General features: G+C 37.3%; 1 pseudogene; it reads right to left on the bottom strand.

Annotated features, from left to right (window-relative positions):
• Positions 1–42686: 42686 nt before the first annotated feature.
• On the bottom strand, positions 42687–92540 carry LOC116866325 (annotated as a pseudogene).
• Positions 92541–144179: the final 51639 nt, after the last annotated feature.

The following is a 144179-nucleotide window of genomic DNA, read 5'->3' as shown; positions in this document are numbered from 1 at the left end:
TCTAATTTCCCTTTCTCTATTTTCATTGCTAGTATGTAAGAAAGCAACTGATTTCTGTGCATTGACTTTGTATCCTGCCACATTACTGAATTGCTGTATGTGTTCTAGTAGTTTGGGGGTGGAGCCTTTTGGGTTTTCCATATAAAGTATCATGTCATCTGTAAAGAGAGAGTTTGACTTCTTCACTGCCAATTTGAATATCTTTTATTTCTTTTTGTTGTCTGCTGTCGCTAGGACTTCTAGTATTATGTTGAACAATAATGACGAGAGTGGGAATCCTTGTGTTCCTGATCTCAGTGGGAAGGCTGTCAGTTTTTCCCCATTCAGATTGATATTCGCTGTGGGTTTTTCATAGATAGATTTTATGAATTTGAGGAATGTTCCCTCTATCCCTATACTTTGAAGAGTTTTAGCCAGAAACGAATGTTGTATCTTGGTCAAATGCTTTTGCTGCATCAATTGAGAGGACCATGTGGTTCTTCTCTCTTCTCTTATTGATTAGTTCTATCATACTGATTGATTTGCAAATGTTGAACCATCCTTGCGTCCCAGGGATAAATCCTACCTGGTCATGGTAGATAATCTTTTTAATGCACTGTTGGATCCTATTAGCTATAATCTTGTTTCGAATCTTAGCATCCATATTCATCAGGGGTATTGGTCTGAAATTCTTTTTGATGGGGTCTTTGCCTGGTTTGGGGATCAAGGTAATGCTGGCTTCATAGAAAGAGTCTAGAAGTTTTCCCTCTATTTCTATTTTTTGAAACAGCTTCAGGAGAATAAGTATTATTTATTCTTTGAATGTTTAAGAATTCCCCCAGGGAATCTGTCAGATCCTGGACTCTTGTTTTTTGAGAGGTTTTTGATCACTGCCTCAATCTTGTTACTAGATATTGGTCTATTTGGGTTGTCAATTTCTTCTTTTTCAGTCTTGGAAGTTTATGTTGATCCAACATTCTTGAGCAGGATGGTCTTTAGCTTCCAAGTGTTTGAATTCCTTCCAAACTTTTTCTTGTGGTTGAGTTCCAGTTTCAAAGCACTGTGGTCTGAGAATATGCAGGGAATAATCTCAATCTTTTAATATCAGTTGAGCCCTGATTTGTGACCCAGTATGTGGTCTGTTCTGGAGAAAGCTCCATGTGTGCTTGAGAAGAATGAGTATTCTGTTGTTTTAAGATAGAATGTTCTATATATATCTATGAGGTCCATCTGGTCAAATGTGTCATTCAAAGTTCTTGTTTCTTTTTAGATTTTCTGCTTAGATGATCTACTACTGAGAGTGGCATGCTCAGATCCCCTACAATTAGTGTATTCATATCAATATGACTTTATTTTATTAACAGTTGGCTTATGTAGTTGGCTGCTCCCATGTTGGGGGCATAAATATTTATAATTGTTAGATCTTCTTGGTGGATAGACCCTTTAAGGATGATGTAGTGTCCATCTGTATCTCTAAGTCTTTAGCTTAAAATCTAATTTATCTGATATGAGAATTGCTACCCCCAGCTTTCTTTTGAGGCCCATTGGCATGAAAGATGATTCTCCATCCCTTCACTTTCAGTCTGGATATATCTCTAGGTTCAAAATGTGTCTCTTGTAGAGAGCATATGGACTGTCATTTTATCCAGTCTTCAACCCTGTGCCTTTTTATGGGAGCATTATGCCATTCATGTTGAGAGTGATTATTGAAAGATAAGTTTTTATTGACATCATGTTGCCTGTGAAGTCCTTGTTTCTATAATTGTCTCTGTAACTTTCTGTTCTATGTCACTCTTGGGTTCTTTCTTCTTTTATAGAATCCCCCTGAATGTTTCTTGTAGTGCTGGCTTGGTGGTCACATAATCTTTTAGACCTTGCCAGTCTTGGAAGCTCTTTATCTCTCCATCTATTCTGAATGTCAGCCTAGCTGGATAAAGTACTCTTGGCTGCATGTTCTTCTCATTTAGTTCCCTAAATATGTCTTGCCAGCCCTTTCTGGCTTTCCAGGTTTCTGTGGACAGGTCTGACGTATTCTGATGGTCCTTCTTCTGTACATAAGGAATCTCTTTCCCCTAGCTGCCCTTAAGACATATTGTCTGAAATTATGATTCATGAAGTTCCCAATTAAGTGTCTGGATATCTTTCTAGAATCCTTGATCTTGAGGGTGTCCTTTCTGCCTCTAGGACATGAACACTTGTTCCATTCCCCAGATTAGGGAAATTTTCCTCCAGTATTCGTTCAACTATATCTTCTAGACTTCTCTCTTTCTCCACCTGCTCAGGGATCCCAGTAATTCTGACACTGGAACATTTCATGGCCTCATTTATTTCCCTAATTCTGTTTTCATGGCTTCTATCTTCTTTGTTCCAGGCCTCCTCCTGATCCTGCTTTCCCATCAGTTTGTCTTCTAGATCACTAATTTGATCTTCTGTCTCAGTTACCCTAGCTGTTAGAGTATTTAGATTAGATTGAATCTCATTAATGAATTTTTTAGTTCTGCCAGATCAGCTCCCACTTCTGCCCCTAGAGATTCTATGTTGCCACTAATGATTGTCTCCAACCTAACCATTACCTGGACAATTTTTACCCTGAATTCCATTTACAGCATATAGTTTATGTCCATATCCAGTAGTTCTGTGACAGAGGTCACAGGCTCTGAATTTTTCCTCTGTTAAGTGTTCCTCTTCCTAGCCATTTTGGTGAGGAGTGGTTGAGGGGATGTATAGCTGAATATACCAACCACGATCTAGTCAAGGTGCCCCTCTCTCTGGGCCTCTGCTTGCCTCGTGACTATGTGGCTCTGGAGGTCGCCGGCCACTTCCTCCAGCATGGCCTGAGGAGAAGAGGGAGGCCTCCTAGCTCTTGTAGCTCTCCCAAAATGCAAAACCAGCTCAGAAACCATGCCCTCTTCCTAGGTGTGCACACACTGTCCCAAGACAAGTGGTAAAACCCAGGATGCCCCATAGCCACCAGAGTCCTGGACAAGAACCTGCCCCAGGCGCTGGGGATCTATATGCCCTGGGTTCCGCCCAGGTAGCAGACCCCATCTCTCAATAATGTGCAGTTTTGACCCATTTCAGAGCCTGAAAAGAACAAAATCTATATTGCCATCAATAGCTCAAAGGGGATCCAAAAGAAGCAATGATTTGCACTGAGGGACCCATCTCAGGAAAATGTAGCAGGAATGCTCTTGACACAGTACTCATCACTGTTCCCGTGGAGCAGACACAACCCAGTAAATTCAGTTCAGGATGTCTCTAGGGGACATTTTTAGGAAAATTCTTCATTATAAAGGACTGTTCAGTGCATTGCTGCATATTTAGCGTCCTTGCCCCCCGCCCCTGACTACCCCACTACATACCATCAGTATTCCATAATCATTGTTACAACAAAAACTTCCCTAGGGGAAGATAATCCCAGTTTAGAACCACTAGGTTAAAAGACTAAGAATTTCAAAAAGTAACTCCTTTCCTGCTCTTGAGGTTTCCTTCCAATGTGAAGGGAGCCCCATTAAAGTAACATTCTTGGGCTCTTGCCAAAACTTTACTCCCTCCTCCCTGAGAGAGGCACACAGACTTACTGATTGCAAATTTAAGAAAAATACAATGTCATGTTCAACCCTTTCCCCTTCCTTTTCTCTTTGAAATAATCTGACTGCAGCAAGCAAACATTCAGTGTTAACCTCCACAGGCTGAAGGTTGTATAAGGCAGCTGTGACCCTGTGGGGCAGCCTGCCTAGTCCTGTGCTTTTTGGGCCTGGGTAGGGAAGACTGCCTAGCTCTGGAGTCCGTTTTGAGGAAGTTCATTGTCCCTACAGCTAAACCACAACCACCAACATCAGCTTTATGAAAAATAAAGGTGGTGCTTTGATCTGCCATCCTTCCTATATCATTTCTCAGTTCATTCAAAACATTAAACGAGGGTGCCTGGGTGCCTCAGTGGGTTAAGCCTCTGCCTTCGGCTCAGGGCATGGTCTCAGGATCCTGGGATCACGATCTGCACTGGGTTCTCTGCTCAGCAGGGAGCCTGTTTCCCCCTCTCTCTCTGCCTGCCTCTCTGCCTACTTGTGATCACTCTCTCTCGCTCTCTCTGTCAAATAAACAAATAAAATCTTTTAAAAAAATTAAAAGAAATAGGATATTATTTACCTAATCTTCTCAAACCCAAATACCTACCATACTTCTGCCTATCTAATAACTTAAATTTTCTACTATTCTAGATTTCTTTCCCCATCAGACACATCCTTCTTCAACAAATCAAGCCCACATTTTTAAAAATCTAGTCTTCTCTCCCTCTCCTAGTCATATGCAAAATCTATGGTAGCTAAAAAAAATCCAGACACTTAGAAATAGTTTGGTATTAAAAGCTTAGGAAAGCATAACAACAGCAAGTACCATCTAGGAAAACCTTAATTCACAGCCATTTTTCCCTAAATATCTAATTTTTTTTCTATTCCTGAAATTCCTGAATAAGGTTGACCAGAAGATTCTAAAGAATCTTCAGTAAAATACTTCTATCACTGAGATTGATCTTTAGAAACCATACAGATTAAAAACTCACTGTTAAAGTTTATTATCTCATTGTTTTATTAGCAGTACTTTCATTGCCAAAAATATTTTCCATAAAGATATCCCAATTCAAGTCTTTTGAGCTACTCAATTGTTCAACTATTTGGGGTTTTGAAGAAAAATAACAGACAGCATTTTTTCAGCCACTTTTTCCTCTTAATCGCTAAACATGTATACTTTAAGAGAAATTTAATACAGCTTCTTCTGGTTGCTTCCATTTAAATCATTAAAATGTTATTTTTTAAAAGTCATTTGTTGTCCAAAAGATTTTTTAAATTAGTTTCTTTGCTTAAAAATCCAAATTGGCCATAAGAACATGAGCTCAGATGCCAAAAAGATCAGGTTTGGAACAAAAGTGTGAGCCCCAAGTTGGAAATCAGTTTTAAATGCAGGCTGTGACATAAAGGGACCATATGTTCCTCCCCCAACTCACTAAGACTTCTGTGGAAGCAAACATTACAGCTGAGGTTACCAAAAGGTCTTTAAAATAAATCCTACAATCAGTAATCAGTCAGAGCTTCTGAAAATTCTAATTTATAACCTTAATTGTCTCACATTTGTGCTAATCTCATGTGACTTCTCCTTTACATTATTCAAGGGGAAAAAGCTTTCGACTAACATTTAACTCAAAAATAATGAAATGCATTCTCTCTTTTTTTTTTTTTTACGTTTAACTCTTTTCCTCTTCCCTCAAAATTAAGGAAATCCCTTCAATCAGAGGAGAAAGTAATATCATTATTGGAGCTCATTTTACCTCTTTCTATCCACTAGAAAACTCTTTATGTTCCCCAAAAGTACCATTACCACTAGTGGTAGATTTTCGTACAATTCTGTTGCTGAGTCATAAACACAGAGAAAGCAAATACTTCCAAATATAAAGCAAGGTACCAAACTACCATGTTAACAGTGAGGGAGGTAAAAGAAACTGGAAACAGTTGTTTGCTTTGCTTATTAGTAAAAGAAAAATTAAAGCTGAACTTCCTCTCTGCACAAGTTTCTCAGTCTTCCTAATAGGAAGAATCGACTTAAACTTTACTAACTTCTTTATTACTGACTTTGTGCACTAGAAAGATATCATTTGAACTTGCTTACTTCTTCAAAACAAGCAATCTGAAAATATATTTCTATGAGCTATAAAGATTAATGAAATAAAAGCAACAGTTTTCAAAGATATTAAGGGTGTTTTCTTGCTCACGTCTTAACATACAGGCAATTGGAAGAAATGGCTCAAAGAAATAAAAGATGGAGAAGGAAGAGCACAAGTTGAGACCAAAATACAGTTTAACTAAGGGACATACTGCCAGTTTTCAGAATCTTGCTGGTTTCTCGGGAAAGCATTCAAGAATACATTTAATTTCTCACCGTGATTAGCATTTAACAAATCTAGTTCTGGCTTCCCAATTTAAAATATGATGTCAAGAGGCACCTGGGTAGCTCAGTGGGTTAAAGCCTCTGCCTTCGGCTCAGCTCATGATCCCAGGGTCCTGGGATCAAGCCCTGCATCGGGCTCTCTGCTCAGCAGGGAGCCTGCTTCCCTTCCTCTCTCTGCCTACTTGTGACCCCTGTCTATCAAAAAATAAGTAAATAAATAAAATATGATGTCAAGGGGCACCTGGGTGGCCCAGTGGGTTAAAGCCTCTGCCTTCAGCTCAGGTTGTGATCCCAGGATCCTGGGATGGAGCCCCGCATCGGGCCCTCTGCTCAGCGGGGAGCCTGCTTCCCTTCCTCTCTCTCTGCCTGCCTCTCTGCCTACCTGTGATCTCTGTCTGTCAAATAAATAAATAAAATCTCTAAAAATAAATAAATAAAATAAAATAAAATATGATGTCAAAATGTCTTTGAGTATGCTTAAATGACTTTTACGCACACTTATCTATCTACTTCCTGAGGTATTCCAAAAGTCACCAAACAATTCTGTATCACTTTGTAGTACCTTTATTGGTCCATTAAACCAATGCATTAAACTGCCACCTTATAAACAATTATTTATCAAATGATAATTTATGTTTCAATTATTCACTAGAGGTTAATTTATAATGGTATCTTAATGAATTGTGGTCAGTGATGGCCCCAAACATAAGAAATGAATAAACTTGCCTAATTAAAAATTGAATAGTAGCTTTACTTTGAAATTTTCATAATTCATTATTATTAAGCTTTTAAGCAGGACAAAGTTACCCTTATTTACTGCTCTAATTTAAATTATCTTTTGTTACTTCCCTTTAATTCTCTAAGGCTCTACAATAATAAAGATAAATGACACAAGATATAGGAAGACAATTATTGATTAATAATAACAAAAAGTACTAATTTTCAGGGTTTCTCTGTTTGCATAGCCCAATGCTGACATCTGTAGAAACATAACACACTGTTCAATAAAAAAACAGTAAGCTTTTTCTTCTTTTACATGACCAATTTTAAAGGTAGGCAGGGTATGTTAATGAGCTTACTTTGTAAATCTTCTATAAGGCAAATAATCTGATAACTCCAAACAAGGCACACTGTATATTCTAAAAAAAAATAAGTCACATAAAAAAAAGAATTAAGCTACATATCACTTATGCAATGGTTAATACAGTTTTAAGGTTTATATTTTAATATGATGGCCTATTATCTGAAAGGTATCATTTTAATCTGAGAGGTCCTGGAATGTTAAACACTGGAATTTTAGAGAGGGTGAATATAATTGTGCATTCATAACACATCCTCACAAACCGAGTAAAAGGAAACAAAACCACCGGTAAAGAGTCTGACACATCATAGGAAGTATCAAGTCTCAGCTATTCAATTTACTATAAAGCATGAATAATATTACTTACTTGCCTCACTCAATGTTTTCTTGACAGTAAAATCTATTACTTTTTAGGAGTCTCTGTTCCTTTTAGACTTCAACCCTTTGCTTCATGAAAGGACCCAGAAAAGATGATTATTTTCCCACTTGCATTTTTGTTCTTTGCTTACCAACACTTGTTTTCTCACAACCAAAATACACAGAAATTTCACATTGTGTTTGTACGGTAAATCCCACTCAACATTTGGCATAGCTCACCCAAACCTATCTTTAATAAGGCAGTAATCCCTTTCCTCAGAGGTGCTGCATCATTCTGACAATTGTGGCACTGGTGTAATTTCCTTTGCCAACATGACAAAACAGAGAACATCCTACAATGCCTCACGAGCACCAGCCCAGTGAGACGATGAGCTCAGCTCTCTCATGACAGAGCACCATTGTGAGAAAATAAAAAAGTCCATGTAATAATTTTTAGGTTTTATAGATGCTCTATAAATTTTAATACTAACAATCTCATTCAGAAGAAAATAAAAATTAATCCAAAAGAACAATTACCTTTTCCTATTAGGTTCTTCGTTTCACAACAGGCTACTCTAGAAAATCTTCTTGGTTGATTCCCAAAATCAGGATAAAAGTGACATCCACTGACAGATCCAGGCAAAATCCCTATTTCCAAGAAGCCAAGTTAAGAGAAATAAAAAGAGAATTCACTTTTTTTTTTTTTCCACTGGATGCAACTACGACAAGAAAGGCTGGTTACAGCAACACTAAACTTGGCTCAATCATGCAATGGTCTCAGTTTGGGATAGAATTGAATTTATAATGTATGACAGAAGCAAAGTTGTAATGTACAATTATATAATTTACTTGAACAGTTGCTTTCCATATGGGAAGTAACAGATTGCCCAGTTGCATTTTGGCTAAGACTAAACCTACCATTATTCAGGGTAAAACAATTTTGTTGAAATTTGGAAATCCTGCAGAAAGCATCTCTAAATCTCTCTGATGACTCCTGACATTGTTTCTTTTTTCATAGGAATAGTATACAGCTGTATCCTCCTTTCTAAATGCTCCTGACCCATATTTAGCACATAGTATTTTCTGGAAAACATAACCATAACTATGTCCAACAGATTTTACAGATGAGATAATCACTCAAGCCATTCATCCAAATTTCCATGATGAAATCAAAATAAATTCAGAGATGAAAGGATAAAAAAAAACTTTGTGTGCCTTTTCTTTTCTAAGCATTTAATATTGTAAGGAAAACATACTTTGAAAGAAGTGGGTCTTTTTCTTTCTCATTTTATATCTCAGTTGAATACCAAAGTAGAACTCCTACATACTTAATAATATTCCCCCTGGTTAAGTTATACTCCAAGAAAAGTATTTTATGGGCTGTGGAACATTCTTATTCATGACCTTAACATTTTGAAACAGGTTGATGGATAAGCAATGCATTTTCTATACTGGTGCATAAATGATGTGGATCCCAGAATTTATCTTCAAAGTTTGAAACCTTACATTGTCCAGTAAAAATATGTCATTATCACCCTTTGAAAGGGTCTTGAAATTGCAACTATCTATGGCCAAATATTATTTTCTGAAATATGTCCCCCTGTGCATGGATTTATGAGTCCCATGATTGAACAAAGGGAAATTATCCAAGGCAAAGTTGTCCAAATAGGCAATTATCCAGCACACTAGAGCCAAAACCATCCCCTGGAGGTAATTGCACAGGTTCAACTGCAGCTGTGTGGGAAGTATGAACACCAATCAGCTCTCTGAAGAGTTTGGGTGTCTCCAGGAAGAATAAACTGGGAAGACTGTTTTGTGTCCTAGGCTATTGGTTTACTTTTTTTTTTTTTTTTTAAGAGGAGAGGAGGCTTAAAGCATTTGCATACCTATAGTACAACTATCTCTAAATACCTATGTTACTCTGTAGTATTTCTACTTCGAAATAATTACTTTGCATTATATTATATAATGTTACAATTATACTATAACATAATAAACTTTTTTGTGGCTCTGGAGTATTCAAAGAACAAACAAAAGGGTATAAACCTAAGACTGGAAAACACAAGGCAACAGTATTAGACACTTTCATGTACTGCTTGCAAAGAATAATGGTCTTTCATGTGCAAACTAGCTGCACATAGTCAATCTCATTTGATCCTCTAGATAACCCAAGAGATTCACAGGGAAGTTCTTATGATCCTTTTACAGATGAGGAATTTAAAGCTCAGAAAGTCTGGGATATTTTCAAAGGCACCCACCTAGTAAGTGAGGAGTAAGGATTCAAAACAGATGTTATTTGAGAACCAGGGCTCTCTCCACACATGACTTTTAGGGCAAGCTCTGTATTTGAGAGTACAGAGCCCCTGTCCTACCATCTCCACTACCACTACTTCCACCCTACTGATAAGTGAGCTCTGCATTCTAGTAAGTCTTCTTTTATGATGAAAGCAACTCTGGGAGTTTTTAACATTTTAAGTCAACACCATTTACTATGACTTACCTATTTTTATCAGATTTTTTAAATCTTCAGAATAAGACACAGAACTAGTAATGTCTACAAACCAAACAAAGCAAAGAAACTGGGTAGTAAAAAACACAGAGGAGTCAGGGATGCTAAAACTGAAAATAGTCACTAAGGTTGACCCACTTTAAAATGATACAATAGGAAGTACCTAACTATATTCCATTTTCCAGATGTCTTTGAAATCCAAGCATGATTTAGAAGAAAAATTTTATAGAATAAAGAGAAATCAGCTATTTATGCCGATGTCACCATACATTTTGAGTCCATCACTTAACCAGAGCAACGCCTTTAACACCAGTTTATCAAATTCTACTGGGTGTCAAATAGTGAGCTAAATTCTGGGATTAAAAAGCACAAATAATACAGTATCTCTACATCCAAGAAACCTGTAGTGAAGCAAGGTAGACGTATATCACCTGACACTACATCCTTTCTAGGAACTCAATTTGTTAAAAGACAAAAAAACTAATTAATCTGACACTGTCAATTATCTCTCCTTTTCCTTTGCTTATATGACACCAAGTGGGGTGCTTTCCCATAACCTGTCAACCTTACCCTCAGATGCCTTTGTGGGTTCTTTGTTGTTCTGCTCACTTCATAAATGCCAGTGTTCCTAAGTAATCTGTCAATTTGCTCTTTTCTCCCACTATACAGCCTCTCCCTGGGCTATCTCATACTCATACGATACTGACTTCCAATCAGTGTATCTAGCACACTTTCCTCTCCTGAAACCAGTCCTATAAATTCAGCAGCTCACCAGACTGCTCCACAAAAATGTTTCAGCTATCTCACTTCCAAAATGGCTCTGCTTTCTGGATTCCTTTCCCCAATGATTGGCAACATCAGCCAATTCGAACCTCAAACTCATATATTAGGGTTTTGAGTCCCAAACGTTCACTCAATCTATACATACAATCGGTTAAAAGTCATCCACTCATTATTTATTCATTCAGTCATGTGTTAAGTCTCTATTTATTACCATATAATGTGCCAGACCCTAGGGTGCAATGCGGGGCTAGTCACTGCTCCTACAGAACTCACAGTCTATTCCATGATACAGACAAATACACTAGTAAATACAATACATTTTTATTAATGCCACGATGACATACATACAGGGTGCCGTAGAACCTACCCAGACTTGAGGTGGGATGTGAAAAGAGAAAAGGCTTTCTAGGGGCATCCAGGTGGCTCAGTCAGTTAAGCATCTGCCTTCAACTCAGGTCTTGATCCCAGGGTCCTGGAACTGAGGCTCAAATGGGGCTCCCTGCTCAGCTTCTCCCTCTCCCTCTGCCCCTCTCCACAACCCCCCCCCACTTATTCTCTCACTCCCTAATAAATAAAGTCCTAAAGAAAAAAAGAAAAAGAAAAAACGCTTTCTAAAGGAAGTGATACCTACAATAAAATCTAGAAAATGAGCAAGAGTTAAACGAATGAAGTAGGAAAAAGAGAGCATGTGCCAAATCAGGAAATAAAGAGAATATGAGTGAAAAATGAATGCAAAGAACTTTCATATGTCTAGTGCTTAGAATAAAAAAGGTTAAGTGGTTAGTGGCGAGTGTAAAGTAGAACCTTAGAAGACATGCTTAAAAGTTTAGGTCAGAAGAGCAACTAGAAGTTCCTGGGGGATTTTAGCCAGGTGGATAATAATATGTGCATTTGAACAGATTTACAAAAGGAAAGATTATAGCACAGAGATGAAATAGAAGGGTCTTGTGTTTATCCAGATGACAGCTAAATGTCAACTTGAACTAGAAAAACAGCCCAGGAAGAGAGAAATGTTGGCCTATCAGAGAAATATTCAGAAGGCAGAACAAATAGGATCCAACCATCTTTAGATATGGAACATAAAGGAGAAAGATGAGTCAAAGATCATTGTCAAGTTACTCCTTTTAATAACTAGATGACTACACTTAATGAGATTAGAAACAACAAAAGATAAGCAAGCTTGTGGGAAAAGATAAGATGTGTTGTTTTGAAATACCTCCATGATAGCCTAGTGAAAACATCTAATAGGCAATTATATACATTGGTTGGGAGTTAAAAACTGCTGAGAAGGAATCGACCACTTGGAAATAAACAGCATATGGTTGGTATTTTAAGTCATGGGAACAGATGGTCTAGTAAAAAGAACTATAGAATGAAAAGAGAAGGCTGTAGGAGAGACTCCTCAGGGAAAGAATCCTGGAAAGATGAATACGAAACAACAGCCAGAAAAGTAAAAGGAAACTTTTACCTAAAATATCAGGAGGTCAAAGGAAGAAAGTGTGTCAGGATCAAAAATGTCAGACAAGAAAGACATCAAATAACATAAGGATTGAGCCATGCCTCTTGGCTTTAGCAAGATTACGAGTGACTCTGGAGAGACAAGTTTCACCCAAGCCAAGGAACCAGTGTAGCGAAGGGACAGAACTAATAAAGGAAGTTAGGGGGTGAGAGTGGGAGCACCAAGTGTAAGCAACTCTTTCAAAATGTGTGACTGGGAGGGAGTGGAAAGAGAGCACAAGAATCCAGAAAGGGATAAGCGATCTAAGTATGATCTGTTTACAAGATGGGAGCAACTTATGCCATATTTAAATTCTGACAGAATATAACAGAAGGAGAAAGGACAAGGTCCCTGTGATGACAGCAGTTTATGAGACCCAGAGCTCACCTAGAGAGATTATATTTAAACAAAAGAAAGGATCCTCTCTGAATTATAACAGGAGGGAATGAGTAAAAGATGGGTATAGTATAGATTTTCTTTATGGCAAAATACATTTATCTGTTAAGAAAGGAGTGGTTGGGGGAGGGCATAAGTAGCTGGAGAAAAAGGACAAGTTTTTTCGTTTTTGTTTTTTTAAGATTTTATTTATTTATTAGAGAGAGAGAGAGAGAGCACATGCACAAGTGGCCACAGGGAGAGGGAGAAGCCAACTCCCCACTGAGCAGGGAGCCTGACTTGGGGCTGGGTCGCAGACCATGGGATTATGACCTGAGCTGAAGGCAGATGTTTAATCAACTGAGCCACCCAGACATCGCAAGAATGGATAAGTTTTTAAAGAACTTCTAAGTAAAATGAAGAAATAACATTTAAAAAATGACCAAGAAATGTAAAACATAAGGAAGTTTAGGGAATTGCTCAAGGGTGGTTGAAATGATGAACCATGGAAATTAAACCAGATAAGACAGAAGACAGGAAGTATCAATAGAGAGAATCCTGCAGAGTCAAGGACGAGAGGTCCCCATGCACAAAAAAAAAGAAGAGGAAGAAGAAGAAGGCAGCAGCAAAAAAGAAAGAAAACCTAGTGAAAAAGGACAAATGCAACAATAGGAAGGATGGTTTATTATTTCTAAGAAAGATGTATTAGCTATGTCAAAGTCCAGGGTGTAGCCATAGAAAAGGGTGAAGAAACAGAATGGAAATAAAGCTGTCCAGAGCCAAGTAAATGAGCGGGTGACATGTTTAACTATCTACAAACATGAACATGATAGTCCCCTATAATGATGTCACAACTGAAAGAAGGACACAAGGAACCAGAAATGTGAGTCTAAAGGAATGCTATCCTCAAGCAAGGATTATATCCAATGTTTTAATTTGTTCTAGATTGACACACACTGTATTAGAAACCAAGTATGACAGAGCTCATAATTCAAAATAAAACAATTCTTCCTCTCAAAAATCTATTCAAAACAAACTTGTAGTTGCCAGAGGGGATGGAGGTGGGGAGATGGGCACAATGGGTGAAGGGGATTAAGAGACGCAAACTTCCAGGTGTGGAATGAATGAGTCATAGGGATGAAAGGTACAGCATAGCGAATATAATCAATAATATTGTCATAACTTTGTATGGTGACCCATGGTAACATCATAGTGAGCATTTTGTATTGTACAGGATTAAAAAATAAATTACAAGGAGATAAAGAGGACACCACTGGTACTAAAATTCAGGCCCTTCAGTCTTTCTATTCCACTACTCTTGGCACACTGGCTTGTTGCAAAATGAATTCTACAGCTTTGCTCTAGTCCCTCATTCAGGGCAGGAAGAAGAAACAGAGGAACATCAGCAGCTATATCCGTTCTTTCAATTAAGAAAATGAGGGGCACCTGGGTGGCTCAGTGGGTTAAGCCACTGCCTTCGGCTCAGGTCATGATCTCAGGGTCCTGGAATCAAGCCCTGCACCAGGCTCTCTGCTCAGTGTGGAACCTGCTTCCCTCTCTCTCTCTCTCTGCCTGCCTCTCTGCCTACTTGGATCTCTCTCTGTCAAGTAAATAAATAAAGTCTTTAAAAAAAAAAAAAAATGAAAAGCTTTCCCTAAAGATCCTACAGCTGACTTCCCTTAAGTATCAGGGCCCCTAAGGGTATCACATGGCTACATTTAGCTAGGAGGGAATCTGAGAATAGGGGGAAGGAATACCATGATTAACTTACACCTGTGGTTTTCCCTTAAACCGAAAGGAATGCTTTAACATGTGTGAAGACATTTTGATCATTGCAGTGATGAAGAGAACCCAATGGCATGACTGGCTACTCATGCCAAAAGGCCAGAGATGCTAAAAACACTGAAATGTGGAAAACAATCCCCCACAGTGGAGATTTGTACTGTTCAAAACAACAAAACACCTCACCTCCATCAAGACACACTGGCTTAGACCAGTTGTGACCACCCACTGGGGTGGGCCCATTGCTACCACACTACAAACAAAATCTGTGTTCTGTTAGCAAACAACCTGTGGAGGGGGACAGTAGGAGAGTGAGATGAATATTGGAAGAGAAGTTTGTACCATGTCATGTAGTTAATGAGAAGGCATAGAAGATTTTTTAATTAACAAGGAACATGATCAGATCTTTGATTTATCTGGTAGCAGTACTGAGGATGAAATGGAGACATATGAACCAATATAAAAGAAACCAGTTAAAGCAATCCAGGCCAAAATAATGATGGACTCAACTACACCTGGAGCAGTGAAACTGGAGAAGAGGGAGATTTATATCCATGATGTTAACAAAGGAAAATCAGCTTGGAGTCTTAGTTAGTACATTTGACCTTAGTTCAGACCTGCTTCTCCCACACAGTAGCTATATGACCTTAAGTCGTAAGTTACAGAATTCTCAACTTGAATTTCTCCTTGACTTTTTTTTTTTTAAGATTTTATTTATTTATTTGACAGAGAGAGAGAGCACAAGTAAGCAGAGCGGCAGGCAGAGGGAGAGAGAGAGAAGCAGGCTCTCCACTAAGCAGGGAGCCTGACGTGGGGCTCATGATCCCAGGACCCTGGAATCATGACCTGAGCCAAAGGCAGCCGCTTAACCAACTGAGCCACCAGGTGCCCCTCTCCTTGACTTTAAAATAATAGTTCCTAACTCACAAAATTGTTATGAGAATTCAATGAGTTAATGAGGTATGCTAAATACTTTTCACAGTATTTGACCAGTTCTTTTTATCATCATCATCATCAAAGGAATGAGGGGAAAATCAGTCCCTAGGTGTCTATGTTTGTTATCTGGATATGAATATTTACTTATGGAGAGAAAATAGAAATGAAATGAATAGTTTTCAACATGTTAAGTGCCAGCACATAATAGACCCTTGAAAAAAATGCATTGAGAAACAAATGCACTTAAACAAAACAAACAAATGAACAAAATAAAAAAAGAAACAAGCAAAAAAATAGAATCTTAAATACAGAGAAGAAGCTGATGGTTGCCAAATGGGAGGGAGGTGAGCAGATGGGTGATACAGAAAAAAGAGATTGAGAGTATGCTATCATTAAAAAAAAAAAAAAATGAATACCCTTATCATGATGAGCACTGAGTAATGTGTAGAATTGTTGACTCATTATATTGCACAGCTGAAACTAATATAACCCTGTATGTTAATGGTACTTCAATAAATGAAAGAAATAAAAATTTTTTCATGTACTAGACATTAAGGATGGCATGGGATATAACGAACAGTGGGTATTAGATAAGACTGATGAGTCACAGGCCTGTACCTCTGAAACCAATAATACATTATATGTTAATTAATTGAATTTAAATAAACAAATATTAAAAAATAGTAAAATAAAATAAAATGCAGTAAATAAATGAATGCTTAGAATTAAAATGTCTGTAGGAAAACTGAAAGATTTCTGCCTGTATGTATCAGGAATTTAGGATCTGAGAAATACAGATCTGGAAGTTATGTATGACCAACTAAAATCAAGTGACATGAATACTATGGAGGACAGAAAGGAGCAAAGGTAGAATAAGGAATAGCAACATTTTTTTAAACCAGGCAGAAATAAGTAAGATTATTTTTTCCCATTTGCCATACGTCCTATTTGACAAAGGAGACTTATTTGTAATTTAGGATATTTATAACAAATCATAAGACTTTTGTGGACATTATCATACCCTTCAGAAAACAGTATGTGCCAAGATTACAAGGGAAAAAAAGAACATAACCTGTATGAGGAAGTTTGTCTTTTATACTCCTTTTATTAATTTTCATGAAAGTATTTCTTAATGAAGAAGCTCTAAGGGGATATGTCAGACTCTTAAATACAACTGACACATATAATGAGTGAGGGAGGAAAGACAGTATTTCTTTCCTATGATCAAAAATTAGAAAGGGAGAATGTGAGTAAAAAACAAACATATATTTGGTCTTTGCCTGAAGTTCCTTCAACAGATCTCCTAAGACCTCTATAATTTCTGAATGACACAGTTGATAGGAGCATCTTCTAGTCTAATATTTGGTCTTTATCCCTGATTCCTGACACAGAACTCCTATGTCACTGGCAATTTCCTGGGTAATAGGAGCATCTTTTCTTCAACTGAAGCCATTTTTTTGGTGGGCCCTTAGACAGTTCCAGGATGGATACTGGTCACCAGAAAGACCAGGGCAAGATTAGAGTACTGGAATTTTTAGCCCGGCCCCCTCACATCTAGAGAGGGGAGAGGGGATAGAGATTGAGTTCATCACCAACAGTCAATGATTTATTTAATCAACCAGTGAAACCTCCATAGAAACTCCTAATAAGATTCAGAAAGCTTCTGGATTAGTGAACACACCACAGTGCTAGGAGGGTGACACGCAACTTCCATGTGCCCCTCCCCTATATCTTGCCCTATTCATTTTTCCATTTGGCTAGTCCTGAATTGTATCTTTTATAAGAAATCAGTAACAGTAAGTAAACTTTCCTCAGTTCCATGAGCCATTCTAGTAAATTATCTAACCTGAGGAGAAAGTCATGGAAATCCTCAATATACAGCTGGCTGGTCAGAAACATAGGTAACAACCTGGAACTTGTTACTGGCATTTGAAGTAGGGCAGTCTTGGGGAGCCTGGGTGGCTCAGTTGGTTAAGAATCTGCCTTCAGCTCAAGTCATGATTCCAGGATCCTGGGACTAAGCCCTGCATCAGGCTCCCTTCTCCTTGGAGAGCCTGCTTCCTCCCTCTCCCACTCCCCCTGTTTGTGTTCCCTCTTTCACTGTGTCTCTCAAATAAATAAGTAAAATCTTTAGAAATAATAATAATAAAATAAAATAAAATAAATTTTTTAAAGAAGTGGGGCAGTCGTGAAACTGAGCCCTTAACCTATGAGGTCTGTGCTAACTATGGTAGTTAGTATCATAACTGAACTGATTTGTAGTTCAACCAGTTGATGTCACACAATGGGAGAAATGGTTGTCACTCAAAATTGTTGTGAGGTAAAAAAAGGTTTAGAAGAGATTGATGAATGCAAATGCCAAGTACTAAATAAAAGTTTTAGATCCTTAGGATATTTTCTATTCGCACAGCTAATCTATTATTAATCCCCAATAGCCAAATGTTCTTCAGATGATGTATTCCACAAATATGCTTCCTTTAACTCAAATTTTTTTCAATCTTAACAGTATAAATAATAAAGAGAAAGTGCTGTCTATTGACTAGCTCTTGCTCTGCTGAACAGACTTTCAGTATGCTGATGGGGTAAATACCTTCCACAGAGTGACAGAGAAAGAGAGTGAGAGCGAGCCTAAAAGATAATTAAATAATAAAAATTTGTACCATTTTCCTCAGGCAAAATTTACACAAGCTAAGCCCCATTATTATCCCCTTTTCTTCCCAATTTGCATCAAACTTTTATTAAAGTAGGCTCTGCTTATCAGCAAGGTTAATATGGAAAAATTGCACTAGCTGAAGCATGGCTCTAGGCAGCAGAGCGTTTGAGAACAATTCTTTTTATGGAGAAGCTGACAGGAAATCTCCAAAGATGCAACACAATATTCTGGAGCAAAGAACAATGGATTATGTAACCTAGGTCCAAACATCTCTCTTCAAACACATGCACAGAAACCCAATAGTATAGAAGAAAAGGGATTGTGCTGGCCTCAAGGTGAAAGTTACTATTACCCTTCACTGCCCCTTTTTATCCTAACTTCTCCCTTCTCACATTATTGTAGTGTAATTTTTTGTGGAGTTTTCCTACATATGGTTTCTTTACATTTGCAATATACTGCAGAATTTTTTCCATTTAGTCCTGTATCGATATTATTTATAAAACAGCCTCTTTTTCTTCCAATTTCTTCTCATAACCCAGTTAGCATCATAAAGTAAAAATTGTACCTTTGTATGGGAGAGCCCCCAGATGAAGCACACTTTTATTCCATGTTTGACAGATGTGGCATTATATCTACTCTTTAAGCAACCATGTATAGTACTGAATTCAGGTAAAACATATGTACTTTTCCCCTAATGTATAAAACTTAAACTGGCATAGCCAGAGGCTGTTTATCCTAAAAGTCTTCTCTGCCTAAACTTAATTAGCACTCTTCCAGTGAGTACTATGGTTCTAAATTCCTAATTGCTATAAACTAATTTTCTTTCCTCAATCTAAGCCTGGTAATATGGCTCTAACAGATGACCTCCATAATATAACTTGTAATATGTAAGGCCCCAGTCTGAGAATAATGTTACATATTTAATTGAACCTAACAGAAACCACAACAGCATCTCTACCTTTGCCAAGAGAGTAAAAAGGCAACAATAATATACACTATATTACATAATATGCCTAACATTATGATTATAATACAACATAATACACATTATGTATATCATATATATTAGTATGCCTAAGCTTAATATGTTTCTAAAATAAACCTTTCCTTCTAGTTATTCTTTTATTTTTATATATGCTCAGCAAGAAATCATTATTCAAGATTTCAAACTCAAAATTATGTCCCCTTAATTTCAGAGAAATTGACAAATTTGGATTCTGCTGGGTTTGTAATAGGGAGGGTATACTTTGACACGGGTTGGGGGGGCGGTGAACAATGTTTCCTTTGTCAATGTTTGCTTCATCAAAAATAATCTCAAAATCTTCTTAGAAATTCTTCAGTTTATTTAAATAATCAAATCAAACCTAAAACCAGGTATCTTTACATTTTAAAATATAAAAATAACTTGCTGAAGCAGTTCTTAAATAACTGCCACTACAAGTGCCTAGTCATTCATTCATTCTAGATGTATTTCCTCATATAGATTAAGGTCAAGGTAGAAACCAAAGTTACCTTGGTAAAAAAAAATAATAATAATAACTCCAAGATTAGAAAATACTAACTATAGATATATATGCCAGTCATAGCTAAAGAGAATAAAATTGCAGGTGTCTTAAAGAAGGACAGAAAATGAAAATACACCCACATTTTCCAAAACTATAGTAATAATAAACTCCCCACACATAAAGGGAACTGCCTTCGGTATACAGGTGGGAAAAAAATAATACTCAAAGGTGAATGTTCCTACCATTTTGATAGCATTTTCCATAGTCATGATTTTTTAATCCCAACTAAACAACCCTTCCTATCAAGTATTTATGACTTGCTGGAAGACCAGAGAATACAGTTTGTGATGGTTATGGACATTTTCTCTGGTAAGACTCCTCACATTAGTTCTCAAATATATTTCCAATATATGGAACTAGTGGGTCAGTCTGCCCATTGTTCCCTAATTTCAAACCCATTTTTGGATGAGGCACTAATTCACAAATGGAGCAGAGTGTGCACAACACAACAAAGTCACTGAGTTCTTCATGGTGACTGCATTATCTAAAAAGCTCCCCAATATACAGGCATGACTGAAAATGAGGAAGCCTGATGCACCCAGGAGAGGTATAAAGGAGACATTTATGGCAGTAAAGGGGGCCAGGAGAAACATTTGAGAAAACGGGAAGAGGAAGGTGAAGAGTGCAGTCAAGTTATAGCCATTAAATATTTGAAGAATTGGGAAAACACTCAAACCATTAAGCATAAAAATTGGGGCAGGCAATTGTATATACAGTATGGCCCCAGGTTTTCTGATAAAATTGTGTATTTTCTTGAAGAAAACCGAATATTAAGGGTTTTTTTTCCCTTAAACTTTTAATTTTTTTCATTCTACTTTCCTATCTTTAACACAATCTGTACCTTGTAAGATTGAAAAAGGACACGCTACACTAGCGTTTCGTGAAAATGTGGCATGCTTTTCCATTTAACTGATGTAACGTGGCGCTCAAGTTCCCACTCTCAGTGGAGTGAGGAAGTAAACCTGTTGATCAAGGTTACTCCTTTACTCCTTTACTTCTGATGGTAAAACAGTGTGTTTTGGGTAGAACAGTAACTTCCCGGTAGTCTCGGCCTCTTTGGGGTAATGGCCGATTGTTAAAGGTTTCTGTCCTCTCCGGCTCTCCAAAATGGAGACGGAGGAGCTCAGCTCTCCGTCCTCCGGGACCCACCCAGGAAGTGCTTCCTCACCTGGGGTGTGGGCCCCACCGGAGGCCCCAAGGTGTGCCGGGCGACCACTGGGGTGTAGTCCATCCAGACAAGGATCGCCTACACCTAACCGCGCGGCTCCCGGGCTCTCCGTGAGCACTGCGCACCTCAGCCGCGCAGCTCTGTCTCTACCACAGGCCTACGGGGACCCCAGGCTTCCCAGTACTTCCTGCTCTCTTGGGGGTGGGGGGTGGGGGCCGGCGCCTTGTGGCTCACGCCTGCGCAGTGCTGCCCTGGTTCCTGAGCCTAGGCACACACAGCCTGTGCAGCCATCACTCCCTTTAAGGCACAATGAGGGGCTTCTTGGTTCCCACGGCCACCTTCAAGTTTCCTGGGAGTGAGAGCCAGGCTTCCTTGCTTTTTATCACACCCTCCCACCGCGGAATAAACTCCGACACGCATATCTGACCATTCGCTTCCTCAGGCCCGCCTGATTTTGTGTTTACTTGGCCTGACTTAGACTTCCTTTCCATCCATCTTCCTCTTCCCAAGGCAGCAATTCTCCCCTACTCAACAACTGTAATGGTGAAGTGGTTGCAGAGAAACATTAATTTAGGGAGGGTTGAAAAAAAGAGTTTAATATGTATAAGATTCTTCATTGCATCGTTTCTACTTACATAATCTTTTCCCCAAAATATTATTTTTAAAGTATAATTATGGGAGTCCTAGGGTCATTCTGAAAGTCACAGACAGCCAGGTAATTCTCACTTACTGCCAACAAGATAACCTTTCTGGAAATATGTTCTATTTTGAATTCCAAAAGAGCATATTGCCAATCCTGCTTAGGCCAAGAGAGCATAATGAGACCTGCATGGACCCTATAATATATATGAGGCGTTTAGCCTGCCAGATGTATTGGTATTCAATGTTAGCTATGATGACAATGTTGCCGAAGGTAGCAGAAACAGAATTTAATCAGAATGCCACAGTAGGGAAAGAACTGATCCTTACAGTAGTGAGATAGATAGATACAGATATATATATATGTGTATGTGTGTATATATATATATATATATATCTCCATAAAAGCTAAACTGGCTACTAGTTCACTGCCAATTTCATGTGCTCTCCTAATCCAGGAAACAAAGGGAACACAACACACACTCAGTGTTGATCTCAACTGGACGGGGTTGTTGGATTTGGAACCACTATTTAAAAGGTTCTGCTTTACAGTGAAAATACACAAAAAGATGATTTGAACCCAAGGTATAGCAAGATGCTGTATGACAAAGTTTGGTTATTTTTAGAAAATGTCACTCTAGAAATGAAGATATAGATATAGACATAGATATTGGTATAGATATATAGATAGATATACTTTTTTATTCAGGGGGGAAAAAAAAAGTTTTCCAACCACATACAGGAGGTGTTTGGGTACTGGGAGGTGTCTCTCCATCCAGCCCCAGCCCCTAGCCAATGTAGTTTTCACAGCAATAAGGGGCGTGGGATAATGGCCCAAAAAATAAAAGTGGTGTCTATGTGTGTCTGGGAAGGAGAGGAATCCAAAAGCCGTGAAGAGGTGTTTGGGGTTTTTTTATGCTACCATGCAAAAAAACCTTTATTAACATTCTGAACAGCTATTAACAGAGTGTGTATATATATACACACTCACAACTGGAGATAGAGTTCAGCCTGTTTTGTCATTGAGAGAAGGAAAGAGAGCAAGAGAGGGAGGAAGGAAGGGAAGGAATTAAGGAATCTTACCAACATAAATTCTGAATTGAGGAGATGAGGGGAGTGTGGAGAGGATAGGGCTGGTGAACTGGTTTGGAAGGTGAGGTTGGTTAGGAAACATAAGGAAATCAATTTGAACAAGTAACTTTTGATATATTATCTTCCAGAAAGGAACAATAATAGAACCTTTCTTTTTCTTTTTTAAATATATTTTAGATATAATATTAAAGTCTTATATTTTCAATATACTACTAAGAGTCTTTCTTTTTATTGAATTAATTTATTTATTTTTGGAAGAAAGAAAGAACCCAGCATCAAGTTGTTGAAGACTGTACAAAATCACTCCTTATTTAAACCAAGTCCCTTTAATAAGGCCAGAACAAACTCAAACTTAACAATGTGTGGATTTTTTTTTCTAAACAGCCTACTATAAGATGACAAACATACAGAAGAAAAAATGTGGTAAATCATTTGCAACTTTATCAAATTAAAACCAGCAACTACCATTCAAATGCCCTTGGGTTTTTATGTTGGATGAATGGAAATCATAGTTTAAATTGTTAACAAAGATGCTGCTTGATGCACTACTCAGTAGGAAGTCCTTCAGGAAGGTTACTTGGAAGGGCAAAGCAATGCTGCTTACCAATTTTGTTAACTTAATCCCAGGCTTAGCAATGGAGTGGGAAAAATCAACTGAAAGAAGAGCTTTGCCTTCAGCACAGTATTTAAAGAAGTAAAAATAAGGATACCGTTGAAGCTATTTTAGGTAAATTCTAAAGTACCTACTAAAGGCCCAGGTCAGTTTTTCGGGATTTTTTTTTGGGGGGGGAGGAGGATGCATTATATAATGGCTAATGTGCTTTAAAATAACTATAATATATATTCATATTTCATAAATATTGGTTTATGACATGTGGCAACTCAACTTAACACTCACAGCTATGACTGTAACATAAAATATTTCCAGAGGGTAAAAACAATGAGAAGTCTCAAGACCAGTACACCATCTTACACTAAAAGGAAGGAAGATCAAAACATATAATTTTCATATTTTAAAAGCTCCTAAAACTTGGATTTTCTTGTAACCAAAAAAGATAACCTCCTGATCAATTCATACACAGTCTTGTATCCACTTCTATGCACCTCTCTCACTCTTCATATTTGATTTCACTTTTTGGGATGCCAGCAAAAATCTTCACTGAAGTCAAAAATAACCTTCACAACAGAATTTCTTTTCCAAACTGTACAACTTGAAAACTTGAAGAGTCACAGTGCCCTCTAGTGATTCATTGGTAAGACCGACTTTTATTTCAATTTCAGAGAACAAAAAGTTTAAGTGATTCTTACACATTTCCAGGGAATTTTTTTGTTGTTTTGGTTTTTTTGCAACACATATTTATAAATGGAGACTTCTATTTCTAATGGGAGGAAGTATAAGTTACAATAAATTAGCCATACACCACAATGGAGAATGACTCCCTTTTTTATCTAGTGCTCCCACAGTTATACTGTATCTGGAGGGGAAAGGGGGCTTAATTTCAATCAATCCTGCAAAACAAGATACATTAATATATACAAATGTAAGATTATTAATCTAGAATTGTGATGAGTACAGGTTTGTGGAGATGTGGAGCTGTACTATAGTCCCGAATCTGTCAATGCCTGACAATGAGACCAGTGTCAAAGAACTTCTTTGGAATTTCTCAGTCTCGCCGGAACCTCATTTTTCTTTCTCTGTAAATGAAAAAAGGGTGGATGAGGATGCAGGAAAATGGACTGTAAACACTTCTACTGGGAACATTGATTCTATAGCCTTTCTGGATTCAATAACTCTCTAACAATTTCCTACGTACATTGGCAACAATTCTCAAAAACCAAAAGGTTTCAAATGTATATCACCTTAGTGCCAGAATAATGGCCAATGTTGAACTCGTACTCTGTCCCACATACTGTTTTAAGTGCTCTAAGTATATTTGCTCGTTTAATCCTTACAAAATATTCTATAATGTTGTATTAATAATTAACCCCATTTTACATAGCAAGGAACTGAGACACTGAAATTTGTCTGAGTTTACAAAATCAATAATTGGATACAAACCCAGACTATATGGTTCAGAGTCCATGCTGCTAACTATTATACTATACTTCCAGAACTTCATCTTCTGGGAATTTACCCAAAGAAAATAACCAAGGATGTACACAAAGAACTTTCAATCATGGTGTTAATCTCAGCATCATTTATAATAGGAAAAAAATGTAAAGTAATTAAATATATCAAATATACTAAGTGAAAATAGCAGTTTAGACACATACATATATTCATGTATATATAGTGAATGCTTCCATTTTTAAAAGAAATATATATTAAGAGGAAGGAAGGAAATTTGCAAATGTGTAAATAATAATTATGTTGTGAGCATAGCATAACATATAGAGAAATTGAATCATCCTATGTTGTACACCTGACACTAATATAACATTGTATGTCAATGACACTCAAATTTAAAAATTATAATGATAATAATGTGTAGAGAGTAAGTGGGAGAGTAGGCATAATGATTTTTAATGTCCATTTTCCAAATTTTCTACAAATAATTCTAAAAATATTTTTATATTTGGGCGCCTGAGTGGCTCAGTCATTAAGCATCTGCCTTCTGCTCAGGTCACAATCCCAGGTTCCTGGGATCAAGCCCCTCATCGGGATCCCTGCTCAGCGGGGAGCCTGCTTCTCTCTCTCCCACTCCCCCTGCTTTTGTTCCCTCTTTCACTGTGCCTTTCTATGTCAAATAAATAAATAAAATCTTTTAAAAATAAAATAAAATAAAAATATTTTATATTTTTAAGAAATGAAGGTCAACTTTTTTTTACTTTTGCAAAATTTTAAAGTTGGAAATCTTCACATGAAAACTTTTGCTTTTGACTGCTACTTTTCCATGTTTGCCCTTGCTATTTTATTTTATTTTATTTTACTTTATTTTATTTTAATTCCAGTAGAGTTAACAGAGTATTATATTAGTTTCAGGTATATAATATAGTGATTCAACAATACATCAGCCAGTGTTCACTACAAGTACGCTCCTGGGATGCCTGGCCGGCTTAGTTGGTAGAGCATGGGACACTTGGTCTCAGGGTTATGAGTTCAAGCCCCAAATGGTCATGGAACCTACTTAAAAATAAAAAAATAGAGCACCTGGGTGGCTCCGTGGGTTAAAGCCTCTGCCTTTGGCTCAGGTCATGATCTCAGGGTCCTGGCATCAAGCCCCGCATCAGGCTCTCTGCTCAGCAGGGAGCCTGCTTCCTCCTCTCTCTCTGCCTGCCTCTCTGCCTACTTGTGATCTCTGTCAGATAAATAAATAAAAACTTTTAAAAAATAAATAAAAATTAAAAAACAAGTGCATTCCTTAATCTGCATCACCTATTTCGCCCCTCAAGGAAATACCATCAAAACTATAATGAGATACCACCTCACATCTGTCAGAATGGCTAAAATCAACAACATAGGAAACAACAGGTGTTGACGAGGATGTGGAGAAAAAGGAACCGTCTTGCACTGTTGGTGAGAATACAAACTGGTACAGTCACTGTGGAAAACAGTACAGAAATTCTCAAAAAGTTAAAAAATGAACTACCCTAGAATCCAGTAATCGCTGTACTGGGTATTAACCAAAAAAAATACAAAAACATTATAGAAAGGGATACATGCACCCATATGTTTATTGCACCATTGTTTACAATAGCCAAATTATGGAAGCAGCCCAACTGTACATTGATTGATGAATGGGTAAAGAATATGTGATACACAAACTTACACATATATACACACACACACATACACACACACAGAGGAATATTATTCAGCCATAAAAAAAGAATGAAATCTTGCCATTTGCAGTTATGTGGATGGAGCTAGAAAGTATAATGCTAAGTGAAATAACTCAAATACAAATACCATATGATTTCACTCATATGTGGAATTTAAGGAGCAAAACAAGTGATCAAGTGAAAAAAAAAAAAAAGAGAAAGACAAGCCAAGAAACAGACTTTAACTGTTAAAAACAAACTAATGGTTTACCAGAGGGGATGTTTGTGGGGAATGGGTAAAAATATTTTATTTTTAATGGGAAATTCAGGCCAATTGTGCTCTAAGATACTTCCTAGCTCTAAATATTTATGATTCGGAAACAATAAATAGAGAATAGTCATGGAATTTTAGAACTTGGGGGGAGAAAAACATTTACCATACCTCTAAAGGTTCCCATATCTGCTTGATTCTCAGAATAACCTGGGCTAATCAAAGACAAACTTCTTGCCTCTCTCTTTTTCCAGTCAAGATCATCTGAGGATGAGGTCCAGGTGATTCTTATGAGCTGACTGTGGGAAACCACTAGTTTACTCCCATTGCATCATTTCAATCATCTGACTGGCACATAAAACAGCACTCTTATAAACCAAACCCAGACCAGAGTCTTCATATATTGTTGGCTATTATAAGCAATCCAATTGAAATTGACAAATTTCAATTTCAAGTTCAATTTTTAAGTTTTCTTGAGGAAAAATGTGTCTTAAAATAAACAATAAATTTACTAATAAAAAAATTGTATGCATAAAATAATGAATGTCAGACCTATCAACTATAAACAGTGAGAATGTATTCTTACCTATATTAATTTGCAAGTAATTTGTTCACATTTCTAACTACATACTTATTTAAAGGAACCAAAACTTCTTAGAGTTCACAGGACACAAAATCAGACCCAAACAAAAAGAACAATTTTGATATTATTGGCAGGGTGTTGGGGAGGGTGGAGTTAATGCAATAAAAGACAGTTTTGTTTTAAGCAAAAGATCGTCTGAAGCCTTTTCAATAGTGCTAATTGCACAGAGTAAGAAAAAGCCACTCTGGACACAGTGAAAACATTTGTAAATGAAGAAAGAAGGAAAGTCTCTTGTGAAATCATCCTTGAAGTTTTAAACTTTAAATGTTTGTCACCTTTTCTGAAGCCATTGAGCATATTCTTAGAGCAACAAGTTTTATTTGCGGTATAGTAACCTAACTGGTCTCAAACTGATGGTACCAAAAGAGATAGAGTTACAGTAACTTACATGAGACGGTCATCATAGACTCTATTTTATCTAAGCCACAGAACTAGTTGCCTGGCGTGCCCATGTCATTTTGTGCACAAAGACATCTGCCAGGTGCACCCCAGCAGGAAACAGGGAGCTGACTATTGATCTAAAAAATTACAGGTAAATAAATATGGAAGGTAAGATGGTTCATCTCTGCTTCCTACCATTCAAAAAGAAAGAGTTCTTAATGTACCAGTCTCAACAACACCAAAAAAAAAAAAAAAAACATGCATACACACTCTCATGGAGCAACTAAAAAGAAAAGCCAAGACTGATGTTGAATTGAAAAACTGTGAAAATTGTTTGGTAATAGTGAATTTTTAGATGACATGAATTGTGGATATCATGTGCTGTTGCTTTGATTGCTTGGATGACTCATCAGATAACACCCTCCCCCAAGCCTTAACTGCAAACTGCTTCAATTCCCTTACCTGAGCTTTAGCACTTCTCTCTTCAGAGTTCTGGAAAATGTTCTACTCAAGGCAACAAGTACACACACAGCCCAGATGAACTATAATTAAGGTGGCAAGAAACCAAGGAAAAGAGAAGGCTGTATTAGTTCAATTGTTTCCTTTGCATGGGGAGCAGATGGACTCCAAGGTCTAATAACCCTTTTGTACCTCAGCTAAAGCTGACAATACAACATTATACTCAGATGGAAGCACGAAGAAGGTGCCTAGCAACTTAGATTTGGAATGCGTGAGCTTTTGTCAATTTACGTCATAATCTTAATATTAAACAGGCTCGCTCTCATTTGCCAGTCATCACCTCATTTTATGTTTTTCAAACACAAGAAGATTAAACAGTCTTTCCTGAAAGTACTTTAGGCCCTTAGATATGGAACAGTAGTAGTATTTAAGAGTCTCCTCTTATAAATGTATACATAAAACCGCCATGACCCTTAATGGAAATTATGTAAATTGAGGGGCCTTCCGTGGATAACATTTTCATTAGCCACAGTATACACATAACCCAGAGTCTTTTTGAATTTGGAAACCAAGCACTATTCCTTGGACCTCATTGTGTTTGTGTATTTTGTGTAGATAAAAAGTTATTAGAACTTCCATTTCTATTTAGTTTTATCTTTTCCTTCTTTAATGTCTATTTGTCTACATTATAAAATATAGACAATTATACATAATATTTTATAATAAAAATAAAAAGTGAGTTTTGGGTTGTGTGCTCAAATATTTTAGATATCTAGATCATAGTAGGAGATCAATTAATAGCTAATGAAAGGTAATAAGGAAAGAATGAAGAAAGGAAGGAGACCTGAAAATGAATCAAAATCACTGGACCATCAGTGGACCAGCCACATGCCCTTCTCACAGGAAGAAAATTCTATTAGTAACATATGATCAAGGGGATGACAATCACCAATCCTCTCCAATATCCTACTGGGGTGTCTAATTATGTCAATACGGAGGGAAACAGAGATTGTTAATTTCCCATTTTACTTTATGGTAAAGAAGAAAAATATTGGGGAAAATTAATTTCTGTTAAGAAACCTAGAAATATTGGTTGGAGATATCAATAACATACCCAAGTCCTCAGATCCCAGACAAAGAGCTTCAAATATAGTTCATATTCTCCTGGCTTTCTCACTGGAGATGCCAGTGAAAAAGAAGGAAGAGATAATTATATAAAGAATAAATCTGAGTCTTTGCTGAACTCTTACAAATCTTTTTGACAACAATAATAAAAAGGAATAAAAAATGCTTCCAACAGAATTATCCTTAATTGTGATGAAAAATATATAACTGAGTATGTTATTCGTAATAGGACCCATCCTCCCCAGCATGGACATTTGGTGTTTGGAATAACTTCAAGGAGGGGAGAATTAGGAGATTTTCTGGACCACGTAGTTCTCATCAACTCAGGGGAGACAGGAAGGTCCCAGTACAAACTTGACTTGGAAGAGAAAAATTCTGCTATCATTATATTGATGAATGTTGGTCTAATATAATATCTTCTCCATTCTTCTGCCAATGCATACTCTCCTACCATATGACAAACACCAGTGAGAGAAGTTGTGTCTATCTCATTCTTATCTTCTCCCTATCCTTTGGTATGTAACCATATATTTGGAAGATCTTATGTTAAACAGGTCATAAAATAGTGTGGAGAAAAAAAAATGTGAAAAGAGCAGATGTACTGTAAAACAATTACTGGAGACAAAGGAGAAACAAAAGAAAATAATTTTAGCCCGGCCATACAAGGTTTCTCTCTTAAGTGGATAATGTCACATTCCTGCTTCAAAAAAAAAGAGGGGTCTAATTGTTTTCTTCCTTATCTTTCACAGCCACTCTAAACCTGTTCAAATATCATTAGACCTTTTCAAGATTGCTGTTGAACTTCTTCAAGATCTAATATTTTGTAATTCTTAATGTAAAGGAATAAAAGTAGACCAAGATCCTTCTCCAAGCTGAATAACTGACTTTGCATGGAGACTTGAGAAAGTGTTTTAACCTTTCCAAGTCAAGGCCTTCTCATGCGTAAAATAGAGCTAAGTAGCTTTCTACACTTTCCTCATAAATTGTTTCAAAATTCAAAAAACCACTGGGAAGAGTAGAAACATTTTGTTACTCTTTTCTTCAAAGATAAAAAAGGATCATCCCTCCAATGAAGGAAAGATGAAATCTACAGGATTAATTCATTTTAGATACTTAAATGCACAGCATTCTTAAAAAGGAACCTTAAACCTCAGCCCTGGATAACCTCTCACAATTGAGCCACTGTTTAATACATTCTTATAATGCCAAGGTTTTAGAAAAGAGGGTAAAAATACCTTCTTTGGGCAATTTGTGTGCAAATGAAACAGCTTATTAAAGATCCCCTCAATGAGAATGTGTAAACACTACTCTTGGCCACAAAGAAACAATTTCCTGGGGCAAACTTCATGGTCTGATTTCCCAGAAATACCCTGGAAAATGAACAGAAGGAAACGCCTTATACTGCTTTGTCTGTAGCCACAAAATATATACATAGGGTCCCACCCAGCTGGAATTTAACCCTGTGCCACCCAAAAAGAACAAAAATAATAACAAAAGTCCCATAATGAAGGCATTGTACACTTAAAAATAATACCTACACTATCTACACATGAAGGCCAATATAATTATGGTCCAGGAAACCGAGTTCCTTCGGAGTAGAAATGTGAACAGGTGCCCTGTCATAATATTTTTTAGGCAAGAACCATTCAAGGTTATCTCCTCTCCCCTCAGCTTACTTAGTTTAAATCCATCAGAGGGAGGAGGAGGAGTAGGATAGTACTTGTGAATTTATTCCATTTAGAATGGACTAAGTGAACATCCACAATGAATATGTCTATCAAACATTACTTTTTTAAAAACTATCATTATTGTAACTGTCGATCTAACAGAAGAGGGTTTAGAACAATTCATTCAAGGAATAGTCAATTTTTGTATGGTTGACTGTATCTCTACTACCATCTTATGTCTAAAATCAGGCTATCAATGTGTTTCTATCCTAGTCCCATCCCATCAAACACTCTTACTGTCAAGACTACCCACTTCCGTTAGCAGATTGGAAACCACAGACGCAACATCGACTTCTCCCTCTCTTTATTCTCAATTAATCAACATTCCTTTTAATATTAGTTTAGAAATGCCTCTCCCTTTCCTCTGCCACTACCATGGTTCCAATCTTTGTCATCTCTCTCCAATTGCTTCCAACTTTGCCTTTCCACCACTAGTTCTCAACACTGGTTGTACTTTAGAATTACTTCAAAATATTTGAAAAACACCCTAAATCTTTTACACAAATATCCTTAGAAGGTAAGATCTTTTTGCTTCTATCATTCACTCAAAATAAAAAGAAATTTTAGTATAGAGACATATGTAATTTATCTTATTACTTTTAAATGAGAGTACTTGATTGTAATACTTATGTTCATATTATCAAAGGACACCTAAGTATTTCTCATCCCTGAGTAAATGCCTGGCACATTTATTTTTTACAAGAAGTTTTTCTTCATGAAAAATTATCCACAGGTTACAGATTGTTTATAACTGAGTTAGAAATAGTTATTGCTATTTTATGATGTAATTGAAAGAGCACAGGACTGGGGATTTGAATTTTCATTCTGATTCTTAGTTATCTATGCTGCTAAGCATACGTTCCTTTTTAAAAAAAAATTGAATAATAATACTGTCCCTACACACCTAAAAAAATTATTGTCAGGAGTAAATGGAATAATATATATGAAAAAGTATGAACAACTACAAATTCCAAGTGCCCTTCTCTTATATTTATGCATTTTATTCCTAAATAGGCTATAAACTCTTAGATTAACTGTAGTTTATTTTAAGTATTGAAAATTAAGCAACATTCTGAAAAGAAAAAATGTATTTTTCAAGAGAGTTATTGTCTCTGTTACAACTTATGCTTACTGTATACCAGAGGCAGCCCTCTATTTAAAGAAATTATAAGTCAGAGTATGTGGAACCCCTCTCAAGCTGCCAGCACTTTCTCCTTCATCTGTAATCACTCCCTACTGTCCTTGGCAACCCCTGCCTAAGTCTGCAAATAATTCCCACTCCCTAATTTCAAAGATAAGAAAAAGCAAGCCAACCAACAGGTAAATTGCCAGCCGCATCTTGCTTCTACATTGGTTCATCGGGCCTGGTTCTCTTCTAAATGCCCTGCTCGGGAAAACACAAGAAAAACTTCTGCTGAGGGTGAGGGTACTCACATCTGCTAAGAGTGTATCCTCATGTGTTTGCCTGTGAGAAACAAGAGTGTGTCTAAATGCGAATTCAGAAGATGAAATTGAATGAGTGCAAGGGGGGAGGTAAAGAGCCAAGACAAGTTTCAGTCCAAAGCCACACCATAGACACTCACAGTTAAATCTGCTTCGGATCCTAGATACCCCCTTGAAGATTTATGTAGACTACCACCTGATTCAGGGGCTGTAAGAATTGGTCAGGGAACTTCAAGGTATTTCTAATCACATCCAACTATATATCCTAGTTAAGTTCAAATCTTAGCCAAAAAAAGCAAACAAGCAAACAATCACCACAAACACTTTTTATAAAACAGTATTCACCTGTATCAAACCTCTTTATCTTAGATATGTAGAGACATGGACAAGTCTTAACAATAATCCAATATGTCATTCTGAATACAAATTTGGGGATTCTTCAATTAAACTGTATTTAAATGTAATATTCATTTATTTCTTATCCAACTGATTATTCAACTATTTTGAAGGTTTTGCACTAAATTTCACTTGGCAAAATACACCTTTTTTTTAATCAAAGAGTTTACAGTATAGTATTATTTTACAACCATTTGGAATTGTTGAATCTTTTGAAAATCTGATTGAAGACACAGCTGTTTTTACCAGAAATACAAAAATACATGTAAAGCTTGCATCAGTTTTAAGGGCTAAAGTCTACCTAATGCTTATTAGGAACAGTTAATGTTCAAGAAAAAGTAAGAATGAAGGTAATACAAAGTAGCAAAATATTAACGCAATAAGATCCACTATAAGAGCTTAGGAGCATTTATTTGGGTGTAAAATTCTCAAAGATCCATGATGGAGGACACTTTGAGGTTTGCTCTTAAAGGATGAATAGGACTTTGCTAGACAGAGGTTGGAGCATTCAAGTCTACAGGAATGGCATAAGAAAAAGCAGAGAATCACATAAATATATGAATGTTATGCATGTCCAAACAAGAAAAATGTTAAAGTTCTACTAGAAAGTTTGGATTTCATTCTATAAGTAAAACCAAGTCGTTAATGTTTTTTAAGCAAGAGAGAGAGATGATCAGAATGGTGCATTAGAAAAATCCTTTTGAGGGCGCCTGGGTGGCTCAGTGGGTTAAAGCCTCTGCCTTCGGCTCACGTCATGAGCCGAAGTGTCCCGGGATGGAGCCCCGCATAGGGCTCTCTGCACAGTAGGGAGTCTGCTTCCCCCTCTCTCTCTGCCTGCCTCTCTGCCTGCTTGTGAACTCTGTCAAATAAATAAATAAAATCTTTAAAAAGAGAAAGATCCTTTTGACATTAAAGTATAAATTGGCGAGGATAAACATTAAAAATAGATTACTGCAGTGGTATAAGCAAGAAGTAATGAATCAGGAGCAATAAGGCTCATATAATGACACACTAGAGGTAGAACCAAGCAAAATTGGCCCTTTATTAGAATGTGGAGAGTATAGGAAGAGAAGGGATTAGATGTGATTACAAAGGTATCTCTTTTAAAATGTTAGGAATGAAGTACATTTTGAGTGAAAGATCAGTTTATTTAGGGCAGATTGAGTTTAAGCTATTAATTATTCCTGAAAATAAAAGATTTTACTTATGAACCTATATCCATCATAATACCAATAGTATTAACAACTATAATATTAAAAGAAAAAGACTAAACAAAATCTTGAGATTCTATCAGGAGATTGAAAAATCCTCCAAGAGAATTTTCAACTTTTATTCAAACAAGCAGGAATTCAGTGACCAGTTTGCAACTCATACCACATATCCAAGACCCAGCCTCTTCGGTTTTGTACTTTACAACTTTTATACTTTGCACAAACTAATCTACAGTGTGCAAAACAGAAGTTGTGCTAATATTCAGCAATAAACAGAAATAAGCAATGTTGCCAATCTCATCAAAAACACTGATTTCTTCCCAAGAGAAAGAATCTCACCAAATAAGTGGACAACAGTTACTTGACAACAGCGGGCAGCAGAACTTTGATCGGAAACCAGCTTCCTTCTTGCAATCCAGCCCCTCAGAATAATAGATTAAGATCTAAATGGAACTCAAGAAATCATCTAATGCAACCTTTCTTATGTAAGCAAAAAAAAAAAAAAAACCAACAGAACAAAACAAAACAAAAAACTAATGCTCAGGGATATTAAGGAAGTCACTTTGGTAATAAACAACAGAACTGGAACTAGAACTTTTGTCTCCTGACTCTCATTTCAGGTGTGTTTTTCTCAGCCCCATATTTTCAAATGTTTCTTTGAGTCATGAATTAACCCAGTGGACTTGGAGTTAACCTACGTCCCACAGAGCAGACCTCAGGAGAATACTGAGCTGCCATACTGATGGATTGTTGGGGTTGTTTCCAGCTGCTTGGACAGAACCATTCAAGCATCTGGCTGAGCTGAGGGGATGAGTGGCTACACACATGTGTGCTTACTGAGGAAAAGGTTAGAAAGGGGAAATAGCTTCTTCATAGGTGCCCTCCACTCTCTTTCTCTGCATTTCTATCCTAACAGTGGCTGCTAAGAGACCTGATGTCAAAGAACTCCATGTCCTCTGCCCTCCAGCCTGCCCTTCTGTCTCCCTGAGCCTCATGCCCCCAAATTATCTATCCCTATCCTTTCTTTGAGAGATTGCTAGCACTTAAAAATTGCTACTCTGAGGAATAGAGAAGCAATATAAGGAAAACGGTGTTTGAACTTCAGAGTTTGGAAAGCCATAATTAAAAGGCCCCTTCACTACACTCTTACAGGAGCAGAAACTAAATGCATTATCAACAATGGTTGGAAAATCAGTCTCTGAGAGCAGGACTCAAGAATCTGTTCAACAAACTCCACAGGGAGTTTTAATGTTCAGCAAGGTTAGAAAATCTCCAATATAATCTTCATGAAAAGTGTTTTCCTTAAGATTACATTTTGGATGTCCATTTCAAAAGCCAATCTAAAAATCTTAAATAGGAAAAAGGCGACACAAAACTGCTGGAGATTGAATGGGACAAAGCAAGTACTGGAACTAGAAGGTTTCAGAGATTTTGTCTAGGGTTCTGCTTCTCAAGCAGAAGAATGCCTCATGCACTGCCGAAATTACACAATGTTGCACTTTCATGGAAAGAAAGATTAAGTATTGTTTATTTTTCCCCATCTTTTTTCTTTAGATGGCAGACAGAGAGTAAAATTAAAAAACGAAAATAAAAAGATATCAATTTCAACTTAATTCCTGAAGAAGAAAATAAAAACTAAATGTAGACAAAATTTAATTACCGATTTACCCTCCATATGCTAAGTCCTTAACATGTTCTCTGCTTAGGTGCCAAATAAGGGTTTATGTGCCCAAAAATATTCAACTCACTTGACACTTTACATTAAGAAAAAATAGCAGGCTTCTCATCCAGTGAGACCCCGCTCCATGGCTATTTATAAATGGAGTAGAATAACAAATCATTAGGACGTGTTTGAGAGGGAGGGGAAAGCATGAATAACTACAGTTAGTATATTTCATGTGTCAGTCTACTATCTCAGCATTTATAGAGCCCACAGGAGGAAATTTTTTTGATATTTCTTTTCAGTTAAAACCAGCTGGTAAAATTTATAGCTTTTCTGGTTCACAGTAAACTATGGCCTTTGTAAAGGAAGGGTGTTTTGCTTTAAGTAAGTAGAGAGTTAATGATATTACCAAGAAATATAATTTTTCAACTTATTTTATACTGGCTCAATATCACAGTCCATGTTTTCCAGAACCTTCTAAAATTGAAAAAGAAATCATATCAGAATATTGGATTAGTTTTACAGAGTGAACATCTCAAAGAAGGAATAGTTTTCTGTGTTAGATGAAGTTTCTTTTGGATAAAGTCAAGTTGTACCTGCACACAAATGTTCCTTAACAAAACACTATAGTTATTAACTAAGACAAAGCTTAGTAAGCAACTCTGTTACATCTTGCTCTATACAAACACTGAATAATGTCTATTATATGGAATTTTTTTCCATACAGTAGACTTGAGGAAAATATACAGAAAATTGTGCTAATTTGGGTTTACTTATCAAGTTACACAATCCCAGGAAGCCACAGAATAAGATTCAGGGTATTTGAGGTGCACTAAAATAATACTGTGATGGGATAAAGATTCTTACAGCACAAGAGGAGTCTGTCAGACTGGCAATACTCTGTGTCTTCACCTGATCAGTTACTTTGTAAAAATCAGTGAACTATACTATTTGTACACTTTCTATACATTTGTTATATTTCACAGTTTAAAAATAATAGCTAAACAAAAGAAAATCTCTCAACCATTCATTAATCTCTGCTGTCTCCTGAGAATACGTTAAAATTACACTGAAAGGATTTTTTTTAAGTTCCAAATCCACAAAGCAAAAAGAGGATGATGTAGAAATAAGATATGTCAACTAAGTTTTGGAAGGTGGAAAGTATATGGACATATAATAACTGACTTAGAAGACAAGAGAAAAACCAAATTTCTATACAGAAATAAGAAATGAACCTTGAAAAGGCTCAAGAGTTGGGTCTCACAAGTACCACTGAAGCTCAAGTATTTGTGGGACTGAAAATAGAAGGGTTGGTTATCAGCCTGTAGAGGAAGCAGTTCAGCACCTAGATGCCTTCCATCACCCCAGTAAAAGACTAAAGAAGTCAAACCTTAGAAACTTTGGGTTAGGAGTCATCAGGCACAGCTGAAGGCAGAGATGCCATACTGAGTGAAATTTATATACTAAATAGGGAGACCCTTGAGCTCACCCCCACCCCAGCCACTACCACAGCAACCTGAATCTTGGAGCTCTGGTGGTGACCCTTACAACCCCTAGGCAAGGAGATAATGGATTTCTACCAAGGAGAACTGAATGTATAAAGAAAAGATCATGTACTCAAGGTTGAGTATGAACAATGAAGCAGCATAATCTCCACCCAAATAACCTGCATAGCAGCCTGTCAACACACCCTATAGGCCTCTGTGCACACATATGCCCACATGTGCGTGCACACACACACACTTACACACACAGATTTCAGTGAATTCTTAAATCCTTCACTCTTAAATATGAACAGGCAAAACTTTACCAGATATCTAAAGAGTAATCTTTGACACGAATGATAGTGACAAAAATAAACAAGAAACATGAAGGTCAAAGAAACAGTCAATACAAAGAACAAAATAAAACTTTTTTTTTTAAGATTTTATTTATTTATTTGACAGAGAGAGATCACAAGTAGGCAGAGAGGCAGGCAGAGAGAGAGGGGGAAGCAGGCTCCCTGCTGAGCAAAGAGCCAGATGGTGGGGCTCGATCCCAGGACCCTGAGATCACGGACCTGAGCTGAAGGCAGAGGCTTTAACCCATTGAGCCACCCAGGTGCCCCACAAAATAAAACTTTTAAACACTGAAATTAATATCCTGAAAGACATAATAGAAGATATTAAATTCATGATATGAAAATGGAATGTAATGAAAAGAAACAAGGGGCAATAACAAGACAATAACCAAAACAAAGGCCGCAACTATTTTACATTGGAACAGGAGGAAGGAAAGTTTTAGAAAGGATATCCCTCAGACAAATATTAAAGTAATAAGATTACCCGACGTGTCTGAACATACAGAGAGGGTAAATCCAAATTTCTGACATAAAGTTTAAGGATACTTAGTGACAGATACAAAGAAAATAAAGGAAAGGAAAATGGAGGAAAAGAAACAGTCCAAGAAAAAGGGAAGTATTACCCTAGAGAACTTGGGCTCCTAACCCAGATGAATTAACGGGGGCTGAACTTATTCTACTACCTGAAACAAACAAACAAAAGACAATATATGTGAATTAATGGTTTTCAAAAACTGGACAGTAGGCAACAAAAGACAGTGGTCTATGAAAGAATGTTCCTTTCCTATTCTTTTCAAGGGCACACAAAACAGGCTATACTATAAGCCATGAAAGAAAGAGGCTCAACAAAAAAAGACAAACATCCTGTAGTGTCACTTATACGTGGAATCTAAAAATGTCATACGTATAGAATCAGGGACTAGAATCGTGGTTACCAGGAGTTTGCAAGGTGGGGTGAAAGGGGAGATCTTGGTCAAAGGGTACAAATTCCACTTTTAAAATGAACAAATTCTGGGGATCTAATGTAGAGCATGGTGATTATAGTTAACAATACTGTATTATATACTTGAAAGTTGTTTGAGAGCATATCTTAAATGTCTCTACCACACACACACACACACACACACACACACACATACAAATGGTAATTGTGCGACATAACACAAGTGTTAGCTAACATGAGGGTGGTAATCATTTTGGAATATGGAAGCTTATCAACTCAACACATTGTACACCTTAAACTTAGTGTTATTTATAAATTGTATCTCAGTAAACTCGGGTAGGGGAATCTCAGTGGCAAACAAGCATTGCTAAATTCATACAAGATTAGGAAACTGCAAATTAAAACAACAATGAGGGGGCACCTGGGTGGCTCAGTGGGTTAAGGTCATGGTCCCAGAGTCCTGGTATCGAGCCCCACATCGGGCTCTTTGCTCGACGGGGAGCCTGCTTCCTCCTCTCTCTCTGCCTATCTCCTCTGCCTACTTGTAATCTCTGTCAAATAAATAAATAAAAATCTTTAAAAAAATAAAATAAAACAATGAGATTCCACTAAACACCTGTTAGAATGGACAAAATCCAAAACACTGACAGCACCATGTATGGGTGAGGATGTGGAACAACAGGAGGGCTCATCCACGCAGGTGGGAATGCAAAATGCGACAGCCATTTTGGAAGATGGATTGGCAATTTTTTGGAGAACTATTCATACTCTTTTTTTTTTTAAGATTTTATTTATTTATTTGACAGAGGGAGAGAGAGAGAGAGAAAGATTACAAGTAGGCAGAGATGCAGGCAGGGGGAGGGAGGGGAAGCAGACACCCCACTGAGCAGAGAGTTCCATGCAGGGCTTGATCCCAGGACCCTAAGACCATGACCTGAGCTGAAGGTAGAGCCTTAACCCACTGAGCCACCCAGGCGCCCCTAGAAAACTATACATACTCTTACCACATGATCCAGCCATCATGCTACTTGTTATCAATGCGAATGAGTTGAAAACATATGTCCACAAAAAAACCCGCAAAGGATGTTTATAGAAACTTTATTCATAATTTTCAAAACTTGGAAGCAACTGAGATAACCTTCTATTGAATGTGAATATATAAATAAACCACGGTAAATCCAGACAATGTAATACTGTTCGATATTAAAATGACATGAGCTATCAAGTCACAAGAAGAGATGCAGGAAATTCAAGTACATATCACTAAATCAAAGAAGGCAAATATGATCAAATAAGAATAAATCTAATCAAAAGTGTGAAAGACTACACTAACTATAAAACATTGTTGAAAGAAACTAAATTTTAAATAAATGGGGAGAGGTATTTTGTTGACAGGTCACAAAACTCAATATTTTTAAGGCATCAGTTCTTCCCAAATTGATACACAGATTTTTAAAATCCAAGGAAAAAATCCCAGCAGGATTTTTCTAGACACTGGTAAGCTGATTCCAAAATTCACTCTAAGTGCAAAGGACAGCCACACAATTTTTTAAAAGAATAAAGTTTAGAGATTAATACTTCTTGACTTCAAGACTTATGATACAACTATAGTAAAAAGGTCTGAAGAGACTATTTAGCCCCCCGGACTCTTGGGGAGAGCAGGGGGGCCTGGGGCTAGAGCACTGGTTGCCTGCCCCTCCCTCCAGCCCCCACTCATGTAATGCCAACTCGCACCCTGGGTTGGGCCATGTCTAATAGGCTTCACATACTACCAAGCATAGCCAGCAAAGACCTGAAGTTGGAAGTGTTCAACAAGCTGCTAGCAGACTCCAAGACACAGGTGGAGAATCACACACCTAAGATCCCAGATACCATGACTGGCTACTCCTGGAACCAAGCTGGCTCTGGAACCTCAAATCCAAGCATAATTTGGCCCATCTCTCTAGATGCCCAGAAATTCATTTCAGGTATTTACAGTGATGTCCGTGGCACCGCAAAATGAAGGGCATAGCTTCTGGCAGAGAAAGGACCACACGTACACTCTAACCATGGAGGGCTTGACCTCTGCCCTCAGCAAATATGACATCAATGTAAAGAAGCCACAATTTCACCTGAGCCACCCCACCTAAATGTATTTGTCTATCTCCGTGTCTCCATACCAGTGTTTTTTTCATAAACTTCACTGTGACAAGTAAAAAAGAAAAAAGAAACTACAGTAAAGACAATGTGAGATTAGAGTTAGGAGAAGGGAGTTGGGGGAAATTGGAAGGGGAGGTGAACAATGAGAGACTATGGACTCTGAAAAACAATCTGAAGGGTTTGAAGAGTTGGGGGGGTGGGAGGTTGGGGGAACCAGGTGGTGGGTATTAGAGAGGGCACGAATTGCATGGAGCACTGGGTGTGGTACAAAAACAATGAATACTGTTATGCTGAAAATAAATTTTTAAAAATGTTTAAAAAAAAAAGATAAATAAATTAGTAGAATGGAATGGAGAGCTAGAAATAGACCCACAAAGCTGATCTTCCATAAAGATGCAAAGGAAATTCAGTGAAGAAAAGAAAGTCTTCAACAAATAGTGCTGGAACAATTGGAAATCCACATGTGCACGTGCGCGCGCACACACACACACACACACACACACAAGAACTTTGACTTATACCTCACACCATACACAGAGATTAATCCAAAATGGATCATAAGCCTAAAAATAAAGCCTAAAATCATAAAACTCCTGAAAGAAAACACAGGAGAAAATCCCTGTGACCTTGAATTAGGCAAAGATTTTTGGATACAAGACCATAAGCACAATCTACAAAGGAAAAAATTAGTAACATGAACTTCATCAAAATGTTAAGCTTTTGATTTTTGAAAGCTTTTCAAAAATTAAGAGAATGAATAAAAGCCACAAAGTGGGAGAAAATATTTGTAAATCAAAGATCTATAGATGACTTGTATCCATAAATACAGAGATGAACTTAAAGCTCAACAGTAAGAACATTTTTAAAACTCAATCTTAAAAATGAGCAAAGGGGGCCACCTAGGTGGCTCAGTCAGTTAAGCATCAGACTCTTCAGCTCAAGTCTTGATCCCAGTGTCATGAGTTTAAACCCTGCATTGGGCTCCACACTGGGCATGGATCCTACTTAAAAATAAATAAATTAAGTAAAAAACAAAATTAAGCAAAGGATTTGAACATACACTTCACTCAAGAAGATACACGGATGGCAAATAAGAATGTGAAGAGATGCTTAATATCATTAGTTGTTGGGGCAACTCTAACTCTAACTCTAATTAAAACCACAATGAGATACAACTATATTATGTTAGAATGGCTAACATTAAAAAGACTAAAAAGGTTAGAATGGCTAACATTAAAAAGACGAAAGACTGATACTATTAAGTGTTGAAGAGGATGTGGAAGAATTAGAACTCTCATACAGTGATAATATGAATGTAAAATGATACAACCACTTTGGAAAATGGCTTGGCAGCTTCTTAAAATGTCAAACATTGGGGCGCCTGGGTGGCTCAGTGGGTTAAAGCCTCTGCCTTTGGCTCAGGTCATGATCTCAGGGTCCTGGGATCAAGCCCTGCATCGGTCTCTCTGCTTGACAGGGAGCCAGCTTCCCCCTCTCTCTCTGCCTGACTCTCTACCTACTGTGATCTCTCTCTCTGTGTCAAATAAATAAAATCTTAAAAAAAAAAAAAAGTCAAACATCTGCCTGCCATATAATACAACCATTGCACCCCTAGGTAACCAGCCAAGAGAAATGAAACATATGACCACACAAAGATTCGGACATGAATGTTCATAAAATTTTTATTTGTAATAACCAAAAACTAGAAATGATCCAAACACCCAGTAATAATTGAATAGATAAATAAGTGGTAGTATATCCATACAATGGAATAAATTTAGCAATAAAAATAAACTTATTATTTGCAACAACATGAATGAATCTCAAAATAATTGTAAAACTTCAAATAAGTGAAAGAAGCTAGACAGAAAAAGACTAATGCTCCATGATTTGATTATGCAAAATTCTTAAAAATGAAAACTAATCTCTACAACAAAAGGCATATCAGTGTTTGCCTATCAGGTGATGGCCGTATAGAAAGATGCCAAAGGGACACAGGAAATTTTCAAGGTGATAGGTATGTCCATTATCTTGATTATGGTGATGGTTTCACTGGTGTAAACTTATGTAACATCTTATCAAATTTTCTCCTTTAAATGTGTCCTTGTATTGTTTATCCTGACTTAATAAATGTTTTTAAAAGCCATAAATCAAATGATATATAATCATAGATATGAATAATGTTCACATAATCACAATAATATAAGCACCAAGTATTAGTTTAACCAAAATTGTGACATACTTTTCTGAGATGCTGAAGGCTAGGTTATTCATTTGCATTTGGAGGGGGGGGATTTCTAGTAAAGTTTTGAATCTCTTTTTTTTTTTATTATTTTTTTTAAAGCACACTACAATAGTTAATTTTATTTGTTTAAGGGCTCATATTGCAAGCATTAAACCAAGCATTGGCTTTGATTCTATGAGCTCAGATTCACATATTTAGGAAGATAAAAGCAAACTATGATCCATGTATATGGATGAAAAACTAAAGACTCACAGTTAATTACATTGTAGTTTTAAATTTCTACAGCCTAAAAGCCAGGATTCACAGATCTTTTACGTCTTTCTGGACATCCCACAGGGTACCTGCATTTTTCCTGAGCTGGGCAACCTCATCATCCTTCTGCTTCTGGTTAATCACACTGGTTAAGCCCCTAGTGTTCAGATTACACAGAAAGCTCAGGAAGACTTCATTCTGAATGCCATACATCCCCTTCACCATTGTTGACACTGGAAGAATCCTGGATAGATTTTCCAACATGGATTTGGTGAGATCAGCCACACTTAATCCAATAGCCCAGTTGGTATATCCTTTTAGCCTGATGACTTCTTAGGCACTTTCCATCACCATCTTATGCACTTCCTTCCAATTTTCACTGTCGTCTGTTCCCATTTCTGGATTCAGTTCCTGAAGAGAAACATCTACCATATTCACTCCACTCCACACAGCCACACTTGAATCACCATGTTCTCCCAAAATGGCAGCTGCTGGGATGAATGCCAAGTTTTTCAGCCTTAAAATAGCAAAGTCTAGCAGAATCCAGATTACACCCACTTCCAATCACACAGTTCTTGGGTAGTCCACTTAGTTTGCAGGTAACATATGTGAGAATATCCCCTGGATTGGAAACGACAATTATGATGCAGTCAGGACTGTACTTGACTATCCGCGGGATAATGAATTTGAAGACATTAACATCCCTCTGCACCAGATTGAGCCGGATCTCTCCCTCCTGCTGGGGGACTCCCCCAGTCACCACCACAATCAATTGGCAGTCACAGAGTAATCTTTATCTGCCACGATTTTAGGTGTCTAAAGAAATAAGCTCCCATGTTGCAGATCCATCATTTCTCCTTCAAGTTTATCTTCCAAAACATCCACAAGGGCAAGTTCATCAGCCAGGGACTTTTCCAGAATGCTGATGGAACACGCCATACCAACTTGTCCAATACCCACTACAGTGATCTTAGAGTTTGGGATGACTGCCTCTTCTGCAACTGGCACTATCAGTTTTTCCTTAAGAGTTTGTGCCCAGAGAGAACCTGCTGGGAGAGTCTCAGGAGGAAGACAATGTTACCTGCCTGCTTCTCCTCCAGCGTAGGATCTGCAAGGAGCATTTTTGCATCTCTTTACATAGTCACTGGTCATTTGAGATTTCTCCTTCTGGGAATTGCTTATTTGTGCATTGTGCCCACTTAGATTGGCTTTCCTGTCTTATCCTTGTTGCTTTGAAGAAGTTCCTTGGGTATTCTACATATTAATCTCTTTATTGGTTATATATGCTGCAGAAGTCTTCTCTCAGTCTGTCTCTGGCAGCTGACTTTGTCTAATGCCTTCCCCTTGCAGTCCACTCAAATTTGCCAGTCCAAAACACTGGGCAAGTCACAACTTCAATCGACTTTATGTGTTAGCTATATCAACCTTATCACTCACTGCTCTCTTGGAATTTAATATTCTGAATATAGTATCTTAATACAGAATATTTTAAAGGGCCAACAGATTCTATAATATTGAGGATTTATCAGTGAGTTTGCCTAGAGAATGAGTTTGTTCCAGCCAGAGGAGTTTATATATAATTTCAGAAAGTAGCAGGCTATGCAAAATGGTGATAAGAGAAATACTCTGTATTCTTAAACTTAGTCTACTCCCCAAAACTTCCCCATATCCACTTATTTATTTATGAGGTAGTCAAGTGCAATGGTAAACCTTTCAGATGACAGACATGATTTCAAATCCCAAAGCCTCCATTTTCTGTGTATAATGGTGTTGGTAAGATCTACCTTGCAAGACCTTTCAAGGATGGATTATGATAGTGTATGTAAGTGCTGACTTAACAAATACCCAGCCCACAGCTAGTGCCCAGTAAATAGTCGCCATGATTATCACCTGGTGCTCTTCCCCAGCCCGTTCTCCCTTATAACCTGAAAAAAACCCTTCTACCTATCTTTTAAAGCTCAGTTTAAAATACATCTCTTCCATAAAACTTATCCCCACATCAGTACAAGTCAAATCTAGCATATCACTGCTTAAACCACTCTTTCACTCCAAAATATTAATCACTCTCATCTCTGTGGTCTCAAGCAAACCATTCATTTTACTTGTATTTAAGTGTCTGAGGATACTGTGATGAGCTCAGTACATGACTTTTTACTATAATAAAGTGTGAACTCCCTGAAGTCAGGAATAATTACCTAGGTCACCCATTTTTAACACAGTGAAGGGTTTTCTTCTTAAATAAACAAGCAAATAGGCTAAACACATTATATAGATACAAATGAAGAAGGGACCAAAGAAAAAAGAAACAATTTTGACCTATCATTTTAAAAATTATCTTTATAATCACAGATGGAGGGTGATACCTGGGTGGCTCCATCAGTTAAGCATCTGCCTTTGGCTCAGATCATGATCCCAGAGTCCTGCGATCCAGTCCTCCATCTGGCTCCTTGCTCAGCGGGGAGGCTGCTTCTCCCTCTGCCTCTGCTCCACCTGCTTGTGCGTGTCCTCTCTCTCCGATGATTAAATAAATAAAATCTCTAAAAAAAAAAAAAGTCACAGAAGAAGGAAGGAGATAAAAGAGGGGAAGGAGGAAAGAAGGAAGGTGAGGTGGGGAGGGTTGGGGAAGAAAAAAGAAGCTTATAGAAAATTTGGAATATTATGATGTCCTACCACATTATCCCTTTGCAAAGTTCAACTACACATCCCATATGAATTTCTTTAAATTCCTTTATTTATTTGCTTATTTATTTATTTATTTATTGAGAGAGTGAGAGAGAGAGAGAGAGCACAAGCCAGGAGAGTCAGGCAGAGGGAGAAGCAAACTCCTGGCCAAGCAGGAAGCCTGATGTGGGGCTCCATCCCAGGACCCTGGGATCGTGACCTGAGCCAAAGGCCGACACTTAACCAATTGAGCCACTCCAGTGCCCCTAAATTGCTACATTTAAATCAATATATATCTATCATCAATTAAAGGCAAAATGTCAGTCACCTTTCATTTTTAATTTTATGTAGAATTACAATTTTAGTTTTATGTAAAAGTTAGAATCAGTTTTCTCAACAAGTCATTGTGAAAGCCCACATGGTGAGAAACTTTACTTACATGTGGAAACTTTCACTTCTGGGTGAAAATTAAGTGCTTAATTAAAATGAACTTTTATGGGCTCCCTGTTTATAACACTTGTCTTTCTGAAAAGGGTGTCAGATATTGTAACACCCATAGTGTGAAAGCCAATTCCCTGGCCTAAAAGATTTCAGTTCTGATTTAATGATGAAGGAATATAGAAAAGAATGAATGTATGATTCAACACTTAAAAAATATGATTTAAACTTTAAATATGTTTTTATTTTTGCTCCAACTTTTTATTTCTGAAGTAAAATAAGACATGTTACATTTATTTAATATCCACATACCTGAATAATGTTTGCCCTACTTCCCAGTGGCAAACTCATTTTTTTTTAATTTTTATTTATTTATTTGACAGAGAGAGAGATCACAAGTAGATAGACAGGCAGAGAAAGAGGGGGAAGCAGGATCCCTGCTGAGCAGAGAGCTTAATGTGGGGCTCGATCCCAGGACCCTGGTATCATGACCTGAGCTGAAGGCAGAGGCTTTAAGCCACTGAGCCACCCAGGTACCCCCAAACTCAGTTTGGACAGCCACATGCAGAAAAATGAAATTGGATCACTTCCTTACACCACACACGAAAATAGACTCAAAATGGATGAAGGACCTCAATGTGAGAAAGGAATCCATCAGAATCCTTGAGGAGAACACAGGCAGCAACCTCTTCGACCTCAGCCGCAGCAACATCTTCCTAGGAACATTGCCAAAGGCAAGGGAAGCAAGGGCAAAAATGAACTATTGGGATTTTATCAAGATCAAAAGCTTTTGCACAGCAAAGGAAACAGTTCACAAAACCAAAAGACAACTGACAGAATGGGAGAAGATATTTGCAAACGACATATCAGATAAAGGGCTAGTCTCCAGAATCTATAAAGAACTTAGCAAACTCAACACCCAAAGAACGAATAATCCAATCAAGAAATGGGCAGAAGACATGAACAGACATTTCTGCAAAGAAGACATCCAGATGGCCAACAGACACATGAAAAAGTGCTCCATATCACTCAGCATCAGGGAAATACAAATCAAAACCACAATGAGATACCACCTCACGCCAGTCAGAATGGCTAAAATTAACAAGTCAGGAAATGACAGATGCTGGCGAGGATGCGGAGAAAGGGGAACCCTCCTACACCGTTGGTGGGAATGCAAGCTGGTGCAACCACTCTGGAAAACAGCATGGAGGTTCCTCAAAATGTTGAAAATAGAATTACCCTATGACCCAGCAATTGCACTGCTGGGTATTTACCCCAAAGATACAAACGTAGTGATCCGAAGGGGCACATGCACCCGAATGTTTATAGCAGCAATGTCTACAATAGCCAAACTATGGAAAGAACCTAGATGTCCATCAACAGACGAATGGATAAAGAAGATGTGGTATATATACACAATGGAATACTATGCAGCCATCAAAAGAAATGAAATCTTGCCATTTGCGACGACGTGGATGGAACTAGAGGGTATCATGCTTAGCGAAATAAGTCAATCGGAGAAAGACAACTATCATATGATCTCCCTGATATGAGGGAGAGGAGATGCAACATGGGGGGTTAAGGGGGTAGGAGAAGAGTAAATGAAGCAAGATGGGATTGGGAGGGAGATAAACCATAAGTGACTCTTAATCTCACAAAACAAACTGAGGGTTGCTGGGGGGAGGGGGGTGGGGGGGAGGGGGTTATTATGGACATTGGGGAGGGTATGTGCTATGATGAGTGTGGGGAAGTGTGTAAACCTGGCGATTCACAGACCTGTACCCCTGGGGAAAAAAATATATGTTTATAAAAAATAAAATTTAAAAAAATATATTAAAAAAAATAATAAAAAAAATTAAAATTAAAATTAAAAATGAGTACCTATTGGGGCGCCTGGGTCGCTCAGTGGGTTGAGGCCTCTGCCTTCAGCTCAGGTCATGATCTTGGGGTCCTGGGATCAAGCCCTGCATTGGGCTCTCTGCTCGGTGGGGAGCCTGCTTCCCCCTCTCTATCTCTGCCTGCCTCTCTGCCTGCTTGTGATCTGTATCAAATAAATAAACAAAAATATTTTAAAAAATGAGTACCTATTATTTATACATTATTCTTATCTTTTGAATATGTCCTGGTTGTCTATTTTGACAAAGAAAAAAATCACTCCAAATTGAAATGGCTTAAAATAGCAATCAATTTGTTATTTCCCATGGCTCCTATGGGCCAAAGATTTAGGCCTCTCATGTATTGCATGTGTTATACGATGCCTTAGAACTTTCTGGGGTCTTAGAAAGAATAGCCCTATCTTCTATCCCTTAGATCTTTATCCTAAATCATCTCTCTCTCTCTTTTTTTTTTTTCTCTTTTTTAAGAGAGAGAAAGAGATTGGGGGAGGGGAGAGGAGAGGGAGAGAGAGAACCTTAAGCAGGCTCCACACCCATCATAGAGCCCAACACATGGTTCAATCCCAGGACCCTGAGATCATGACCTGAACCAAAATCATGAGTTGGACACAACCAACTGAACCACCCAGGCATCCCTTAAAACCCTTTTTAAATTTAAGAACAATTTGCTTTCTACAAAGACTGCTCTGAATCCTTTGAATTTTCTGTGAATTTCATTCAAAACTAAATAATTAGTTCATTAGTTCATCAGTCCATTTTCATTGTAGTTTAGGCAGCAAGAAATACCAGATCATTGAGTTCATCAGCCACACAGTCTATGTTCCACATTTACATAGGCAAGAGTTTCACTAAACTTGCTGCCAGTACATAACAAAGGGAATAAGGATTCCCTTTTCTTCAGCTTCCAATTATGTTTTCCTCACTTTGCTTTAAGTCCTCACAGACAGACTTCTTGAAGCCCTTTAGGCTTTTGCTAACACTCTCCTTGAGTTCCTTCCAGCTTTCAGTAACATCCTCCCTAGGTGCTTCAGGATTTCACTTAACAGTCTCTTCCTAAAGGATTCTGTCCACATTATGTTTTTATCATGTCAGCACTCCATTTCTGCATCAAATTCTGCTCCAATTATCTATTACTGCATAATAAATCACCCCAAAATGTAGTTGCTTAAGACAACAACAATCATTTTATTATCTTTCATGATAATAGGTCAGGAATTCAGAAAGGGATTGGCTCATGGATCTGGCACAATCACTCATTTGCATACAGTACCCAGTAGCTGGACTGGAACAATTCAGAGGTGGAACAACTGAGATGGCTGGACATAGATCTCTCTCCATGCAGATTCAACATTTCTCTCTGCTCTCTGCATGTAGCTAATTTGGATTTCCTCGCAACACATGTGTATGGGAGAGGGGGGGCTCAGGGATTGGTCAGTTTACATAATCTGACTTATCCTGAACAATCATCCCATGAGAACCAAATAGAAACTTCTGGTGTGTTCTTAGCTCGTATCAAGCAAAGTCACCTCAACTACATTCTGTTAGTCAAGTAATTGCAATCCAACCCAAATTCAAGGGAAGGGAGAGAATTAGACTTTTTTTTTTTTTTTAGAATTAGAATTTTTATGTGTTCTGAAAGTGCATGAGGCTAAGGAGTTATTTTACAACCATTTTTTTCAAAAATACAATCTGCTACATAATAATACTTTTAGGCTTTGTTCTGTAAGGTCTCTTTGTCTAGCTATTTTTAAGCAAGAAGTAAAATAAACCATCAGCCATTGAAATAGGATCCCAATTAGGGCTAGAAGGAAGGGAAGTAATTTAACACTTGGTAACCAGTATTTGGGGAGTTTCTTTGTTTGTTTGTTTGTTTGTTTTTAATTTTATTTTTTATAAACATATAATACATTTTTATCCCCAGGGGTACAAGTCTGTGAATCGCCTGGTTTACACACTTCACAGCACTCACCATAGCACATACCCTCTCCAATGTCCATAACCCCACCCCCCCACCCCCGCCCCCCATCAACCCTCAGTTTGTTTTGTGAGATTAAGAGTCACTTATGGTTTGTCTCCCTCCCAATCCCATCTTGTTTCATTTACTGTCTGTTTGTTTTTAACCATGACTTCAAAATTGTGGAGCTATAATCCTGATTACTATATGAAATTAGGTTTTCAGTATATACTTTAAAAGGAAAGCTTCTTTTTTCTTGAAAATGTCTATATATGAATACAATTGTTTTGTTATTCTTCACCCGTGAAATGCTAGACTATATTGCTATCGCACACCTTAATTCCTCTACAATTAATAGTACAAAATATCAAACATTTATTTCTCCATTCATTTTTCACACATGCAGCACCATTCGTAAGGTTTTCTTTTAAATTGCTTTATCAATACACCAAATAATGGCAGAATTCATCTGGTTTGTGGTGTTAAAACTCATTTTTATATTTTTTTTTCAAAACATCTTTTACAGTGACCAAATTGTCCAAGTGAAAATTGTTATTTTTTTATTGGAAAGGAACCAGGTTTGGTTTTGTTTTTGTTTTTTTTTTTTTCAGTTTAACTTTAACCCCTCACATAGTACATTAACATGCTGGAAACGTAAGAAAGATTGTATTTTCAGTGATTCCAACACCTCCAAATGTCAATACATATTACCATAAGCACATAATTAGGAGAAAGACAAATATATGAAAATAAAGTGTAATAAGCATTTTAATACATCTAATACCATATATACACATGTATATAACTCACGCCTGCTTTAAAAGAGGTATTAATAAGATTATATCATATCCCCTAGAAAGAATGACCCATCCATCACACAAAGTATGATGTGTGATTCTGTGGCAATTTGGGAAAGCAGGCCTTCTTGATTCACTCCTGCTATTCATACAATGCCCCATGTGCCTTTACAACTGAGGAAAAGACATAATCAGACAGTGTGAACTTCCTTATCTCTATATCTGAGTAAAGTGTCTTTTGCTTGAATTGAATGAACACACTTTGGATTTTTTGGACAGCCCAATTCCAAAGGTTGTGTTTCCTAAGTGTGTTTGTATGTCTTAATTTTCAATGGAGAAAATCTAGGTCTTCCATGTTAACAACTCTAGCGAGTCTATGCCAATACATAAACATCAGTCCAGGTGAAAATATAACTTGGCAGCATTGCAATGAAAGGTGCATAAATTTTGAAGTCAGAAAGACCAGTGTTCAAATCCCTACTGGCTCACATATTATCTCTGGGATCTTTAGCAAATTCCTTCTCTCTGAGCCTTTGTTACCATGATTGTAGTGATGCTTGCACAGGTGTTTGCAAACCCACTGAATTACATGTATTAAATACATGCAGTTCTTTGATTATTGATCATACCCCAATAAAGCTGTTGGGAAAATAGTATATGGTATAATATCCTTATCTCATAAAGTAGATTTGGGAGATAGAAGCAAGAATATAAAGTGCATGTCACATGAGTAGCTCTGAAAGCTGTTTTTTGGTAGTAAAAGTTTAGCTTTAATTTACTTGGCTTCTTGCAAGGTTCTAGGAAATGCCAAGAGAAAAGAGAAGGAAGTGGAAGTATAACTGGACTAGAGAGCATCTTTCCTTAAAATAACTTTACTTTCCTTCAAAAGTAATCGAATATATTTCCCTGAGAAACAGAGGCTTAGGGGACATTTTAGCTTTAGCTCTATGAGAACAAGACCCAGATTCCAACTCCAGTCTTCCTATGTTGACTTCTCAGTGTTCATACCCATGCTAATGCAAACACATGAAAACAATTAAACAGCTAAATTCCAGCCTGGCTTCTCAATACTATGGCTTATTTAGCTCTTAGCAGGGGATACTGCTGTGGCCAAAAAACTGGTTTACCACAGAGTGATTTCTGCAGAGAATGCAAAATCCTATCAGCAGGTTTGTTACAAATCATATCTTGGCAGTAGAATAAAGCTGGAATATTCACTTGGCAGTGATGTATACCTCCTGTATGACCACGCCTACTGTAGAAGATTAAAGTAAGATTAAAAATAGCCTAGATAATTTGGGTAAGAAGAACAATAATAAAACCTGCTGTTTATTCACGGAGAAAATGGTGATGGTTCTAATATCTGTAATATATGAACACAAATAGTTTGAACATTCAGTTCTCATTTATATTTACAGATAATTTTATCATTATATTTACAGGGGATTATCTATCTCTCCACTTCCTTTGATCTGTTTTGACATAGCTCAATATAATATAGTATTGGCAGAATCAAGATCTTCTAAAGACATTAGTCTCCACCCCTAGTCTCAAACTTTCACATTTAAATCCAACTAAAAATATAAGAGGAATTTTTTAATTACTGTAAACCAAGATAGAATCCTTTTTAAAAGATGCAGTGGTTGAGGGGCACCTGTGTGGCTCAGCTGGTTAAGCCACTGACTCTTGATCTCAGCTCAGGTCATGATCTCAGGGTCCTGGGATGGAGCCCTGCTTTGGACTCCGTGCTCAGCAGGAAGTCTGCTTGAGATTCTCACCCTCTGCCCGATCCCCCTGCTCTATCTCTCTCTCTCCCTCCCTGAAAATAAATGATTTTTTTTAAAAAGATACAACAGGTAGAAAATCTCTAGATTACCAAGATGGCAAATCATTTTTAATCATATAAAAATTATACATTTCACATCTAGCTATCACAGAGCAATTGAGACATTACTGTGAGGTTTAAGTCTGCAGAAATGATATGATAATATATCCTAAAGTTTTATACATCATATGTGTGATTTTTCACGCATTATAAAAATAAATATGTGATGTAAGCAAAGGCGTTTGTCTCTAGGTTTTGAAAATAATTGCTTAATAAAAATAGAAATGGAAGGAATAAAATATTATGAACATTTAGAAAATCAATAGGGACATATCCTAAAACTTTCATATTAAAAAATATTGGAAGAATCTTTCCTCTGGAAATCTCAGATTGTGAGAGTTCAGCATATTCAGAACCATAATTTTATAATTCTATATTTTTCATGTCATGATACTTTTAAGTAAGTTACTTTTCAAACAATTATATTCTTCTCTAAAATAAAACACATAATTTCTGGGTCACGTGGGTGGCTCAGTGGGTTGAGGCCTCTGCCTTCGGGGTCCTGGGATCTCAGGGTCCTGGGATCGAGCACTGCATTGGGGTCTCTGCTCGGTGGGGACCTGCTTCCTTCTCTCTCTCTCTCTCTGCCTGCCTCTCTGCCTACTCGTGATCTCTGTCAAATAAATAAAGAAAATCTGGAAAAATAAAATAAAATCAGATTTTTGGCCCCCAAAGTCATAAGAATTCAGTGAGAATGTGGAAGAAAAAGATCAGATAGTATATGGCCAGGTCTGAGATGTAGTGGGTACATGAGAAAGGATTCCAGTATTCTGTTCCTAAATCACAAGTGAATCTTAGACTGAGGCATGTTTGGCTGGACCAATACTGTAAAGGAGGCTGTTGTATCTACTATGGAGAATTGTTAGCTCTTTGGGGCCATTGCCTCTAGGAGCTTACAGCAAACCAGCTGGTGGTGGGCCTGGGGCTGCAGTTGGTCAATAGGGCAGGCAGTTAGGAAGGAGAGCTAAAAGCAGAGTGGAGAAGTGCAGGTATGAACTGGAAACTGCTGGCATCTTAGCATCTGTCTACACTGCCTCTAACCAATGACAACTTTCCAAGTGTAATGACTGCTGCCTTAGTCTCTGCCTCCCAAATCTCCTTCAGCTTCACTTAGGGTCAACTCCAGTCAGAATCTTACAGAAAAACTAAGTTCACAGCATGAGCAAGTTTACCATGGAAGGATATAGTATAAGAGATTAGACTACTGAGAGACAAAGTCAGAGTTAGAGAGTGGTTTAAGTGGGGATACACAGAAAGGAATGAAGAAGGCATTGCAGAACAAGCCACAGAACAACCAAAGACACAAATGTAGAATGAACACGACATGGATAGGAGTCCAGAACATGGAGGAGAGCAGGAGGACACAGGTGCTAGTTTAGTTAAGGAAGCCATGTGATGGAGGGCACAAATGCCAGTTCAAGATTGCAGATATTGGTGCCGGGTGGTGTAGTCGAGTAAGCATACAACTCTTTGTTTCTGCTCAGGTTGTGACCTCAGTGTCATGAGATCAAGCCCTGCATCTGGTGCCACATGTGGCCTGGAGTCTGCTTGAGTTTCTTTCTCTCTTTCTTTCCCCTTGCCCCTCCTTCACTAAAATAAATACACAAATTCTTCAAAAAAAGTTTACAGATAGAGTTAAGTTCTTGAGTTAACTCTATCTACAGATAGAGTTAAGTTCTTTAAATTACTAATGATGGAAGTTAGGGGAAGATTAGCATACGCTTAGCGTACGAAATGATTTAAAGTGCAAAGAGGCTCACAAGGATCACTTAGATGATTGCCTGTTATGAGATCATGAAAACATGGGCAAGGGTAAGTGACAATGTGACAGAGAAGAAAGAAAAAAATCTAAAAGCATATTAATTGACGAATCAACAGAACTTAACACCAACTAAAAGGCAGAACTTCCAGGGGATGAAACATTAATAAAAGATGCTTTCCCTGATTTATTCTATTGACATACTTGGAACTATGATTTGGATCTGTGACAACTGAGTTAAGATTTATGCACTAGAACTTTTTACCACCAACTCTACTGAAATATATAAAGCAACTGAGATAAAGTAGCGTCCCCAGTTGTCTAGACTGTCCCCATTGCCCAGGATGGTGTTTGTTATAGTCAACCCTAACTACCTTAGGTCAGCTTCCCATGGACCATTTTATTTCTGGTGTGGAAAGAAATAAAGATCACCCATATAAGAACAGAGACTATTTTATTCAAAGTTTGCTGTGCCAAGGGAGTCAGTCATCATCTCCTATGTTTGGCAAAGATGCAGAAGCAGGCAGGGAGTGGGAAAGCTTATAGTAAGAAAAAAAAGGAAGAGCATCAGACATGCTCATATTGGAAGTTGTTGGCATAGGGAAGATGAAGGTGAACTACCTAGAAGCAGAGCATACTACCTGATGGGTTCAAGAACATACTTGGCTTTCTCTGATTGGTCCTGATTTGGAGGTAGGAAAAATAGGAAAGTTGGTGGTCATTGACCAGTCCTGACTATTCTGGGCCAGTTGCTTCAGAGATCTGGCACAGCTTCCTGGGCTTCTAAGTCCGAGTTCTATTGTCATATGTGATCTGACATTGTTCATTTACATAATTAGCACTCTCACTGGGAATAAAACTGGATGAAAGTTCACTGTTTTTCATTAATTCAGTACCTTCACAGATTTAAATATCTATGGGTTTCACTGCCCAAACTATATAATTGTGTTTAACTTCATGAAAAACACTGATTATCATGGAAGTCTTCCAAGAGGAAGAAGGTAGTTATTGTGCTGAAAGAGGAGTGCATTTCTCACTACATCTATAGTAATGGTATAATCTTCCTAGAACACAACTCTCATCATGTCATAACTCAATTCAGAAGTTTATAATGGTTTCCTGTTTTCAGCCTCCTTTGCATAATATCAAATTTCACCATCTATTCATTTCTCAGTTATTATGTGCCTATAACATATTAGGCATTATGTTTGAATGTCGGGGTCATAGTATCTGCCTGAATAAAAAAGCCAATAAATAATAAGCAATGTTATAAATACCAATACAGGACATTGTGAGAAGACAGAGGAGGAAAGTTAAAAGCAAACTGAGGGTTTGGGGGTGGGGGTGGGGGAGGAAGGAATGGGTTAAATGGGTGATTAGCATTAAGGAGGTCACTTGAGATGAGCACTGGGTGTTGTATGTAAGTGAAAAATCACTGAATTCTACTCCAGAAACCAATACTACATTATATGTTAATTAAATTGAATTTAAATAAAAATGTGGAAGAGTGCCTGCCAAAAAAAAAAAAAAATGCTACCAGGATACCTCCCAGCCTCCACCCAAAGGCAGAAGGCAACGCAAGCCCAGGCTGTCCCAGCCTTCCACACAGCAGTAGGAGACTGCTGTTACCTTCTGGCCCTCTCCACCCAGTGGCAAAGAATAACCCAGAAGTGATACCTCCTGACTTTTCCTCAGTGACAGAAGACAGCCTCAGGAGGCACTCTCTTCCTGCAAAAGCAGAGCCTGAGCGGAAAGCACACTGGCACTATTTGACCAAAGAACAGATCAGGTGAAATGTTCTCCATCCTACAGTTCTGGCATCCCCCATCACTACCTCCTGACACTGGAAGGCCCAAGGAAGTACTTTCTGTCCCCATAAGTGCCACAAGCAGGGACCAAATGGGAGCTCCAACAGCAGGAGACCAAAGCAGACCAGAATGCATTGAAAACATTCTGAAAGCTAAATGTCACTGGATTCATAGCAGCAATGTCCACAATAGCCAAACTGTGGAAGGAGCAGAGATGTCCTTCAACAGATGAATGGATAAAGAAGATGTTCATATATATGATAATATTACTCAGCCATCAGAAAAGATGAATACTTACCATTTACTTTGATGTGGATGGAACTGGAGGGTATTATGTTGAGCAAAATAAGTCAATCAGTGAAAGACAATTATATAGTTTCACTCATATATGGAATATATATATATATATATGTATGGAATATAAGAAACAGTGCAGAGGATCATAGAGGAAGGGAGGGAAAGCTGAATGGGAAGTCATCAGAGAAGAAGAAAAACCATGACTCTTAGCACTAGGAAAAAAACTGAGGATTGGTGGGGAGCAGTGAATAGAGGTTGGAATAACTACTTGATGGACATTAGGGAGGTCATGTGATATGGTGCACACTGGGTGTTATACACAACTGATGAATTACGGAACACTGTATCTGAAACTAATGATGTATGTTGGCTAACTGAGTTTAAATTAAAAATAAATAAATAAAATAAAATGTCATTGAAGCTACATTAAACATAAGTAACCTAGAACTGGGGTGACTGGGTGGTTCAGTCAGTTAAACATCTGACTCTTGATTTCAGCTCAGATCATGATTTCAGGGTGGTGACTTTGAACCCCACATCTGGCTCCACACTCATCAGGGGAGTCTATTTGAGATTCTCTCTCCCTCTTCCATTGCCCCTCCCCCTGTACTCTCTCTGTCTCTCTTAAATTAATTAGTTAATTAATTAAATCTTAAAAATAAATAATCCAGAACCAACATACTAAAACTGAAATAAGGTGACGGCAACTAAAAGAGAAGATTTAAATAGAACCAAAAATCTTCTAACATAATATCCAAAACATCCAGGACAATAAAAAATCACTCATCATTGAAGAAAACGGGAAAATCACAACTTGAATAAGAAAGGATAATTGTCTGCCACCAAAGCTGAGTTGAATAAGAAGTTGGAATTATCTAAGAAGGATTTAAAAGCAGGCATATAAGAAAAATGCTTGAATGAGCAATTATAAAATCTCTAAAAACAAATGAAAAGTAGAAAAATCTCAGCAATGAAATAGAATTTATTTAAAGAACCAAATGGAAATTCAATAACAAAAAAGAAAGAAAGAAAGAGAACACTCATCTTACTGGATGGACTCAATAGTATATGTAGATGATAGAGAACAGAATCCTTAAACTTGAGGACAGATCAGTAGGATTTACTTAATCTGAACAATAGAAAAAAATAGATTAAAAAAAATGAGTCTCAGAGATCTTTGAGACATTAACAGAAGGTCTAACATTTGTATCATTGCAGTCCCAGAAGGATAGGAGAAAGATTGTGGGGCTAAAGACAGTGTTCAAAGAAAAAAATAGCTGAAAACTTCTCAAATTTGGCAAAAAGACAGAAACATAGAGATTCCAAAAGATGAACAAACCCCCAAAAATATAAGTGCAAGTAAATCCATGCCAAGACACATCATAATTAAACTTCTACAAACTAAAGACAAAGGGAAAAAAAAATCTTCAAAGCAACCAGAGAAAAACAACATATTACCGTATGCTTATGAGGAAACACCAGTTCTAATGACAGCAGGTTTTTCATCTGAAACCATGGGGGGCCAGAATGAAGTGCACAACATTTTCAAGGGCTGAAATAAAGAACTGTCGACAGCAATTCTATATCTGGGAAACTGTTCTTCAGAAATGAAGAGGAAATAAAGATATTCATAGGGAAAAAAAAAAATAAGAGAATTTGTTATTAGCAGACCTGCCATTAAAGAACGGCCTAAAAAACTCTCCAAACAGATAGGCTATAACAGAAGGCTGGAATTTCAGAAGGGAAAGAAAATCAGAATGGATGAAAGCTGAGTAAATATAATAGACTATCCTATTCAGGGATTTTTGTAACCATTTTTGATGGTTAAAGCAAAAACTATGACACCATCTAATGTGGTACTCAATGTATGGAGAGGAAATACTTAAGACAATTGTATTTTAAAAGTGGGGAAGTAAAGAGACCTAAATGAAAATAAGGCTTCAATACACCTTTTAAAGTGGTAATATGGTGATATATAATAGGTTGTAGTTAGTTATGTATTTTACTGTAATAGGTAAAGCAATCACTAAGAAAACTATCCAAAGTAAAATCCTCAAAGACACATTTAATAAATTAAAAATGGAATTCTAAAATATGTTGAAGTAACCCAAAGAAGGCATACTGGTCTGACTTACTAGGAAAAAATGGAACCAAGCTGGTCAAATCATCTTAGTTAGGCCCAGCCAACCTGTAATCATGTGAGAAATTATTTTTTTAAATGCCCTTTTTTTTAAAGCCTTTGTATTTTTTGAGCAGTTTTAGATTTATAAAAAAAAACTGAAGGAAGGTACAGAGATTTCCTATATGCCCCCCTATCCTCAAATATGCATAGCCTCCCTCATTATCAACATCCCCCACCTGAGTGGTAGATTCTTTTTAATAAATGTGGCTTTAATTGACACATTATAATTACCCAAAGTCCACAGTTTACCTTAGAGTTCACTCTCAGGATTGTACATTCTATGAGTTTGGACAAATGTATGATAACATGCATGTATCCATCATTATAATATCATACAGAGTATTATCAGTGTCCTAAAAATCCTCTGTGCTCTGCCTATTCATCTCTCCCCAACACACATACAGCCCTGGCAGAAAATAACCTTGTTGTTGTCTCCCTGGTTTTGCCTTCTCTAGAATGACATAGAATTGGAATCATCCAATATGTAACCTTTTCATATTGGCTTCTTTCACTTAGTAATATGCATTTAAGTTTCCTCCATGTCTTTTTGTAACTTGATAGCTCATTTCTTTTTAGCTCTGAATAAAATTTCATCATCTGGATGTACTACAGTTTTATCCATTTACCAAATGGAAGACATCTTGATTGTTTCCAAGTTTTGACAATTATGAATAAAGCTGCCAGAAACATCCTTGTACAGGTTTTGTGTAGACATAAGTTTTCAATTCCTTTGAGTTGAAATATCAAGGAAGATGACTGCTGGATCTTATGGTAAGAGTATGTTTAGTTTTGTAAGAAACTGCCAAACTGTTTTCTAAAGTCATTAAAGCATTTTACATTCCCATCTGCGATGAATGAGAGTTCCTGTTGCTCCACATCCTTGTCAGCATTTGGTGTTGTCAGTATTCTGGATTTTGGCCATTCTAATAAGTGAGTAGTGATATCTCATTGTCGTTCCAATTTTCATTTTCCTGAGGACACAGGATGAGGAAGCACATTTTCATATGCTCATTTGCCATCTGTATATCCTCTTTGGTGAGGAATCTGTTTGGGTTTTTTACCCATTTTTTAGTGGGTTGTTTATTTTCTTATTGTTGAGCTTTAAGAGTTCTGTCTATAGTTTAGCTAGCTGACCCTTATCAGATGTGACTTTTGCAACTGTTTTTTTCCTAGTCTGTGGCTTGTCTTCTAATTCTCTTATTGTCTTTCACCAAAGTTTTTTACTTTTTATTTTATTTAAATTCAATTAATTAACATATAATGTATTATTAGTTTCAGAGGTAGAGGTCAGTGATTCATCATCTTATATAATACTCAGTGTTCATGACATCTTGTCCCCTCCTTAATGAGTTCCAGTTTATCAATTCTTTCTTTTGTAGATAACATGGTATTATATAACAAATGCTGTTTTAAGCCATTACAGTTTTTGAGTTATTTGTTATGCACAGTAGTTAACCAGTACTCACCTCAAAAGCCATGACTAAAAAAAAAAAACCTAAGTTTGTTTCTGTTTTGTTTATCTAATTACCTAAACCTAAAATCTAGGAGTCATCTTAGTGTCTTCCCAGTCCTTCATTTACTTTATTCTTTCGGCAAAAGAGACCCTCTGAAAGATTTTAAGCAGGGGGGAATTATGATCAGATTTCTACTTTAAGAAGATCTATACCTACAGTTCTCAAAAACTGGCACAAGAAGCTCTAGGGTCCCCACCACCATTTTAGAAGGTTTGCAAGGTCAAAAATATTTTAATAATAATACTATGTACTCCCATTCTTTTGTGAGTATATAGTGGACACTTACAGAGATTACATGATATGGGCATCCCAGCAGATTGAAAGTAGAAATAGATATGTGAACCCATCTGTCTTCAATTAAATCAAACATTACAGAGACTTGCAAAAATATTTTAAATGCTACTCTTCTCACTAAATTTTGTTTAGTTTTGTAAAATGTATTTTTAATAAAAATATTGTTAACATGAAATGAGATTTTTTTCATCTTAAAATTTTTAACTTAATTTTTAAATTCCTTGGTGTTAATTTCTAATATGGCAAATATTACTATCATGCACATAAACAAAAGCTTTTTCAAATCCTTAATAATTTTTGAGAGTGTAAAGGAGTCTTAGAGAGAAAAAAAATTTGAAAACTGCTTATCTAGACTACAGGAAATATGGTAGATAATTTCAAAAAATGCCAGATTATAGACAAATAAGAAGCTAGGTTGGATAATTTCAAAGTGAAATGTATGCTAACATAAATAATAGTAATGTGGGTGGGTGGGAAGAGATGAGTAGAAGAGAGAGTAAGGAGATAGAATCAAATGGGCCATTTCTAGCTTAGAAAATTATCCACTTGATAAACTATAACTTGTTCTTAAAGCCAAGGTCTTCTCCTCTGTGAAGCCTTTATTGATGTACCCAAGTTTGGTGTCACCCATGGCCTGATATGTAACTCCATTCATATGTCTGACCTACCAATTACAATCATTTGTCTAATATGCCTGTACCCTCATGTAGCAAAGGCCATCCTAAAAGGGAAGTATATTTCAATACAGGCATACCTCTATCTCAAGAGGCAAGAAAATTCTCAAACACACAACCTAATCTTACACTTTAAGGACCTAGAAAAGGAAAAACAAATAAAACCTAAAGTCAACAGAAGAAGGGAAACAATAAAAATTAGAGCAGAAATAAACGATATTAAAATAAAACAAAACAAAAAACAGTAAACAAATCAACGAAACTAAGAACTGGTTCTTTTAAAGAATTAATAAAGTTGATAAATCCCTAGCCAGACTCATCAAAAAGAAAAGAGAAAGGACCCAAATAGATAAAATCATGAAGGAAAGAAGAAAGCTCACAACCAACACCACAGAAATACAAACGATTATAAGAGAATATTGTGAAAAATTACATGCCAACAAACTGTGCAATCTGGAAGAAATGGACAAATTCCTAGAAACATACAATCTACCAAAACAGAAACAGAAGGAATTGAAAATTTGAACAGACCCATAACCAGCAAAGAAATTGAATCAGTAATCAAAAATCTCCCAACAAACAAAAGTCCAGAGCCAGATGGCTTCCCAGGGGAATTCTACATTTGAAGAGTTAATACCTATTCTTCTCAAACTCTTCCAAAAAATAGAAATGGAAGGAAAACTTCCAAACTCCTTCTACAAGACCAGAATTACCTTGATTCAAAAACAAGATAAAAACCCCCATTAAAAAGGAGAATTATATCCCTGATGGACACGGATGCAAAAGTTTTCAACAAGAACTAGCAAACTGAATCCAATAGTACATTAAAAGAATCATTCACCACAAACAAGTGGGATTTATTACTGGACTGAAGGGTGATTCATTATTTGCAAATCAACCAACGTGATATACCATATTAATAAAAGAAGGGATTAGAGTCATATGATCCCCTCGATAGATGCAGAAAAAACATTCTTGATAAAAACCCTGGACAGAGTAGGTACAGATGGAAAATACCTCAACATCATAAGAGTCAATATATGAAAAACCCACAGCTAATATCATCTTCAGTGGAGAAAAACTGAGAGATTTTCCTTCATGGTCAGGAACAAGACCCCTTGGGATGGGATGTCCACTCTCATCATCAGTATCTAACATAATACTGGACATCTAAGCCTCAGCAATCACACACCCAAAAGAAATAAAAGACATCCAAACTGGCAAGAAAGAAGTCAAACTTTCACTATTTGCAGATGATATGCTACTCTATGTAGGAAATCTGAAACACTCCATCAAAAAATTGCTAGAACTAATATGTGAATTCAGTAAAGTTGCAGTATATAAAATCAATGTACAGAAATCTGTTGCATTTCTCTACACCAGAAAAATAAATTAAGGAATTGATCTCATTTACAACTACACCACGAACAATAAGATTTGGTTAGGAATAAACCTAACCAAAAAAGTAAAACATCTCTACTCTGAAAACTAGAGAACACTTATGAAAGAAACTGAAGAGAACACAAAGAAATGGGAAGACATTCCACGCTCATGGACTGAAAAAACAAACATTGCTAAAATGTCTATACTACCCAAAGCAATCTATACATTTAATGCAATCCCTATCAAATTACCATCATCATTTTCACAGAGCTAGAACAATTCTAAAACTTGTATGGAACCGCAAAAGACCCCAAATAGACAAAGCAATCCTGAAAAAGAAAAGAAAAGTGGAAGGCATCACAATTCCAGACTTCAACTGCATTACAAAGCTGTCATCATCAAGACAGCATGGTACTGGCACAAAAAAACAGAGACACAGAACAATGGAACAGAATAGGGAGCCCAGAAATGGACCTACAACTATATGGTCAACTAAATTTCGACAAAGCAGGAAAGAATATCCAATAGAAAAAAGAAAGTGTCTTCAACAAATGGTGTTGGGAAAACTGGACAGGCACATGCAGAAGAATGAAACTGCACCATTTTCTTACATCATGCCCAAAAATAAACTCAAAAGGATGAAAGACCTAAATATAAGACAGGAAACCATCAAAATCCTAGAGGAGAAGACAGCCAGCAACCTCTTTGATCTCGGCCATAGCAAAGTCTTACTACACACAGCTCCAGAGGCAAGGGAAACAAAAGCAAAAATTAACTATTGGGACCTCATCAAGATAAAAAGCTTCTGCACAGCAAAGGAAACAATCAACAAAACTAAAAGGCAGCCTACCGAATGGGAGTATTTGCAAATGACATATCAGATAAAGGGCTAGTATTCAAAATCTACAAAGGATTCATCAAAATCAACACCCAAAAGATAAATAATCCAGTTAAGAAATGGGCAGAAGACATGAACAGACATGTATCCAAAGAAGACATGCAAATGGCTAACAGACACATGAAAAAATATTCAGCATCACTCATCATCAGGGAAATATAAACCAAACCACAATGAGATAACACCTCACACCTGTCAGTATAGCTAAAATTAGCAACTCAGGAAAGAAGAGATATTGGTGAGGATTTGGAGAAAGGGGAATCCTTTAATATTGTTGGTGAGAATGAAAGCTGGTGCAGCCACTCTGGAAAACAATAAGGAGGCTCCTCAAAAAGTTGAAAATAGAGCTACCTTACAACCCAGCAATTGCACTACTGGGTATTTACCCAAAGGATACAAAAATACAGATTCAAAGGGGTACATGCACTCCAATGTTTATAGCAGCATTATCAACAATAATCATACTATGGAAAGAGCCCAAGTATCCAATGACTGATGAATGGAGAAAGAAGATTATATATATAAGAAGATATATATAATAGACTATCACTCAGCCATCAAAAAAAAATGATATCTTGCCATTTGCAAATGATGTGGTGGAGCTAGAGTGTATTATGCTAAACAAAATAAGCCAGAGAAAGACAAAATACCATATGATTTCACTCATACATGGAGTTTAGGAAACAAAAGAGATGAACATGTGGGTAGGGAGGAAAAAGAAAGAAGGTAAGGGGAAAGGTAAAGTATAAGAGACTCTTAACAATAAAGAACAAACTAAGGGTTAATGGAGGGGAGGGAGGCTGGGGAGGGGGGAGGATGGTCTAAATGCATGATGCGTTAAGGAGGGCATTTATTGCGATAAGCACTGTAAGTGATGAATCACTAATTCTACTCCTAAAACCGAAATTACACTATATGTTAACTAACAAGAATTTAAACAAAATTTTGGAAGAAAAAAAAATCGAATATACTATTTAAAGCCACACTGTCAGAAGGTCAGAAAGAATTAAAATTGTAGATTTATTACTTTTAAAAATATAATAATAATAATAATAATAACAATAATAAGCCTATATCCTCTACTGGACTTGAGTTTCCTGAAGTTGAGGACAATATCTTACTCACTTATGTCTTCTTTGCCTCCATAGTGTCTGTCATATGTAATAGGCTTTCAACAGATGTTAGATGAAAGTGTAATAGGTAGAAAAATTACTGATTTATCACCACCCTTTCTGCTCACAAAAAGGATCTTATCTTGTTGTGCTAACTTCCCTGCTACTTTGGCCCATCAAGATAAGTTCAATTGTTCCGGAAATTCCTAGATTTTGAGAAGGAAAATGACAAAAAAAAAAAAAAGACAAAAAAAATTAAGAGACATTGAGCTAGGTTTGAGAGAGAGACATGAGAGGACAGGAAGGGAGACAAGAGCTTCTAGAAGTGTTATTAAGGGTTACAAACTCATCGTTCACTTCATATTCTTAGAAAGGGGGAATTACTTTTTAATTACTTTCGGTTGCTAGCCTGTTTCTTTAGTGCGGTAGTGTGCCAAGACTGGGCCATACGGGGCCTAAGAATTTATTTGGATTATAAACTAAGCATGCACGCATGAACTAAGTTTTTTTTTTGTTTTTTTTTTATTTTATTTTTTATAAACATATAATATATTTTTTTCCCCAGGGGTACAGGTCTGTGAATCGCCAGGTTTACACACTTCACAGCACTCACCATAGCACATACCCTCCCCAATGTCCATAACCCCACCCCCCCAACCCCCCTCCCCCCAGCAACCCTCAGTTTGTTTTGTGAGATTAAGAGTTTTTTGCTAACAGACTTTATGTTTCATAGTATTTTGTGTGCATTTTGGTTAAGCATATCCAGGGGCTTTGGTTTCAGCTTAAATTGTCTCCTCTGCTGGGATTCTGACAGGTCTGGGCACATCTGATGACGTAGTAGCAGCCCACGTGTCTATACAAATTGATCTGCCCAGGGGTGTGGAGGAGCTGTAAGGAGTAGGGCTTTTCAAGGCACACTACGGGAGACACTTGGGACTTGAAGGGAACAACACAGTGGCTTTCCCGCTCAAGACTCATAGACTCATGTTTCAGCTCTAAGGAGAGAGAGGTACCACGGGAAAAAAGGAAAAAAAAAACTTTTCCCCAAAAGAACTTAGGAGAGGCTGTCTAAAACCTCTTTGTGTGCCCGCTGACAAAATATATTCTGTGTGGAACACAGCTTGTATCTGGGCCAGAGTCAGCTGCAACTCTGCTTGGTCTCTCTAGTTTGCAGAGCGGGGAGTGACGGCAGGCTACAACCGCTCTGAGGTATTTTCTCCTACAGGTAACATCATTGAGCAGAACGGCTTCACAACTGCATAGGAGATACCTGCTAACGATACCTAAAAATATAGTTGGCAGGGAATTTTCAGGAGGCTGAGGCTGTCACAAGTCAGTAAAATTTGAGTTGCTAGAATTCATATGACTTGATTGGAGTCCACTGATTTCTAACACAAATATGACACAAGCCTAGCTAGCACCATGCTTTGTGGAAGCCACGTTAAAATACAAATCATTACAGCATTGATGAGTGGATCTCTTATTTTAATCAGTGAATAAATCTTACTTCATTTCAAAAGGATTTGAGGCAGCTGGCTACTAATTTAACAAGTTGCTACCTTTAGCTATTCAGTTGAAAGAAATGTTTTTTCACTAAAATCTAAGAGACATCATGATCAAAAGCTTATTTGTTAAAGCATTTACTCACAGGAGGCATGGTGCTAAGTAAGGCTCATCAAAAAAACATCACAAACATGTCCCATGTTCTTTGGAATTCTACAGTCTGAAGTAGGTTGAAGGCTCATTTTAGGAATGGAATGATGAGAGAAGTTCCTATATATAAAGAATGAGAAAAAGGAAAACTTAGCAGTCTGGAACAGAAGAGGATGTGCCTTGTCCTGACGTCTGTATGGGACACATGTTTTTGTTTTCTCATACAACAAGACCCTACAGAAACCTTCTTTTCTCTTTATATCATCTAATACCATCATTTTGCATTTTCATAGCATATGCACCTAAAGCACTCAACAAATCTCCTCTCCAAATCTGTTATAGGGTACGGGATAAGGGCTATTTTGTTTTGTTGATAGTGTATCTGTGATAACCCTTCAAAGAATGGTTCACTCCCACACAGGGCTTTGGGTTTCAATGATAACTGGGTGGAAATGTCCCAGAGGTGAGATGACCTACAAAGAACTATATTATAATCTTTCAGTAAAGAACAGGAGGGGCGCCTGTGTGGCTCAGTCATTAAGCGTCTGCCTTCGGCTCAGGTCATGATCTCCCGGTTCTGGGATGGAGCCCTGCATAGGGCTCCTTGCTCAGTAAGCGGGAAGCCTGCTTCTCCCTTTCCCTCTTTCCCTGCTTGTTTTCTCTCTCTTGCTGTGTCTGTCTCTGCCAAATGAATAAATAAAATCTTTAAAATAAATAATAAATAAATAAATAACAGGTAATAGATAAAAATGAGCCCTCAGTAGTCTAAAAAAAATGAAAGATCATGGTTCTTTCCATTTTTCCTTCCCTACAAGTAATTTTTAACTTACTCCCAAGAGACAATTATTTTTCATTTCTAAAAAAGCCAATATGAAACAAGAAGAATCGAAAAAGCTGTTGGCTTTACCTTTCTTTAGAATTCCTGTGTACCCTTATAAAAGATTTACCTTGACTAATGCTGACAAAGGGAATCTGAAATTTAATCTGCTTCTGGTAGCAAATTAAATAAAGATTTTTAGACCCTGATCAAATCTCATTCTATGGCACAGACATTGCAATGAAAAAGTCAAAACCTGTTAGAGTTTCCAATTAGTAAACTGTTCCTTCCCATCGCTGGGCTTGCAGATAAACACAAGTACTGTGATAAATGTGGAGATACAGAGCTTTAGGCCATGGTCAGACATTACACAGGTGTCCTCATAAATGTCAGAGACAAAATCAACTATTCCTTGGAGACTGGAGTTTTCAGGGCTAAAGCTCTAGACACATTCATCACAGAAGCCGGCAAGATGCCATCGCCCCAAAGCAGAGCCAAGCCAAGCGTTCTTAGTTAACATTAAAATCTCACAGCATATCTAGCAATCAGGAGTTCTACAATGGAAACCCAAGCATTAATGTAGAAAAGTCGTAATGGGAAGTAAAATCACAGACATTCAGTTTCTACTTGTGAAGCTTATGATAGAATTGCAGTCATTTTCTCTGGACTTTCTACAGCAAAAGGAAATCAAATTATTCAAGGAGGAAAATATGCTGTGGTTTTCTTTTCCGAGGAAAACACAATTTGCTCTCTCCTATTATGTTTGACTGAGGTCAGAATCGACATGTTGCCAGTGTGTCTGCTATTAAAAGTCTTGAATAAACCTCTAAATAATGACATGTTAAAATACTGAGCAGAAAGAGAAAACCTCAAAGGTTTTCTTTTTGAAGATAATATGAATCATTCATTTAATTCAGTAGCTTGAGACATTTATGTATAAACACACTTAGAAGAATTAGTGATACTATACATAACATGAGTCATTTAAAACCTCATCTTCTTTCATTAGAAAGTCCAGCCTTTAACCCCAGTCAGTCTGAGCAAACGTTTCATGATTTGAGTGTTCATTCTGTATTTTATTTAGCTTCATTCTAAATGTTATTTGACCTAAATTTTCAGTTTCCTCTAAAGCAGTTAGGAATTCCTCATTAAAAAACATTTATCAAGGGGTGCCTGGGTGGCTCAGTTGGTTAAAGCCTCTGCCTTCGGCTCAGGTCATGGTCTCAGGGTCCTGGGATTGAGCCCTGCATCGGGCTCTCTGCTCAGCGGGGAGCCTGCTTCCTCCTCTCTCTCTCTCTCTCTCTCTCTCTCTCTCTCTCTGCCTACCTCTCTGTCTATTTGTGATCTCTGTCAAATAAATGAATAAAATCTTTAAAAAAAAAAAAAAAGAAATTTATCAAGAACAGCCAGTAGAATTCAGGAAGTTGATACTAATCCGAGCATAAAATTCTTAGAGAATTCTAAGACAGTGATTAGAAACAGTTTAAACAGCTAGAACAAAGACATTCGAAACAATGGTTCACGTAAATGGATTTTTTTTTTTTTCTCTTCCATGAAACAATTCAGATACAGATGGCTAGTCCACAAAACCATCCGGGACCCAGATTCCTTGTATCTTTTTATTCTGCATCCCCTAAAGTGTGGTCCTGCGCCATATGGTCAAAATTGATTTATCAGCAATTGGATGTTCCAACCAGCAAGAATGAGGAAATACAGAACGTAAAGGGCAAACAACTTCTTTCTAAAGAAGTAACTCCAAGTTTCCCACATCACTTTTGTTCACGGTCTTTTTTTTTTTTTTTTTTTTTTTTTTAAGATTTATTTGAGAGACAGAGAGCAGGGGGAGGGACAGATGGAGAGAATTCCAAGCAGACTCCCCACCCAGCATGGATCCCGATTCGGGGCTCAATCCCAGAACCCCAAGATCACAACCCCAGCCAAAATCAACAGTCAGATGCTCAACCAACTGAGCTGCTGGTGCCCGACTTTTGCTCACATTCTCCTGGCAAAAACTTATCTTCAGGGCCACAATTTGTTATAAAGAAGCTGAAAAATATATGTTCAGCTGGAAGACTATGTGGTAACTAAAATTCAGGGATTCTCTTAGTAAAAGAAAAAGAAGCCCACCTGGATGGTTCAGTCAGTTAAATGTCTGCCTTTGGCTCAGGTCATGATCCCAAGGTCCTAGGATGGAGCCCCACATCAGGCTCTTTGCTCAGCGGGGAGACTGCTTCTCCCTCTCCCTCTCCCTCTGTGGAGCCTGCCACTCCCCCTGCTTGTGCTGTCTAGCAAATAAACAAATAAAATCTTTAAAAGTAAATAAATAAAGATAAATAAAGGAAAAAGAGAATGGATACTGGGGGACAGTTGCAGTCTCTGCCACAGACAACATATCCTGAGGTATGTTAAGGAAACACTAGTTCCATAAGATGTCAACATCTTGCCAAAAAATAAGTTCTTTATATCTGGACTTATCAGAGCCTTTAATAAACTAACATTTAAACTCTATGAGGGAGGAATAGCTTTGCTACATTTCTCAAATTCATTTGACCACGGATCCCATTTTTCAAAGGTCAACTCTTAGAGCCAATACACTGCAGAACACATTTTGGGAGCCACTACTCTAGAATGCTACATTTAAATTTATTAACTCTGGCTACGTAGCAAAATTTATCCAAGTGAAAAATGAAAACATTGTCATATATTCAGGTGCTATATATTTTAAAGGGACTGAATATACCTAAAGACTGCATATTTTAATCTTACAGTGAACTCATTAAGATCGTTTGTGAAACTGTCTTGCTTTTTCCTTAAAAAGTGGGGAAAGGGCATTTTTTTATTATAAGGCAAAATAAATGCATATAATATGCATCCTACATAAGAGAGTCTCTCAATGATTCATGGTCTAGCCCAGGTTAAATTAGTAAGCCTCTGAGATCAGGTTCATGAGGCCCCAAGTCAAACAGTTTAACAAATGGAATATCAGTTACCCAGTGTGTTATGGTGCCCAGATCACTGCCCTTAAACATGCAAAGGTACAGGGTAGGGTCCAGTTAATTAGAGCCCTTGTAACACCTTGCACACATGTTGCTGGGGTACAGGATGAGGCAGTGGAAATTAAAGAGCATTACCTTTGCTGCACAGGCCAAGAACATAGCCTGAGACTAATCAGACTATCAGTAGTGTCATCACTGCTGCTTATTTTTCTGATGTTCAAAGAAAGCCAAGAGTCTAGGACACTCTAATACCATCATATAAAAAATTACCACCTAATCTTGCCATCTGGGAAGTGGGTTTATCTATCATTTGTGCGATTCACATTGCCTATGTCAATGGGTGGTTTCCCTTAGCCTGAATGGGCCCTGCTGAAATTGTGGTGAAAAGGACTTTGGAACCCACCAGACCTGTGTTCCAGTTCTGGCTCCAGCACTTCCCAGCTATGTGGCTGCAAACAAGCTAACTAACACACGAGCCTGTCTCCTCATCTATCATATGAAGACTATACTATCTACCTCATAAAGTTTTTGTGAGCATGAAATGGGAAGTAGTATATAACGTACCTAGCACAGTGACTGCCACATAATAGAGGTCCTAAAATATTAGTGTTTTTCCATTCTTACCACTCCTCCCCAGCACTGTGGCTAAGATCATGGGTGATGAAGACATACAGAGCTAAATGTTAGTCCTTGCTCTGCCACTTTATAGCTGTGTGACGTTGATCCAGTTATTTAATCCTTCTAAGTCTCTGTTTCCTCACCTGTAAACGGAATACGGAATAGTACTTACTTCCTGGGCTTACTGAGAATGAAATGTAGTATTAAGAAATTAGTACAGTGATTGGTATACATTGTACTTCATCAAAACTAAAACTTCACCAATTTTAAAATGCATCCTGATTTTATAGAAGTTTAAATATGGAAGAAAAATATGTGCATCCTAGAATGGATAAAATATGATTGTAAGTGCTTAATAAATATTAGTTGTTGTTATCACATATAATCTGTTATTAAGGAGATTTATGTGGGATCCTGGGATAGGGCCTACAGAGATTGGAAAGATCAACAACTTTAGTCCTAGAACACTAATTGAAATCAAGAGAGTTAGCATGATGACCACAATATCATGTGATTAATGTAATAATAAAGCTGTATCTATGGAAGGGAGATACTATAGAAGAAGCTATGATAAACTTTAGGATTTAGGTTTAGGATTATGAGGACGAGAAGATGGAAAGGAAAAGCTTCACAAAGAATTGATTCATAAGCAGGGTTTTGAAGAATAAAGTGTCCTACAGCTAAAAAGGACATCCCAGACAGAGGAGAAAACAACTGAAAAATCACCAGTGTTGGAGGAACACAAGATAGCTCAGCATTACTGGAATGAAAATTGCTTTCATCTTGGATGAGAGAATTCACAGGAATCCACATGGCCAGCAAAGATAAGCCCCCTTCATTCCCTGAAGGGGAAGTTTCTAAGTAAAGGAATTTAAATCCATTCAGAGAAGAAACAAAGTAAATGTACCTAATCGCCAAACCCGGTAGGATATTACAAAAGAGATGAATGAAATCTCTCGGGCAATAAGAAAAATAGACTTGGGGATACGATTTCCTAAAGAAAAGTATGTCCTAATCAAAGAACAAAAGATGACAAATTTGAGTATCCTTCATGTTTCTAAGAAACTAATACCAAACAAATCTGTTAAAAAATAGATCATTCTTTAAGGAAACAAAAACACTACATTAAGCACATTTTACTTCCATTCTAAATTTTAAAATTTTCTCTGCTACCAGTACATCAGTCCCATCTTTTGGGTCTTAAAGCCCACTGAGTTTCATTTCAGTTCTTGTGCTAACATCGGTTTCTTTCTTTTTTTTTTTTTATTTTATTTATTTTTTATTTATTTGGCAGACAGAGATCACAAGTAGGCAGAGAGGCAGGCAGAGAGAGAGAGAGGAGGAAGCAGGCTCCCCGCTAAGCAGAGAGCCCGATGCGGGGCTCGATCCCAAGACCCTGGGATCATGACCTGAGCTGAAGGCAGAGGCTTTAACCCACTGAGCCACCCAGGTGCCCCTAACATCGGTTTCTAAATAACAATTGGGTTTTGTATAGATGCTGAGTATTCCATCTTTTACAACTATGTAGAAAATACACTCTGACCACCAAATCATTTGGAATCAGTAGATAGTCCACCTTTGATCCAAAAATTCCCCTCAGAAAGGTCAAGATAAGAGCATATTATCCTTATATTAAGAAAACTAGGAATGCCTGGGTGGCTCAGTGGGTTAAGCTTCTGCCTTCGGCTCAGGTCATGATCTCATGGTCCTGGGATCGAGCCCTACATCGGGCTCTCTGCTCGGCAGGGAGCCTGCTTCCCCCTCTCTCTCTCTGCTGGCTTCTCTGCCTACTTGTGATAGATCTCTCTGTCAAATAAATAAATAAAATCTTTTAAAAAAAGAAAGAATAAAAGAAAACTAATAATGCTCATTCAGGGTATTTCATAGGTGGGAAGACATAGAACCAGTCTTCTCAAGTTTCTGCTTCACTCTCAAAGTATTCCACCTTCAGTCTTTCATGTATACTATTTCTGACCACTTTGCATATATAATGGGAATTCTAAATAACTAACCCAAAATGGAAAATACAAACCTTACACATCTTGAACAAAAGTGCTTAACTTTTGAACAACTTGTTTGGCACTGTGTGAGAGAGGGTAGGGGTGCCTGGCTCAGTCAGTTAAGCATCTGCCTTCGGCTTAGGTTCATGGTCCAGGGATCCAGGGATGGAAACAGGCATTGGGCCCCCTGCTCAGCAAGGAGCCTGCTTCCCCCATTCCCTCTGTCCCTCCCCTCCACCTCCCCTCCCCCCAGTTCACGCTCGCTCTCTTTCTTTCTGTCTCTCTCAATATAAATAAATACAATTTAAAAAAAAATTAACAGAAATTCTCCCTGAGATAATACCCAGGCCACATCTAGGTATACACAGTATAGACTACAACACAGCTGGGCTCCAGCAATGAGCACAGCAAACTTAAAACCCTGCTGTCAGGAAACAGATGCAGACGAAGTCCAATAATAAAAATGAAAAGCAGGAAGCCAAGAGAATAAATCCCACACTCAAGGTTTTATCCTCCACCTAGATATAGATTCTGCCTGTGGAGATGGCATTTGAGAGGCTACCCCTGGAGTCCCCTGACCCCAAGGTACTGACCCCAATGGTTTCACACAATCAGTGTCACAGCTTGCTTGTACCTGTCTGTTCCTCTCACCCTCCTTTCCAGCTTCTAAATATACATACCCAAAGGGACCAACCTTGTTTTTTTTTTAAAGATTGTATTTATTTATTTGACAGAGAAAGACACAGCAAGAGAAGGAACACAAGCAGGGGAGTAGGAGAGGGAGAAGCAGGCTCCCCGCTGAGCAGGGAGCCCAACGCGGGGCTAGATCTCATGACCTGGGATCATGACACGAGCTGAAGGCAAATGCTCAATGAGTGAGCCAGCCAGGAGCCCCAGGACCAACCCTATTAAAATTGCTTTTGACTATCCAAATCTTAGCTGGGATTGTGTGACCAGGAACTGTGAAAACCAGTGAGACTTGAGAGGATCAGAAAAAAAAAGAACAGGATACTCCTAATAAGAAGGAACACATGCCCAGAGCCTGCTAATAATGCTCAATTGCTTTCTAAACTCTAGACCCCCTTTGCTAGAGTTTGAGGGCTTTCTCAAAATAGTCTTTCTCCATTTAAAAAGCAGCATCTCCCCTTTGGTTCCCTAATCCCCAATCACTGGTTGAGGTTTCCCTGCTTTAGTTCTATTTCTTTTTTGGCTATGAAAGAATTTCTTCAAATTCCCAACCCCCTCCTCTGTTATGCTTAGGTTTCATAGCAATCAGTTGGGGGCAACATTTAATGATTTACAGCCCTGAGACTTTTTTACAGACTATTTTAAGATAGAGAGGGAGATTTTCATGCCACGGAATTGAGCTGTTACAGAAATCAAACAAGGGAAAGAATTTCACACCTTTCAAGACGCCCTTGCAGATTTTGCTCCCTGTGCTTGGGGCATAGGGCTGGTCTCCTTAGGGCCCCTCTCCTCAGGATCATGACAGCTCTGAGTCCAAGGCCTGGGCCGACTGAAGAGGTAAGAAATTAGGGAGGACAGAGCAGTAGGATATGTGCACAAAGGGAGTAAACAGTTAAGAAGCAGAGAAGAACAGCGACAGAGCAGGGTGGGTGAAATGCAGTGAAAAGGACTTTGCTAGAGCAGCTCTTACAACGTGTGATCCACAGGCTGATCTCCTGTTAGGCATTCTGTTTAAAAAAAAAAAATCTGGAAAAAATTGTCTTCCTTATTATAAATGTGCTTTTCTTTCTTCCTGATGCCCTTCAATAGAATCCCTCTCTCCCAATCTGCGCCTGCATCTCAATCTTGCTCTCAGTGGCTGGTAAAATCATTCTGGCTGAGTTTTCTTGTCTTTTTTTTTTTTTTTCTTAAGATTTATTTATTTATTTGACAGAGAGAAAGAGACATTGAGAGAGGGAGTCAGGCAGCAGGAGTAGGAGAAGGAGAAGCAGTCTTCCTGCAGAGCAGGGAGCCTAATGCAGAGCTATTAGATCCCAGGACCCTGGGATCATGACGTGAGCTGAAGGCAGGTGCTGAACAGACCAAGCCTCCCAGGTGACCCATATCTGGCTAAGTTTTTAACCTGATCGTCAAGAGCAGTTTAAGTTGGGGAAATATTGAATTAAGCAAACTTACACTGTATTTGTACTTCCAAAATTCCTCTAACTTGCACTGAAAGGGGTGGAGTAGAGGTAAATACATTGCAGTGTTTCTTAAACTCATTTTTCCATAGAACTCTTTTTCTAAGCACTTTTATCTCCTCATGAAAGATAAATATTTATAAGGAACTATGGAGTTCTCTGCTAAAGTACAGTATTTTTGTCCCAGGACCCTTTGTACTCTTAAAAATTATCAAGGACCTCAAAGAGCTTTTGTCTACTGATATTTGCCACCTTGGAAATTAAAACTTAGAAAATTTAAAATTTGATTAATTCATTTAAAAATACAATAATAAACTTGTTACATGTTAACATAAGTAATATTTTTCTTTTTTAAAAAACTATATTTTCCAAAACAAAAATATTTTGTGAGGAGACTGGCATTTAGATTTTTGCAAGTCTCTCTACTGTCCAGATTAATAGGAGACAAGCTTCTCACATTTGCTTCCACACTCCATCTATTGTGATAAGTCATGTAGTCTCTGGAAAACTCCCCTGTACACTCATGAAAGAAAAAGAGAGAAAATGGCCAATGTCATATTAGTGTCATTATAAAAATAGTTTAGGCCTCAAGGACTCCCTGAAAGGGTCTGAAAGATCCCCAGAGGATCCCATCCTTTGAAAACTGCTGACCTAAGGCATAAATTGCCTGTGGAAAGAGGAAGAGGAGGAAGGAAAAAATAAACCATTTATGAGCATCTACCACATGCCAAGAAACCTGCTAGGAATTTCATTAATTCATTAACGTTAATTCACTTCACCTACAAACCATCTAAGGCAGTAGTCCTTATTTCCTTTGTCATGCAGATGAAGAAACAGACTCAGAAGGATTGTGTAATTTACCAAGGTCAAACAGCTCATAAGAAGCAGCGCTAGTTTGAGGCTGATTTTGGACACCAAGATATCTTTAAGAAGTAGTTTTCAATGTGTCACTATACTAACTTTCTATTGCTGCATAACAAATTACCACAAATTTAGCAGCTTAAAATAACATCCATTTATTCTCACAGTTATGTAAATCATAAGTCCTAGAGGTGCCCAAATGGGTTCTCTGCTCTGGATCTATTATTGAATAGACTATTCAAGCTTTTAGTCTGACGGACTTCTCATCTGGAAGTTCTGAGGAAGAATGGGCTTCCAAGCTCATTGAGGCCTTTGGCCAAATTCAATTCCTCACAGGTATTGGACCAAGATTCCCATTTTCTCACTGGCTGCTGGCCAGCGATCCTTCTCAGCTCTGTAGAAGTTATTCTCAGGTCCTAGACACATATCTCTCTCCATCTACAAGCCAGCAATGGGGAATCTCCCTTGCAAGTTTAAAAACTTTGGCATCCACAGGGCACCTGGGTGGCTCAGTCAGTTAAACATCTGACTCAGTTTTGGCTCAGGTCACGATCTCAGGGTTGTGAGATGGAGCCCCAAGTCAGGCTCCTCACTGGGCATGGAGTCTGCTTAAGATTCTCTCTCTCCCTCTGCCCCCCCACCAAAAAAGAACTTTGGCATCTACTTTCTTCTTTTTCCATTTCTCAACTTTCCCAGAGCTGAAATATATGTGCTAACCTCAGTTTGCTCTCTGTTCCAATATGAGTTCCTCCATCTGGGGTCAGTAACCCATTCCTGTCCCAGGGCCAGACTCAGTATATGTTCACGGAGCTCAACAGATGAAACCTCTCTGTTTCACAACAACTGAGCTGGTATCTCCCTGCACCTTCTGGATTCAAATAGCCAGCCAGGCTTGACTTCTCCCCACAGACCCTGTGGTTCCATGGCCCCAACTTTAAATGAGGTTAACTTCTATAGGTCTCACTGGCAGCCCTCTTTTATCTGCTGTCAAAATGTCTTTTCTCATTTCTCCTTTCTTCCTAATAAAGATAAATTCAGACCTTCTTATATCATTCTTCTCAGATAATACTACATTTAGAGATCATCTCTATAGAACATTGCTATAAAACAGCTTCATTAAGTGCATAATACACGAGTTTAGGATTAAAGGCTTTGGAGTTCTACAAATTCTAGTCAAAACATGATTAAATATTAAACAGAATTCATATTAATTTTGTTTAGAGAAATGTATAAGAGTATTATAAAACCCCCTTAAAGTAGCTGGAAATCAACTCCCTTTCTTCCTTTCTTGCTGGGTTGTTGTAAAATTAATGCCATCCCAAAAGCATGGCATGCTTTATAAGCAAACTTTTTTCTTTTGCTTTATTTTTATTCATGCACATTTTCACTTCTAAATTTTAAAAAGAAAACATTCAGAGAATAATGTCACTAGTGGTTTTCTACATGTACTCATTGTGAATCAAGTGGAATACTAATTTAATAGCCATTGGGAGTGGAATTAGCTCAAGGATTTGTGAATTGGATTACAGCAATGTCAAAGAATGTTAAGGACAGGAATAAGGAAAAAGAAAAGTGATGAAGGAGAAAGAGGAAAGGAGAGGCGAGAGGAGATGGGAAGAGCCATGAAGAAGAGACACAAACAGAGCATTCACATGCCATAAGAAAAGAGCAAAGATTTCAGAATCAACCGGTATCAGTCAATTAACTGACCAACTAATATTTGTTCGATTAGACACTTTTAGGATCTTCTGTTTGTGTGTCTGGGGATAGACACAGATAAGTACAACTGTAAACCTACCAGTCGCAGCTTTAAGAAATTCACATATTAAGCAATGAGCCCTTGGTCTAAGTCCCAAGTTTTTGTGGAACTGGCTTTTTGGATCTATATTCATGAATAGGAAATGTATTATTCTAAAGAGTAGAAAATCATACCTTTTTAGGCAAAAAGAATCTATGTGGTTTGCCCACACAGCAATGTGATTATAGTTCCTGAAGAATGAAAAGTATGCAGTTCAGTACCATCCTTTTGCCAGCATGTGTGTCCAGATTATTTGCAGGTATAGACATTTTTTTAAATATTTTCCTTTCTTTTTCCAGTCATTCACAGATCTCTCATTCTTCACAAGCCTCCTATGTTATTTTGATATAAGGGTTTTCTTTGTTTGGGTTTTTATTTGTTTGTTTTTAATGTAGGTTTGCTCAGGCTGCCATAACAAAGTACCACCAACTGGGTGGTTTAAACAACAGAAATTTATTTCCTCACAGTTCTGGAGGCTGAAAGTCCAAGATCAAAGTGTAGGCAGCCTTGTTTTTTTCTGAGGGCCTTTCTCCCTGGCCTGTAGTTGGCTATCTTCTCCCTGTATTTTTATATAGTCTGTGTGTATGTCTATCTCTTAACCTCCTCTTCTTGTAAGGACACCAGTCGTAGTAGATTATAGCCCTCCCTAATGATTTCTTTTTTCCCTTAGTTACCTCTTTGAACACATGTTCTCCAAATACAGTTGCATTTTGAGCCAATATTTAAATTTAGGGGGAGATACAATTCTGCCCATAACAGTGGTCTTTTTAGAAATTTTGCTCTGATAAAATAAATTCATATCTATGGATACAAGTCATCTTAATCAACTGTTGCTGCCATCTTTAATGCAGATTTTTGTATTAAAAAGACAAAACCTACCAAGGTTTTCACAAACTCTGAAAGAAGAATTTCAAAATAGACAAAAAAAAAAGGCAAAACCTAATTTATCCCCTTGAATTTTATATTCTATTTGTGAATTTCTCCCATTCATTCTGACTTTACCACCATGCCATCCATGAAGTAAACATCCCACTGTTTTCTTTCTACTTGGTTGTTTAAAATTTGCTTAGCTTATTGCCTTGAATAAAAGAGGGTTGTAAAGCATTGGGGGGGAAAAAAAAAACTTGGAACTAATAGTTATAAGCTCAAGTGGGCTCTCAAACAGCCTAACCAATGAATTGCTGAAAATACTGTTTAAATCCTACCTCTGCCACTCATGTATGGTTGGGTTTCCTACTATTCACTTTGAGCCTTAGTTTCTTAATCTTTATAATAGGAACAGTAACTCCTCTGTGGGGACATTGAAAGGAAACCAGAAACGGGGGTCAGACTGGTAACACTGGCACACCCTTTCCCCCTGGTGGCAATTTTTAGAATAGGTGGGCAGTGGCCAGGGCAAAACTGAAATATGGAAACTGTGAAACAAAAACCATGAGATAGCTTCCTCGTAATGCACACTAACTTTTAATTGTTACTTTTCTTGCCTCCTCACTATTTTTTCTCTCCCACTGCTATCAGTAGTCCAAAACAAACAGTGACAGAAATTTCAGAAGCCATTTAATTACCCCAGAGGAATTGCAGTATATGTCATTAATGATGATTTTTTTCAAGAATTGTGATAAAATGCATATAACATAAAATTTATCAGGGCTTCTGGGTGGCTCAGTCAGTTAAGCGTCTGCCTTGGGCTCAGGACATGATCTCAGGATCTGGGATCAAGCCCCGCATTGGGCACCCTGCTCAGCAGGGAGTCTGCTTCTCCCTCTTCCTCTCCCCCCATGCTCTCTCTTGCTCTCTCGCTCCCTCTCTCAAATAAATAATCTTTTAGAAAAAGGAAACATAAAATTTACCATCTTAATTCTCTTTAAGTATTATGTACAATGCATTAAGTACATTCTGTGGCATTAAGTACATTCTCATTGTTAATGAAAAGAAAATAATTTTATTGTGTTTTCCTAATTTAAAAAATAATTATGGGGTGCCTGTGTGGCTCAGTCAGTTAAGTGTCTGCCTTCAGCTCAGATCATGTTCTTGGGGTCCTGAGATGGAGCCCTGCATCAGGCTCCCTGCCCAGCAGGGAGTCTGCCTCTCCCACTTCTTTTGCCCCTCCCCTCATTCATGCTCTCTCTCTCTCAAATAAATAAATAAAATATTTTTAAAATAATAATAATTATTATAATTATTGTAAATAGTTCAGAGGAATGCTGGAAACAGAAGTAAAATGTTACCCCAAATTCTACCACCAGGAATACCTACCACCATGAGTGCCTAACCCTAACATTAGCAACAGTCCCTGTGCCTGGTGAGAACGCTCCTTTGTTTTGGCACTGACCCTAAGTGCACTGCTTCCCCACCTCCATTCTCTGTTTTTATGCGTAGTGACCCAGCTAGCCACCGCCCTACTCCTTCACTATGCAAAATACTTCCTTCCTAAAAAAGGCTGTGTGTGTAGCAGACATGACTAATTTTTAAGATAGCAGTGGGGGAACCCAAGAAAAGTAAACAATGTAAAATTTCATTTCATATGTCCTGCACTTTTGAAGAAGTCCCTAAGCCATCCCTTCTCTAAGAAAATTTTTGCATGCCACATCTTCCATCTTCCTTGCTGCTTACATAACCTCCTTTCTGTCTTTCCTTTCCACCCTCTCTGGCTCTTAGTGAATCCCAAAATTCCTTTCAATTTCTTTTGTAGAAGAGTTCAGCTTTCTCTTTATCCCTTTCCTGCCTGTCACAGCTCTGCCAAAAGAGCCTCATCTTTGCAAGGGAGCACACCCATCTAAAACAATTACTGTTTTCTCCCAGAGAATTCTGAGTCCACCAATTAAATACTAGGTTTTTTCTCTCTACATATATATAAATTTTTAAACCACACACACAAAAAAATAGCATCACACTATGAGGGCTCCTACATTGCTCAATTCTGGGGGGACCATAGTCTATGTGGATGGGTGCCCCTGAGGTTGGTGTCTCTGTGTCTCTATACAAAGAGTCCCTCAGTACTATACTTTTTATTTTGTAGCTCCACAGTGCCATGGACATTTCCTCCTATCACTAACTACAATTATATATCATTATTTTAATAACTTTGTAGTGTCCTATACTATATAATGTTCCATTGTCTATGATGAATACACATAACTGACCCCCTTTTTCTCATAATTAAAAATGCTATGGGATGCCTGGGTGGCTCAGTCAGTTAAGGGTCTGACTCTTGACTTCAGCTCAGGTCATGATCCTCAGGGCTGTGAGATCAAGCCTCACCTTAGACTCCACACATGGCATGGAGCCTGCTTAAGATTCTTCCTCTTCCTCTGCCCTGCCCCCTCTAAAAAAAAAAAGGAAAATGCTGTAATTAACTCCTCAAACAGGTACTTTTCTGAAGATATCAAATTATAGTCATGTATTATATTATTATATATTATTGTATATATTATATATTATATTTAATCTAGAATAAATTCCTAGATACAGAATAAAAGGTATATACATTTTGTCATGTGTTCCAAACTGCCCTCTTAAGAAGCACTAGTTTTCCCTGAAACAAATAATACATTACATGTTAATTTAAAATAATAATAATAATAAAATTAAAATTAAAATTAAAAAAAAGAAGTACCAATTTTTACTACATAGGAGTTCTTTCTTTTACACACAATTTTCAATCATGGGCATTATTATATTCATTCTCTTTTTTATTATGACAGGTGAAAAAAGACATCTTAATGAGTTTTTGTTTTCTTTTCTCTGATTACAAGCAAAGTTGAACAATTGTTATATATATTTATCGGCCATTTGCATTTCTCCATTTATGAATAGCATCTTTATCCTCTGGTCCATTTTTATATACATGGATTTATTTTTTTCCTATCAATTTATAAGAGCCATTCAAAAATCAGCAACATACTTATCTAATGTTGGTTTTTATTTTCCATTTCAGAAATTCCATTTTACCTCAAGGCCCTTCTGCAATTATAACTAAACCATGAAAATGAGACACTGCTTCAGTAGAGTGATTAACAGGGAGAAGACAAAAAACTCAAATTCTTGACTTTGAGTTCCAAAATAAGGACATGATATCTGTAATATAGGCGATAATCTCAAAAGTCAAAACCTTTGACTGAAAAAAAAATTATGTCCTAGTCAATATCTGTCATATATGTTACCAATACTTTTCCTAGGTTATAATTTACCTTTCAATCCCTTGGGGTTTGTTTTGGCTTAGTGTTTGTTTCTTTGTTGCCTTATTTATCTTTGCATTTATTCCTTTGTTTTCTTGATTAGATTTGAAAGGTTTCCTCAGGCCCACATCATAAAAATATCCAACTGTATTTATTTTCTCCATTTTTCTTTCTTCCTTTCTCTCTCTCTCTTTCTCTCTCTCTTTCTCTCTGAGAGAATCCCAAGCAGGCCAGATGCAGAGCCCGAGGCAGGATTTGATCTCACAACCTTGAGATCATGACCTGAGCTGAAGTCAAGAGCTGACCGTTAACCGACTAAGCCACTCAGGCACCCCAATTTTCTCCATTATTCTTATGGCTTCATTTCTTATAATTAAAACTTAAATACATCTAAATTCATTTAAGGGCAGAGACTATAAGAAGAAATCCAGCTATTTTTTTTCCAAATGATTGTCAGCTTTCCCAACAAGATTCATTAAATAGTTTATATTTTCCTTAAGTTTAATGACAACTTTATCATGAATTAAATTTCTATATATACAAGAGTCTATATCTGAATTCTAATTCATTAATCCATATGGCTACTTTTACACCAGACCATTTTAATGTTAAAACTTCATAATATATTTTGATATGTGATTGATCAAGTATCCCCTTATTTAAATTTATTTTAAGAAAATTTCTGGATATTCTAACATATTTTTTCTTTCAGATAAAATTTAATTTTGTCAAGGTTTACCCAAAATGTGTTTGTACCTTTTGTTATGTTTAATGGAATTACAGATTATTTTTACACTCTTATGCCTTCCTATTCAAAATAATTTATTAACATTTGGAAATTAATAGCCCTTCTCTACACAACCAATAACCAGTTAGAAAATGTAAGTGAAAAAAAAAGCCCATTAACAATAGCACTAAAGAAGTTAAAATTCTTGAGAAAATTTACCAAGAAATATGCAAAGCCTATATTAGAAAATCTTCAAAACACTCCTGAAATACATAGAGTAGAGCTAAATAAATAGAAAGCCATCCCTTGTTCTTGGATAAGAATACTCAACATTTTAAAGATATCAGTTGTATATAAGTTGATTCATAAATCTAATACAATCTCTTGATAAAAATACCAACAAGCTTTTCAAAGGAGCTAGACTAGATAATTGATACTACACTTTATGTAGAAAAATAAACACATAAAAATAGTCAGAAAAACACTAAAAAAGGAAAGCTATGATGGAGGGAGTGACGACTAACTCTACCAGATATTAAAATACTGTAGAACCTCTATAAGTAAAATAATGTGGTATTGGTGTATAAACAGACCTGTCAAATTGAATAGAAACTCAAATAATAGACTTGAGAACATATTAAATTTTTGTATATGATAAAGGTGGCCTCTTAAGGCTCAACAGCAAGAATAGACCTTTTCATCAATGGTACTAGAATAACTGCTTAACCATCTGAAAAAAAAAAAAGATAAAACTAGATCCATACCTCACAGCACACATAGACACACACACACACACACACACACACACACACCTCCAAACAGAATAGAGAACACAATAAAAATAAAGCTATCCAAGTACTAGAGAAAACATAGTTAAATTCTTCATTAACCTGGAGTAGGAATTTTCTAAGCATAACTAAAAACCCCAGAAGTAATTTTTAAAAGATTGATAAATTTGACTGCATAATTAGCAACTTCATTGCAAAAAAAAAGGCAAAGTAAAACAACTAACAAACAGAAAAAATATTAGCAACATATATCACAGATAAAAAGCTAATATCCCTAATACATTAAGAACTCTTAAAAATTGAGAAGTTCTGTGTTCAGTGTTCTGTGTTAAGTGCCTGAGAGTCATGAGAGCAAAGAAGAGAGCACTCAACAGAGTAGGAGGGAAGGGCTTTTTGGAAGTGACACCTAATTCAGTATGAGTGAACAGGAAGAAGGAGAAGAAAGAGAAGGTCAAGTGATAAGAGATTGTACTCATTATCAGCAAGATAGAGTCATTGTGGACAATGAAAAATAGTGATGCTTCATTCCACAACAGACACAATCAAGAATAGAGTACCTGACGGCCAACAGGCAATCACTATTTTATAGCATGAGTTGGCCTCTTTCACTCTCCTGGAGTTTCCATGACTGACTAGCATTCTGCATAAATGAGTATATACATTCAATAAAGTTACACTGATGTCTGGCTCACCTGGGGGCCATTTGGATTTTTACAGTTGGATCATTCTGATTAATAATAAACTTTCCTTCCCAAACTGTAATCTGATTCTTAAACTCTTGGGAAATACCTCAACACAGAGCCCATCTCAAGGTATAAATGGTCAAGTGCACATTTCAAATACATGTATCATTCTTTCTGTAATGTATGTAACAGATTGCCTACAGCAATGACTGCTCAATATGAAAACCAGGTAGTAGAATATAGAAATGATCTAGTAGGGAAATGATGAGAGTCCAACAAAGACAATCAGGATGGGGATGGAGAAGAGGGCCCAGAGGTACCTGAAGTCACAATCCTCCTCCCACATACAAAGAAATTATTTTTCTTATTATAAAGCTGAAGCCTGAGTCTTAACCTAACATTAAGTTAATATAATCAAGAATATCACATACACAATAGTATGGCTTTATAACTTCATTTTTGTCAATTCAAAATCTGAGCACTGGGGCACCTGAGTGGCTCAGTGGGTTAAGCCTCTGCCTTCAGCCCAGGTCATGATTTCAGGATCCTGGATCAAGTCCCACATTGGGCTCTCTGCTCAGCGGGGATTCTGCTTCCCTCTCTCTCTCTCTGCCTGCCTCTCTGCCTACTTGTGATCTCTCTCTGTCAAATAAATAAATAAAATCTTTTAAAAAAAATCTGAGCACTGGATTAGTATTTTCTACCAAAAAAAAAAAAAAGCGGCATTAGTGATAATGTTCATTGAGGTAAAATTTACCCTAACTGTACAGACAATCAATCTTGTAATTGTAACATGAAAACATGATCACAAAAGTGACAAAATTAAAATAATGATCAGATTTCTCATTATGAATGAGCCACAGGAAATGAAATTAATGGGGGCACCGATTAAGTGTCCAACTCTTGACTTCAGCTCAAGTCATGATCTCAGAGTCATAGGATCAAGCCCCACATCAGATTCCACACTCAATATGGAGTCTGCATGAAATTTTCTCTCTCGCTCTCCCTCTGCCCCACCCTCAGGCTCTCACTCTCTAAAATAAATAAAGAAATCTTAAAAAGAAAAAAAATTAAATTAGCCACGTCTCCAAAAATGGCACTTAAAACTTCTACAGAGAACTAGAAGAGCACTGAGCATTACAGAGAAAATACAGCTTTTTTATGTTTGGTTTCTGCTAACTATGCTATTTTCCAATAGGAATTATCTTTCTTTTGTTTCTTACTCATTTCCTTTTCTTGGTTGTAATCTCTCAACATTATATATCCCAATAAACTTTAATTGGTTTATACTTAGACTACTTAAACGAGTTCTTTTAGTTCTTCTTAGCTGAGATTCTTTTTTCCCTTACACCTCTGCTTTTCTCAACCTACCTCACAACTGTGTGTGTGTGTGTCTGTGTGTGGGTGGGTGTACATAGGTAAAGGTACTTATTGTACGCTAAGTATTACATAGGTTTTGCAATGCGACTTCAGCTATTACATAATGTAGGCACATCACAAAAAACAAGACCTTTTTTTCTGTGAATGTTTGTCAAGCAGCTTAGGAAAGTGATATTTGTAAATTTTATCACTTGCCATTGAGTTATAGAATCAGTAGTAAGGTTGAGATTATAGTAACATTACCTAACTTCAACAGCAAAAAACTGTCTCACACATAGAAGATGAGAGTCTGATTAAATCTGCAGAAATTTTTTTGTAGAAGTGATGTACATTTTTAAAATTTAGATATCTGGTATTTTATGACTTGCTTGAGAATTGCCTAAAATCCTACACCACGCAGGCCTTTAAGAGTATTTGCCGCTTACCTAATGCCATCTGGTGTAGATCAGCTTATTATATATAGCATCATCTCCAAAGAATTCTCTGCATTATTTATGAATATTATAATATGGGTTGTAAGAAGTTATGGAAAAAATGCAAACACATCTGGAGGTCATTTAACAAAAATCAATAAACCCTTTATGAATTGAATTATTATTCATATGTTAATCTGATTGGCTCACTAAACATTTCCATTGTTGCACTAAACATTGCCAGTTTGTTCAAACATGCCTCAGAAGTCTATCAAAAGACTCAGTGACTACATAAAACACTAATTAAGTTTTTCATAACCCTATTCCTTAGAAAGCTATAATCTCCCTGCATTGGTGAATCTTTATTTCGTCAACAGAAATGTGAACATAGAAATTTTGGCAATAGAAATGTGAACACTTGAAGCCACAGAAGCAAAGGGAAGTACAGTTGTAGCGGGCTCTAACCGTGGATCATGTAGGCAGTCCATATAAGAGAAACTGCTCATTAAACATTACTTCGCCCAGTTTTGTAAATCATCATTTCAAACTTTAATGCCCCTTTCTCTATGCCAATATAAGCCTGAGAGGGTCCCATAAAAGGAGTCCCTTGTATATTTTCAAACCACCAAAACCACGGTTACACTTATGTATAATCCCAATGGACTTTCCCTTGCAAAATTCCCATTGATTTCAGCAGGACACACCCATTCCCCAGAATACAGTCAGCTTTTCTCATCTGCTCTAATGAGAGAAAACATTTTATTAATAAAGCAGACGGCAACCATCACAAACGTCTTATTAAATATTAAGCAGTGGGTGCTTTCTCTGAGCCAAGGAACAGTAATAGGCAATATCCATTATGAACACTGTACTGGCAAAATCGCTTTTATAGACTCTCACCAGAATTGAGTGGTTTGACATCTCATCCTAAAAGACAGGACGGTCACAGTTTCTGACAGCCAACCTTGCACTAAGCACAGCGTTAGACAACAGTATATGCATTATTATTTTACAGACAAATAACTGAAGTTCTCATAGGTCACAATAAATTATCTATTAAAGGACGTTATTTTAAAAGGTCAGGCAGATCAAAGCCCAAGCCCTTCCCACTTCATCACACTCTACACAACCTAACCTGAGGTATAAAACAGAAAAATATGAAGGCATTCTAAATTAACTCACTTCCCAGCTCAAGTGTATAGAGAGAACGTGGCTCTTTCACTTTTAAGTTAATACCATTACTCTTCATCAACCCTGACCCTCTGGGTAGTAAGCAGAAAAATTACTAATGTCAAATCCCATTTAAACCTTCATGCAATCTAGTAATTTTAACTGTCTCCACAGGTACCATCTAGTGGTCTCTCTGGAGCTACTCTTCCTCTACCACAGAGCAGCAAGACTCATGTTCTAGATGGCCAAGCAAGGGGTACCCCCTCCACTCTACAATGGAGTGCTCCAAATTTATTTCTTGATACGATAAAAGGGGAGAACATGGCTTTGGAAAACCACTTCTCATTGATAGTCTGGCTTGCAAAACTACGGTCTTGAAGCAAATCTGAATTCAGCAGATAACATTTCTTCCATAGAGTCTCTCCATCCCTACCCCCATGTAAATGGATTCTTAGACCAGCCAGCACTAAGCTTATGTATTCAAAAAAGCAAAATAGAAAAACATATTAATAAATTTCAAACTAGGGGTGCCTGGGTGGCTCAGTCTGTTAAGCATCTGCCTTCGGCTCAGGTCATGATCCCAGGGTCCTGGGATCAAGCCCTGCATCAGGCTCCCTGCTCAGCGGGGAGCCTGCTTCTCCCTCTCCCTCTGCCTGCCACTCTACCTACTTGTGCTCTCTATCTCTCTATTAAATAAATAAATAAAATCTTAAAATAAATTTCAAACTAGAGTAGTTTTACCAATGACACAAGCATGGGTACATGTAGCTCATCCAATAGAACCTTAGTTTTGTGAAATTATTTGTTATTTGAAAATATGAACTTTTAATTATGAATACATTGTATATGCTATGGAAATAGAAACAGATGATAAATTGTTGCAGAATCTTTTTTAAAAAAGATTTGATGTATTTATTTATTTATGTATTTATTTGAGAGAAAGAAAAAAAAATATGGGCAGGGGGAGGGGCAGAGGGAGAGGGAAAGAGAATCTCAAGCATACTGTGCTGAGTGTGGAGCGGGATGTGGGGCTCAAATCCAGTACGCCGAGATCATGACCTGAGCTGAAATCAAGGGTCGGTCGCTTAACTGACTGAGCCACCCAGGAACCCCACAGAATGTTTTAAAAAAGTTTTCTCCCTTAATGTTCTTTATTAAAATGTTTAAGCATCAATTCATACAATAAAGGAAATAGATATAGATACAGATAGATATACATATATATTCATAATAATTTTCCTTGCACTTCACCTCCCAAGGTAACAGGAGTAATGTTTATATCCTAATCTACATTTTTCCACACCTACACCCACACTCATACAAACATATAGACATGCAGGCATATGAATAGGGATTTTTGTGTCATTATATAAATAATCTATATACATTACTCTGCGACGTGCTTTTCTCATTTAACAGTCATTAAAACCTAATTCTCAAATTGGTTAAAACAAGGTCCCACACAAATAGTAATGGGAGCACATTAAAATTTCATTTGACTCATTACTGAGGGAATCAGCAGAATGACAACATTGATTCAGTTTGAATACAAGAAACTTGGACTTAAATGAACAGTGAAAAAAAGGAATTCTATAAATAAGACTGCTAGATTAAATATAAAAGTGGTCATTGTCCTACAGGGAAATAAAATCATAACCTTTGGGGTTATCTCCTTTACTATACAGAAAAAAAAAAAATCGCCACACCTTATTAGATTTCTACAAGTTAACCTTTAATTTTACCAAGTTGTAAAATGCCTGGGGCCCTAATCAATTGTAAACATTAAATCAAGCCCAGTCTCTCTTCCTCAAGAGAGCTAGATGACCCTCAGACTGGCTTGTCAGAAAATGCTAGAGCAGGATATTAATATCATGCAATCGTCTTTTTTTACCCTATTTCCAAGTTTTAGAAATTTTTCCTAAACATAACAGATCATGGATATACCTTTGGATTAATAGATATATGTCTCCCATCCATTTCCTAATAACTGTATAGTCAATCCATAGTATAAATGCTCTGCAAATAATCTAACAATCTCCCTAATGAAGGACATACAGGTTTTTACCCAACCTTTCACCACTACAAATAATACTACTTTAATATCTTTGTATACATGTTCTTTGATACTGATATTTCTATTGTTAAAACAGAGTCCCAAAAGCAGAGGCATCAAAATCAAAGAAAATACATATTTTAATTTAGCACCTATTGTCACACTCTTTTATGAATTTTGACAGTTTGGGATGTAGTCCTGTGTATATTTTTATCCTAGTTAAGTCAAAATAATCCTAACAAGATTGAAAATGTTAATACCTACAAGCTGTGCCATCCCACGAAAGATAACAAGTTTCATGCCAACAATGTAATAACAATGACTACTCAAACTATGAATCAAGAATAATAATAATAATATAAATTTAAAAGCAATATAAACATCTTCATTGGGTCAAAATAAAATGTTAACTTTTTTTTATTTGCTTCCCTTGATGATCCTAAATCATTATATTTGCTAGTATTGATCAAGTTTGCTTTTATTAGTATAAACTACTTTGCGTGGGGTGCCTGGATGGCTCAGTTGGTTAAGCATCTGACTCTTAATTTCAGCTCAGGTCACAATCTCAGGGTTGTGAGCTCGAACCCTTCATCGAGCTCTGCGCTGAGCGTGAGTCTGCTTGAGATTCTTTCTCTCCCCCTGCCTCTGCCTACCCCCCTGCCCTGGCTTACACACTCTCTTTCTCTCTCTCTCTCAAAAAAAATACCATATGCAAAGGTGAAGGAGGGAGAAGAGACATGGTCCTACCTGCTTGCTCCCCATTGGCTCTCCATCTTCTTACTGTTCCCAACACCACCTCTTAATCCCAGCAGCAGCAGCCCCTTCCCATAGCAGGAATTGAATCCAGCTGTCACTTTTCCTGTATTTTCAGAACCAGGCTCAAGCATCTCTCAAGGATGCTCCTCCAGGAACAACCAAGCAGTAACCCCTCCATAGAGGTCTGAGTTTCAGTTCTACAGAGTTCCTGCAAGTTTCTAAGTTTTAATCATTCTAATCTTCAATGATTCCAAGCCCTTTGTTCTATATTGTACTAAATGCTAATGAATTGTTCACTTTAAAATGACTACTTTGGAGGCACCTGGGTGGTTCAGTCTGTTAAGCATCTGACCCTTGGTCTCAGCTCAGGTCTTGATCTCAGGGTTGTGAGTTCAAGCCCTGCATTGGGCTCCATGGAGCCTACCTGAAATAAGTAAACAAATAATTTTTTAAAAAAATTTTAAATGACTACTTTTATGCTAGGACATTTAACTTTAATAAAAACTTTCACTTTAATAAAAAAAAAGAGCTGGTGTGGCTTCTGTCTCCACACTGGGCCCTGACTAATAAGTGGACCTTCACTACACAAACAGCAGCCTTCGAGTTTGCTTTTACTGCCTTAGCCACATAGTATTTCATCAGCCCTGGTTTTTGTCCAGGTCTCTAATTCCTGCTGTCCAGGAGAAGGTTGGTTGTCAGAGGAAAGCATTGTCTCAACCGGTGCTGTCCAGTACTGTAGGCCCCAGTCACACATGGCTATTTAAATTTAAATTTAATTAAATAATTCAGTTCCACTGACATTTTTCAAGCACTCATTACCCGCAGTGGCTCGTGGCTACAGGAGTGCGCAGAACATTTCCTTCATGGCGAAAAGTTCTGAGCGGCGTCGGTCCACACCTCTTCAAGGGTCTTTCCGAAGTATTTTGTGGCTGTTCATCAGCTGGTAGTTATAGCCTCCCTTGGAGCCAAAAGGAAAAAAATCAGGGAAGAGGAGGTTGGGTCAGAGCCATGTTTCTTTGCAGCTCTCAGCACTTCGCTCTGCCCTTCCTTCAACCCAGCAGTTCCGCTCTCATCCACCGCTCTCCCTAAACACGCATCAGCAGTTCCTGCGTGTGTGAGTCTACATTTAGTTTGATAACATATTAATTTGAGCTGCAAAATTATGAACTCCTCAAGGCCAGAGTTTTGGGGTCTTTTTCACACACCCTCCCCACGTTCAGTGGTGTATTCCTTGAGCATTCTCACGGAACATCCAAAGAGGCTCGCTCTGGTTTCGGGAAATTCATTCCAAACTGACAAAGTTTGCCAGCACAGGGGTAACACCCTGCCTAAATAAACAGAAGCAATCTGCGATGCTCTACTCCTATGATTTTTTCTGGTTTCGATTTTGTTCATGAGCGTACCACTTCAAAAACATTTCTAGTGCGGCTCAGCTCAAATAACTCCAGTAGGAGATGGTAGCTCTCCTCCGTGAAAACCAGCCCAGCACTAAATCCTTTTTGTTCTCGGGTCACAGATAAGATCCAAGATCAACCCAGAGTAACACAAGACGGAGATACGAGCCAAGCACAATGCCTCTCCCTCAAGACTTCTTCCTGAGTGTGCTTCCTACTTTTAAAGGATAAACTGAGGCATATTAAACGTTCTAAGAAGTGAAAAAAATCTTTGGAAGAGGACAATACCAGAGCAAAAATGGTCAGGAGCACTCCAGGGACAAGAGGTCAGGGAAAGACATTTATGGAGAAATGACAGAGACAAAGTAAAGAAATTATACACTGGCTATATATAGCCTAAAGCCTGGTTGGCTGTTTGTGATTGGTTTTCCTTATGTTTCAATTTCATAACCTTGGGTATTTACAGTCTCAGATTTTGGTTTGCTTACATAAACCAACATGGCATTAGAGCCACCTGCGTCCAGTGGCCTCATTATTTAATTAATTTGCCATGTTTTTGTTGTGTGGCTTTCAGGGAAGACCCCTGAGTATCTGAATGGAAGTTTCCAACCAGAGGGTAACTGATCAATAGTAGTCTTAAATGACTTTTTGTTAACTCTCATCAGATTTTGAAATATTAGTCTGTAGATTACAACATCTTCCTCAGTACTTATGAGAACTGAATACGAGTTTGAGGAAAAATTATGCTTTGTGTAGTTTGCAGACTACGTTTGCAGGCATAAATCTGTATTGGGCTGGTAAGGAGTATTTTCTTCCTAGTTTACTATACGTGTGATATTATCATTCCACATTGAAAGTGGGAATGATCAAGATTCATGAAGGCTTTGGCAAGGAGCTCAGTCTTCTTAACTACAGGAATAAAAAAATAAAATATTAAGAAAGTGGAGGGGCACCTGGGTGGCTCAGTCAGTTTGGCACCCAGGTCTTGATTTCTTTCAGGTCACAATCTCAGGATCATGAGATCGAGCCCCATGTCAGCTCTGTGTTCACTGCACAGTCTGCTTCAGATTCTCTCTCTCCCTCTCCTTCTGCCCCTCCCCCTGTTTGCATACATGCTCAATAAATAAATAAATAAATTCCTTTAAAAGAAAAGAAAGTGGATAAATACAGAGAGCCCAACTGATATAAGGCCTTGAATATCCAATAAAGAAATCCATGTGGGTATGTGAGCCAATTATCATTGGCTCTGTCACACTCCCATCTCTTCCTTCCACTTCCTCTGCTACTTTCTCTCTCCAAGCTTACAGAAACTACGTCCCTCTCTCTCCAAGTTCTATCTGGCCAATTTTCAGAGTGGTTGACACATACAAGAGCCCACTTTAAAATCCTGAACAGACAAATAATATAAAATAGTGGAAGTCATCAGTGCCTTTCTCATTTCCCCTAGCACAGGGTCTTATCCTTTCTGTGCCTACTGCCTGACCTCCAGCTGAGAGCATCTGCATCTCTTTTCCTGAGGGCTTTCTCACAAAGCAGAAAGGAAGTCTCAGGGAATTAACATCCCCTGGAAGAAGTCTTTCTCCAATGACGATGACAGTTGGTATATAAATACCCAGTTCTCTTGTCCCTTGGGTGAGATCACTGTGAAATGTATGTTCCACATTGGCTCCCAGCATTTTCCGGTGGGATGACGCCCTCATTTTCCAAGGTGGTAATTTGCCTTTATTGGCTGCCTTCCCTTCTATTTCACAACCTCATATCCTTACTGATGTTTACTGGGATCATCTCCCAAATAAACTACTTACACTCAGATCTTTGTCTCAAGAGCTTAAAGACACAAGATAATAATAACAGTCATTTGTTCAGCAGATGCCATGTGAGAGGTTGTTCTAAGAGCTTCATACGTATTCACTGGATAAGGTAGATATATCATCATTATGCCCAGTATCCAGATGGGGGAACTGGAGCACAGAGAGGTTAAATACTTACCATTTGACCCTACTCAGCATTGCTCCAGAGCCTGTGTCCCTATACTATTCTGCTCGCTACCTCAAATGGGCCTTAAAGAAATAAATACAAATGAGAAAGGAATAAAATCGAAGGAATTAATTCATAAATTCCAAGTGCCTGGCAGAGGAAGAACTAGCAGACCTGGGTACTTATTAAAGAAGAAGTAAAGAGAAAGGAGCAAAAACGAATGCAATGATGAGATGGCAGCATATGCTTTGCTTGTCTTCCTCTTGAGAGGTGGAGGTTAATTTCCCTCTCTCTTGCATCTGGACTGGCATTAATGATTACCTTGACCCATGGAATGCACCAGAAGTAATATTCTGACCTCCAGGTTTAGGTGTAAGAACCCTCGCAGCTCTGCCTGGGTCTTTTAGGAGACACTTTTCTGGGAACCCTACACTCCGTGTGAGAAGTCTCACCAGCCTGAAGCTGCCACACTGGAGAGGCCACAAGTAGGTGCCCCAATGGATCCTGTCAGATGATTACAACTTTTCAGCCATCCCTGAGAAGGCCCCAAATATCTGCGACCCTCCAAACCTATAGTGTACCAACCTTTCTAAAGGGGTTCATTATATGTACAGAATTTTAGAAAAATAATAAAACAAACAAAAAGCTGGTCTGCTTTTGATTATCACCGTGAACTAGCAATTCTAAACAACGTCAGTGATAAAATATTACTACTTGGAGACATCTTTTGTTACTCTAATTTCTAAACACTTGCTATGGTTATTGTTAATGATATGCAAACAAACTTTAAATTGGCGTATTTGTGTTACTTATGCTTTAATGAACAATGCATTCTAAGTAGAAGTTAATGTGGAGAACTCCCAGTTATCCAGTCAACCCCCAACGCACCCAGTCTCAGCAAAGCATGATCATTTCAAGCTCTCTAAAAGAACCCAGTTCTTCTCTACCATGTATTTCTTCCTTGTGTGTCTCCTTTACTACTCACACAGAACGCTTCATTTCTGACACTTCTGGTCACCAACTGTGTGGAGGCTTTTCCCCACAACAAGCAATTCTCTGTGACACCAGCTGAGGGTCCTACAATTTAACTCGTGTCTGACTTTATCTACTGAGAAAGCATCAGATCCCATGGTTAAGGGCTCAGACCCACAAGAGTGCCCCCCACCCCACATACACATACATATAATTGAGACACAAATCACAAGGCCAGGTTATCACTTGTGCTTCTAATCACTCAGTTAAAATTGAAGGTTCCAATGACTCCCTCTTTGAGTTCAATTAGTTTGCTAGAGCAGCTTACAGAACTTAGGGAAGCATTTATGCTTACCAATTTATTAAAGGATATGATAAAGAATATAGCTAAACAGCCACATGAAGAGATACATATGGCAGAATCTGGAAGGGTCTCAAGTACAGGAGGTTCTGTCCCCATGGAGTTGGCGTACAGCACCCTCCTGGTGGAGATGTGTTCAGCAGCCTGGAAGCTCTCTAAACCCCCTACTATGGGAATTTTATGAAGGCTTCCTCGTGGAGACACAATCAATGATTAAGTTCATTTCTGTCTGAAAGATGGGGCAGGGGAACCAGGGTGAAAATTCCAAGCTTCTGTTCATGACTCCCATCCAGAAGCCATCCAGGAGCCCACCCAGGGTCAACTTAATAGAACAAATGATGCTCCTGGTGCTCTTATCACTTAGTTAGGAACAAGAGTTTTAGGAGCCCTGTGACAGGTGGGCAGTTTTATATACATATCTTATAATTTCACACTCTATTTGTGGACATTGTGGAGTTGTGTATTCTCCAATTCCTGGAGAGCTACGTATTCTTGCATTTAGATGATAGATTCGTATAAACCATGATAGCGTAGTAGTTGCAAAGACAAAGAAACGGAACTTCCATTTTTCTACCTAACCACTTGGAATTTTCTTTGTATTTTAAAAACCTAAAGCAGTGAAACAAGGTGCAAGTTACAAAGGTAATATTAATGTTCAGAAAGAGAAGATTCACACATGAAAATTTTGGCTGAATTTAAATAATATCTCTATAAATTAAAATTTCTTCTTCTATTTTAGTTGTTAATTATTTTAAACTTAAAGAACAAAGAAAATAAAAGGTTGCATCAATGGTACAATTTAGTAATTGTCCAAGTTGAATCATTTGCAGACTTTTCAGCTATTATAAAATTCTTTTTTTTTTTTTAAAGATTTTATTTATTTATTTGACAGACAGAGATCACAAGTAGGCAGAGAGGCAGGCAGAGAGAAAGGAAGGGAAGCAGGCTCCCTGCTGAGCAGAGAGCCTGATTCGGGGCTTGATCCCAGGACCCTGGGATCATGACCTGGGCCGAAGGCAGAGGCTTTAACCCACTGAGCCACCCAGGCGCCCCTATTATAAAATTCTTTTATTAGTTATTGAACAATTACTTATTTAAAATATTACTATATCACATTGTAACCAAAAGTTCAAACTATGTAGATTAGACAGAAAAACTTCAAAACAAATAGTTGTGTACTTTTCCTTTTTTTATTGAACTGTAGTATATTTTTTCCTTTATTTTTTAAACTGGTATGATTATTTATATAAAGTTCAACCAAAAAAATTGAGGGAGGGTTTTGCCTGGGTTGCTTAGTCAGTTAAGCATCTGACTCTTGATTTGACTCAGGTCATGATCTCAGGGTTGTGACACTGAACCCCACATCAAGCTCAGCAATTGGTGTGGAGTCAAGATTCTCTCTCCTGCTCCTTGTGCCCCTCCTCCCACCCACACTCTCTAAATAAACAAATAAATAATTTTTTCACTGTGTCTTTTTGTTTTGTGGGCATTGTAGTTATGAGTTTCATTTCATGTTGTTATTGACGTTAATAATGTGCTAAAAATTATCTGTTCTGTGCACTGTATGCACAGATACACCAGGCCAGTTCATCAGGCAGCTGAATACCACCAAGTGACCAACATGAACACCACGTGGAACAGAAGAGTCACCTAGACAAGCAATCCCTGTCTGAACCTTAGAGTCACGAAATATAATCAAAAAGTCATTGTTTCCGGGCGCCTGGGTGGCTCAGTGGGTTAAAGACTCTGCCTTCGGCTCAGGTCATGATCCCAGGGTCTTGGGATCGAGCCCCGCATCGGGCTCTCTGCTTAGCAGGAAGACTTCTTCCTCCCTGCTCTCTCTTTCTCTCTCTCTCTGCCTGCCTCTCTGTCTACTTGTGATCTCTATCTATCAAATAAAAAAATAAAATCTTAAAAAAAAGTCATTGTTTCAAGCCACTAAGCTTTGAGATGGTTTGAGATAATAGCAAAAGACAACTGGAACATTTCCAAAGATGAACAACTAGAACGTTTGTGAGTCTTCACTTTCTAAAATGGTGTAAGGTGAATTTGAGTTTGTTCATGTGAAGCTTGATTTACTTTTTAAAATGTTATTTGTAATTCTAATATCAGTAGCTCTCAGTTGACAAAGTTCCCTGGTTCTGATAAACTCACTTCCCAAACCATCACATTTCAACATCCTTGAGAACTGCCACAGCGAAGAAAAGCACTCATTAAGGATAACTGGACATACATCATAATCTGAAGGTTTTGAGGAGTCTGGACTTGATTAGTTTAACAACATTTTTTGACCTATCATATGACAGGCACTCTTCTAGGCACTGGGATATAACAGTGAGCAAGGCAAGGTGCCTGACCTCAGGGTGCTGATATCCTGATAAATTATGATAAAGAGTTTACTTTCAGGTATGTTTTACTACAGAGATCATGGGACTATTCCGTCGGCCGTATACAGCAGACATCCAGAAACAAAAGGAAATGCTAGCTGACAGAGCCAAAGATTCTATTTTAAAATGATTAGAATTTGGCATGTGTTTTACTCAGTGATAAAGAATGCATGAAATTTTTAATTTTATGACTCCTCATTAACTAGAATTCCATCATAAACATCAGACACACCTGGATCCAGACACCCAAAGAAAGTGGCAGCTTCTCCTAAGAGAAGCGTGTGTTGGTCCCCAAGCAAAGTCAAAAATTAAGTCAGAATGGGTCATTGCTAGCAGGCAGATGGACGGTAGCCAATTCATAGAAGAAACCAACACAGAAGAAAAGAATCAGGCTGGGTGTATTGCTCACTGTGATGAAAAGCCAGCACCAGCATGAATGGCCTGGGCCAGGAAACCGAGGGCCCGCCGCTGCTGCCCGAGCAGTCCACATGCACTCAGAGAATGAAGGAGAGCCCCACTGTCTCTAGAGAAAATACTGCAATTCCCTCTCTAGAACAATGCCAATAAAACTATTTTTGGATAAAGAAACCTAAGGTAGACATGGGAAGTGAATTGCCAACATCTCAGAGTTAGGAAATGACAAAGCCAGGGTTCAAAATCAAGTTTTCTAATTCCAAGGCGAGTATTCCCTCCAAAGCCAGTTCCACGGCTGCTACAGTTTAGACAGACTTTGGCTAATAACTGTGCAGAACATTTCAACTGGCAGAAGAAGAGCTGCGTGATTAAATTGAACATTCTCACCTTTCATCATGTGGATTTTGAATATTACTTGGAGAGATAAACCTTTGAGTTCATATGGAGAAAAACTGTATTGCATATGAATATTTCATTTCATTAATAACATATTAAGCGCTTTCAAGTACACTTGATCCTCACACAATCCTATAAAATAGGTAGGACTGAATTTCTTATAACTATTTATTAAAATGAGAAAAATAAGACTCAGTGAGACTAAGAGACTTGCCAAAGATGACATAGTTTTATATTAGAGGTGGAACTGGAACTAGAACATATTCTTTATCCAGAAGTTTTTTTATATTTCTTTTTCTATTTTATTAATTCTCTTTTACATACAAGAGGATATATGTTAGGATCAACCACTCAGCTTAAGAACCTGATCTCAGCTAAGATGTTGAAGTCCCTGTACTCTCCTCCCCTAGGGCTGATGTTCACAACTCCCGCGATCATCATTCACATAGAATATAGTGGGAAGGGTGCCCCCTGGAGTTGTGCCCCGACATAGCCTATCCCCAATTCATCTCTCCCCTCAATTCTGAACTGTGTTTATCATTATCTTACTTTTGTTGATATTTCACCACATAACTTTATTACTCTAAAAAATGTTGTTTAAGTTTTCCTGTTTTTTATACTTTGTAAGCAGTCATACTGATCATAGTCGTCTACAACTTGTTCCTTCACTCCATGTGCTATCTCCGTGTTGAAGTGAGTAGCTGTACTTCATTCATTTTCCATCGCAGTATAGTATTCTACAATATGAGTTTGCCACAGTTTTTTTGTCTAGTCTTCTGACATTGAACCTTTGGGTTGCTTCCAGATTGGAGCTATCATAAACAATACAGCTAGAAATATTCTTGTACATGTCTCCACATCCACAGGTATAAGAGTTTCTCCCAGGTATCAAGAGTACACTCCCAGGTAGGAGTGTAATTACTGTCTTGTAAGATTTACATATCTTCAACATTACTAGATAATTTCAAATCATTTTCCAAGGTTTTGTACGAATGTGCATTTTTTTTCATTCAGTTTATAAGAATTTCTGCTTTATTCACATCCTCAGCAACCATTGGAATTATACACTCTTTTTTTTTGACATTATAATGGATATAAAACAGTACTATATTGTATCTCAATGTGGTTCTAATTTGCATCTCCCTGATTACTAATGGATTTGAGGATTTTTTCATAGTTTTTTGGTTATTTTTGTTTCTTCCTCTGAGCAATGGCTGGTCATATCCTGGCCCATTTTCCTGTCAAGCTGCTTAATTTTTTTCTTATTGATCTTTTAAGAGGAATTTGTATATTTTAGGTAACATTTCTTTGTCACTTATATATATTGTAAATTCTTCTCTCAAGTTAATCTTGTGTTTCACTTTATTTAAGGACTCTTTTGATAAACATCTTAATTTTAATACAAGCATGTTGATCAATCTTTTCCTTTATGGACTAATAGTTTAATCTCTAATATGGTGAAAGATATTTAAATACAGCACTGATTCTATGTATTAGACTTTTTCATACACTACTGAGTTCATAAGAATCTATTTAGAATTTTTACATCTATTTTTATGAAATACAGATTCCCTATGACCCTGCAATTGCACTATTGGGTATTTACTCTAAAGATACAGATGTAGTGAAAAGAAGGGCCATATGTACCCCAATGTTCATAGCAGCAATGGCCACAGTTGCCAAACTGTGGAATGAACCAAGATGCCCTTCAATGTAAGAATGGATAAAGAAGATATGGTCCATATATACAATGGAGTATTATACCTCTATCAGAAAGGATGAATACCCAACTTTTGTATCAACATGGACAGGACTGGAAGAGATTATGCTAAGTGAAATAAGTCAAGCAGAGAGAGTCAATTATCATATGGTTTCACTTACTTGTGGAGCATAAGGAATACTTGTGGAGGACATTGGGAGACGGAGAGAAGTGACTTGGGGGAGAACAGAGGGGGAGACGAAGCATGAGAGACTGTGGACTCTGAGAAACAAACTGAGGGGTTTGGAGAGGAGTGGGGGGTTGGGTGAGCCTGGTGGTGGGTATTATGGAGGGCATGTATTGCATGGAGCACTGGGTGTGGTGCATAAATAATGAATTCTGGAACACTGAAAAGAAATTTAAAAAAAAAGATGGGACTTATATACAGATGACTCTAACATTAGTTAATGCATGAACACTTAGGCTTCAGAGTTCTAATACTGATTTTTCAAATAAGCAAAAATTTTTATGGAAAAAGAATTCAATTTATTTCTTATTTTTAAAGTGTAAAAATTTTTAAAAAGAGCATCGGCTATAAAAAAAAAGATTTTCTTTCCTCCTACTCTTTGTAAATCAAGATTTTATCATCCTTATAAAATGAATTAGAGCCTTTGAATTTTTTTAATCTTTATTTAAATCCAATTAACATATAATGTATTGGTTTCAGAGGTAGAGGTCAGTGAATCATCAATCGTCTCTAATACCCAACGCTCATTATATCATGTGCCCTCCTTAATGTCCATCACCTCCTTAATGTCCATTACCCCACTCTCACCCCCTCCCCTACAGCAACCCTCAGTTTGTTTCCTATGCTTAAGAATCTCTTACCATTTATTTCCCTCTCTGATTTCATCTTACTTTTTCCCCTCTCTTTCCCTATGATTCTCCATTTTGTTTCTTAAATTCCACGTATCAGCAAGATCATATAATTGTCTTTCTCTGATTAGCTACTTTCGCTTAGCATAATACCCGCTAGTTCCATCCAAGATTTAAATTATGTCTTCCTTGAATTTTGCTAGATCACAACAGAAAAACTCTGGCCTTAGGCTTTAAAAATGGAAAGATAAATAACTACCAATTCAACTTCTTCAATGGTTATAAGATGATCCAGGTTTCTTCAACCTTCTTAAATCAATTAAAGGTAATCATTGTCCTAAACATTTTCAATTCCTAGGAATTTGTCCACTTTGTTTTTAAATTTAGTGGCATAAAGTTATCTGTAATTTTCTCATGTCTTTTTAATCTCTGCTCTGTTTGTACTTAGTCCTCTTTTTCACTCTTTATTTTGTTTGTGACCTTTCTCTTTTTGATACAAATCTTGCTGTGTACTTGATAATTTTATTAGTATTTCAAAGAGTCAACTTTAGACTTCTTGATTATCTTTATTGTATCTTTTTAAAATTTTATTAATTTCCCTCTTATCTTTATTATTTCCTTCCTTTAACTTTATTTATGTTTATTCTCCTGTGCTTTTTCTAATTTCTAAAGTAACTTGATTAGGTTAATAATTTTAAATTTCTTCTTTTATAACGTAAGTATCTAAGGTTATAAGTTTCCTGCAAGTTCTTTCTTATTTCAGAACAAATTTCTCTCATTCCTAACAAGACTTTTTCTTTGACCAATGAACTATAGAAAGTTTTTTTAGTTTCCTAATGTAAGGTATTGACTTTGTTATCTTATTGTTATCTTACTGATTTCTAACAATTACCTTGAAGTCAATAAACATAATCTATATGATACTGAATCCTTGAATTCTTACTCTATCCCCCAGAATATAATCACTTTTTATAAATGACCCATGCACTTGAGAAGAATGTATATATACCAAATGTAGGGTTTCATTTTCTATATATTCCATTGGATTTAACTTGTTAATTGTGTCATTTAAATCTTATATCTTCACTGATTTTTTTTGTTGGCTTGGTCTATAAATTACTGAGAAAATTATTTAAATTTCCCATGGTGATAGGTGACATTTACCAACTTGATAAATTGTGAACACATAATAAATATATCAGTTTCTGGTTGCAATTCTGCTAACTTTTGCTTTATATAATTAAAGTTATGTTATTAAGTATAATTAAGCATGGAATGACAAATTAAATCTTTAATTATATGCTGGTCTTCTTTCCACTGTTTAATCTTAAAGTCTATTCTGTCCAATATTAATATGGCTACACCAGCTTTCATTTCATACATATTTTCATATCTGCTTATTTTCTCATACCCTTTTGCTTCCAGTCTTTTGGTATCTGTACACCCTCAGTTTGTACGTGTGAGAGTGTGTGTGTATGTGCACATGTGTGCTATCCAGGTTGACATTCGCTTTTAACTGGAGAATTCAGCTAATTTATTCTTATTGAAAACACACATATTTATAGAAAACATACATATTTGGATTTTTTTATCTAGTAGCTGGGAATATGTATATTCTATTTCCATTTTTCTTCTGTTGTTCCAGGAACTTAAATACATATTTAATCTAGTGATACCTGAAATTAATCAATATTTATTGTCAACTAAACAATACTTACACTTTGGAATGCTTTAAATAATGATGACCACCACTGCACCCACCACTTAAATAATAACATATTATTTAATAGAAAAAACTAGACCAGAGCAAGGAGCTTAAGAATGCAGGGAAGAATGGGGCAGAATGCAATTTTAAATATAGTGGTCAATCTGGACGACATTGAGAAGCTATTTGAGCAAAGATGTGAAAGAGATGTTAACCATGCAGAATCTAGGGCAACAACATTCCAGACAAAGGAATCAGCAAGTGCAAATGCCCTAAGGAAGGAACTAGGCTGGAGAATTCTAGGAACAACAAGGACAAAGGAGGGCAGTGTGATTGGAGCAGAGTGAGCTGGGGGATAGTACTAGAAAATGGAGTCAGACAAACAACGGAGGATAGGCTCAGGTTGGGCTTTGTGAGCCATTTTAAGGACATGTGGCTTTTACTTGGAATAACATGTGAAGCCTTCTATAGAAATGACATGAATTGACTTTTACACTTCAAAGCCTCTCCCCTAATTTAAATAATAAGATACTAGAGAACTTTTCTTAAAACCAATATTTTATTTCCACAAATACATGCACATACAGATGTGTTTTACTTGTATAAAAGAGATAAGAAAATCTCATGGGAGATGGTTGCCTTCATGCTGACTATGCCTTTCTTAATCTAAGATTTGGTAGAAAAAAGGTAAAAGCATAGATAATTAGAAAGAAAAGTTGTGCCCTTTTATCCAATTACTCCTCTTTTTGATGATAATCATTCTATCAGGTGTGATGGATATCTCAGCATGGTTTTTGTTTGCATTTCCCTCATGACTAGTGACATTGAAAACTTTTCCATGTACCTGTTGGCCATCTGTATATATTCTTTGGGAAAAATGTCTATAAAGCTCCTCTGCCCATTTTTTAAATCAAATCGTTTTCTAGCTATTGAGTTATATGAGTTCTTTCTATCTTTTATAAGTTAACTCTTCATCATATACATGACTGACAATTTTTTTTTCCCAATTTGGTAGGTTGCCTTTTCATTTTGCTGTGCAGCAGCTTTTTTTTTTTTTAATGTAATACCACTTATTAATTTTTGCTTTTGTTACTTATGCTTTTGGTGTCATATCCAAAGAAGCATTGCCAAGACCAATGTCAAGGAGCTTTTCCTCATGTTTCTTTCTAGGAGTTTTATGGTTTTGGGTTTCAGGTTTAATTTTTAATCTAATTTGGGTTAATTTTTGTGAATGGTTAAAGATAAGGATCCTTTTACATGCTTCTCCATGGGTTTTCCAATTTTTCCAATACTATTTATTGAAGGAATTATCCTTTATCCATTAAGTATCGTGGCTTTCTTGTCAAATATACTTAACCATGAATGTTAGGGTTTATTTCTGGGCTTTCAATTATGTTCCATTTGTCTATATGTCTGTTTTATGGTAGTACCATATTGATTTGATTTCTTTAACTTCATAGTATCATTTGAAATCACAAAATGCGATGCCTTCAGCTTTGTTCTTTCTTGGCATTGCTTTGGCTATACAGGGTATTCTGTGGCTCTATACAAATTTTAGGATTAATTTATCTATTTCTGTGAAAAATGCCACTAGGATTTTAACAGGGATTGTATTGACTATATAAATGGCTCTGGGCCATATAGATGTTTCAACAATATAAATTCTCCTAATTCATGAATACAGAATATACAAACACAACAAATTATTGTGTCTTTTTCAATTTCTTTCAACAACATCGTATAGATTTTCCATGTACATATCTTTCACTTCCTTAGTTAAATTTATTCCTACATATTTAATTGGTTTTGATGCTATTGTGAATGGGACTGGGTTTTTTGTTTGCTTTTTTGTTTTTCAGATAGTTCATTGTTAGTGTCTAGAAATGCAACTGACTTCTGTGATTTGTATCCTGCAACTTCACTGAAATAGTTGATTAGTTCTAACAGTTTTTTGGTGGAGTCTTTAAGATTTTCTATATACAAGATCATATCATCTGCAAACAAATACATTTTTACTTCTTCCTTTCCAATTCATATGCCTTTTTTTCTTGACTAATTTCTCTTGCTAGGACATCTAGTGCTATATTAAGAGAGGTAGTGAGAGTAAGCACACTTGTCTTGTTCTTGATCATAGAGGAAAAGCTTTCAATCTTTAACCATAAACTATGGTGTTAGTTATGGGTTTGTCACATATGGCCTTCATTATGTTGGGGGTTGTTAAGAGTTTTTATCATGAAAGGATATTATATTCTGTCAAATCTTTTTCTGTATCTATTGAGATGATCATATGTTTTTTTATTTGAAGATTTTTTTGATCATATGATTTTTGTCTTTCGTTCTATTACTGTGGTGTGTCACATTTATTGATCTGCATATGATGAACCATCTTATTTCACCATGATGCTGACATCACTCTCATAATTTATTTTTAAAAACATTTTTAATTCCCCTAAATGTTTCCATATATATTTAAGCTATTTCTGATTTTTGCTATTAGAGACAACTCCAATGAATAGCTTTGCATTTCCAACTTTTTAACTTCTTGCATTTCTTCCTGAGTATAAATGTCTAGATGTGGTATTGCTATGTCAATTTTCTAATTTTCAACATTCCTAACTCTTTGGAATCTTCTTGTTCATTTGACTTTCTGGAAAATGATTGAATGTATTCTTTCAAAATAGTCACCCCCACCCTGTTGGTCAATAAATCCAAGTATTACCCAAGCTGTATAGTGCCAAAGAGTATTTAGCCAGGTGTGGACAGAGAAAGAACAAGTCAACTATCCTGAATCCTCTGGGATGTGTGCATGATGGTCTTCTCCCACAAGGAAAACAAAACAAAGACACGGCAAAAACTCAAAGAAAACTTTGGAAGGCTAAAACCTGCTATTCTTTGGTCTCAGCATTTCTGATGATTATTATGTCATTTGCAAATGATGGCCCAGGTTATTCTGCTCAGATAACACATATTTCTCTTCTCCAAAGATGTTAGCCTTTTATGTCTTCCTTCTAAGTGTTCTTTAAAATGTTGTCTCCGGAGAAAAGAAAAGAATTAAAAACAAGGAAAAATTTCTGGCAGAACAGTATGATCTGCTCCATTAAATGTGCTCTGTCTTTCCTCCAGTTTCTCCCCACTTAATAACTCTTCAGAAAAAAAAAAATTACTGATAGAATTATTTTCCCTAATCTCTGTGTAGTTTAATTTGGAACCATTCCTAGACCAACATCCAAAATAAATTAGGGCAAGTGAAAAAGGTGTAGCTGACCTTAACCAAAATTCAAGTAATCGCTCATGGTTGGTTCTGTCAGAAGAACTGATGATTGGAAGGCAGGACTGTGGTAGCAACTAAGAGAGAAAGGCTTCAACATCTCTTCACCTCTCTGAGTGGTGAGGAGCTTGCTGGTTGGAAGAGTGGAAGTTGGGAGGCAGAGGACAAAGAGTGGAGTGGCATCCTGTAAAGAACACCAAGTTGGGAATATAACAACTTTGGTTTGTGGGTTGAGACCCAACTCTTCCAACTGTCAGCTTGGAACACATCATCACTTAGTGCTTACTCTCACTACCTCTCTTAATATAACACTAGAAGTCCCAGAAAGAGCAATTAGTCAAGAAAAAAAAGGCATATGAATTGGAAAGGAAGAAGTAAAAATGTATTTGTTTGCAGATGATATGATCTAGTATTATCACTCAGAAGCAGTAGAGTATAATGGTCAAAAACCCAGGCTTTGGAATCAAGCAAAGGAAAAATAGAAGACCTTGTCCCCAAACCCAAGGAGCCTGGATATTGGAATTTTTTAGTAACTAAACAAAAAACATTAATTGTCAGAAAACTTCTGTTTATAGCAATGTCACTACCAGTGGAGAGGAAGATTGACTCTACCTTTGAACCGTGTGTCTGCTATTTATTGGGACTCTGGTTTTGTCTAAGTTACTTTACTTTTCTCAGCCTGGGTGTCCTTACCTTTAAAATGAGGGTAATTATGCCTACTGAATAGGGTTGTAGTGGAGATTCAATTTATAAAGTACTCAGCAGAGTGCTTGACACAGAATGTTATAGCTATGATTGTATTATTATGATTATCCTTTCTAAATCACAATCGATTCATCTGTGAAAGAGGATGTTACCCGATGATTACTACAGTTCCTTCTAATTAAATTTTAATTCAAGTATCTTACATTTAAAATACTGTGCAAGCACAAAATCTGCCCCTACACTTATAATTTAATCATAGTGTGTTAGCTTTAAAAAAATACATATGTTGTTCACTTGCAAAGTATTCTCAGATAAATAAGATCATCATGGTGAAACGCCTATCACCATAATTAGCAACAGAGCTCTCAACTACCATTTAACCCAATGAGGTACGGAACATGCACATTCAAACACAATGATCTCATCCCCTATCCTCACCTCTCTGAACTCTTTTCCTGCAACACTCTTTCTCCCTAGCCCTCCCCAGCCTCAGTAGCTTCCTTGTTATCCCACTGAATAATGGATAATGCATAATCTCAACTTAGAGTGTTTATACTTACTATGTCCTCTTCTTAGAATATCCTACCTCTAGATGTTCACTGGTCTTGGTCCTTCATTTCATGCAAGTCTCCCATCAGAAAGGATTTCCCTGACCACAACCCTCCATGTTTTTGGTCTTTATCCCTATATCCTTAGTATTTATTGCCCCATATATTACATATATGTTTGTTCTTATTGATGACCTTCACTATAAAGTATGTTCCATAATAGAAAAGATTTTGTTCCTGTTCCTGCCGGGATCCCCAGAGTCTAGAAGTATGCCTGGTATATAGTAGGAACTTAGTAAACATTTGACAGTTGAATGAATGAATGGAAAAGAAAGGAAGGAAGGAAGATGAAAATAAATAAAGACCCATGAAGAGTGGATCAAAGATTAAGAGTAATCTGTTATTCCTTTTCTAAAAAATACGTATATAATCTGTTAGGAGCCTTTATTACTTCAACTGAAAGGTACTTTTCTTTTCCCTTTTTTTTTCCCTAGCCTTAGTGAGATGGTGAAGTTTTAATTCAAGCATATGTTTGGCTGTAGAAAGAGTGGCAGGAGAGAATGTTTTAGGCTGGGCTATAATTTACTCAGCCAACTTTGTGAAGACTCTCAGCTCTGGAGGTCCTGCTATGGAGTGAAGAGAAGAAAACTGTGAGCTGAATCTTGAGATGTGGAAGCCCATCTCCATGCCGCCTCCTTGGAGTCCTGTTGCCCTTGCCCCTTTAAAGGGGCTGCTTGATCCTCATTGAGCAGAAAGCTGTAGGAGAAATGGGTTTTAATATTTAGTCTTCTTCGTTTTCAGCTGAATGAAGATAGGGACTAACCTATAACATAGAAATACAACCACTTTTGTTTCTATTCACAATAAAATTTTCTGATTTTTTTCTTAAATTTTAACGACCAGGAATTGAGTTTATTTTGCTTTAATAGTCTAAGCAAGTGTCATAAATTTAATTCCAGGTCCAAGGAAAATCTGTGAAGAGAATTCTTTTCAGATGTGCTCCCAAATAGAGAACAGACTTTACGATGTTCCTGCTAGCATAAAGAGGGGTCAGAAAGACACCTTTGCAAAGAATTCCTAGTATTATGGTTTAGTCCTATGGTTCTTCCCTCTTTCTGCACTGTTCCTACTAATTACTCCAACAAACAAGAGTTCTCAGTGTTGAAAACAAAGAAAAAAAGCAGCCATAGGAAGAATGCTTATGTTTATAGACATTTTCTTATATTTACCATTTTATCAATGAGAGATACAATGGCTTATTTCAGCAACTCTTTGCTGGATACCTGTATGTCCTAAGTTTGGGGCTAGATACAAGAAACAACAGGTGTATCTGAAATAGCTCCAGCCCATAAGAGGTTTTCAGCCTAGGAGGGGAAACAGAGGAGTGTGGAGATTGGAGGTGGTAAAGGGTAATGCAGCGTAGCCATAGGATTGGAAGGAGGTGGCACATCATACACGCAGGGGGATGTGGACATCATTCATTCACTGAACCTTTTTTGAATACTTATCTACAAGGCATCATTATAAACCAAATATTCTTAGTTCTGATTACAAAAACCCTGAGTTCCACTTATATTATTTTCTGCATCCCACTTACAAAGTACAAAAGCTCATTTTTTTTTGTTTTTAAAGATTTTATTTATTTATTTGACAGACAGAGATCACAAGTAGGCAGAGAGGCAGACAGAGAGAGAGAGAGGAGGAAGCAGGCTCCCTGCAGAGCAGAGAGCCCGATGTGGGGCTCGATCCTAGGACCCTGGGATCATGACCTGAGCCGAAGGCAGATGCTTTAACCCACTGAGCCACCCAGGCGCCCCTTTCATGTATTTTTTTACATAATACATTATAGATTTTTTTACATACCAGATGCATATCAAAAAAGTTATGTGCACATTTTGAAAAATGATGTGAATTTTTAAGGACTATTTTTTTAAAGAATGTTTGTATTATTATAACAGTAATGTCCTGCAATGTTTGGAAAATCACTGTTAACAATTTATTGTATTACACACACACATAGACACAAATACAGACATTCACAGACAAACACACTTAGACAAACATACACTTTATACATAGTTGGGATCACGCAGAGGATACAGTTTTGTCCTGTGCATTTTTCACTTAAAATGAAATACAAAATATACAAAGTGGGTACGTACAACCTTTCTATGTGAACATACCTGCAATAATAATCCAGTTCAAGCAATGTTTTGTCAATTCTAACAAAGTAGAATTTGCTCTAAGGAATTCATCTATTACAACTCTGAACTTTTATCCTGCAGGGGTTTTTGTTTGTTTGTTTGTTTGTTTTCAGATTTGTTTATTTGAAAGAGAGAGAATATAAGAAGGGGGAGGGGAAAAGGGAGAGGGAGAGAATCTCAAGCAGACTCCCTGCTGAGCACAAAGCCCGACACAGGGCTTGACCTCATGACTCCGAAATCACAACCTGAGAGGAAAGCAACTGATTGAGCCACCCAGGTGCCCCTCTCCTGCAGGTTTTATTTTTTTTTTAAGATTTTATTTATTTATTTGTCAGAAAGAGAGAGACAGTACAAAGAGGGAGTAGCAGGCAGAGGGAGAAGCAGGCTCCCTGCTGAGCAAGGAGCCTGATTCAGGACTCGATCCTAGGACCCTGGGATCACAGCCTCAACCCAAGGCAGGTGCTTAACCTACGGAGCCACCTAGGCATCCCTCCTGCAGGTTTTATTAAAGCAGAATAAATTTTACAAATAAATTAGCTTGAGAAGTTCCTTTTTTCACCTGTAATAAAGAAACACTAAAATCTGAGACCTCTATTTTTTTTCCCTTTTTTCATAAAAGGGTACCAAGAAAGTTGTATATTCCTAAACTACTATGATAGTGTCCATGGCATAAAAGTTTAAATGTCATTAATAACAAATTTACAAATTTACAAATGTTCCGGCAAAAAATTAGACAATCAATTGACTTGATAAAAATAAATTGTCCAGGGGCACCTGGGTGGCTCAGTGGGTTAAGCCTCTGCCTTCAGCTCAGGTCATGATCTCAAGGTCCTGGAATGGAGCCCCACATTGGGCTCTCTGCTCAGCAGGGGGCCTCCTTCCCACACACTCTCTGTCTGCCTCTCTGTCTACTTGTGATCTCTCTCTCTCTCTTTCTCTCTCTGTCAAATAAATAAATAAATAAAATCTTTTTAAAAAAATAAATTGTCCAGCATGATATTTTAAAAACTCAGAATAATCATTTTTAGAAAGTTAATTTTTCCTATCAGAAAAGTAATACATAATGCAATTAGTAAAAAGAAAAAATAATCAATAGTAGCAATACCACTCCAAGATATCTTTTCTAACATTTTGCTGAATTTTCATTTTTCCATTCAAATGATTAACAAGTTATAATCACACATTTTATCTCCTGACTTTCAGTTAACATTATAAAAATTGTTAAACCCCTCCATATAATTTTAAAACACTGTTTTAATAAATAATATCCATCATATAAATGGATCATGACTTAACTAATTACCTATTATTCAACATTATACATGTTTCCAGGTTTTTTAGTGAAAGTGAAAAGATTTGTACACGAAGCTTTTTCTATATTTAGGCTATTTTCTCTAGGTCAGTGTGATTTTTTTTTAATTTTATTTATTTATGTGGGTGGTAGGTAAGGGAGGGGGCAGAGGGAGAAGGACAAGCAGACTCTTCGGCACTGAGTGTGGAGCCCAACAACAGGCTTGATCCCAGGACCTTGAGATCATGACCTGAGCCAAAACCAAAAGTTAAGTGTTTAACTGACTGAGCCACCCAGTCACATCAATGTGATCGTTTTTCAATACATCAACTTGGCTAGCCTACAGTCCTGTTACTCAATCAAACACTAATCTAGGTATTGCTCTGAAGACATTTTGTAGGTGTGATTAAAGTCATAATCAATTGGTTTTAAGAAAGGAAAATTATCCTAGATACTCTGGGTAACCTCACTCAATCAGTTGAAAGGCCTAAAAAGCAGAACTGAGGCTTTCTTGGGAGAAGAAATTCCTCCTATGGACTACACCTTCTGCTCATACCATGCCCGAAAAGTTCCAGCCTGTCCTTCCTGATGGCTCACCCCACAGATTTTGGACTTGCCTAGCCAAACTCCACAACCCACAAGCCAATTCCTTGCAATAAATCCCTTAATATCTATTTCCTACTGGTTCTGCTTCTCTGGCCCAACCCTGATGGATACATTTATGTTCTCAGGAATATACACACTACATCAAAAGTCTTACCCAATAGAAAGTCCAAAATACTATTCCTGTCACTTTCCTCTTATAACTTTCTCCATGATTTTTAAAAAATATTTAGATGATGTCTTTCTTGCTGACTAATCTCACATAGCCTAAAATTGGGCAAGTAGAGGGAATCATGTTTGACTAAAGACCTGTATAACAGCTAAGCTAAGACAAATAGCACTCAGAACCGGCCATATTGGTGGAATTTGTTCTGCCTGTGTGCTAAACGAAGTGTAACTAAGATGGTCTGAATCTTTCCCCAGCAGCATTGGCAGTAGCCTCAAAGTGTCTCAGCTAACACTTCATTATCCAGGCAACCCAAGGATTTGTATGATACCAATCTTTCCACTGGGCTGATTATTTACATGGACTCTTTCTATTTATAATGTAATATCAAACCCAAACAAAAAGATTTCACAGGGTCACCCAGGTGGCTCAATCATTAAGCGTCTGCCTTCAGCTCAGGTCATGAACCCAGAGTCCTGGGATCCAGCCCTGCATCAGGCTCCCTGCTCAGCGGGGAGCCTGCTTCTCCCTCTCCCTCTGCCTGCTGTTCTGCCTACTTGTGCTATTTCTCTGTCTGTCAAATAAATAAATAAAATCTTAAAGAAAAAAAAAAGATTTCACACACACCTATGAGCAGATATACACATATCTACCCAAACACATACTAACTTTTTTTACTTTTTTTTTACTTTTTTTTTTTTTTTTATAGTTGAGACACAGCATTACGTTAGTTTCCAATGTATGATATAGTGATTCCACAAGTTTATAGATTAGGCTGTGCTGACAAGTGTAGCTACCGTCTGTCACCATACAACACTATCACGGTATCACTGAATGTCTTCCTTATGCTGTGCCTTTCATTCCCATGACATATTCATTCTATATTAGCTTTCAGATACCCATATTCATCTTGTCTCATATAGACCCTTACAGTTTTCCAATTATTCTTTATAATCTCTTTTCAGACTTCACCTACTTTATATATGAAAAATGTTTTTAATGACTTTAGATAGAAGAGAAAATGCTCTTACAAATAATAAGTATATGCCAAGCAAGAGTATGTAAACTGATTTCTTATAAAGTCATGTGTGCCATTCTTATTCTGAAAAGTTTAACAGGATACTAACATCACAGCAAGACTTAGTCAGTTTTGTTTTCCATAGAGTGCATGTAATTCTTTATATATTTAGATCAGGTATGCTATTGTATATCCACCACAGTGCTTAGGAACAACTACAGATTTGAAGAGGAGGTTTTTAGAAGCCTATTTAAAGTTGGCCTCAGGTAAAAGAATTGCACTATTCATAGAGTTCCTTCTGTCTTCTAAAGTGAATGGTTCTGGCATTTGAAATGATTATGAAATGATGGAGAATTCTCCATCTACATAAAAGAATGAGCAAGATAAGAAATAACACACCATGACATTATTTATACATATAATTCCTTTAGATCTGAAGCTTAGATAGCTAAAGTGTGACACAGTTGAGGAAGTCTATGTGTTTTACCAAGCTGGAGACACCTGTGGGGCACACAGATAACACTATGTAACTGGCAATTAGAAATTTAGGCCTGGACTGCAAAAGTGAGGTTAATAAAAATATAATGTGTCCACATGAAGTCAAGCGGATATGTTTTAGTGTTCGATGTACCCAATGTCATGATCTGCAAACATCAGTAAATGTGCTGAATGAATGAGTCCATCTTTTTTTCCCCTTTGATAAGCCGTGAGCTGCAAATGGAAGTTGGTATAGAAAGCTCTTTCCACCAATGGTACTTTCTACAAAATTCTCCCTGTTCTGACAAAACTTTAGGGTCTACCCGGATTTTTAAGAAAAGAAAGGAGGAAAGAAAGCAAGAAAGCAAGAAGGAAGGAAGAAAGGAAGGACGGACAGACAGACAAGACTTTGGAAAAAGGTGTTCTATAAAATGATTAAAATCTTGCTTAAAGGGGAGCCTGGGTGGTTCAGTGGGTTAAGCCTCTGTCTTTGGCTCAGGTCACAATCTCAGGGTCCTCGGATCAAGCCCCGCATCGGGCTCTCTGCTGAGCGGAGAGCCTGCTTCCCCCTCTTTCTCTGCCTGCCTCTCTGCCAACTTGTGATCTCTCTTTCTCCATCTGTGTCAAATAAATTAAAAAAAAAAAAATCTTCATTAAAATCCAGAAGCTTCACAACCTCCCCACAGGTGAACTGAGGAATTCAATATACTTTGAGGGCAAGATCCTGGACCTCTGGAAAAATGGCACTTCATCTTTTTCATGTGTATATCCCCATGGTAGGTGCTCAATAACTAATTACAGAAGGAAAGAAGTGAGGGAGGAAGAAAAGAAAGAATTGAGGGAGAGAGGGGAGCAGGGAAGACTTGTGATGACTTTTGAATTCTGGGAGTTTTTTAATATCTTTCAGTATCTTAGAGTCCTTTATCTATCTATCATCTATTTTAACGACAGCAAAATGTCACATTTACCAGTTGATAAATATTGTCATTAAATATTATACAAAATGATCAGAACTAAGTGGGATAGTGGGAGAAAAAGAGGGAAAAATTGTTTCAGGACCAAGAAATATAGTTACTAGCTGGGATTTGAGGTTCAGAATTCTTTATTCAGATGCACTTAAAAAGTAAGAATCAACGCTAAAACCATATATTGCACTTAGGTTATTATATATTTTATAAATATCTATTTTATCATGTTGAACAGATGGTCAAAATCAAGTTTCAGGCAGTTACCAAGTAACTTTGTGTGACATAAACCCATAACTCACTTCCAGAATAGTACGTTTGGAATGGAACCATTGGGCACACATGACTAAACTCCATTCTCTGGTAGAGCAACTTTATACCATGAAAATAAGTGGACAATCTATAAGTGAGACCCAGGATTTATGCAATTTCCAAGTTCTAAAGATAAGTAATGTATTTTAATGGTCTTAATGTTTTTAAAATCTCAGGTGCTATTTCTATGACAAAAATGGATTCCAGATCACACCACAAGCATATATTATGTATATATTAGATGGATTAACTTAACTGAAGTAATTCCCTTGATGACTCTGATTTACATACAGATTTTTAGCTGAAAGGTTCACACACCATGAAATACCCATCAGCCTTAAAGAATAACTCATTAAGAGTACGGATTTTGCATAATTAATCATAATAAGCGAATAAATGGGGGAAAAATCAAGTAGTGTATGGTTAACTACTCTGGCATCAGCATACTTATTTCCCAAATAAGTGAAATCTCATTTCTTTGTCAGTGTCTATTTCTGATTGAGGAACTACTTCTCTCTCTCAAAAAATATTTTTTAGATATTTTATTCACTTTTTATTGTCCAAATATGTCACTTATTTTATATACATTATGCTAAATAGGACATTTTTCTATGCATTTTCTCCAAACCCACTGGTTAAAAATAAAAATAACTACAGAGGAAATAAAAGAATACAAATTTTTAATTCAATTAATTAACATGTAATGTATTATTGGCTTCAGAGGAAGAGGTCAGTGATTCATCAGACTTACATAATAACCAGTGCTCATTATATCATGTGCTCTCCTTAATGTCTATCACCCAGTAACCGATTCCCCTATTCCTCCAGCAACCCTCAATTTGTTTCCTATGATTAAGAATCTCTTATGGTTTCTCTCCCTCTGATTTTGTCTTGTTTTATTTTTCCCTCCCTTCCCCATGCTCCTCTGTTTTATTCCTTAGATTCCACATATGAGTGAAATCATGTGGTAATCGTCTTTCTCTGATTGACTTATTTCGCTTAGCATAATACCCTCTAGTTCCATCCACGTCATTGCAAATGGCAAGACTGCATTTTTTATAGCTGAGTAATATCCCACAGTATATATATACGCCACATCTTCTCTCTCCAATCCTCTGTCAATGAACATCTGGACTCTTTCTATAGTTTGGCTATTGTGGACACTGCTGCTATAAACATTTGGGTGCACGTGTTCCCTTCGGATCACTACATTTGTATCTTTAGGGTAAATACCTAGTAGTGCGATTGCTGGGTCATAGGGTAGCTCTATTTTCAACTTTTTGAGGAAGCTCCATACTGTTTTCCAGAGTGGCCAGACCAGCTTGCATTTCCACCAACAGTGTAAAAGGGTTCCCCTTTCTCCACATCCTCACCAATATCTGTTATCTCCTGACTTGCTAATTTTAGCTATTCTGACTGGTGTGAGGTGGTATCTCATTATAGTTTTGATTTGTATTTCCTGAGGCCAAATGATATGGAACACCTTTTCATGTGTCTGTTGCATTTGTATGTCTTCTTTGGAGAAGTGTCCGTTCATGTCTTTTACCCATTTTTTGATTGCATTGTTTGTTCTTTGGGTGTTCAGTTTGATAAGTTCTTTATAGATTTTAGATACTATTTTGAATATTTTGGATACATACCTTTATCTGATATGTCATCTGCAAATGTCTTCTCCCATTCTGTCAGTTGTCTTTTGGTTTTGTTGACTGTTTCTTTTGCTTTGCAAAAGTTTTTATCTTGATGAAGTCCAATAGCTCATTTGTGCCTTTGTTTCCCTTGCCTTTGGAAATGTGTCTAGCAAGAAGTTGCTGCGGCCGAGGTCACAGAGGTTGCTGCCTGTATTCTCCCTTGGATTTCGATAGGTTCCTGTCTCACATTTAGGTCTTTCATCCATTTTGACTCTATTTGTGTGTGTGGTATAAGGAAATAGTCCAGTTTCATTCTTCTGCATGTAGCTGTCCAATTTCTGCAACACCATTTGTTGAAGAGACTGTCTTTTTTTTCATTGGATATTCTTTCCTGCTTTGTCAAAGATTAGTGGACCATAGAGTTGAGGGTCCATTTCTGGGTTATCTAAGGAAAACAAATATTTTTAAAAACTACAAAATTAAAGGGCACCTGGATGGCTCAGTTGGTTAAGCATCCAACTCTTGATTTCAGCTCAGGTCATGGTCTTGGGGTGGCGGATTCTAGCCCTATGTCAGGCTACATGCTCAGGAGGAAGTCTGCTGCAGATTCTCTGTCTCTCTGTCCCTCCCCCCACTCACGCTCTCTCTTACTCTTTCTCTCTAAGTAAATAAATCTTAAAAAAAAAAAAAACTAAAAAATTAAATGATATATTAAGGACATTTGTAACATTTTCATGCCAGCTAAAGTTTGAAAGTAATAGAAGGACATATTATAAGTTATGCATAATAGTTTTTTGTTCTTTGAAAAATTCTCAAAAGTCTCTAAGAACTTTTTTAAGTCTGATTCTTTATTCCCCAGGTGACAAGATGTTTGTACCTTCTTACTTTTAGGCCACATTAAGATTTGTCTTTTATGCTGGCTCTGCTACTTGCTCACCATTTAACTTTGGAATAGTCAAGCCCCAGTTTTCTCATTTATAAAATGAGAACCAGAATACCTGCCTCATAGGTGTTTGTGAGGATTTGAAGAAAGATCATAAAGTGCTTCGTACAGGACCTGGCCCATTGTACGCAGCTATTACTTGGTGGCATTTGTAGTGGAAATAGAGGAGGAGGTGCTGTTGGCCATTGATTGCCAACACAAAAAATCAGAGAAGTGTTTCCTGGGATCCACTAACTTAATGTGGGATTGGGGTTTTCAGTGGTAGTGTGCTACAGCTGGCTTGTTCTGGGTTGGAGAGCCAATTGCTAAATAGTCATCAATTTCTCAAGTTTGGCAATTGTAGAAGCATTTACACCATAGAAATTGGTAAGTGCTGTAAACCAGGGGCTCCTCCCACACTACATATTACCCAAAAGCCTTAGCTTATGAAGTTTTCTTATTAAAGAAATTTGTTTAACTTCAGATTGTACTTATGGCTGCACATTTCAATAAATCCTTTATGTACATGATTTAAGCTTAATTTAAGGGTTGCCCCAAGTGAAAACTAAAGGCAGACCTAGTATGCAGTACTCTGCTCTGCTGCTTCCACCTGCTTAATAATAAGCTGCACTTCATTTCTCAAGGCTTTTACAAGCTTTTTCATGGTTTTCTACACCAGGTTGTCACTCAAAGAAGCAGTGGAAAGAGTTTAAAAAAAAAATCTCAGGGGCTCCTGGGTGGCTCAGTGGGTTAAAGCCTCTGCCTTCGGCTCAGGTCGTGATTCCAGCGTCCTGGGATCGAGCCCTGCATCGGGCTCTTTGCTCAGCATGGCACCTGCTTCCTCTCTCTCTACCTGCCTCTCTGCCTACTTGTAATCTCTGTCTGTCAAATAAATAAATAAAATCTTTAAAAAAAAATCTCTGCAACTATTTTTCTAAAGCCTGTGTGTGTGTTGTGTGTGTGTATACTTATACCTTACCTATGTCTATATCTATACCTATATACTTTGGGAAGGACAAAACTTGTGTGCAGCAACCAAACTAAGTGTGCTCTGTCCTGGACACAGAAGAAGGTTGCATTTCCCAACATAAAGGGATAGGGGAGGACTCATGTGACTAGTTCTGGCCTAAGGAATATGAGTGGAAGTTTTGTACAACATCCAAATCTGGTCCTTAACAAAATTTCTCACGCAATCTTTTCTTCTCTCTTTCAGTCACTCTCCCTCTCCTTCACTCCCTTTCCTCCCCGTCTCTTTTCCCCAAATATGGAACTGGATATCCAAAATAGCAATATGAGATATCTAAGACACCTCTGAGAAGAGTTGCCCCTAGAGAATGACTGACCTGCCCCAGACAATGACATGAGTGAAAGTTAACTGACAGTATGCTTTGCCCCTGAGAGCTCAAAGATGTCTTATTACAACAAAATCAACTCGTAAATATTATCATCCTCCCCCTACATTTCTACAACTAATCTCCGGAAAGAAGGGGTGGGCAGGAGGTCTATATTCTGGGAAGCTTGGATTTGTGATATTTCCATTCTCCACAGTTGGATTTTTTCTTTAAAGAATGTTCACAAGAATAAATTTAATGCATAGTTTACTGTAGAAAAATCTGGATAAAGAAGCATACAAATTCCTTAAAATCTTTTGAAATACACTGCTTATGAAAGAGATGTGGGACTAAGTCAGTTTTCTAAGAACTTCCAGTTTTAATAAACAAAGCAGATTTTTTTGTTAATTGAACATTTTATGTATTAAACTAATGTCTAAGTAAGTAAAATGTAAACTATAGGATTGTCTGGTGAGTTATATTCACACTTCTTGATACATCACATTAAACCTTGCTATAATGAATACGTCAAGTGTCTTTAAGCTCCTTTTGTATATTTTGTTAAAAAGATTTATGAACTCCTGAAGAAACTAATTAACTGAGAATTTTTAAAAATTGGGTTTTCCTCACTGCTTTGCCCCTCACCTGCTGTTAAGACCTTGAGCAAGTCATTCACCCTCTCTGAGTCTCAGTTCTTCACCTAAGCTGAGAAAGTTCCAAATAGATGATTCTTTATACCCAAGAGTATACTTAAGGTCTGAAATATTACAATTAAGTGTTATTGAATTTATAGACTTGCTTTTTAAAAATATATTGGTAGTAGTAGTATACCAAAGTTCTTGATCAGGCACATAGCCAGGGCCTGAGAATGATATTGTTCCAATGCAAAATATGATCTCCTTTGTAACAATTTCTTTTATAATATGGTTTCCAGAACAGTAATGTTTTGAAAAAGTCTTTGAAATCACCCCATATTAGTAAGAAAATGATACAAAAAAATTTTATTTCTGGTTGTGCTATGAATGAGAGTAAAATATTTCCTTAAAAGCACATTTTTAGAAGAATCACTAATTGAAGTACACATCTTTAAAAGTATGTTTGCTTTTCAGGTAATCTGTAATCTCAGGCAATCTCATGATTTTAAAACTCTACTAAATGCTTGAGAGATAAATCAGTAGGAAGTTCATGAATAGATCTCAGCTTATATTTCTTGAGCACCTTCTATAAGCCAAGCTCTGTTTTCGACACTGTATGAAAAGATAAAACTTTATGGGGAAGACATTCCTCTGTCCTCAAGGACAGAATATAAAATATAAAATAATTTTAACATAAAGCAGGTCATAAAACCTGGTGAAAACATAAGCTAAATGTATAATTCAGAAAAAGGGAGTGTCACAGCCAAGCTATCAAAGAGGCTTAATATAGAATTAGGTGTGTGGCTGCATCTTGAAGATTAATAGAATTCTGGCAGATGGAAATGGAGAGAGTATTCCTAGCTAATGGAATAGAAGGAGAAAATGTGCAAAGGTAAGAAAATGTAGTATAATCTTAGAAAAAAGTACTCAATGTGAAATACATTGGTGGATCACTGAGGATTTTGGTTGGGGGATAACAAGCTGGCTGAAGGTGAGGTAAATTCATGCTGATATCAGTAACGTAAGAAGACAAAGTATCGGGGCAATCGAGTATCAATGGCAGTAATTAGACTCGGACCATTGGATTGCAGATTGTTTAGATTCAAATTTCTTGCACTTTTTCAAAGTCCCAAATGCTCTCAAAGGATTCTGTGGGAAAAGCTGTCCCGTTGGTTCCATGCTGATGCCCTAAATGCCTCATTTTCTGTGATAGTTATCAAAAGTAGAGATTGCCCATCATATTATCAAGATTAAGAGAAAAAAATAGCTCCAAATATGCTTCATTTCCAAAGTAGAAACAGCACTCTTCCCTACCCCCCATGAATAAATAAAAACTTAAAAGATTAAATTGTGTTCTATAGGCCCAGGAATCCTCCAGTGCTTTCATCTGCAAAACAGAAGATCATATTGTGCTAAGAGAAGCTGTCTACATTTTGTTTCTCAGCCTTCTTTTAAATCTACTGCCCCTTTCTGCTAAACCCAGAAATATATGACCCTTTTTAAATGTTACTTGAGATTTCAATATAAAATAATAATTAAGAATACATAAAACAATCTGAAGGGTTTGAAGAGGTGGGGGTGGGAGGTTGGGGGAAACAGGTGGTGGGTATTAGAGAGGGCACGGATTGCATGGAGCACTGGGTGTGGTACAAAAACAATGAATATTGTTATGCTGAAAATAAATTTTAAAAAATGATTAAAAAAAAAAAAAAGAAGACATCAAAGGAGTTCTTCACCATCTTTCCTTCTTCCTGGGTTGCCAGAGCCATGAAGGTCCACCTGTGCTGTTTCAGTGGGTATAAGATGTACCCCAGATATGGAAGGCCCAATGCCAGGACTGACAGGAAGATTTCCCAGTTTCTTAATGCAAAATGCCAGTTGCCTTTCCTAAGAAGAATCCTCAGCAGATAAACTGGACTATCCTCCACAGAAGAAAGCACAAAAGGACAGTCAGAAGAAAGTCAAAGACAAGAATGTTTCACATTGAGTACATATTTTCAGCCTGGTATTTAGAGCCCTCCATAACTCAGCTGCCCAATGTAACCTCTCACAAGTTCTTATTCCACTCTCTATAGTTTAGTTAAGTCTACCCAATGTACTTTTTTCTAAGATTATACTACATTTTCTTACCTTTGCACATTTTCTCCTTTTATTCCATTAGCTAGGAATATTCTCTCCTTTTCCATCTGCCATTTGTGCAGTCAAATTCCAGAAGGTCATCATTGTGCCATCTCTTGCTGATAGAATGACCAAGAGGAATCAGAAACCTGAAGTTAGGAAAGCTCAACAAGAACAAGCCATCAGAGCTGCCAAGGAAGTGACAGAGGCTAAGCAAGTGTCTTTTAGACAGCAATGGCTGGCAGCTTCGAAGTTTCCCATAAGGCAGCAGCTAAGTGAGAGATTGAGAAACCCATGAAGCTTCCTGAGTGCTGGGTTGGTGGAAAACACTAAGTTGGCAGATCAGATTTTTAAATAAACATCTGACTATTTTTAAAAAAATGAATACATCAAAGTAGAATTAATAAACAAATTCAGTAAATTTGCAGGATACAAAATCAATGTACAGAAATCTGCTGCATTTTTCTACACCTGTAATGAAGCAGCAAAAAGATAAATTTTTAAAAATCCCATTTAAAATTGCACCAAAAATAAGATATCTAGTAATAAACTTAACCAAAGAGGTGAAAGACCTGTACTCTGAAAACTATAAAACACAGAAGAAACTGAAGACGACACAAAAAAGTGGGAAGACATTCCATGCTCAAGGATTGGAAAACAAATATTGTTAAAATGTCTACACAACCTGGCTCTAAAGCAAGATGGCAGAGAAGTTGGAGACCCTGTTTCAACTAGTCCCCGAAAGTGAGTTAATGATCTACCAGAACACTCTGAACACCCATGAAATCAGCCTGAGATGTAGGATTATACACTTCTGCATCTCTATGGGGACAGAAGGCTCCAAGGGAGAGGTAAAGAGGAGTGGGAATTGGACTGATACCTGAGGATAAACAGAAGGGGGAGGGAGTCACCAGAAGAGACCCATTAGGAAAGTAATATCGCAATACAAGAGTGCCCTGTGATTGGGGACCAGCATTAACTTGGAGTCTGGTTAAAAGCACTCAAAAAGAGCAAAAGATCTTAAGGGCAACTGGCGGAATCAGGTGATCATTGGCAGGGCCTAAGGCCACGGACCCAGGACTGGTCACCACCAGTGACCACCCATGCCAGACAATGCAGCGAAGCCTCCAGGCCATGGTCCCTGAGCCCTGGCTTTCCACTGCTTGCCCCATGCTGCTAGGCATGCGTGAGAGAGTCTGGGGTGGTCACCAGCCAGCGCTCTTTAGAACCACAGCCTTTTGCACTCTGCATGTGCACTATGAGACCAGGGCCTGAACCACACTCTCCACCCTCCCCTGAGAGAGCTCAGTGAGGGCAGTACCTGGTGGTCTCTAGTACCAGCCAAGAGTGTGAACGCTCCCAGCTCGGGCTTGAAAATCTTAGCACACTATCTCTGGTTGGGATCTCTTAGGCAGTCTGGACCCCAGACAGCAGTGCAGCAAAGATAGCCACTGGAAGCAGGCTCCCTGGACCAATACCGCTCACAGTTTTAGTAGCACACAGGTGCAGAGACAAGCGGGTGCTTGAACCACCTCTGAGACAGTGGCTGGGGACATGCACTGCCTGTGGGAGGTTGCACGGCTCAGCAGAGTTTGCAGAAGGGGGAGTCTGTATGTTCTGGACCACCCAGAGGGGAGCAGACTGAGGCTTCTCTCTGAGACAGAGGTCTGGATGCACTTCGCTTTCCACTAAACCTCAGAAAAGCTGCAAAAAGCTGACAAAGAACAAAAACCTCCAGAGAACAAAAGCCTGAAAAACCGGTTTCCACAGAGCCCAGTCCCTTGATAGGGAGCAGGAGGACTCAACCCAAGCAAGACTGACTGAGAAACAAGACAGCAGACCCCTCTCCCAGAAGGCCAGCTGAAAGAATGAGGACAACCACCACAGGGCCCCCATAAAACTTTAAAACCCCAATATCTGGAGAAAACTAGATATTAATCTCCCGGTATTGCCCTAAAACCTGTATATTTCATTGATACAACTTTTATTTTTAATTCACTCTCACTATTCTCATTCTTTTTAATTTTTTTAACCTATTTACCATTATGAGAGGTTCAGTACAACAAATTCCATAATAACCTTTTAACTTGAACTTTTTTTCATACATATACCTGTGTTTCTCTTTTGCTTTTCTATTTTTTTAATATAAATATAGATATAAGCTTCACGGTAATCCTCTTTCCCTAATCAACACTACCCCTATATATAAACCAGTTTTAATCTCCCTTTATCTCTGGAAAGTTGACTCCTTTAACAAAGATATAAAGATACACCCAGGAAGAATAAAAATAACTTTCCTCACCCACATTGAGGATTTATAACCACCATCCCATCTTTTTCTTCTGTCAGTATTTCTGTGTATTTGTTTTTGTTCTGGTATTATATAAATCTTATAGTAGAGGTTCATTTTCGCTGGGTTCTTTTTTTTTCCATGTCACTTACTTTTGTCGGTCTTTTTTTTTGTCCATTATTGTTTGTATGACTTATAAATCTTACCTTTGGGGCCCATTCTGGCTGAGGCTGCTCTCTTTTTTTTCTGTCTCTCTCTTTCTCTCTCTCACTTTTTTTCTTTTTACTTTCAGCTATACATCCCCTCAACCACCTCTCACCAAAAATGACTAGGAGGAGGAATGCCCAACAGAGGAAAAACTCAGACACTGTGCCCTCTCCATCAGAGCTATTGGATATGGACATAAACAGTATGTTGAAAAGGGAATGTGCAGGATAACAATTATCCAGGCAATGGCTAGGTTGGAGAAAACCATTAGTGACAACATGGAATTGATTAGGGCAGAAATGAAAGCCACCCAGAAAGAAGTTTAAAATGCTACCAATGAGATTAAATTTAATCTAAACTCTCTAACAGCTAGGGTAACTGAGGCAGAAGATAGAATTAGTGATCTAGAGGACAAACTGATAGAGAAAAAGGACCAGGAGGAGGCCTGGGATACACAGTTTAGAAGCCATGAAAACAGAACTAGGGAAATGAATGAGGTCATAAAACATTCCAACATCAGAATTATTGGGATCCCTGAGGGGGAAGAGAAAGAAAGAAGACTAGAAGATATAGTTGAACAAATTCTCCATGAAAATTTTCCTAATCTGGGGAATGGAACCAGCATTCCTGTCCTAGAGGCAGAAAGATTGTGCCCCAAGATCATAAAATCTAGAAAGACCTCAAGACATGTCATTGTAAAACTGATGAATCATAATTTTAGACAGGAGCTCTTGAGAGCAGCTAGGGGGAAGAGATTCCTTACATACAGAGGAAGGTCCATCAGAATAATGTCAGACCTGTCCACAGAAACCTGGAAAGCCACAGGTTTTCTGGATATGGCAAGACATATTCAGGGCACTAAATGAGAAGAACATGCAGCCAAGAATACTTTATCCAGCAAGGCTGACATTCAAAATGGATGGAGAGATAAAGAACTTCCGAGACCAGCAAGGTTTAAAAGAGTATGTGACCACCAAGCCTGCACTACAAGAAATATTTGGGGTGTGTGTGGGGGGGGGGGTTCTGTAAAAGAAGAAAGAAAGAACCCAAGGGTGTCATAGAACAGAAATTTACAGAGACAATGTATAGAAACAAGGACTTCACAGGCAACATGGTGTGAATAAAAACTTATCTTTCAATAATCACTCTCAACATGAACGGCCTAAATGCTCCCATAAAATGGCACAGGGTTGCAGATTGGATAAAATGGCAGGACTCGTCCATATGTTGTCTACAAGAGACCCATTTGGAACCTAAGGATACATCCAGACTGAAAGTAAAGGGATGGAGAAATATCATTCATGCCAATGGGCCTCAAAGGAAAGCTGGGTTAGTTATTCTCATATCAGATCTCTAATTTTAGATTTTAAACTAAAGACTGTAGTCAGAGATAAAGAAGGACACTATATCATTCTTAAAGGGTCTATCCACCAAGAAGATCTAACAATTGTAAATATTTATACCCCCAATACAGGAACAACCAACTACATAAGACAACTGTTAAACAAAATAAACAGTCATACTGATATGAATATGTTAATTGTAGGGGATCTTAACACACCACTCTCAGTAATAGACAGATTACCCAAAGAGAAAATCAATAAAGAAACAAGAGCATTGAATGACATATTGGACCAGATGGACCTCATAGATATATACAGAACATTCCACCCTAAAACAACAGAATACTCATTCTTCTCGAGTGCACATGGAACTTTCTCCAGAATAGACCACATACTGGGTCACAAATCAGGGCTCAACTGATACCAAAAGATTGAAATTATTCCCTGCATATTCTCAGATCATAATGTTTTGAAACTGGAACTCAACCACAAGAAAAAGTTTGGAAGGAATTCAAATACTTGGAAGCTAAAGACCACCTTGCTTAAAAATGTTCTGATCAACCAGGAAATCAAAGAAAAACTTAAACAATTCATGGAAACCAATGAGAATGAAGACACTTCAGTCCAAAACCTATGGCATACAGCAAAGGCAATCCTAAGGGGGGCATACAAAGCCATCCAAGCCTTCCTCAAAAAAAAAAAAAAAAAAAAAAAAAAAATTGAAAAATCCAGAATACACCAGGTCTCTCTACACCTTAAAGAACTGGAGAATCAACAACAAATTAAGCCAACCCCCCATACAAGAAAGGAAATAATCAAGATTAGAGCAGAGATCAATGAGATAGAAACTAAAGATACAGTAGAACACATCAGTGAAACCAGAAGCTGGTTTTTTGAAAGAATCAATAAGATCAATAAACCATTAACCAAACTAATCCAAAAGAAAAGAGAGAGGACCCAAATTAATAAAATTATGAAGGAAGAGGGAGAGATCACAACTAACACCAAGGAAATAGAAACAATCATCAGAAATTATTATCAACTCATATGACAATAAGTTAAGCAACCTAGATGAAATGGATGCATTCCTGGAAACCCATAAACTTCCAAAACTGAATCAGGAAGAAATTGACAACATAAATAGACCAATATCTAGTAACAAGATTAAATCAAAATCAAAATTAAATCAAAAACATCCCAAAAAACAAGAGCCTAGGAGGTGATGGATTCCCTGGAAAATTCTACCAAACATTCAAAGAAGAAATAATACCTAATCTCCTGAAGCTGTTTCAAAAGATACCATCAGAGGAAAACTTCCAGACTCTTTCTATGAAGACAACATTACCTTGATCCCCAAACCAGGCAAAGACCCCACCAAAAAGGAGAATTTCAGACCAATATCTCTGATGAATATGGATGCCAAGATTCTCAACAAGATCTTAGCTAATAGGATCCAACAGCACAATAAAAAGATTATCCACCATGACCAGGAGGGATTTATCCATGGGATGCAAGGGTGGTTCAACATTGGCAAATCAATCAATGTGATAGAACAAATCAATAAGAGAAGAGAGAAGAAGCACATGGCCCTCTCAATTGATGCAGAAAAAGTATTTGACAAGATACAGCATTCATTCCTGCTTAAAACACTTCAAAGTATAGGGACAGAGGGAACATTCCTCAAACTCATAAAATCTATCTATGAAAAACCCACAGTGAATATCATCCTCAAATGGGGAAAAGCTGAGAGCCTTCCTTTTGAGATCAGGAACATGACAAGGATGCCCACTCTCGCCACTCTTGTTCAACATAGTACTAGAAGTCTTAGCAAGATCAATCAGACAACAAAAAGAAATAATAGGTATTCAAATTAGCAATGAAGAAGTCAAACTACATCTTCGCAGATGACATGATACTTTATATGGAAAACCCCAAAGACTCCACCCCCAAACTACTAGAGCTAATACAGCAATTCAGTAATGCGGCAGGATACAAAATCAATTTACAGAAATTAGTTGCTTTCTTATACACTAACAATTAAGTATAAAAAGGGAAATTAGAGAATCAATTCCATTTACTATAGCACCAAGAACCATAAGATACCTGGGAATAATCCTAACCAGAGAGGTAAAGGATCTGTACTCAAGGAACTACAGAACACTTATGGAAGAAATTGAAGAAGACACAAAAAGATGGAAGACCATTCCATGCTCATGGATTGGAAGAATAAATATTGTTAAAACGTCTATACTGCCTAGAGCCACTATACTTTCAATGCCATCCGGATCAAAATTCCACTGGCATTTTTCAAAGAGCTGAACAAACAATTCTTGAATTTGTATGGAACCAGAAGAGACCCCGAATTGTTAAGGAAATGTTGAAATGGAAAAAGAAAACTGGGGGCATCATGTTGCCTGATTTCAAGCTTTACTAGAAAGCTGTGATTCCCAAGACAGCATGGTACTGGCACAAAAACAGACACATAGACCAGTGGAACAGAGTAGAGAACCCAGATATGGACCCGCAACTCTATGGTCAAATAATCTTCGACAAAAAAGGAAAAAATATACAGCGGAAAAAAGACAGTTTCTTCAATAAATGGTGCTGGGAAAATTAGGACATCTATGTGTAGAAGAATGAAACTTGGCCATTCTCTTATACCATACACAAAGATAAACTCAAAACGGATGAAAGACCTCAACGTGAGGCAGGAATCTATCAAAATCCTAGAGAAGAACATAGGCAGCATCCTCTTCGACAATGGCCAGAGCAACTTCTTTCAAGACACGTCTCCAAAGGCAAAGGAAACAAAAGCGAAAATGAACTTTTGGGACTTCATCAAGATAAAAAGTTTCTGCACAGCAAAGGAAACAGTCAGCAAAACAAAGAGGCAACCCATAGAATGGGAGAAGATATTTGCAAATGACAGTACAAAGGGCTGATATCCAAGATCTATAAAGATCTCCTCCTACTCAAAACACACAAAACAGATAATCACATCGAAAAATGGACAGAAGACATGAACAGACACTTCTCCAAAGAAGACATACAAATGGCTAACAGACACATGAAAAAATGTTCATCATCATTAGCCATCAGGGAGATTCAAATAAAAACCACATTGAGATACCACCTTACACCAGTTAGAATGGCCAAAATTAATAAGACAGTAAACAACATGCGTTGGAGAGGATGTGAAGAAAGAGGAACCCTCTTACACTATTGGTGGGAATGGAAGTTGGTGCAGACACTTTCGAAAACAGTGTGGAGATTCCTTAAAATTAAAAATAGAGCTACTCTATGACTCTGCAATTGCACTACTGGGTATTTACCCAAAAGATACAGATGTAGTGAAAAGAAGGGTCATCTGTACCCCAATGTTTATAGCAGCAATGGCCATAGTCACCAAACTGTGGAAAGAACCAAGATGCCCTTCAACGGATGAATGGATAAAGAAGATAGGGTCCATATATACAATGGAGTGTTATACCTCCATCAGATGCCCTTCAATGGATGAATGGATAAAGAAGATATGATCCATATATACAATGGAGTATTACAAATCTATCAGAATGGATGAATACTCAACTGTTGTATCAACATGGACGGGACTGGAAGAGATTATGCTGAGTGAAATAAGTCAAGCAGAGAGAGTCAATTATCATATGGTTTCACTTACTTGTGGAGCATAAGGAATACTTGTGGAGGACATTGGGAGACAGAGAGAAGTGACTTGGGGGAGGACGGAGGGGGAGACGAAGCATGAGAGACTGTGGACTCTGAGAAACAAACTGAGGGGTTTGGAGAGGAGTGGGGGGTTGGGTGAGCCTGGTGGTGGGTATTATGGAGGGCATGTATTGCATGGAGCACTGGGTGTGGTACATAAACAATGAATTCTGGAACACTGAAAAGAAATAAAATAAAATGAAAAAAAAAGTCTATACAACCTAGAACAATCTACACATTTAATACAATCCCTATCAAAATACCACCAGCATTTTTCATAGAGCTAGAGGAAACAATCTTAAAATTTCTATGGAACCACAAAAGCCTCTGTCTGAATAACAAAAGCTATCTTGGAAAGGAAAAGCCAAGTGGGGGGGCATCACAATTCCAGATTTCAAGTTATATCACAAAACTGTAGTAATCAAAATAGTATGGTATTGGCACAAAAATAGACACCTAGACCAATAGAACAGAATAGAAAATCCAGAAATAAACCCACAAGGATATGATCAACTGATCTTTGACAAAGGAGGAAAGAATATCCAACCGGAAAAAGTCTCTTCAACAAATGGTGTTGGGCAAACCAGACAGCAAAATGCAAAGGAATGAACTGGGCTGCTTTCTTATACCATACATGAAAATAAATTCAAAATGGATGAAAGGGGGGAAAAAATGGATGAAAGATCTGCATGTGAGACCTGAAACCATAAAAATGCTAGGATAGAGCATAGGCAGTAACTTCTCTGACATTGGCTGTAACAACTTTTTTCTAGATAGGTCCCTTGAGGCAACGTTAAAAAAGGAAAAATGAACTATTGGGACTACATCATGTAAAAACATTTTGCACAGCAAAGGAAACCATCAACAAAACTAAAAGGCAACCTGGGTGCCTGGGTGGCTCGGTTGGTTAAGCGTCTGCTGTGGGATCAAGTCCGGCTTTGGGCTCCCTGCTTGGCGGGACACCTGTTTCTCCCTCTGCTCCTATCCTCCATTGCTTGTGCTTTCTCTCACACACACACTCTTTGTCTCATGATCTCTATTTCTAATAAATAAATAAAATCTTTAAAAAAAAAAACTAAAAAACAACCTTTGGCATGTGAGAAGATATTTGTAAATGACATATCTGATAAAGGTTTAGTATCTAAAATACATAAAGAACTTATAAAATTCAACATCCAAAACCCAAATAATACAACTAAAAAGTGGGCAAAAAGCATGAATATACATCTCATCAAAGAAAACATACAGATGGCCAACAGACACATGAAAAGATGTTCGACATCACTGATCAACAGGAAAAAGCAAATCAAAATGAGATTATTACCTTCACACCTGTCCGAATGGTTAAAATCCACAACACAAGAAACAACAGGTGTTGGAGAGGATATGAAGAGAAAGGAACTCTTTTGCACTGTTGGTGGAAATGCAAACTGGAACAGTCATCCTGGAGAATTGTATGGAGGTTCCTGAAAAAGTTAGAAATAGAGCTACCTTATCATCCAGCATAACAGTAGGGGGTATTTACCCAAAGGATTAAAAAAATACTAATTCAAAGGGATACATGCACCCCAGTGCTTATAGCAGCATTACCTACAATAGCCAAATTATGGAAATAACTCAAATGTCCATTAACTGACGAATGGATAAAGAAGATACGGTACATATATATACCTTGTAATGAATGAAATCTTGCCATTTGCAATGATGTGGATGGAGCTAGAGAATATAATGCTAAGCAAATAAGTCAAGAGTAATCAGAGAAATAGAAAATACCATATGATTTCACTCATTTGGGGAATTGAAGAAACAGAACAAATGAGCAAAGGGGAAAACAAGAGAGAGACAAACCAAGAACAAGACTCAACTATAAAGAACAAACTGATGGCTACCAGAAGGGAGATGGGTGGGGGGATGGGTGAAATAAGTGATGGGGACCAAGCAGTGCACTTGTCTTGATGATTAAAATAAAAACTTAAAAATAAAAGAACACATCAAAGTAATTACACAACTAAATACGCTTTCTAAAAATGAACACGCTCTTCTGGTTTCTCATGTCATCAACAGCTACTTCCCAGAATACACCTCACCCACCTCCCATACCAGACGCATCTACAATATTTGAACAAAAACAGTGACTCTAAGAAAGAGACATTCTTTACAAAAACAGTGAGTACTTTTCTCTCTCAGACCCAATTCCACACACAAAGGAGGGAAAACTTATCAGTTAAACTTCCTAATTATCTACAATAAAGAAAGTAACTAGATGCAGAAAGAAAAAAAAATAGTAGTGAATAATCCAAAAGGCGTATTTCTTACTTTGGAATGCTAACTAATTTACTTTTCCAATTATGTTGAACTTGACTTATTTATTATTGCATCTCCTAATTCCACATTAATATATAATAGAGGAGACAGACCGGAAACAGTGCTGATTGGAAAAAGCCAGTGGAAATTCCAAAACATGTTGAAATAATCCATAAAACAGATAACTCATATACATAAATTTGAGAACCAAAATATTGTAAGGTTAGTGACTTAAAAGATGGAAATATTCCTGTCACTTTTTTTCTCTTCTGGTTGGTAGTATTGCAAGATAATTGAAAATTTCATTTTTCTATAATTCTGTAATTTTCCCTTATTTAAGATAATTTTCCCTTGCTTTTATCTTTCCCTTGACTCCCTTTGATTTCACCACCCAGAAACTATCCATCAACTAAATGGTCATTTCTCAGGAAAGTAGTGAAGCAAAAAGGAAGGAAAGAAGTCATAAAATGAGTTGTCATCCCCATTTTCTACAGATAAAAACTCTGACCTGATGAATATCAAAGTCAGAATTCAAACCCCAAAGTGACAACTTTTTGCAGTTAAAGAGTATTTTCTACTTTTTTTTTTTAAGATTCACTTATTTACTGTAGAGAGAGTGCACATGCACAAGCAGGAAGGTTAGAGGGAGAGGGAGAGAATCTGAAGCGGACTCTGCACAGACCATGGATCCAAACGACACAGGACTGAATTTCGGGACCCTGAGATTAGGACCTGAGCTGAAACCGAGTCAGATGCTTACTGACTGAGCCATCCAGGCACCCCAGCACTTTATACTTTTAAAAGAAATTTCTATATATTATTTCAATTTATTTAACTTTGATTAGACCCTTCCTCAATCTGAAAAATGGATTTCTAAAGGCAAAGGTGATATATGTTAAAATTTATGTTTATGGTTTGTCTTCCTCTCTGATTTCATCTGAGCTGGAGGAGGGGTGGGGGGGGGATGGGGTAGTTAGGTGATGGGTGTTAAGGAGGACATTTGGTGTAATGAGCACTGGGTGTTATACGCAACTGATGAATGACTAAATTCTACCGCTGAAACTAAAAAAAAAAAAAAAAAAGGATTCATGTTTATGACACATTTGGATTCAAAAAAATTTTTCACTTATAAATATAAAAATTATGGGTAAAAATACTGAGAAAATGTTTGTTTCTTTGAATTTTTGTTAAGCCACATAGTTTTATAAAGTTACCTGTGCATAAAATTTTTAGTGTGACTTACATATTGTGCTCTAAAATCAAGAAAATAAATATTTAACCATATGACCAGTCCAAAAGAAACTGAGGGAGATAGAAATCATTGCTTTTTTCAGTCATCTCATAGCAAAAGTTTGTGAGGATTTGTAGTCTCCAATTTGATCACAGTTTGCTGTGGCATACACATGATATTTTGAGAATTATAATACCCAACACAATACCTTGTGAATATAGAATGTGCCCAATAAAATAGTTGCATTCATAAATAAAAAGTTAATTGTATAAGGTGCCAAAGAATAGGAAAGGATAATAAGAAAAATTTAGAATGGAAATAAAGTGGGGCAACTTCTGTGATACTTTATAATAAAATAGCAATTGAGGAATGCATAAATTTGTTTAACTCATTGATGTTACTTCTATGTCACAATTTATTTTTATATTTTCAAAATCAATGTGCATTTAAAAAAAAGGTAGGTCTAAAGTTATGTCAGGTTTATTTTTCTATTCTAGAAATGCTTAAAACTTGATATTTTGTATTATTTTTTGATAGATTTCAAGAGAGATTGTCACATTAAAAAAATTATTTAGGGCACCTGGGTGGCTCAGTGGGTTAAGCCTCTGCCTTTCGGCTCAGGTCATGATCTCAGGGTCATGGGATCTAGTCCCACAGTGGGCTCTCTGCTCAGCAGGGCACCTGCTTCCTCCTCTCTCTCTGCCTGCCTCTCTGCCTACTTGTGATTTCTGTCTGTCAAATAAATAAATAATCTTTAAAAAAAATTATTTAAGAAAAAAATTTTTTTAATTATTTAAGGATTTGTTTCCTTTATAACCTCAGTATGTATTGGGTATTCCTGTGCCCCGTCGCCCACTCATTCACTTTTTATTTGTGTTTTTGTTTGTTTGTTTAGTATTCAGTGATATGCTGCCTTTTTTTTTTAACTCCTGGCTTTGCTAATTTTGTATAAATCTAAACTGTTAAAATACAAATCAATTAACCAAATTTTCACATTTTCTAACACATATTATGTTTAAATTTCTCTGCCAGTAATTGCTATCAATTTGCCCTATGTTGACATGTTTTAGAATATGAGAATTTTCATATTTTATTTCTCAAGCATATGAATAAATTACGTTGAGAAGTATAAAACTAAAGCATACAAATGTCTTTGAACAGAGCAATGAATGCCCCCTAGTGTTTCTTGTTAGAATATCAGTTTTGATAACATAAATTGAATATGTAAATGGTATTTTCATAACTACTTAAAAAGTAAACTCATAGACATAGAATCTGAATGTTATAATGTTTTAAATTTCACCAAAAATGAAGTAGCAAGACATTTAGTTAAATGTTGCCTCAAGTAAATAATAGATACCATAATGTATACACAAAGGTGATAGAAATCAGAGCTGTTCTGACAGTTTTTCAGATATGGGAGAGCTGACACTCCTGAAACGCATACCCTGCCTTTCTTGCAACGCCTTTCCAGCTAACTCCAAACTAAACTCATTAGGAATCAATCTTAAAACACCAATATACAGGTAATTAATCCCAAAAGCCACATTTGCGCTCTGTCTGTGGACCTGCATATACAGAGCTTCTAACTCTGGAGATGAAACTCTGTTTCCATGAGCATCTTCTGCCTCTGCTCTAGTTCCCTTACCTCGGTCATGGTAAAAATAGAAAGGAGCAAAGAATACAGTTTACCTGGGCATGTGTCAAAGCTGCAAAGTTCCAATGTAACTTGCCTTAACTTTACACAGTGGCACTCATCAAGAACTTAGAAGTGCCAGTGCCTCTGTGGTCAACAGCCCATGTCGGGTCTACCTAAAGGAGCATTTGCTTAGAGAAAATAAACAAGCACATCAGAAAAGCATATTGGTGGATATCTGAGTTTATCACAACTTCACAGAATACTACATATTTGTCTCTGTAACTAAGGAAAATGATTATAACTACCACAAACACACAAAAAAGCATTGGAAAACATTTCAGTTGAATACATTAAGCAGGGGGTATTCCTTATTTTATTCTTACCCAAGTATCTCTTTGCCTTTTGGGGGGGCACCGCACCTTTTCTGGTGTGTAGACTTGATACTGCGCAGAAGGTCTGTCTCAGGACCAAGAGGTGGACACAGGATGGAGCCTTGACCAGACTTTAATCTCAGAAATATGAATCTTGGACAGAACAAAGAGAGGAGGCAAGGTTGCTCCCTAGATCCCCAAAGCTGCCTGTTCCTGCATATCCGAAGACCTACACAGCCAACTTTTCCTTGGAATCTGTGTGAGATACCAGTAACATTTTGCTTAAGTTAACCAGAATAAGGATGTCTAACTGAACTATTTCATAATAATAACATTATACTTACCACACTTAGGTTACATAAAAATACGAAAAATAAAGCAAAATGATATAATTAGGTCATGTTTTAATTACAAATGAGTAATTTATGAGTAATTTATGGACAATATTTTTATTTCTCAAGCATATGAATAAATTGTGTTGAGAAGTATAAAACTAAAGAATTTGTGTAGATAAGTTACATTATCAATATACTTTCATAAAAATCTCCAAACAAGCACAATTTAAAAAAAGCATTAGAACAAGAATATTCTTTATTATTTATGTTTGCAAACAAACAAAAAAAATGCCTTCTTTCTTTTTTTACTTTAGTTGTCAGGTAGCTGTAAATATGTCTTCCTTCCATCACCACCATCCAAAATTTAAGGGAGAGAAATATTTCTCTATCACATCCAAATCTTTCACTCAATTTAAATTTATACTCACTTTTGTTTCCATTTTTAACCTTTTAAAGGGTAGTTAAATGATAAAACATTTTTCTTTATTATTAAATAATTATTATTTTATGTGAAAGAAGCAAAGCAAAATAATTTTATTTAAACTTTGTCAATTATACTTTGACTTAAAATTTTTTATTTAAATAGTTGCTTCAGAATATTTTTTATTTAAGAAATCTCTTAGCATGGACTATAAAATCCAAACTTCCTATAAAAGATCAGAATACCTACTTGCTTTCTTTAACAGAGAATGTCATTAAAAATACAATGAAATTGGGGTGCCTGGCTGGCTCAGTCAGTAGAGCATGTGGATTCTTAATTTCTGGGTTGTGAGTTTGAGCCCCACATTGGGTGTAGAGATTACTTAAAAATAAAATATTTTTAAAGAAGAAATGCAATTACACAATGATAATATAACTTCAATATGATGCTTTAGCTTACCAAATGTTTCTGTGTGAATTATTTCGTTTAAGTCTAATGACTATGAGTCAAAGATTTGTACCACCATCTTACAGATAAGGAAACAGAGGCCAAAAGAAGGTAAGTGGCTTACCCAAGGTCTTGAAAGTCATCATGCAGCAAAGTCAGCTCAAATGCAGATACTCTATCTCTCCAACTATGGTTCTTTCCATTATACCACACTACAAAGTAGCATGAAGTTTTATTTTCCTAGTGTTGTATTACCTCTTAGTGATACTATCACTAAACTTACTATCAGTAATACTATCAGGAGTAGAAAGTAAACCAAGAACATACCATGACACAAGATCCCTAGGCAGTTTTCAGGAACTGTAAGTTACTGGTGCTCAAATGCCTTTCTATCAAGAACTGTGAAGTGGTTTTCACTCTATAACATTGATTGTTCTCTAGAATATTTCAATAATGTATGTTCCATTTCAATGATAAAGTCAAACAAATATGAATCCACTTTCAAATCATCTCCAACCTTTAATATTGAAATGCAATATATTGCATTTCAATATATTTGATGGTGTGGGTACAAAAACAATGTTCAAGTCCTTCCCTCCATACATTTAAAAAAAAAATCTTCTAGAAAAAATTCTAGAAGAGATGTTGGATTTGTCTGGATTAATACTCATTCCTTCCCAGATACCCTTTTGACTGATGCAAACAATAAGATTGTTGGCTAACTTAGAAATTCAGCATGTGGCCACAGAGTCTCAAAACCAAGTGGCCTCAAAAGACACATGCTCTTTTCCACACATACACTAATTAGCCAAGCTAGGAGAGACCCAGAACTGAGTTTAAGATGTCAAAATTTAATTTCATAGACAAGAACCAGATTTTAGACAACTCAGACACTAGAATATTACATATTAAATATTATTAATAATGGAAATAATATTAGATACTAGTAGATATGTCTCCACCTCCATGTTTTCCATAAAACTTCCAGGAGTGGTATTGTGTTAGTCCAGAATCTCTAAGAAGCAAGTACCAACAAATAGCCAAAGCAATAGTGAGAAAGAAGAACAGAGCTGGATATATCACAATCCCAGATATCAAGTTATACTATAGAGCTTTAATAGTAATCAAAATAGTATGATACTGGCACAAAACAGACACCTAGATCAACAGAACAGTCTAGAAATAAACCCACAGGTATATGGTTAATTAATCCACAACAAAGGAGACAAGAATTCATGACTGGGAAAGGACAGTCTCTTCAATAGGTGGTGCTGGGAAAACTGGGTATCTACATGCAAAACAATGAAACTGGACTGCTTTCTTACACCACACACACACACACACACACACACACACACACCTCAAAATGGGTCAAAGACCTAAATGTGATTCCTGAAACCATAAAATCCTAAAAGAAAACATAGGCAGTAAGTTCTTCGACATTGACCTTAAACAACATATTTATGGGTATGTCTCCTCAGGCAAGAGAAATAGAAGCAAAAATAAACCATTGGGACTACACCAAAATAAAAAGCTTCTGCATGGCAAAGAAAAACATCAGCAAAACAATAAGACAACCTACTAAACGGTTGTTTTATTGCAAATGATATATCCAATAAGGGTTAACATCTAAAATATATTAAAAAAAAAAAAAACTTATGAAACTCAACACCAAAAAGCAAATAATCTGATTTTAAAATGCACAGAGACCTGAATAGACATTTGTCCAAAGAAGACAGCCAATAGACACATGAAAGATGCTCAGTATCACTTGGCACCAGGGAAATGCAAATCAAAACCACAACGAGTTATCACCTCACACCTGTCAGAATGGCTAAAATCAACAACACAAGAAACAACAGGTATTGGTGAAGATGTGGAGGAAAGGGAACCTTCTTTCACTATTGATAGGAATGCAAATTGGTGAAAACATTGTGGAAAACAATATGAAGGTTCCTCAAAAAATTGAAGAGTGACTTAGTCACTCTTTAATAAGCACTTGGGTGACCAAGACGGTTAAGTGTCCGACTCTTGGTTTCAGCTAAGGTCATGATCTCAGGGTTATGAGATCAAGCCCCATGTTGGGCTCCCTGCTCAGTACAGAATCTGCTTGAGATTCTCTCTCTCTCCATTGCCCTCCCTCTTTGTTCCTCCCTGCTTGTGCTCTCTCTTCCACACTCTCACTCTCTCTCTCTCTCTCAAATAAATAAATAAAATCTTTTTAATAATATTAAAGATCGAAATAGTGTATGATCCGGTAATTCCACTGCTGGGCATTTACCCAAAGGAAAGAAACACTAATTTTAAAAGATATATGCCCTTATATGTTTATTGCAGCATTATTTATTTGGAAGCAAATAAATATCTTTCAATAGATGAATAAAGATATGCTACACACACTCACACAATGGGATATGACTCAGCCATAAAAAGAATGATATATTGCCATTCGTGACAACATGGATGGCCCTAGAGAGTGTTATGTTAAGTGAAATAAGACAGAGAAAGACAAATACTGTATGAGTTCACTTATATGTGGAATATAAAAAAAACAAATGAACAACAAAAAAACAGACCCTTAAATACTGGAGGTTGCTAGTTGGGAGGTGGCCTGGAGGATAGGTGAAATAGATGAAGGGGATTAAGAGGTACAAAGCTCCAGTTATAAAATAGATAAATCACAGAGGTAAGTACAGCAGAGGAAACATAGTCAATATTATAATAGCATTGTATAGTGACTGATGCTGACTAACTATACTTAACCATGGTGAGCCCTGAGAAATGCATAGAATTGTCTGACCAATATGTTGTATACCTGAAACTAATATAGTAGTCAATTATATTTCATTTTTTTTTTTTAAGTAGAACTTACAGAAGCAGAGAATAGAAGAGTGGTTATCAGGGACTGAAGGGATAGGGAGATATTGATCAAAAGGTATAAAGTCACAGTTATGTAGGACGAATAAGCCAGAGAGCTAATGTACAGGCAGATGACCATCCTTACTGCTACAGCACTGATTACCGGAAATATATTAAAAGAGTAGATTTCAGGGGCACTCATCACACATACACAAAATGGAGGAGGAAGTGATATGTTAATTAGCTTGACGCTAGTATTCATGTCACCATACATATATGTATCAATTCATCATGTGGTAGACCTTAAATCATCTACAATCTTTGTTAAAAATGCATAAATAAATGAAAAAATGATTTCATTGGAAGGAAATGCCTGTGTACGAAGAAATAAGGAGGGAGCCGGAGAAGGCGGGGAGAGTCGTCAGACTGTGTGCAAGCCTAATCCGGAAGAATAAAATCGGGCGAGATAGTTGAAATGACACAGCTGAGAGAGCCGTGCAGTCTAAAGAAGGCCTGGCAAAACCTTAAGGATGTCCTGGAGCCAAGGTGGGCCAACAAAGGAGTCACACCTATCTTCCGGAATGAGGGGGGCCTCAGCACTGCACTGTATTCCGTCCTGGGCTGGAGCCGGCAGAAGGTATGGCCTGGGGCAAACAGGGTGGCTGGGTCTCAGAGAACAGCAGCCTGGGCCCCTCCATCTGTGAGGAGCTTTGTTACAGTTCCACCGTTGAGTGTGTGAAGGACCTGTCTAGGAGCGGAGCTTTCCTAAAACTCTTTAAAACATTAGAGGGAAGGACCCTTTTTATCAGAAATGCATTCCTTTTGTTTTGTTTTGTTTTGTTTTTCACAAGAAAGCTAATTGTGCATAATTTGGGAACAATATTTAGCATTACTATAAATAGAGCACTGAGAAAAGCGTTCTGAATTACAATTTACAAAAAGTGAAAATTTCTAAATCATCTAATAAAAATCGTTCAATAGGGGCGCCTGGGAGGCTCAGTGGGTTAAAGCCTCTGCCTTCGGCTCAGGTCATGATCCCAGGGTCCTGGGATAGAGCCCCGCATCGGGCTCTCTGCTCCGTGGAGAGCCTGCTTCTCCCTCTCTCTCTCTGCCTGCCTCTCTGCCTACTTGTGATCGCTCTCTGTCAAATAAATAAATAAAATGTTTAAAAAAAAAAAAAATCGTTCAGTAGTTTTATTCAACACCAGGTGGAGCTCTTTTGCTTTTTAAAACAAGGAAAGAGATTTTTTTTTTTTTTAAACTTAATTTAATACAGGTTTAAGCTGATTATGCATAGCTCTTAAGTCATCTGGTAAAATCATTTGAGTGCTTTCACACCATATTTGTCACCATTTAAAATCTGATAATTTCTACAAATAGCACAGACTAGCTCAAGCTGCAGTGTTAATAAAATAAGACCACTAAGGCTAAAAATAACCATTAAATCTCAAATAAAGTTGTAAATAATACCGCTTCAAAGGTCTACATTATTCTAAAGGAATGAGTTAAGAACCTAATTTAAATCTCACAGTCCGGGGCACCTGGGTGGTTCAGAGGGTTAAGCATCTGCCTTCCGCTCAGGTCATGATCCCAGAGTCCTAGGATCAAGCACAGCATCAGGCTCCCTGCCTGCTTCTCCCCATCCTTCTGCCTACCCGCCCCTCCCCCTGCGTATGCTTTCTCTCCCTCTGTCAAACAAATAAATAAATCTTTAAGAAATAAGTAAATAAACCTCACAGTCAATCCTTAAATCAACAACTATGGAACATCCTCTCCAAAATCTCCAATGTGCTCCACACTCATTCTCTTTTTATGTAAAATACCTTCTCTATAGGACAGATACTAAACAGGTTTTATGTTATGAAGTATAATATTTTCACAACTTTTCTATGCCAATTCTCAGAAGAAGCTAAAGGATTAAACTAACAATGTTTATAATGTAGACATGCTTTTTCACAAGTAACTTGTCCCAGCTGGGAGGCATTACTTTCTCTGGATCTATGCTTCAGAGTTCTTTCAGTCTCATTGCAGGGTGATGGATACAGACACAAAAGGATTTTTGCAATCAAAAAACTATTTTTTAATGGTAGGGTTGATATACTCATAAAGAAGCCTGTTTCCTGCAGTGGTCTGTGTTATCTATTTATTCTCCCATCCATGCAAGAAATACTTATAGGGAGCTTGCTATACGTTGAAGAGACAGGAATGAATAAGACAAACAGAGCCTGCTGCTTGGAGTCTAAGAGTTCAAAAGATCTACAGCGAAGCCAGCAGTTATAATATAGACCATTGCAATGAAGGAGATACAGGGTACTCTGGGAGCCAGAGTAAGGGAACCTAATGACCAACTTGACCTGGGAGACAGAGAATACCTTCCCAAACAAGTGAAATTTAGGCTGAGACTCCTCTGTAGGAGAAAATGGGGTGAAAAACAAAAGTCTTTAAGGATATTCAAGGTAAAGAAACAGCTTTTCCAAGGGCTTGGGGATGAGATACAGAGGATCAAATTTTAAAAATTAAAAGCATGTCAGCAGAGCATAAGATGTAAGATTCTTGGAGAAGTGAAAAAATTTTAAGATTTGGAGAGATTTCTGAGAACCAGATTGTGAGATCTTTTAAATGAATTAACAAATTGGAATTTTATCCAAGAACAATTGGAAATATAAATCAAGGGGCTAAGTTAAAACTTGAAAGGATGTGCTAACCAGACCAAGACACATTCAGTGTCTAAAGGAGCAATATGTTAGATGAATCATCATCAGTATCCCAACCAAAATAAATTACTTAGATGTGATTATTTTAGCTTTTCTTATCCATTAGAGTAACAACATTGAAATACAGACTCAATTCATATGATTGTTGATGTCAATGACTTTTTTCTTTTTTTTTTTAATTTTTGATTTTTTATTTTTTTATAAACATATAATGTATTTTTATCCCCAGGGGTACAGGTCTGAATCGCCAGGTTTACACATTTCACAGCACTCACCATAGCACATACCCTCCCCAGTGTCCTTCACCCCACCCCCCTTTCCCAACCCCCCTCCCCCCAGCAACCCTCAGTTTGTTTTGTGAAATTAAGAGTCACTTATGGTTTGTCTCCCTCCCGCTCCCATCTTGTTTCATTTATTCTTTTCCTACCCCCCAAACCTCCCATGTTGCGTCTCCACTTCCTCATATCAGGGAGATCATATGATAGTTGTATTTCTCTGATTGACTTATTTCACTAAGCATGATACCCTCTAGTTCCATCCATGTCATCGCAAATGGCAAGATTTCATTTCTTTTGATGGCTGCATAGTATTCCATTGTGTATATATACCACATCTTCTTTATCCATTCATCTGTTGATAGACATCTAGGTTCTTTCCATAGTTTGGCTATTGTAGACATTGCTGCTATAAACATTCGGGTGCACGTGCCCCTTCAGATCACTACGTTTGTATCTTTAGGGTAAATACCCAGTAGTGCAATTGCTAATTGCTAATAAAGCTAACTCAAACAAAAATGTACTCAATAATACAGCAGGACATAAAACTAACATATGAAAATCAATAGCCTTGATACAGCTCATGTGGAAAAATAAAAATGGGAGAATATTTAGGAAACCCGGAAAAGTAATAACAATATGGAGAGAATAGCCCTCCCAGATGCGGAAATATAACAAAAAGCTCTAGAATGAAGAAAGCATGGTGCTAGTGAGACTTAGACCAGTGGAACAGAAGAGAAATTCCTGAAATAGACCCAAGAATACATGAAAGTTACTTTGTTACTGTCTCAAAGGGACCGTCTCAAATCAACAGGAAAGGGTAAGATTTTTATAAATACGGCCCTGTATAGTCATTTGGAAGAAGATAAAATTAGACACTTCTCACCATATACAAGAATAAACTCCATTAGATAAAAGATCAAATCATATATAAAAAGAAAAGGAAAAGACAAGAAACCATACAAGTAGTAGAAAAATAAGGGAAATTCTTTTATAATCTAAGTGTGAGGAAAGCTTTCTAAAAGTGACCTGAAAGACAAACCCTAAGACACTCTTAACCATAGGAAACAAACTGAGGGTTGCTGGAGGGGAGGGCGGTGGAGTGGGGGGGGGGGGAATGGAGTAAGTGGATTACAGGCATTAAGGAAGGCACGTGAGCGTGATGTAATAAGCACTGGGTTTTATATGCAAGTGATGAATCACTGACCTCTGCCTCTGAAACTAATAATATACCATATGTTAACTAATTGAATTTAAATAAAATAAAAATTTAAAGTGACCTAAAATCCAGATGCAACAAAAGAAAATATTAAATAAATGTGACTGCATTAAAAGAAAAGCTTTTTCATGAAAAATAAACCACCATCAAGTCAAAGGATAAATGACAAACTCGGTGGAAATATTTGAACAGATAGCATATATAAAGCGCCCATCTCTCCAATGTTTAAAAAGTTCATAAAAAATAAGGGAAAACTTATGACCATGGCCATAATGGAGTAGCAGAGTCTAGATTACTCTCACATATGAAACAGCTGAAAAACCAGACAAAACACATGAAAGAATGGTTTTCAGACACTGGACCACAAGCAACACAAGGCATGATCCCTGAGAGAAGCAAAACAAATGAAGTCATGCCTCAGAGGGCCTCAGCTTACTGCCTGAAGAGAGTTTCAGGCCACAACAAAGGGAGAGGAGGTCAAACAAAATCAAGCTACTCCATTGAGTTTCGGAGACAGAGTTAGAATTTGGGGAGGTGAGGGTGGCAGAGTACCAGAGAAGAGAGGGCTATGTCGCTAGACAACTGCAGGGATCTGAAAAGGATTCCTCTTGAGTCTTAGCAAAGTACTGGGAAAAACATGCATGCGAGGGAAACTCCTGAGAAAGAAACCCTAGAAAGAAGCAAATGGAACAATCCTCAGATCTTTGACAAGATGGGGAATAGCCTCTGTCCCCACTAACCAGAATGAAGGAACCTCAAAATAAATGGGAAATCTGACAGAATAAGAATCTGTAAGCTACAGAAGGAGGTCAGTGCTTGCCCAGGGATGGGAGTGAGGGATGAAAAAGTGGTGGATTGCAAATAGGAAACTTTGGGGGGTAATTAGTATATTCATTATACATATACATATGCTAAAACTCAACAAATTGGATATTTTAAATATGAGCAATTTTATTGTACATCGATTATACCTCAATAAAACCATGAGGAAAGTAAGTTTTTAAAAATTAAGAGGGAGAGAAAACCCAAAATAAAAAAAGATAAATACCCTCAAACATATAAAAATGCATAATTTCACCTATAATAAAAGAAACGCACAATACTGATGCCACTTTTTACCTTTCATATTGGGAAAAATTCAGCAGCTTTTCAATGCACACGAAGCTATGAAGAAACAGGCATTCTCAAACTTTCCAGGTGGTAGTACAAAATGGTATGTAATCCATTGGGTGGGGATTGGCAATGTCTACCCAAACTCTATATGCATTTATTCTTTGTTCCAGCATTCTCACTTCTAGGAATTATCTTGAAGATACAGCCCCCATCCCCCCCCCCAAAAAAAGAGTTTATTCAATGTGGCATTACTGGTAATAGCAAAATATTTTGAACAATCTAAATGCCCATTCACAGCAGCCTGGTTGAATAAAGTATTGAACATCCATACAGCTAAGTATTTATGTAGATCCAAAGTTGACTTTTAATAAAAACAGCTGAACCAACTATATATTGAATTGATAACATAATCACAGGAAAAAAATCACAGAATTAATTAAAATATCTTAAGAATAGGGGTGCCTGGGTGACTCAGTCAGTTGTGTACCACTCTTGATTTCGGCTCAGGTCATGATCTCAGAGTTGTGAGATCAAGCCCTGCATCAGGCTCTGTGCTGGGCATGGAGCCTGCTTAAGATTCTCTCTCTCTCCCTCTCTCTGCCCCTCCACCACTACTCTCTCTCTCCCTCTCTCTGCCCCTCCACCACTACTCTCTCTGTCCCTCTCTAAAACAAAAAATAATAATAAAATAAAAGTTTTTTTAAGATATAGTAACCTGAGTATATCCTTAGTTGACATACTCCAAGGACAAAAGAACTGCTTAGAAGATTTGCCTTTGGTTGGCATAATCTAATCTGAATTCATATTATATCCTAATTGTAGGAAAGAACAAAGGAGTGAATATATTGATATTCCGGGAACTGAGGTTCTCTCTGTCGATGAAGAAAAATGTAAATATGGGTCAGGGAAGGAGAGGAAGAGCCTTGTGGCATTATTTCAGAATAGGAAGTATTAGTACATCAATTTATTTTTTTTTCCAATATATTTTCTTTTTCTCCCTTGAAAGGGCCTAGAAACAATGACATACTAGTGGCAGCAAATACACCTATTCCCCAGTGTCAAGGGCTGTACAGGGTCTGAGATTTTTATCCTACTTACAACCTGATAAGCTAGCCTGCCATAGTGTCACGAATGCTAGCAGAACACAAGGAACTCCTGGGTTAGCAATAGGGACTTTATTCCAGAAAAAGTCATCCCCAGAGCAGCAGAATCTCTGCCAGCTCCCCAGGCCCATTCCCACAGGGCAACATGGAAAGGGTCAGATGATGTCTGTACATGCCAGGGGTTGCTTTACAAGAGGACTCTGAACTTAAGGAATCCTGTCTTGTAGAATGGGAACAGCCTTCCCCTTCTCCATGATTCACCCCACAGGAAGCATTATCTTTATTATATCGGACAGTAAACAAACTTACCTCTTTCTCTGGTAGGAGACTACCTTCTAAGGCTGTTCACTACACAAAATCCTTGAAAAAAAAAAAACAGTCTAGCACAAAAGGGCATTTACTGCATCCCTCACAAGATGTCCAGGAAGGTGAGAGAACCATGGAGAATTGTCTCCCAACACCCAGATCTTGCTGTCCAAGTATCATTCCCCATGAAAAATAAATAAATAAATAAATAAAAGGACTCCTTTGAGAAAAGGCTGATTATAACTTTGGGGCAGGAAAAGCACAGGTGAGTCTGGAATGTCTTATTGTATCAGAAAGTAATTAAGCCTGAAAAACTGATGAAGACATTCAAAGGAACCCAGGGCTAGAACAAGCTGAGCCTCAAAAAGAGTAATTACAGAATAGATTATAGCACATTCAATGTTTCTTTAGATATCCAGGAGGCCATGGTAATCCTTTGAAAAGGTGGTGGAGGGAGC

The sequence above is a fragment of the Lontra canadensis genome, unplaced genomic scaffold (assembly GCF_010015895.1).
Source record: "Lontra canadensis isolate GAN:19392208 unplaced genomic scaffold, GSC_riverotter_1.0 scaffold1, whole genome shotgun sequence".
Taxonomy (NCBI): Eukaryota; Metazoa; Chordata; class Mammalia; order Carnivora; family Mustelidae; genus Lontra; species Lontra canadensis.
This window is presented reverse-complemented; position numbering and strand designations above follow the sequence as displayed.